Source organism: Podarcis pityusensis (genome assembly GCF_964106645.2).
Source record: "Podarcis pityusensis genome assembly, chromosome: 8".
Classification (NCBI taxonomy): Eukaryota; Metazoa; Chordata; class Lepidosauria; order Squamata; family Lacertidae; genus Podarcis; species Podarcis pityusensis.
Window position 1 is genome coordinate 24514218 of NC_138033.1, and position 142424 is coordinate 24656641.

Here is a 142424-nt window from a genome sequence, read left to right on the forward strand (position 1 = left end):
TGTAAACATAAAATTTTTATCTCCACAAATTAATATCCTAGCTAGTAATCCAGATCATTCCCCTTTCCCTCAATGTCAGTTTTCCTCAGGTGCATTAGAAGATGATTCAGGGTCGTCCCCCCCCCCCCATGAACCCACTCCTAGCAACTCCTTGCCAGAAGATTGACCTCCAGGGGAGAAATTTGTGGCAAAGACGGGAAACAGAGGGCAGTATCCAACCCAGTGCTTCCGCTAGCGCTGAGATTTTTGGCTGCTCAATGGAACTTCCCCTCCTTCTGCCTCCCAAATCTGTGCTGGAAGTTGCTCTGATCCTACAGAGCAGATTTGGGGGAGGGAGGGAAGGGAGAAAGGGGAGAAGTTCCATTGTGCAAGTGGAAATCCTTGAGCTAGCTGGAGCACTAGATACTGCCCAGACTGAATAGCAATGCAATCCTAACCACATCCACTCCAAAGCAGGCCCTGCTGAATTAAATGGGGCTTACTCCCAAGTAACCGTAGTTAGGATGGCAGCCTAAGGCACTGCAGCTGGTCAACTGATACTTTTCTCCTCATCGCCTGCAAAATCCCGTCCTTTGTAGTTTAAGGGAGTTTCTGGGTTACAAGACTGTTGAGACAAGGGTTGACGGTGGCGGTGAGACTTCATGTGACACTTTGACAAGTTTTCATCTTTTGAGGCAGCTTCCAGAATGGTCTTGCCCACTGATGCTACCTCAATACTTTTTCCTTGCTTGTTCGTCTGCTCAGGTGGGAGACTGGCCATGGTGGTCAAGGTAGCTGCTGACCTGCCCTTTCCCTCCGGGCTCCGGTGATTTTTCCTGCTCCTGATACGATGGTTTAGCTACTTGCCTTCACATACACAAGTAACCAACCAGGTAGTTTTCATGCCCACACAGTTCAAAATCCTGACAGCTACATCATTAGGAAGGTGCATGAATTGGTCTGACTCCAGAGTCCTGCTTCCCCAATAGGGAATTTTAGACTCCTGGTTTCCCGGAGACCCTAAGAGAACAGCTGCCAATCTTGTATATTCATTTGTCATACAGTGGTGCCTCGCAAGACGAAATTAATCCATTCCGTGAGTCTCTTCGTCTTGCGGTTTTTTCGTCTTGCGAAGCACGGCTATTAGCGGCTTAGCGGCTATTAACGGCTTAGCGGCTATTAACAGCTTAGCGGCTTTAAGAAAAAGGAAACAAACTCGCAAGAACTCGCAAGACGTTTCATCTTGCGAAGCAAGCCCATAGGGAAATTCGTCTTGCGGAACGACTCAAAAAACACAAAACCCTTTCGTCTAGCGAGTTTTTCGTCTTGTGAGGCATTCGTCTTGCGGGGCACCACTGTATACCTAAAGCCCTACTACAGCCAACAACTGTTTTACACTTGTCCATTATGTGTGCGACTGCGCGCACACACATCAGCCTGAACCAGGAAATGACCTGAAAACATCACAGAAATGTCACAGAAAGGGGCGGAACAGGGTGGCCTTAAAGGGGCCCACCAATGTGCATGGGGATCTGAAATATAGCCCCTGTGCACATTGATTGCTGCCTGTACACCACACTGAATACTCATGGCTTCCCCAATGAATCCTGGGAGTTGTAGTTTAAGGGTGCTGAGAGTTGTCAGGAGACCCCCATTTCCCTCAGAGAGCTACATTTCAAAGAGTGGCTTAACAACCAGTCTCTCTTCCCAGGGAACTCTGCAAATTGCAGCTCTGTGAGGGGAATGGGGTCTCTTAACAACTCTCAACATCTTTACCAAACTACAGTTCCCTGATTTTTTTGGGTGAAGCCTTGACCATTTGAAGTGGCATGATAAGTGATTTAAACATAAGGGGCACATGATATAGATGTTGTAGTGGTTAACTCTCATGAGATGGCTACCTAAGCTCCCTGTCTGATAAGGAACATTACAGTTCCACCTTGGTTCTCGAGCTTAATCCGTTCTGGGAGTCCATTCAACTCCCGAAACTGTTCAAAAACCAAGGTGCGGCTTCCGATTGGCTGCAGGAGCTTCCTGCAGTCTAGCGGAAGCTGTGGAAGCCATTCCAGACGTTGTGGAAGCCATTCCAGATGTTCAGAGCCGATTTTTTCAACAACTAAGCTGTTCGGGAACCAAGGTACCACTGTATCTTGCTACTGGAAGGCACTGATACAAAATAGATGAGTCGCAGTTGCAGAGATTTCCCTCTGAAGCAACCCTTCTTCTTGCTTCCTTCAGTGAAAGCCATAGCACAGACCTCCCCCTTGCACCTCCAATGTGAGCCGCTTTTTGTAACACCGCCCACTATCATCGCACCCCCAGTGGATTATGGCTTTAATAATATCGTCGCTGGTTAAGGAAATGGGGGAGGATAGGAAAAGCTATGGGGGGGGGAGAGGGAGGTGTGAAACACAACCAACAACCCCTTTCAAAGCCCTTGTGCATCTTGTGAGTTGGGGCTGGATGGCAACAGAATTGTAGAGGACAATGAAGGCAGACCCACAATCCCTTCGCAAGCCACCTGGGCCGAGTTTGGCAATCTCAACCAACCTTGTGAGGTGGCCCACCTATGCTGTGAAAAGTGGAAGGGCCATAGCTCAGTGGCAGAGCAGGCTTTTGGCATGCAGAAGGCTCCAGGTTCAATCCCCAGCAGCTCCAGGTCTGGGAAAGACTCCTGCCTGAAGCCCTGGAGAACTTCAGTCACTCCATACAGGCCAAGGCTGGATAATCTGGGGTCCTCCAGATGTTGCAGAACTACAAAGCTCATCATCCCTGACCTCTTGCCATGCTAGTTGGGGCAGATGGGAGTTAGGGGACCAACAACCTCTGTAAGGTCATAGGTTACACTCCAGGGATGGATGGGAACCTGTCAACCCTCCAGATGTTGCTGGACTCCCATCACACCCATCCCCATCAGCCAATGGCTAGGGATGACGGAAGCTGCAGTTCAACAGCATCTGGAAGTTTAGAGCTTCCCCATGCCTGCTTCATTCCTTCAGAGAGTTGGTAGCACCAGGGCTGGTGGGAAGGGAAGAGAGGGTTGTTTATTGTCCAAAGAGCACTATCATGTTCCAAAACAATATAGGAGGGAAAGGGAGGGGAGGGTTGGGGAAAGGAAACTTTATTAAGCAAGGATGTACTGTACAAAACCCACTCTCTCCCTTTGCTAACCCGAGCCCCTGGCTCACAGTCCTCTTCTTAACTCCAAAAAATCAGCACAGCAGTCGCCCAAGAAGAAGCAGAACTTTAAAACACAAAATCACAATTAAAAAATCTCGGTGTGGAATTGTAAAAAAAAGGGAAGCGGGGAAGAGAGAGAGAGAGAGAGAGAGAGAAGGAAATAGGAGTCCAAGCCCACTTGTACAAAAAGTGATCCTTGGCCCCTGCTCCAGGAGGACTGTTTCTGCGGACAGCCAAGTCCCAAAGTGCCCCAGGGGATGGGCTGTCCATGGTCCCTGCTGGCATCTGCAGCAACAGTTATTGGTTGTCTCCCGGCTGGTACTGAGGCTCTGTGGCGGTGAAGTAGTCTTCAAGGAAGGACTGGAGGTATTCAAAGGTGGGGCGCTCCTCAGGCTCCTTCTTCCAGCACTGCACCATCAGCTCGTGCAGCGACGGAGGGCAGTTCCCAGGGCACTGCATGCGGTAGCCCCTCTCCACTTGCTCCAGCACCTCCCGATTGTTCATGCCTGCAGAAAAAGAGCAAGGGGGTTGGGCAGGGTTCAGCAGAGAGCTCCAAAGGAGAAATTCACCGTAGATTTCTGTCGAGAACTGAATTTAAGATTGGGAAAGTGAGATATGGAGAGAAACCAAAAACGGTCAGGTCCATCTCTCCAGACAGGGGAAGGCTTTACCTGGGTAGGGGACTCGCCCCTTGGTCACGAGCTCCGTCAGGAGGATGCCGAAGGACCACACGTCCGACTTGATGGTGAACTTGCCGTAAAGGGCAGCTTCTGGGGCCGTCCACTTGATGGGGAATTTGGCACCTGGCAGGGGAGGGAGATGGGAGAAGATGCTGAGATGGAATAGAAGGGGAATGTCCCCTCCACTCCCAGCACCAAACCACCACAAAACACATCTCCAGGCAGGCCCAGTTCATCCATAGGGCTTTGCCTCTTCACCGTGGCAAGTCCAAGGGGATCTTGTCAGTGGGGCCCCGGCAGATGCCCAGCCATGGCAACATTGGCGCCGGCCCTGCCTGCTTTGCATGCATAAAACCCTAGGTTCAGTCCCTTGGGCGTCCAGGTAAGAGACAATGAGAGAGAACTCTACCCAAGACCCCAGAGAGCCACTGCTAGTCATTGTTGGCAATACTGGGCTAGATGGGCAAATACACTTGACTTGATATAAGACAGTATCTTGGGTTTCTTAACATGGTATGTTTCCAGGAGCTTACCTTGCCGTGCTGTGTATTCATTGTCCTCAATGAGGCGGGCCAGGCCAAAGTCAGCAATCTTGCACACTAGGTTGTCGCCCACAAGGATGTTGGCAGCACGCAGGTCCCGGTGGATGTAGTTCATCCGCTCAATGTACGCCATTCCAGCTGCAATCTTGGGTGGTGGAGACGTGAGAATGCAACAGGGAGGTGGGTGACTCAAATGATGTCGCTCATTGCCCAAGGATCATCTTCATACTTTAGCCTTCCTCTGACTTAAGGTCTCTTCAGACGCTGTTGGACTACAACTCCCATCAACCCTGAATGTTGACTGTGCTGTGCTATGCTGGCTAGTACTGATGGGAATTGTAGTCCAAAACATCTGGAGGGCACCCTGTTGGGGAAGTTTGTCATACAGTCTATTATCCCTTTCTAAAGAAAAGAATGAGACTGAATGACAGGCATGCTTGCTTATTTCACATTTCCTTAAGCTGTCTAGGGAATTTTATTGTTAAATTAAATGTAGCTTCCCCAAGTGCCCCCCACCCCGGTTACCTGGGCTGCCATGTCTACCAGCTGAGGTAACTTCAGGAACCGGCCATCGCCATCCTTCAAAAAATCCAGCAAACTCCCTGTGAAGGGCAGAGTCAGGAGATCAGACCAGCATCTTGTTAGGATCTTTTCCCAATAACCCACCAGCGGTAGCTGCCCATCAACCACTTCGCCCAGTTTCTCTGTCCGGTCTACTTTCCATGCCCAGTTTCCTGCCACTGCCCTTTCCTTGCAGGCAAGCAGCTGGGGAATGAGTCTTATCAGCCTTCCTAAATCTGGCACCCTTCCAGTGGTGTTGGACTCCAGCTCCCATGAGCCCTAGCCAGTGTGGCCAATAACCAGGGGCAATGGCAGTTGCAGTCCAACATCTTGGAAAGTGGGCGCTAGGTTGGGAAAGGCTGAATGCATATGATGAACTTTTCCATGATAGACTAGACAATTGGGTTAGTGCAGAGGTAGCCAATGTAGTATCCTTCAGATGCTGCCGGACTCCATCTCCCATTATCCCTGACCATGAGTCATGCTGTCTGGGCCTGATGAGAGTTGGAATCCAGCAAGATCTGCAGGGCATCACATGGACTACTGCTGAGCTAGGCCATCAGTGGTTTTATAACTGAACTAAAAAGGCTGCAATTGCACAGGGACCCAACACCATTGACCTCCCAGGTACCTTCCAGAATTCCATTTCAAACATAAGAGAAAAACCACAGTTCCCTGGTACATGGAAAAGCCTGCACCAATTTCAGGCTCACATGCTCTCCCTCCACCAAGTCCCTCCCTCTTTCTCAACTGCAAGGAGAACTGGAAACTTCCATTCTCTGACATCCATTCTCAGGGAACTGTGCTTTGTCAGCTTGGTCCCAAAGTTGCGGCTGAAGAACTCAGCAGGGAAGGGGGCAGGGACAAAGCTAGAATAAATGGTGTGTGCCCCATCAGTGGCTGTGGCTCCACCTACTGTGGGCTTTGCTGCCTCCTGCCCTACCATTCCCAGTTGTGACCCCCCCCCCCATGGATTTGTCTAATACCCTTTTCAAGCCGGTCAAATTGCTGGCCATTGCTATATCTTGCAGGAGCCAGTTCCATAGTTTAAACCATGCACTGTGCAAAGTTGAACTTCTTTTTGCCTGCTTTGAAATCTCCCGCCCTTGAGCTTCCTGGGTTGCAGCTAGTTGCTTGCCTGCCACCCAGAAGCCTTGGCGCCCTCCCACCAGCCTTGGCCTTGGCCATGCCAACATATGGCCGCACCTTGGCTCATGAACTCGGTGACGATGTAGATGGGCTCCTCCGACACCACCGCGTACAGCTGCACCAGCTTGTCATGCCGAAGGCGCTTCATGATCTGGGCCTCTTCCAGGAAGGCTTCTGGAGACATGGTCCCTGGCTTCAGCGTCTTCACCGCGACTTTCGTGGTGCCGTTCCAGGTCCCTGGAGCCAGCGGGAAGCACGGGAAAGAGTCACCGAGGGGGATGGCGCGGGGGCACCCACCAGAGCGAGGACACTTCCTTGCGCTCTCCCACCTTGACCCATGTGGAGATGGAGATGGATGGGAGGGGGAAGTTATGCCAGATCAGGATGGTGCCCCCTCAGCACAGAGGTGAAACATGTGTGGGATGGAAGGAATGCCCTCCTTCTGAAAAACCCAACCCAGAAGGGCCAATTCCACTGCTTCCACCCTTGTCTAACTTCCTAGCTGAAGAGCAATCCTTTTCCAGTACATGTATGTCCTTCTCATTTGTTCTGTTTTGCTAGTAGTAGGGGAGGGGCCAGGAACTATGCAGCACACTGGAAGGCTCAGTCCCCGAGCAATGGAAATCCAGCTCAATCATGACCCCGCCCCATAGGAGCCAACACCTAGTTGTTGAGGTCCCTTCGCCCCCCTCCCAATAAAATGGGAGGCCTTGAAGTTGATGGTCCTTGCCACTCTTGTGATAGGTTATGCTGGGTGGAGCTTCTCCCCGCCCCCCAAATTTTATTCAAGTTGGCACCCCTGCCTCGCCCTCCCTACTTTGCAAGCAGCCGGCTTCTGAGAGTTCACCACTTCTGACTCTGAAGGCAGCAAGGGCCAAAAAGCAGCACTTATATTTAAACAAAGAAACGAAGAGTTTTGCTTCTCAGGAAGTTGCAGATCCAGTACTAAAGCCTGTGCTTTCAAGGACTGATTACTGAACATCACAGCTCTGCAGGGTGCGATGCACTTACTGGCTGCTCTTAAAAGCTACGAGGAGTGGTCTGCACCAAGAGAGACCCCCTGAGCCTGTTCTGAATAGGAAGAATAGCAGTAGCAGAAGACCTTTCCAGGCAGAAGATTTTGCCCTGCCTTTCCACTCTGAGATCCTTGTGACTGGAGATGCCAGTGACTAGATGAAGGATGGGTAACCTGCGGCTCTCTAGAGGTTGCTGGACTACAACTTCCACCATCCCTGTCTGTTGGCCACACTGGCAGGGGCTGATGGGAACTGGAGTCCAACAACTTCCAGAGAGCCACAGGTTCACATCTCCTGGGTGACGTCTAGGACCTTCTATATACAAAATTTAAAATTTGGCTTTGTAATTCGGAATTTATGTGATGTGATTTAATTTGATTTGATTGGCCGGTTAATAAAAATTATTTAAAAATAAAAGGACCTTCTATATACAACGCATGCGTTGTCCTGCTGTTGAGCTACAGCCTTTCCAAAGGAGGCAGGATACTGATCTTTCCTAGGTATAAAATCAGCAGCACCTCCCAAAAGTTGCCTGATCCTAAAATGCACTCTCATTCCATGGGCTTCCTCCACCCACCTCCAACTCATGTGCCCTCCAAGCTACAGAGTGACCCTGGAAGGCCCCCACCTTACCCATCCACACATCTCCAAAACATCCCATGCCAAGCTTCTTGTCAAAGCGTATGGACTCGCGCAGGATTTCCCAAGCGTCCTTAGACAGGCCCATAGTCTGGGGTTTCGGAAAAGGGCACACCCTGGTTAGTAGTTGGCAGAGACCATCATTGTACTCTGTAATGGATGGAATGGGGTGGGATGGAGAAGGTGGGAGAGAGAGAGAGAGAGAATGCGAGATGGAAAATGGAGTGATGGATTCCACATGCACCCAGGAGGGACGGACAGGGACCAGGAGGGGGAGGAAGAGGAGTATGGCACCAGGCCCCATATTATATCAGGCAGAAGTATCTGCTTTGACCACTAGTTGGTGCCCTTGGCTTACTTTTAGAGCAGCCGCTCTCTGCACAAGAATAGATTTCCCTTTTTGACTTGCATAGAAAGAGCGCATTAGGGCAGGTTCAAGCTTGCCTGCAGAAATCACCTCCATAAAGTTAATGCCTGGCCACTCTTACCCAAGTTATTGATGAAGTGGCACTATACTACTGTATTGACGCTGTTTCGGTATTTACGCGAACTGCTTTGAGCGCAGATGGAGCATAAGAACATACAAAGAGCCTGTTGGATCAGGCCAATGGCTCCTCTAGTCCAGCATCCTGTTCTCGCAGTGGCCAAGGAGATGCTTCTGGGATCTGAGCACAAGAGCCCTCTCTCCTCCTCTGGTTTTCAGCAATGGGCATTCAGAAGAATCATTGCCTCCGAACAAATCAACACAGGCTGATTGTAATCTCACCCTATGGTGACTTTTGCATGTTGGAATGAAGATGTTAAATCAGGGGTCACCAACCTACGGCCTGGGGGCTGAATAAGGCCCGAGGGACCCGTTTATCCGGCCCGCGGCAACCCCCGCTGCCGCCCATTCTTACTGGCGTGGCACAGGGACACACTTCCGGGTCAGAGGAGCACCGGAAATAGCTTGTGCGCATGCACACGGGCCTCCTCTGACCCAGAAGTGCACTGGAAATAGCATGTGCGCACGCATATGGGCACGCTCTCTCCAGCCCGCCGCACGATCGTCGCTTGAGACACCGGCCTGAGGCAAGGAAAGCTTGGAGACCCCTGCATTAATTCATGTGCATGTGCCCTCTTTTTCCTGTTTCTTCCCAAAAGGCACAATAATATGAAGACATTAGCAGCCCTTGATAGCAAGACTATAGCAATGGACACAGACTCGAATGGGTTTAAAAGAGAACTAGACAAATTCATGGAGAATAAAGCTATCAGTGTCTACTAGCCACGATGGCTGTGCTCTGCCTTCAGTCTGCCTCTGAACCCCAGTTTCTGGGAATCTCAAGTAGGGAAAGAGTTGTTGCACTCAAGTCCTGCTTGCAGGCTTCCCAGAGTCACCTGTTTGGCCACGGCGAAAACAGGACGCTCCATTAGAAGGGCCCACTGGATGTTCTTGAGATGCCACTTTGTGTGGGCATGCCCACCCCGTGACTGGCACTTGGCCTGGTGTCTTTGCCTTCTTCCTTCTCCCCTCTAGGGCTCCGTCTCCTCTGTTCTCGCGGTCAGTCCTACCCATCCACACTTCCCCAAACTGCCCGTTGCCCAGTTTCTTGATAAGCTGCAGCGATTCGCGCGGGATCTCCCAAACGTCTTTGGTTTTGACGGACAGGTCTGCCAGCTTGGGCATCCCTTTGTGACATGGCACAGCCAGGCGGCAGCACAGCCCTGCAGCTCTCTCTTGAAGAAGGAGCCCCGGAAAGCAAGGATTGGGTGCGGGGGTAAAAAAAGGGGAATACACATTTTTTAAAAAGGGGGGGGGGAGGAAGAAGAAGAGATAAAGAACAGTAAGATAGCCAGTGCAGAACAAGTTGGTCACCAAGGAGGAAATGCCCTTTTACTACACAGAAACTGAAGCGGTAGCAAAACCATTGCACTCACTGGATTTGCCAGTAGCAATTCCCAATCCCCATAACCTACACCCGACAGGCAGCCGTTTCCCAGAGTTTCTCAGCACTACCAGGAGATGCTGAGGATTTGTCTGGAGCAAAGAGGAAGGACAATATTCCAAGTCCTAGGCTTAGAGACGAGGGATTCCAGCGGTGGAGGCTCCATTAGGGCATATGGGTCTTTGCTCCACCATCCTCGGCCGGCCCCCACCCTGTCACCCTTCCTGTCCAGGGCATAGCACTGCCTATCAGCTTCCTCCTCCTTAGACTCAATGGTGCCCCCTGTAGAACTCAGCAGGGAGAAGGGTAGGGACAAAACTAGACTGGCTCTGGCGCCCCCTACTGTTGGGCTCCCTGCCTTCCGTCCCACCAGTGCCAATGGATGTCATCCACTGCTGGATTCCAGGAAACCACTTCCAGGAAGAGTTGAGCTTTGGCACCTCCACACAATACATTTAAAGCCCTCTCTTATATATAGTTTTATAGCAGGCTTCTTCCCCCAGAGAACCCTTGGAACTGAAGCTTGCTCAGGATGCTGACCCCACAGACCTACTTCTCCCAGCACTCTTGGCGAACTACAGTTCCCAGGATCCTCCATTGCTCTTAAAGAGGAGTGCTTTCAATATACAGTGTGGAGGCGACCTTTGTGAAATGAAACATTCCAGCCACCCAAATCTTCGAAGGGCTGGAGGAGGAGGGTCCAGAGTCCCTGTCTCTTCTTTGATGCTCTCCTGCTGATCCCTCCCCACAACACCCTACCTATATAATGCTGGACCAGCTGCTGCACCGTCTCAAACTGGGCCCGGGTGGTGATGTAATAGCCGCCGTTGTCCAGCTTCCGGATCTTATAATGCTTGACGTGGTCGCCCTTCACTTCATCCCAGTCCCGGATGGATAGTGAGTAGGCACCTAGGAGGAAGAGACCCAGAGGCAGAGGCGGGTCCCGAGGGAGGAGCAAAAGCAAAATGGAAAACATTCCTTAGACACTGATTGGTGCACAGTTGTGGAATAACCTATCAAAATCCAGGGATGGAGAAGCCAAGGACCCACCCCTTCTCTGAAGCCCCGCCCTTCAGCTTTGAACTATGTATGCCGCACTGAGTTCTTTGGAGGAAAAGGTGGGAAATAAATGTAATAAAGGAAAAAATAATGATAAAGGAATGATCGAGACGTAATTGCACAGCAAGGCAGCAGGTGGTGCTGTACTCCATGAGGCCAAGTCAAAAGGGATTGCATTTCCCACCTATTTGGGAGATGAACCTTCTTCTTCCATAAGTTACTTTGATTTCTGTGTCCTCCCTGGGGTCTTTTAGGACCCTTCTGTTTGCACACCTAGCGTGCCCAAAGCACAGATGACCTGTTTAATGAGCTGTCATCCTGATCTGTTTACAGGGAGAATAGCTGACGTTTTTAAGCAGAGGTTGGACAGCCACCTGTCATGTATGATCTAGTTGAGATTCCTGCATCGCAGAGGTTTGGACTAGATTACCCTTGGGAGAAAGGTGCTACCTTTGGTGGTCTCGCTCTCGCGGATGAGAAAAGTTCCCCGGGGGTTGCCATGGCACAGAAGCTGCCTCTCGGCATCCTTGCGGCCAATTTTCCCAAAGTACCATCTGGAAAAAGAAGATTTAGAAGTGAATGCTTGGAGGCAGAGGGGAAGAGGACCTGGGCCAAGTTGCCAGCTTCTGTAGAGCAGAGAGAGGTTCAGTCCTTCTGGGTGCTGCTTCACCAGCGTGCTTCCTGTGGGGGAACAGACCCCTCTTCCCCACTCCTGTCACTCAAGTTTGACCCCCTGGGGGATGCGGGGAGATAAGTGATCTAGCCTGCCAGGCCAGAAAGTTTCCTTACCCGGCTAAAAGCAAATAATCACCTCCTTTGAGTACCTCTCCCCTTTCCCACCCCCTGCATGCCCCCCCTCCAGGTGCCACCATACTTACTCTTCTGCCTGGATGGAGTCCACGGGTGCCACGTAATTGCTAGGGATGTAGCCCGTCGCTCCTGTGTTGAGAGACCTCGCCTCCCACCAGTCACCCTCCCTGGAGAAACAGGAGAGAGAAAGGAAACCAGTGAACCATGAGGAAGGGTTGGAACTAATGACTCTTGCGCTCCCTTCCAACTCTACAGATCTATAAAGCTCACCCGGGTGGAGGAATAGCTTAGTGGCAGAACCCAGGCTTTTGCATTCAGAAGGTCTCAGGTTCAATTCCCAATGTCTGATTTTTCTTTTCTTTTCTTTTAATCTGTTTTAAACACTATTCTTTTCACCTGGTTTGTTCTATTGTATATTTTAATTAAGGATGAATTGGTTTTGTTTGTGTTTTTATTAGGTAAAGGTAAATGGACCCCTGACCATTAGGTCCAGTTGCAGACGACTCTGGGGTTGCGGCGCTCATCTTGCTTTATTGGCTGAGGGAGCCGGCGTACAGCTTCCGGGTCATGTGGCTAGCATGACTAAGCCGCTTTTGGCGAACCAGAGCAGCACATGGAAATGCCGTTTACCCTCCCGCTGGAGCGGTACCTATTTATCTATTTGCACTTTGTGCTTTTGAACTGCTAGGTTGGCAGGAGCTGGGACAGAGCAACGGGAGCTCACCCCCATCGCGGGGATTCGAACCACTGACCTTCTGATCGGCAAGTCCTAGGCTCTGTGATTTAACCCACAGCACCTTTTAATTAGGTGTGGATTTTGTAGCTGATTGTATAGCTGTAAACCACTTAGAAGCCACTTATTGTATAATTATTATTTATTAAATATGTAGACCGCCCTTCATCCAAAGAGCACAGGGTGGTTCACAACATGGAAGTGGCATATAAATTAATAAGAATACATGCACTGTCTCTCATCGGCCCCAGTGAGCATGGCCAAGGGCCAGGATTGGTGAGGGTTGTAGCTGAGCCAACTCTAGAGCACCAAACGTTCTGTACTCCTCCTTTAAGCCATACTATAAGCCAATACTCACATATTGTTAATTATGTGGAATTTCTCTCCTTTCTTGAACGTGAGGTCGTCCTCTGTTCTGGCTTCATAATCGTACAAGGCAACAAACAGGGTCACTCCTCCACCTGCAGGGGGCAGCAGCAGAAAGGCAGTGAGAGGACCCAGCAAAAGCTGCAGAGGCAGCTCCAGCTCACGAGAAATCCCCAGGTATGTTACCTATGAGCATGGTATTTCCTGAATTACAATCGGTCCACAGGAAATGCCAACGCCACCTGGGCTGCATCCAACAGGTTGTCCAGAAATAACTTTGTAAGCATAAAAGCTCAGATGCGAGGAACAAATGTGTGTTGTCGTGTTCCCCCCCACCCACATCTCTCCCTGGCCCTCAGGACTCTCTCCAGCCACTACTGCTCTCTCCCTATGCCACACTCCTCACTGGCCCTGCTTTCTACTCCTCTTGAGTGCTTCTGTCTGACTGGCGTGTGTCCTTGAGCTCTGAATCTGGGCACCACAATTTAAGAAGGATGTTGACAAGCTGGAACATGTGCAAAGGAGGGCGACCAAGATGGTCAAGGGTCTGGAAACCAAGCCTTATGAGGAACAGTTAAGGGAGCTGGGAATGTTTACCCTGGAAAAGAGGAGATATAGCCACCTTTGAATATCTGTAGGGCTGTCACATGGAGGAAGCTTGTTTTCTCCTGCTCTGGAGGGCAGGAAATGTGCCAGTGGCTTCAAGTTGCAAGAAGGGAGTTTCAGGAAGAACTTGCTGACAGTAAGAGCTGTTTGAAAGTAGGACAGTTTCCCTCAGGAAGTGGTGGACTCTCCTTCAATGGAGGCTTCAAAGCAGAGGTTGAATGGCCATCTGTCATGGATGCTTTAGCTGAGATTCCTGCATTGCAGGGGGTTGGACTAGATGACCCACAAGGTCCCTTCTAAATCTATGATTCTGTGATCATGCTGCTTGATTGCCTGATTGGAGGACAGAGGGGACTGTGTGTTTTTGTGTACCTAGCAACCATCCTCCTGTACAAAGGTAAAATTGGCATCCATTGCCCCACCCATGTTAACCTCTGGCTCCTCCCACCACTGGCATGTGGCCCCCAAAGGTTTGTTGAGAAGGAAATGTGGCCCTAGGACTGAATTGGTTTCTCCACCCATGACTTAGGCCTGCCCCAAAGGGTTGGCCCAACCAAAGCAAGCATTCGAGGCTTGCCCACCACACCTGAGTCCTCTAGCTGCAGCCTTTCCTGAGAGACTGACCTGCAATCCCGGCTCCAGACATGGGGAGGGAGCTGGGATACAGGCTGGACCCCCCCATGAAGGCTGGAGTGGAAGGCCCCGAGGTCCCTGCCTGGAAGTTGTTGTAGTCGGGGATGCGCGTGAACGTGTTGGTGGGGTTCTGTGGGGTGGGGTCAGGATCGTAGCAGGAGCTGGGCTGCAGGTTTGCCATCCCATCGCCGCCATTGCTGGGGTTTTTATTGGGCCTCTTCCTTTTGCATTGCACACAACCCATCGCTGGCAGCACCTGAAATGGAATAAGAGAGACAGACGGAGAGAAGATAAATTAGGACTGGATGAAACACTGAGGGCTGCAGGGACATTTCAGGGTATAGGAGTAGGGATGGGTTGGTTTTGTTTGCATTTAAATGAGAAACTACCTCATTTACACTTTTTTCGAACCAGAATGCGAACCAAAACACAGCAAGCCTTCAAAACTCACACTTCTCCGAGTTTTGCTGTTTCATTCTCCAACCAAACAGTGCATACTGAAGAATAATAACAGCATGTGATCTGAAATGTGGGGAAAGGAGCAACTGCCCCCTCCACATTATTATTATTATTATTATTATTTAGGCGCCAGGCAAAAGCATTCCTCTTCTCCAAGGCCTTTGGCTGATTTAACAATCTGTGGCCTTTTAAACTGTGTGTGGTGGGGGATTAATGTTTTGTTTGTATTTTTATGTTTTTATATTGTCAACTGCCCTGTAATCCTCAGGTGAAGGGTGATATAGAATTATTATGATTATGATTATTATTACCTAACCTTCACATAAGGTTATAGAACCATAAAATGGTAGAGTGGGAGAGGAACATGAGTGTCATGTAGTCCAATCTTTCGCCCAACATAGGGCTCGAACCCACAACCCTGAAATTAAGAGTCTCATGGTCTCCAGACTCCCTGTGGGTGTGTTTTAGCAACTTGAAATACACTTTTAAAATCTGTTTAAAACAAAATATGGTCAAGAGAATACAGAAGGTAGTGTGTGTGTGTGTGTGTGTGTGTGTGTGAGTGAGAGAATGTGAAAGTCCAAGCCTAAAGAGCTGCATCTTCAGCATACAATGGAAAGTTCTGTACATAATGGAGGTGCCTGATGCACCTCTGTTGGAATGGAGTTCCACAACATAGGAGCTGTCCTCTCCTGGGCCTCTGAGGATGGAGGAACTACCAAGAAAAGCCTCCTGTGCTGACCTTAACATCCAGGAGGGTCTGTAAGGACCCCGACTATAAGCCATGAAGAGATGATATGATCATAAAGGGTTGCAGCTTTACTCCATCGCCCATCAGGAAAGGAAGGCTCTCGAGATCCATCTGTGCAAGACATACAATGCCGTACAGGTGGGTGGGTGGGTGTGGAGATGGTGCAACATAACTTGAAGCTGCAGGCAGCAGAGGAAGAAAGGTAGCTTGCTGGCTTTATTTTTCTCAAGGACCGTCAAGTGGTGATTCTCTCCCCCTCCTCCCCCAACCACAATTCTTCCTTTCTGCCACATGCCGGTTGCATGGCAACGTGTCTGGGACATCAGCCGAAGGGAAGAGACATGGTAGGCTCTATAGGGCCAGGAGTTCATGGAGAAAACTTGGAACAGTTCAGAATGGCCCCGTTGGAACTGGAGTTATTGGGTTGTATCCAGCTAAGTTTTACTCAGCGTAGACCCCCTGAAATTAAGGGACCTCTCAGTCATTTTCAGTGGTCTACTCTCAGTAGGACTAATGCTAGAGATGGCCCATTAACAACCTAAGAAGAGCCTGCTGGATCAGGCCAGTGACCAACCAGAAGCTTGTGGAAAACCTATAAGCAGGATTCAAGCACAGGAGGCCCACCCCCTACTGTGGTTCCAAGCAAATGGTATTCACATTAGGACTGCCAGATGTGTTTGTGGGGTTATTTTGGGGCCTGGGTGTTAAAAAAAGATCTTTGGTGCCTCAAGGCACATCCACGCCAGACAATGAGCAATCTCTTTGAATGGTCACCTCTGAAATTCAGTTTATGGAAATTCCAGGAGGGGAGAAGGCACTTGTGCTCTGGCCCTGCTTAGGGACTTCCCACAGGCAAGACCAGGATGCTGGGCTAAGTGCTCAAGGCCCGGAGAAAGTGTGAGGAGGATAGAGAGAAGTCAGCGCAGATATAAAGGGGTACAGGTATTGTCTAGGAATCTGGACGTCTCTTACTTTATCTGTCTAAACCCTATGAAAACCCCTATCAGCAAGCTGCGTTGCATTCGATTTTCCGGAACTGATTTCCAGTGACAAACTAAGCAATTGTTTTGGATGCCGGAATTTCAGGGAGGCTTCATTGACTGTGTTAACAAATTGGAGAGAAGAACTACGGCCTGCATTTTTGGAGGAGGTGCACAGCACAGAGGAAGCAGAACGTCTTGCCAGTTGGGTGATATTCCCTGCAATCCGGGAGACATAAAACTGAGCGCCTTCTGATCTCTCTCAGCCATCTGGAGTACAGATACAGTGAGAGAGAGAGAGAGAGGGAGAGGGAGGGCGCGCACACAGAAGATGGAAGAAGATGTTCAGAACAAAAGCAAGGAAACCATATCCTGGTTCAATGTTCCACAAAATAAGGTGCCAAAGTTATGCTGCTCTAAGCCCATTGACGACCAGTTTATTGAGTTTATTCATTCCGATCTCTGTGCAGGTTGGTAAGAATGGCTGGTTAATTAGCATTAATTCTGAACAGATTGCGGGGAGGTTAGATGGTATTGCATCACAGGCATAGCCAAGCTTGCCCCTCAATCAATAAAACTACATTGCTAACTGAGGTTCTGCCCCCCCCAACAAAAGGCCTGCCCCCGCCTAACAAAAATCCTGGCTACGCCCATGCATTGCATGAAAAGCAAGTGTTATCTCACACTTTCTAGTACATTTCTCCATCATTTTCCCTACTGCAAAAATTCCAATCTTTTGGGGAAACAAGTTTCTTGCATAAGACCTCCAAATCAACTGTAACTGTCCCTGTACCCTGACTTTGAAATTGACAACATTTTAATGTAGTTTTCTGTTTCTTGGATGAATTTTAATTGTTTTTATTCTATGCATTTTTTTTATTTAAAAACCCAGAACATTTTACAGTGGTACCTTGGTTTGCAAACAGTCTGGTCTGCATACGTTTTGGATTACAAGCACGTCAAACCCGGAAGTATGTGTCCTGGATTGCAACCTTTTTTTGGATTACAACCCATTTTGGGGGGATTAAAAACAAAAAAAATTTGGAGGCCCCATTGGCGAAAGCGCGCCTTGGGTTACAACCTGTTTTGGTTTACAAACGGACCTCCAGAATGGATTATGGTTGTAAACCAAGGTACCACTATCTCACACTGCTTAGAAATTGTGAATATTAAGCAGTATATAAATCAGTGGAGGCCGCACCTTCTTACAGCAGCCCGAATAGCTCTGTGTCAAGCATAGAAGAAATCTGACCATGCAGAATAGAAAATTGAGACTAAGATTCTAAATGTAGCTCAGATGGCCAAACTTGCAGATATAATAAGGATTATAGAAGGCTGGCAGTGAGATTTATAGAAAAGTGGAGCTTGTTCACATATTGGAAAGAAAGGGCACAGGAGGCGATAAATCCATATTGGTTATTAGGGGAGGTACAGTTTTAAACATATCAGAACTCCGGTTAGATAACGAAATATAGTTAGCTTAAGGAAATTCTGTTTAGAGCCCTGGTTGTTTTACAAATTAAAGGAAACAATCAGGTTAACTTATAATGGATAATGTTGAATGAGTTTGCACAATATACATATTTAACATGAGAGCTTGTCACTCTAAAGAACCTTTGCTGCAGCAGGGATTTCAGTAGCACGGCAATGGAAAAGTTTGAAAAAATATACTTTTGTTTAAGTTTAAGAACTTATGTTTTTTGTGGAAGAAATAACACATACATTTGTGTGTCTCCAAAGGAATGGAGGCCCAGAACAATTCCACACCAGCTGGGGGAATTTTATTTCCTCTGCTTTGGACTTAGATGCTCCACGTTCACCATTTAAGCCAGCTTGGGAAATATGGGTGTCTTGATTTTGACTGCTGTGTGAGTATTCCTTTTTTGTTTTTGTATGTGGTACAATGTAATGCCCTGCTACTGTACTTTTGGGTTGTCAGAAATAAATTTTAAAATGCTTTTTAAAAAAAGATTTTGCAATTATTATTATTATTATTATTACCAAGGTCTTGGGTGAGGTTACAACACGAAAACACAATATTAAAAACAACTTGCAACTTACTTACTTACTATGTGTATTTAATGTTTATATAACGTTTGTATATCTATGGACAGATGAATTTAGTCTTAGTTATTTGCATTTAATGATTGAAAACACGCACACGATCAATACATAGACATAGAGATTTATATCCACACACCCCTGAAATATATAAAATAAACAAATCAGTCCCTGTATGGGCTTGAGGAGGGATTTTAATTTGCCCAGGGAAGGCAAAACAAAATCCACATGTGCCGCCCCCCCACCATGCCACCTTCAGAAAACAAGCTATTCCCATCTTCGTGGAAGGAAAGCGAGTGCAAAGCTGCATCTAGACGGGCCCTTAGGCAGAGTCTGGATCTGCAAGTAGTGAAGGAATGCAGGCAAGGCACCCAGGAGGGGGGTGGGGTGGGAGGGAGCATCTCTTAATCCGGAGTGACAGGGACATTAGAGACACCTGCCACCGACAGCCCTGGGTTAGTAGGACAGTGGGAAGCAAGTGAGGAATGGTTGGCGCTGGGTCGGGGGGAGGCAAGATATATATAAACATGCAGAGACAATAACATTGCCAGGGGTTTCTTCTCTCAGACCCAGACTGAGGAACCACGGCTGTTGTCTAGGGGATATTTCTCATACAACCAATAACTGGGGCACATTGCAGCATTAAAACAATATATTTGTAGCCTTCTGTCTTGTTGCTTATTTGTGGGTTTTGAAACTGCATTTATTGTGTAGTGCCATTGATTGACCCCCACACTGGAAAAGGGATATTGGGGGATTCTGACAAAAACGGAAGCAAAAATTGCTGGTATTTGCTTATTCATCCCATGTCTAGAACAGAAATCAATCCAGCAAAACAGGATTGGCATTTGCTCTCATTGCTTTCCGTCTGCAAACAATATGTAATTGATTGCGTTTTCTTCCCCTGTTTGCGTTGTCGGACCTTTGTGCTGAAATGAACGGGGAGGAATAATATAATGGCAATGTAATTTATGTAATTAATTATGTAAGTCAGTACTTTCACCGGTGGACAGCGAGACGAGTAACTTAGTTTTTTGTTGGAAAATGAGCTGCAGTGGAATGGAAACAGAGTTCCATGCAACAAATACAGGGCAGAACAGAAATTGATGTCTTCTTACATCTCTACCCTGGAATATTTTGATCAGGGCTGGCTCCAGGATTTGGGGAGCCCTCAGTGGACCCCCTAACCTGGGAGAGGCAGGACAAGCAAACTGTGATTTCATCTATGCTGCAACTGAGATTCTTGGGTATTCTGTGCAAGGTAGAAATGGTACAAATGTCAGGGCAGTGGTCCCTTTACTGGTCTTGTAGCCCAAACAAATAACCAAGCTAGCCACCCTCTGGTGATGACCCTGTCTTTCGATAAATATTATAAAAAAAAATTTTAAGTAATATTGTCCCACGTTGAAAGGGACCATGAGGGTCATCTAGTCCAACCCCTACAATGCCCAACATGTCAGGATAAAGAAATGTATTTTAAGTGGACACTTTACCCTGGTATATCCACCTCCATCGTTCTGCCCGGACACTGAGGTCCAGCGCCAAGGGCCTTCTGGCGGTTCCCTCACTGCGAGAAGTGAGGTTGCAGGGAACCAGGCAGAGGGCCTTCTCAGTAGTGGCACCCGCCCTGTGGAACGCCCTCCCACCAGATGTCAAAGAGAAAAATAACTACCAAACTTTTAGAAGACAACTAAAGGCAGCCCTGTTTAGGGAAGCTTTTAATGTTTAATAGGTTATTGTATTTTAGTGTTCTGTTGGAAGCCACCCAGAGTGGCTGGGGAAACCCAGCCAGATGGGCGGGGAATAAATAATATATTATTATTATTATTATTATTATTATTATTATTATTATTATTAGTACATGCTGCTTGGCCAGAGAACTGCATTATGAAATTCAGAAAAGTGCAAATTTCAAATTTCATTGTTTCGGAAACTGCAAATTAGGCTAAGTTTGCCTTTAGGATGTGAACTGACTCCAATTTCTCCCCTACCATCTGCCCACTTACCAGGCTGTCCCGTCAGGTCAGTGCTGCTGTGTCATGTCTCCTGCTGGACGGGAACACGTGCCTAAGAAAGAACAGCAGGAAAACAAACAGAAAGGGGCTTGGTTACTACCCAGAGATACTAAATCACATGCCCTACACTGTTATAGCCCCTCCAAGGTACAAGTACTTAGCACACTGGCATCCATCCATTGCAGTGTCCTTGCAGACAGGTAGGAATCCTTATGTCAAAACTCACAACACAGGTGACCCAGATGATGGTCCCATTCCTCTGATGGACATTGCAAAAGACATTGCAAGTCTGCATCGCATTTACTGAGCATTTGATTGTCTTGCACAAAGTTTACACAGAGGGTAGATTATACCTGGCCTTTATGGAGCATTTGTTCTGATTTGTTTGTGAGGTCATAGAACCTTGCAATCTGGTCATTATAAGGACAAATGTTTAAGAATTAGTGCCTGAGTTTGATCTTCATTTTCCTCTTCCCTCCCTATCCCTTTCCCCTTCTGTGTCATCTTTTGTTTTTTTTTAACTTGAGAGCCTGTGGGCAGAGACCAGCTTGGATTAATTGACTGTATGCAAGCCACTCTGTGAGCCTTTTTAGAGTGGGGTACAAATGCTCTAAATAAGTAAATAATAATAAATATTAATAATAAGCATTTGTTCTGCATTCATCCTGAATTGCTTGCAGGGTGCTTATAAGTCTTCCTGTTGTTAATTAATTCCACACTTTCCGATTCATTTCCCTGTCACTTTCCAAACTACAAAAAGTCTCTTTTTAAAAAAAGGTATGTTTGTTGTGCTAGGGCAACACAGTCTTTTAATCCACTCTGAAGGCACAACACTAAAGTTCTGGTATTCACTTGAATCCCTCCTGCAAAATACTGAAGGTTGTATCCAAACTTGTGCAGATAACATGTTCCACGAGGACAAGGATTTCTGCTTGTGCAGCAGGACTCTCCCATTTCTCTCCCCTCCCCCCAGTGCATCCACTAAATCTGTTCTATGTTTTTAGCTGTTCTGATTTTTAGCTCTAAGCCGCCTTGAGTCCCTGTCAGGGGAAAAGGCAGGGTATAAATGTACACACAACAACAACAAGTGTGCCCCAGCCCTCAGGACCAGATCTGGGTTGGGCACAAGGCACACATGGAAGGAGAAGACAGCGTGTGTTCCTTTGATACTGCCCTGACCGTCTGGGTCCTGGGAAGTAACCAGGTTCGATCTCTGGCTGTGGAATATGGTGGGGATAAGACTCAGCCTTGTGCTCAAATCCCAGGAGGGATAAGGGGGCCAAGCCACTTATTTGTTATATTTCCTTACTGTTCTTAGCATACAGGAAGGCTCAGTTGGTTAGAGGGTGGTGCTGATAACGCCAAGGTTGCAGGTTCAATCCCCGTATGGGACAGTTGCATATTACTGCATTGAAGGGTTGGACTAGATTATCCTCAGGGTCCCTTCCAACTTCTATGATTGCTCTATTCAAGGGTTTCCTGTGTTACCCGGGACGCAGGTGGTGCTGTGGGTTAAACCACAGAGCCTAGGGATTGCCGATCAGAAGGTCAGCGGTTCGAATCTCCGCAATGGGGTGAGCTCCCGTTGCTCAGTCCCAGCTCCTGCCAACCTAGCAGTTCGAAAGCACGTCAAAGTGCAAGTAGATAAATAGGCACTGCTCCAGCAGGAAGGTAAACGGCATTTCCATGTGCTGCTCTGGTTCGCCAAAAGCGGCTTAGTCATGCTGGCCACATGACCCGGAAGCTGTACGCCGGCTCCCTTGGCCAATAAAGTGAGATGAGCGCCGCAACCCCAGAGTCGTCCGCAACTGAACCTAATGGTCAGGGGTCCCTTTACCTTTACATTTACCTGTGTTACCCACTTCCCATCTCGCAATCAACACATGCAGAGAGAGGCTGTTATGTGTAAGTAAGGAAGAGATATTTACTCAGGGAAGCAACGGTACAGGCTTAGTAGCAGTTGCTGCCACCTTCTGAGTTACCTGCCTCCCTGCACTGCCTACTGCCCTCCCCAGCCTCCACTGAGACCCTCCACTTTGCCAGGAAGTGCGGGCAGGAAGGAGCTGGCATCCCTGTTCTCCCTTCTGAAGTGGCTGAAAGCAAGGTACACGTGGCAGAGCACTGCCTTCAAATCCCACTTCCCATCAGTCAGGCCCCTCCTCTTTGTTCCTTCTTCTTCCTGCTGCTGCTGTTGCCACCTTGGGGCTTGCCAGCCCAGCCCTGATCTTGACAGCATTGTGGGGCCCATGACACCCCCTCACTCCCTCACTCCTTCCAATTCCATCCTGCTTCCCTGTGGCTCTGCACTTAGCTAGGGGAGTCATAGAACTTGCAGGGCAAGGCAGGAGGTGGATTGGGATCTATTAGTACATTTCTGGGCGATTTGCCGTAAATTGGCAAGGCTTTGCAACTCCCAGTTGTTCAACTGCAACAACAAAATGACTCCCCCACCCACCCAATGCTTCCTAAATTAAGCTGCTGAAATGACAAAAAATAAAATAAAATGGTTGGAAAACCAGGAGTGGATTTTTGTCTGTGGCAGGATTGCAAGCTCAGCCCTGGTGCTCTTTCTTAATTCTAAGTGTATGTTTTCCCTATCCTTCCTCTTTTTGCACCTGACTCCAGCCAATGGACTTCAGGATTCCAGCAAAGAAACTGAAGAGTTGACCACACAAGCTTCAACGGAGCTTGTTCTACAGCATAAGCATTCTCAGCCATTTCCAGGTGGCCTGTTTATTGAGTACCCATCCTGATTGGGTTGCAAAGTTTGCAGAGAGGTGAGATGAAAGGCACTTCCAGATGGTTGCCGTTTCAAAATGGGATTCAATCACATACTGCCTCCTTGCGGGCTCCCCATCTGGTTGACTCCTGTGAAAACACAATGCTGGACTAGATGGGTCATTGGCCTGATCCAGCAGGCTCGTTCCTATGTTATTTTTCTTATTTAAGATATCCTACCCTCCAAGATTTCTCCAATGAAAATAGGGACATTCTGGGATCTAATCTGAAACTGGGGCGGCTTCTGTAAATCTGGGACTGTCCCTGGAAAACAGGGGCACTTGGAGAGTCTGAGACAGCTGTTAGGTTGCTTTTCTCACAGAGAGGCTTGTTATGCCCAGTTATTTTGCATTTAAAGGTAAAGGTAAAGGGACCCCTGACCATTAGGTCCAGTAGTGGCCGACTCTGAGGTTGCGGTGCTCATCTCGCTTTACTGGCCGAGGGAGCCGGCGTACAGCTTCCGGGTCATGTGGCCAGCATGACTAAGCTGCTTCTGGCGAACCAAAGCAGTGCACGGAAACGCCGTTTACCTTCCCGCCAGAGCGGTACCTATTTATCTACTTGCACTTTGACGTGCTTTCGAACTGCTGGGTTGGCAGGAACAGGGACCAAGCAATGGGAGCTCACCCCGTCGTGGGGATTCGAACTGCTGACCTTCTGATCGGCAAGTCCTAGGCTCTGTGGTTTAACCCACAGTGCCACCCGCTTCCCTATTTTGCATTTAGGCACCTTAAATTGTTTGCTCACCGGTTTTCTATTGTCTATGCCCAAACATGTGACCGTGCAATCTTGAGGGCTGCTGATTCCACACACTGCTAGCTCCCAAGAGCTGGAGCGAAGTCAATGTGCCTTCCCTTCATCCCTACCCCCACAAAAGCAGCAGCAGTAGCAGCAGCGCCAGACTCCCTGCTCTGGGCCCTCTGCCGAGTTTGCTCTGCTCTCTGTTTCGCCACCAGGCCCATTTGCCGGCCAGGCAATTGTCACCTCCGATCTTTCTCTCCTGACGGCTGGTCTGTGAAATTGTTTTCCATGGTGGGTGCCTTAACACAATGGGAGCAAAGAACGACGGACTGAATTGGACGTGTCGTGGCTCAAGGGCGTTGGGCGCCCTTCAAAGTGGCCCAAAGGGCAAGGGGTGGGGGGTGGCGGTGAGAAGGAAGATAGAGACCTCTGGGGAAGCCAGGACCAGCCAAGCCCACCACAGCTCTTTAACCCTTCACTGAGCAGTAACAAAGAGAGGTTCTGACGGAGACTGACATGTCTGTCTGTCGTTTGACATGCCGTCCTGTGCCTCTGATGGCAAACTGGTTATTCTAAGGCAGGGGTGGCAAACCTTTTCAGACTGAGTCCCCTATTCCCTTCTGGGCAACAGTCCAGGGGCCACGTGCCAGGAGTGGGAAGGACCAGAGGAAAAAGTGGAAAGAGCAAAGAGAGAGCGGGGAATTTATCACTGTACACTAAGCCAGTTTCTACACACACACACACACACTCCTGTCTGTCCTCCATCCAGACAAGCAAAAATGCACCATCGGGGTTCAAGGAGATATTCCAGTGCAGCAGACCCAGGAAGGGCTGTGGCCTGAGGAGAGGAGCGGGACTGTGGCTGGGGGGAGTCCAGAGGGCCTGTTACAGTAGGCTAGTTTTTGCACAGGCTCACATTCCCCTTCTCTGCTCCAATTCCAGGTCAGCAAGAGGCACTAAGTTGAAGAATGCATTCCACCCAAGTAAAATCTCTCAAGGAGGATGCGAAGCCAAGCCAGTGAGGCTGTGTAGCTCAGAAGGGTCAGGCTGGGCCGGGGTTACTTCACTCCTTTTGTAGATGCATTGTTGCATCTACAAAAGGAGTGAAAGGGGCGTCTATTTTTCAAGCCTTTTTCAGCCAGAACTCACCAGAACTCAGTTTTGGCACCTCTCAGGTGGGCGCCATTGTCATTAGAAGAGAACAAGGGTTCATGGTGAGTTCCAGCACCTCTTTTTCTAGAAAAATAGCACTGTTATTTAAAAATAATATATGTATAAATTTGTTTTCTGGAGATATGGAGAGTTAGAATTGCTCTTACTTACCACCTCCCCCTCTTTCTCACCCCTTGCTTGTCTTTTTCCTTATTCTTTCTACTTATCTGATCAAAAACAAATATCTGGGTTTCCAGTTATTCCACAGGCCCCAAGGCTGCTAATATCTGAGCCATAATTTAATTATTAGATATCTCTTTCCCTCCTAGTGTTTTCTGCCTCCCAAAAGGACATCAGGGTTGTTGTTTTTCTTCCTTTATAGTTTTTGCTCTCATGTCAGCCACTGTTCTTCTCTTCCATTTCCTCTGCAGTTTGTTATTCTTGTAGATCATCACAAATCTTTATAAACTATTGACAGGGGCTTGTGCTAAACTAAGGTTTACTCAGAAAAGATGCGTTGAAATTAATGGGCCAGGACCATGGACTTCAATAGGTCTACTCTGAGTAAATGTTCATTGGCTACAACCATGGGAAGGGGGAGATGCTGGGAGCTGAATGGAGTGACTCTCCTAGGAGGAAAGGCTGAAGCGTCTGGGACTTTTCAGCTTAGAGAAAAAGCGAGTACGAGGCAACATTGCAGAAGTTTATAAAATAATGCATGGCATGGAGAAAGCAAGTGCAGTCGTACCTCGGGTTAAGAACTTAATTCGTTCCGGAGGTCTGCTCTTAACCTGAAACTGTTCTTAACCTGAAGCACCACTTTAGCTAATGGGGCCTATTGCTGCCACTGTGCCGCCGCTGCATGATTTCTGTTCTCATCCTGGAGCAAAGTTCTTAACGAGAGGCACTATTTCTGGGTTAGCGGAGTCTGTAACCTGAAGCGTCTGTAACCCGAGGTACCACTGTAGTGGAAACAAGCTTTTCCCCCTGTGTCAAAACACTAGAACTTGTGGACATCCAGATATTTATTAAGGTTTTTATTAGAACTTGTGGACATCCAAAACAGTAGAACTTGGAAAATTTGGGACAGATAAAAGAAAGTCCTTCATACTGCACGGGGTCAAATTATACAGGTCACTTGCACAAGAGGCATTGATGGCCACCAACCTATATGGGTTTAAAAGAGGATTAGACAGATTTGTGGAGGATAAGCCTGTCAGTGACTCCTCAGCTGGAGGCAGTAACGCTTCTGAATGCTGCAGAAGAGGAGAGTTGTGCTCAGATCCTGCCTGCGGTTTTACCACAGGCATCCAGTTGCCCACTGTGAGAACAGGATGCTGGGCTAAGATGGGCCAGTCCATCAGGCTCTTCTTAGGAGTGTGGGACCTTCTTTAGTGCCGAGCTATAGCCCCACTTAGAAGAACACTTCTCCTCCTGGACCAGCCTGCATCAGGGGTAGCCAGTGCAGTTCCCTCAAAATGTTAATAAAATCATAGAATTGTGGAGTTGAAAGGGACCCCCAAGGGTCATCTAGTCCAATCCCCTGCAATGCTGGAATCTCAGCTTCATCGAGCACCCATGACGGATGGCCATCCAACCTCTGCTTAAAAAGGAGAATCCACGACCTCGTGAGGGGGTCCGTCCCGCTGTCAAACAGCTGTTACTGCCAGAAGGTTCTTCCTGATGTTTAGTCGGAATCTCCTTTCTTGCAACTTGAAGCCATTGTTGTTGTTGGACTCCAACTCCCATCAGGCATGATGGAAGCTGTAGCTCAGCAACATCTGAAGGGCATCGGCTGGCTGTGTGTAACCTGAGGCAAAGCGGGAAGAGGAAGATGAACTGGACTACCCTTCCCGATCAGAGTTCCTTGACTCACGATCGGCTGAGCAAACTTCTCCATTTTGTAACTGCCGCCCCAATCAGGAAGCAGTGAACCAGCCCCACCCTTGAGGAAAACCATGGCTTTTCCAACACTGTGAATCCAGTCTGGTGCAGCAGTTAAGTGTGTTGGGCTAGGACTGAGGCTGCCTCACCCCCCACCCCACCCCGCCAGCCATGAAATCTGATTGGATAACCTTGAGCCATTCACCATCTGGCAGCCTGGCCTACCTCACAGGATTGTTCTGTCACAAGATAAAAATGGAAGCTTGAGAGAACCACCCCACGATACCTTCAGCTACATAGAAAAAAGGCGAGCTCAAATTGCAGTAAATAAACCCATACTAAAGTTCCATTTCCACCTCACAGACCATGTCGCGCTTTTCAGAGCAGAAACCACGCTGGCCAAAGTCTACTCCGATGACACAGAAATAACCAACTGTGGTCTCAGCAACAAGTGTATTGCCTTCACTTTCATATCACAGCCTGTTTCCTGCTGGTGTGTGCTGATCTAGAATGAAATAGGTGGCAACTGATGTAGCTCTGTTGCCTGTTGGAGCTGCCCCATCATCTATCTCTACAATTAATAATGTAAAAAAAAAACCCATTGTACTAGCCAAAAGCCATGGCAAATCCATACAACCACAAGCCGCTTAAAATATCTGAAACAACTGCAAATAAAAACAGGAACCATAAATTAGGAAGGCGACAATAACAGGGAAACCACCAGGGATACAGTAACTCAGTTACTTCTTCCTAACCTTTTTTTGCCTCCAGAGCAAAAAAGGGCCACTTTATGTGCCACTACAGCACTGCTGTCACTCAGCAACCACTGGACCCTCTCTGTCAGGGAGAGCTGATTTCCTGTCCAAAGCGGGGTTTTAGAAAGAGCCTCCTTGGATCTGCGTAAAATGGACAAGTTAGCATACAATGGGAGATATATTCTACCTGGGGTTGCCCACAAATAAAGGGTCTGTGTGCACTTGAAATCACAACTCTATAAAAGCAGTTCTTAATGAGGCAGGCAAGAGTTTGGTCAAATAGCTAGATCTGAAATGCTCTGTTTTCAAAAGGAGAAAAAATGGTGGTTCAAATCGATTGCAGGTCCCTTCTGGATTCTAGCCATAAGAGCCAGTCCCTTAGCTTATCCACGTTCAACTCCTGGAAACAATAATAGTCTAGAATACTTTGACCATTTGAATTCCACAGATGGCTAGTCCTCAGTTCCACAGAGCACATAGCCAGGAGATGCTCAATGGGTAAAGAAGTGAGCTTTTTCAAGTAGTTTAAGTGGGTGCAAGCCGCTCTGGTGTTATACGTTTCCCACCCGGCTTCAGTGTGTAAAAGAGATTCTGACACTCCTGTAGGTAAGGAGAATAATCTCCTAATAAACTGAGTCTGCACTATTTCTAACCCTTTAATCGAGTTCAAGTTGTGACCCCAGATTTCAGCTCCATACAACATTTGAGGAATCATTTTGCTACTGTAATTTTTCAGTGCAGGTTTGAATAGCTAACCACCCTCATTATAGTAAAATTTCATCAGTGCCCCTATTGGCTTTCTATGTGTCAACTTTCTCTGCCTCAATATGCCAGTTCCAAGGCAGATATTCACTAAAGAGTATCCCAAGGTATATAAAAGATCAGATCTGCTCTAAATCATGATGGTCCCCATACTCCATTTAAATCTAGTACTGTGTTTACTGAAAATCATGATATTGGTTTTGGAGAGGCTTTCATGCTTACAATAGGAACTGAAAGCAACCAGGATTGGGAAATATGGTCAAAATTGAAGTTATCATTGTTGGGCCGAATTGCTGCGATAAAGATGAATGTATTGCCTAGAATGTTGTTTTTGTTTCAAACATTACAGATTTTGGACAAGATGGACTGTTTCAAGAAATGGCAGAGAGATATTTCGAGATTTGTCTGGCAGGGCAAGAAGCCAAGAATAAAATTTAAGATTTTAACTGATGCTAAAGAAAGAGGTGGATTTGCCCTGCCAGACCTTAAACTTTATTATGAATCAGCCGCATTTTGCTGGCTGAAAGATTGGCTGCTTCTTGAAAACATGGACATTTTGGACTTAGAAGGTTTTGACAATGTCTTTGGATGGCATGCATATCTATGGTATGACAAGGTTAAAGCGCATAAGGCCTTTAAGAACCATATTGTCAGGAAAGCACTGTTTAATGTCTGGGTGAGATATAAGGATTTGTTGGAAAGTAAAACACCAAGGTGGCTGTCACCAATGGAGGCTAAGGCTTTGAAAAAAAACTAATATGGAGACAAACTGGCCAAAATATTGTGAAATTTTAGAACAAGTTGGAGATAAACTAAAGTTGCAGAGTTTCGACAAACTAAAAACTAAAGTTCGAGACTGGCTTCATTATTATCAAATAAGGGAGGCTTTTAACTCAGATAAAAAGATTGGTTTCCAGGAGGAAAAATCAAAACTGGAAACAGAATTGTTAGATCCTAAAACTAAGAATTTGTCAAGAATGTATAATTTGTTGCTGAAATGGAATACACAGGATGAAACGGTTAAATCTGTTATGATTAAATGGGCACAAGATTTTGGACATAACATTATGTTTGCCGACTGGGAACAGTTATGGACCACAGGTCTGAAATTTACGGCTTGTAATGCCTTAAGAGAAAATATAATGAAAATGATCTATAGGTGGTACTTAACTCCAGTCAAGCTAGCAAAAATCTATCATTTGCCCGATAATAAATGTTGGAAATGTAGAGAAAATGAAGGTACATTTTTTCACCTTTGGTGGACGTGCCCAAAGATTAAGGCCTTCTGGGAAATGATATATAATGAATTAAAAAAGGTATTGAAATATACTTTTCTGAAGAAACCAGAGGCCTTCCTCCTGGGCATGGTCGGCCAATTGGTGCGAAGGGAAGATAGAACTTTCTTTATGTATGCGACAGCAGCAGCAAGAATACTTATTGGGAAGTACTGGAAGACACAAGAATTGCCTACCCGAGAAGAATGGCAGATGAAAGTGATGGACTATATGGAACTGGCTGAGATGACCGGCAGAATTCGAGACCAGGGAGAAGGGTCGATGGAATAAGACTGGAAAAAATTTAAAATATATCTTCAAAAATATTGCAATATAAAAGAATGCTAGAAAGAGGTTGGAAAAAGAATATTAGGTCGTTTTGGCAGATATGATATAATGGACTAAGTAAAAATGAGGTATGGAAATTGATGAAATAGAGGAGGATTAATTACATTATTTAATGTTAAAATATGTAAATGAAAAGAAGGTTAGAAGGATTTGCTGGAAATACGATTTGAACTAGAATACAAAGTTGGGAGGTGAGAGGAGGTCATGGAAATAAGTAAATGGAAAAAGGCTAAGTAAAGGTTTAATTTGTTTTTTGCCTTATTCCAATACAATGCATTTTTATATTTTTTGTTAAATCTTTTTTATATTCTATTTTATTGTCTTTTTGTTATTTGCTCATTTTATGTTTTGTTATGGCTAAAGTTCTTTCTGTATTTTGTATGGTTTTCTTTTTCTTTTTTGTAATTTTAAATTTGGAATAAATATCATTTTAAAAAAAAAAAGGAACTGAAAGCAACCAAAAGATTTTTAAGGCCCAGGTGAGAAAGAGGAAGAAGAACTGTGTCTTCTGTGTACAGCAGATGTGAATTTTTTAATTCCTAATTACTGGAGAAGGGGAGTAAACTTGGGTTAAATAAGGTACCAAGTCATTAATATAGAACTTAAAAAGACTGGGGCCCCCAATCCAGCCTTATTTCAATGCTCGAGTCGATTTGAAAGCTTCAGACACACCACCCTTAAGATCTACTCTAACCTTCATTTCCATGTCACTGTAAAGTTCCCAAATCAGTAACAGAAGTCTGTGGCCGATGCTGGCTTTAAGTAGTCTCTCCCACACTCTGCTTCGCTTAATAGAATCAAAAGCAGCAGAGAGATCAATGAAGGCGGCATATAGAGTGTTCTTAATGTTTTCGGTATATTTCCTAATGATGTGCATCAATGTGAAGCATTGATCGATAGTACTGTATCCTCTAAGCCCTGCTTGGTGTTCATGAAAAATATTATTAGTGTGCAGCCAGTCTGATAATATATGAAGGAGATGTCACACATAAAGCTTGAAGGAAATGTCTGGTAGCCTAACTGAGCGATAGTTCTGTGGATCATTTCTATCCCCTTTCTTGAAAATTGGGACAATGGTACTCATCTTCCATCCAGAAGGGATTTGGGCCGTGCTATTTATGAAAGTAAATAAACCTGCCGAGATGGGTATCCAACATTCCATGTGGTCCTTAAAAAGCTCAGGAGGCAACATATCTTCTTTACTTTAAAAAAATTTCAAACCTTCAATGACGGATTTAATTTCCTTATTCTACACCAGTTGCCATTCAGTAACTTTAACAAATCTTTACTTGTAACTGATTAGTGGGATTGCCCTGAATGGTCACTAAATACGTTAGAGAAATGCTTAACCCAGTCTGTAGCCAGAATTATGGCTTCGTAAGATGATGTCTCTTCCAAGCCCTGGGCTATCTCTGTAATGGCTTCCCTCCCTCCCCCAGGTTCCCACAAACCCTTCTGTGTTTTCACAAGCTGACATTAAGTTCTGAGCAGTGTTGGCTGGCACTGTCCCACCAACCTCAGTCTGCCCTCAGCCAGCCCCCACATGACCATAAAGCATGAATCTAACTTGCCAGCTTGTCCAGGACAAGCGACCTAGACCTTACCCAATCTATAGCTTCAACTCCCCTGACTTAAAAGTTACCCTTCTCATCATCAGTGAATCCATCAAGAACCGTTCTGAGATCTTTGGATGAAGAGTGGTATATAAATCGAATGAATGAATGAATGAATGAATGATACCTTTAATCCACATCAAATCCCTATGTGTATATTAAAAATCCCCCAAATAACTAATAAAGACAAATGATTAACCTAATAGATTTCTGAGCCATGGTCACTCCTGGGTCATAAGGCTGAATATCAACAGGGAATGTTTTTGCCAGGTTTTTGGAAGTGTACATTTTTGGCACAGAAGAGGAGTTTGGGGGCACCATAAAATATTCCCCCAATAACCCTCCAAAATGTTCTGTGTGCACCATTTTGCTATCCATCTGTCTGTCCATCCCTCTCAAATAGTTGCTACTTTGGAATCATGTTTGCTTGTTTCAAACCGGCATTCTGATCCAAGCGACTGCCCTGGCTCCCCTGCAACGCACACAGACGCAGGATCTTTCAAGGAAGGAAGGAAGAAATCCTTATTCAGGCAAATAACCAGACAGAATCAGCAGCAGACACAGTGCTCGGAAGTCATGATTCAGGAACCCAGGAGTACAGCAAGAAGTTCAGAACTGAACAGAAGCAACAAAGATGTCCCAGCAAGTTGCCCCACCCCTCTCACCAAGCATTTAAAGGCAAGCCATCACCCATTCACTTGTGAGACTCTCTCGCCTTGTGGGAATATCAGGATTGTGATCACACACTCTGCCAGTCACCCAGTCACTGCCACTTCTTGTTCTGCCTTAGTTGATCCGTTTTAGTTATCTTATGTATTGTTTGTTTTTAATAGTTTTGTAGCTTTTAGCTGTACTTCATCTACAATTTTATTCTATGCAAGGTTTAGAGACCTCTTTGATTAATGTCGTTTATAAAGCTCTCCCTCTCTCCTCCTCTGAATGCAAGACTAGAATAATTGAAATATGAGATAATGCCTCAGCAATCCAGAAAGAGACAAGGCAATTTGTACAAGAGATCCAGCTTTCAGCAGCAAGATACCCTCAAGAGGTCCAATACTCTCAAGAGGTCCAAATTCACCTTCCCCACAGGAGCTGGCTCAGTTTCTCATTTCAGCTTGTATCTTACCTCATAGGGATATGAAGGATTTAATAATGTAAACTGGACCCAAGATTGGAAGTCAGTAGGCAACTGCCTGGAAAGATAATGTAAACACTTGATAGCAATTGAGGTGAAATTTGACTAGGCCTCAATCTGCACTATAAATTTAAAGCTGTATCTTTGGCTAACACCCCCACCCCGCCCCGCCCCGCTGCCCAAATCGTAGTGCGTTAAGAGTGCTGAAAGTTGTAGGAGATCCCTATCTCCTTAAGAGAGCTACAGTTGTCAGCATTCCCTGAAAAGAGAGATTGACTGTTAAGCCACTGTGGGAACAGCTGGAGAAGGGGGGGGGCGTGTTAGATAGGAAATTGATATTTATTTGTATTTGGTTTTGTGTGTAACTTTGTATTAATGTAACATTTTTATTGTGTATCTTTGTAATATTTTGTTTAAAGTCGGCTGTTGTTGCTTCCGTTTTTTTGTGCACTGCTTATCAATGTATTGAATTTATTAAACAGCATAGAAATTAAATAATCAGTCAATCAGCAGTAGCCCTATGGAGGAAACGGGCAGTTCTCCTAACAACTCTCAGCATCCTAAAAAAAAACCCTACAGTTCCCAGTATTCTTTGGGAGTAGCTACAACTGATTAAAGTGGTACAATACTGTTCTAGATGTACAGTGGTAAGGTAAAGGGACCCCTGACCATTAGGTCCAGTCGTGACCGACTCTGGGCTTGCGGCGCTCATCTCGCTTTATTGGCCGAGGGAGCCGGCATAAAGCTTCCGGGTCATGTGGCCAGCATGACTAAGCCGCTTCTGACGAAGCAGAGCAGCGCACGGAAACACCGTTTACCTTCCTGCCGGAGCGGTACCTATTTATCTACTTGCACTTTGACGTGCTTTCGAACTGCTAGGTTGGCAGGAGATGTTAAGTACTTAATTCGTTCTGGAGGTCCGTTCTTAACCTGAAACTGTTCTTAACCTGAAGCACCACTTTAGCTAATGGAGCCTCCTGCTGCCGCCGCGCCGCCAGAGCACGATTTCTGTTCTCATCCTGAAGCAAAGTTCTTAACCCGAGGTACTATTTCTGGGTTAGCGGAGTCTGTAACCTGAAGCATATGTAACCTGAAGCGTATGTAACCCGAGGTACCACTGTATTGGGGAGATGGGTCCTTAGACCAGATAGTCTAACAAATAGAGGACTGTCCACTGTAAAATAGGATACCTGGCCACTGCAGCTGTGGGCTTCCTGGAGGCACTTATTTGGCCCCTGTGGGAAACAGGATGTTGACCTACACCAGGGTTGAGGAACTTCCTTCATTCAAGGGCTGCATTTCCCCTTGTGGGGACCATGACATGCCAGTGATGGGCCAGGCCAAAGACAAGAGGTGGATGGAGCAATAGATGCATTTCTTACCTTCGTACAGTTGGCTATTTTTCAGCCCCCACCCCTTCTCCAACCTCCATCCAGGCAAGCAAAAGGCATCATCGCAGGTCAAGGCACAGAAAGAGAGCGTAGAGCAGGGTCAGTGAGGGTGTGGCCTGGAGAGGATCATGAGGGCCAGATGAGATGTCTGGGGGCCACATTCAACTCCCAGGCCTGAGGTTCCACACCGCTGGACTAGACAGTCCTATGTTCCAGCAGGGCCTCTCTTATATTCTAAATACTCTGGAAAATCTCTAGTTCACACAGGGGCATGCTGATTTGATTTGATATTTTTATAAAAATTAAAAATGCATCCTCAACGTCTTCCCCAAATACAAAAACAGGAACTAAGAGCAATTCCAGGCTGTTAAGTATTTTTGGGTTGGATTTAACCACATACTGGTCAATTTTTTATTTTTTTTTTTAATAATATTTTTATTGCTTATTTTCCAAAGTCAAAATCCATCATCAATTTACACAACAAAAGCAGTTTTACAAAAAAGGAAAAAGTTAGAAAGAAGAAAATTCACTTTTCCACATCTTTTTTCATATTCAACTGGACTTCCCCAAATCTTCCATCCCTGCATTCTTTACAATAAAAGAGTATTATACAGCAAATTAATGCCTTGTTTCATATGTTTTTGTACTTTCATCTGTTTATATATTCTAAATTTAAACTTTTCACCGTCATGACTTAATTTCAATCATTTTCAAATCTCAATACTGAAGCATGTTTTCCCCAAAACTTAGCAAATTCTCAACTTTCATATAGCTTATAATGTTTTTGTAGATAGTCCTTAAATTTTTTCCAGTCCTCTTCCACTGCCTCTTCTCCCAGGTCTCGGATTCTGCCCGTCATTTCGGCTAATTCCATGTAGTCCATCAGTTGCGTGTGCCACTCTTCCAGTGTGGGTAACTCCTGTGCCTTCCAATATTTAGCTATAAGAATTCTTGCTGCTGTAGTTGCATATAAAAAGAAAGTTCTATCTTTCTTTAACACTCTCTGGCCCACAATGCCCAGGAGGAAGGCTTCTGGTTTCTTATTAAAGGTATACCTAAATACCTTTTTCAACTCGTTATAAATCATTTCCCAAAAGGCCTTCACCCTCGGGCATGTCCACCAGAGGTGAAAGAATGTTCCTTCAGCCTCCTTACATTTCCAACATTTATTGTCTGACAAATGGTATATCTTTGCGAGTTTGACTGGGGTCATGTACCACCTGTACATCATTTTCATAATGTTTTCTTTTAAGGCACTACATGCCGTAAATTTCATACCGGTGGTCCATAACCTTTCCCAGTCTTCAAACATAATGTTGTATCCAATGTCTTGTGCCCATTTAATCATGGCTGATTTAACCATCTCATCTTGAGTATTCCATTTAAGCAACAAGTTATACATTCTTGAAAGCACTTTCGTCTTAGGTTCAAGTAATTCCAACTCTAATTCTGATTTTTCCACCTGGAAACCAATTTTTTTGTCCTTTTTGAAGATCTCTAAAATTTGGGCATAATGAAACCAGTCTCGCACCTTTCCTTTCAATTTTTCAAAACTCTGCAACCTCCAAGTGTCACCTTCTCTTTCTATTATTTCACAATATTTTGCCCAGCCACCCCCCATATTAAGTATTTTTGTGGCCTTAGCCTCCATCGGTGATAACCACCTCGGAGTCTTATTTTCAATTAAGTCCTTGTATTTAGTCCAGACAGTGAACAAAGCTTTCCTGACAATATGGTTTTTAAACATCTTATGAGACTTCACCTTGTCGTACCACAAGTATGCATGCCATCCAAAAGCATTGTTAAACCCTTCCAGATCTAGGACATCAGTGTTTTCTAACAAAAACCAATCTTTCATCCAGCAGAAGGATGCAGCTTCATAATACAACCTTAAGTCCGGCAGGGCAAATCCCCCTCTTTCCTTTGCATCTGTTAATATTTTAAATTTTATTCTGGGCTTTTTGCCCTGCCAGACAAACTTCATAATATCCCTCTGCCACTTTCCAAAACACTCCACTCTGTCCACGATCTGCAGGGCCTGAAACAGAAACAGCATTCTTGGCAATACATTCATCTTAACTGCAGCAATTCTTCCCAACAAGGAAAGTTTCAATCTTGACCAAATTTCTAAGTCCTTTTTGATTTCGGTCCAGCATTTTACATAATTGTCTTTAAATAGATTCAAATTTTTCCCGGTCAAATTAACCCCCAGGTATTTCACTTTTTTAACCACATTTAATTCTGTTTCCTTTTGAAACCCATCTATTTCTGAAGGTGTCAAGTTTTTTGCCAAGACCTTAGTTTTTTGTTTGTTTAACCTAAATCCCGCCACCCGACCAAACTCAGAAATTAGTTCTAAAGCTCTTTTTGTGCTAGATTCTGGCTCCTGTAATGTCAAAACCAAATCATCTGCAAAAGCCTTCAGTTTATATTGTTTTCCTCCGACCTGTATTCCTTCCACCTGCTGATCCTTCCTGATCAAGTTAAGCAACACCTCCAGGACAGAAATAAATAGCAAGGGTGATAAGGGGCACCCCTGTCGTGTTCCTTTTTCAATTTTAAACTCCTCTGTCACCACATTATTTACTATCAATTTAGCTTTTTGCTCTGAATAGATTGCTTCAATACCATTTTGGAACGCCCTTCCCACTCCCATCCCTTCCAAATTTTTCTTCATAAACTTCCAAGATATATTATCAAAGGCCTTCTCCGCATCTATAAAAATCAAAGCTGCTTTTGTATTCAAATTTGTCTGCAATAACTCCAAAACATCAACAATATTCCTGGTGTTGTCGGACAAATGCCTGCCAGGGAGAAAGCCTGCTTGGTCTTTATGAATTACTTCTTTTAAAACTTTTTTCAGTCTATTTGCCAGGATATCAGCAAAAATTTTGTAATCCACGTTTAGGAGTGAGATGGGACGGTAATTCTTAAGTTGAGTCTTTTCAGATTCCAATTTTGGTATCAAGGTGATGAATGCCTCTTTCCACGATTCTGGTGCCCCCTTCCCTTCCATAATTTGGTTACATACCTCCATTAATGGTTGAGCCAAATATTCCTTCAATGTCTTATAATATTTGGAGGTAAGTCCATCTGGGCCTGGGGATTTGCCCAATTGCATGTTCTGAATGGCACTTTCAATTTCCTGTTGTGATATTTTGTAATTCAGGGCTGTTTGTTTATCTTGTGTAAGTTTTTGCAGGCCATGACTTTTTAAAAATTTATTTATCTCCATCTCCACTTGGGGTCCTTGAGTGAACAATTTTTTAAAGTATCTCTGGAAACACTTTCTAATTTCTTCTGGTTTCTGAATACATTCTCCTTCAACCTCTAGATTGGTAACAAAGTTCAATTTTTGTCTCTTTTTCATACTGGTCAATTTAAATTTGTGCATTTACAGTTGATTGGGAGGTCTTGCACAATGGACACACTTCCCCAAAACACTAGACTTTTTATACTACGGAAAATGATGGGGAAATGCACCAGGGAGCGAAGGATCACTGAATGTCATTGAACCTCCCCACAAACAAATGAGAAGGGTTGTCGTTAAATAACCAACATCGTCTGCCCTCCATGCACACAAATCAGGATGGTGTTGCTCCATCGACAGGTTGCCTGGAAGCACCCTAAAGCAGAGACAGTGTCTTAGAGAATACAGCTGCTGCTATGCTAGGACAAGGGCGAGGAACCTTTGGCCCTCCGGATGTTGCTGGACTACAACTCCCATCATCCCTGGCCATTGACCATGCTTGCTGCGACTGATGGGAGGTGCAGTTCGGCAACATCGGGTGCACCAAAGCTTCTCCACTCCCATACCAGGACTCTGTATACTGGGAGACCTGGCTCACATCAATGCCATACATTTGAAGGCCCTGGGAAAGCCAGGTGGAGTGAATGTGACGGCGCCAAGTCTCAGACCTCTTGCTCTTTTGAACCAAAGGCAAGGCTTGCTGGCTGGTTACTTTTGCTGTGACTCACAGCCCAACTTTCACTTCCGCACAGTCACTAGCTGCAATTGGCCTGGAGCTGCATTTCTCAGAACACAAGAGGAAGCTGGGATGTATACGGTGAGGCTGCAGATCCCAAAGCGGCTGCCCTGGGCTGCGAGACATTGGCTTCTCTACAGCCCCACAGGCTCTGAGTGGGATGTTCTAGCGGAAGGGGCACCTGTGTGACTGTCTCTCTACTCCCTATTCTGTCCCCCAAAACTTGGATAAAAGGGTTGGGGGGGGAGCTTTAGGCTGCAATCCTGATAGTCAAAGATCCGGGCTGCAAACCCACGCACAATGTAGGAGGTAGAATCTATTGAGCTGAATAGGACTTACTTGGAAGTAGGTAAATGCATTCAGGCTTGCAGCCTTTCCACTCATTGGAAGCGCAACAGCAGTGATCACTCCGTGCCCAACTTATGGGTTAATTCTGTGCATGTGAAAGTCAACTAACCAAGAGGGGGACTGCAGAAGGGCTGGAAGTGATGCTTAGCTGCCAGGCACATGGGCCTAGATGTTTGCTGAAGGAGCATATGCTGGCTGTGCTGTTCCGAGGGAGTTTTTCATTGGTATGTTTGGTTGAATGTCTCCCTGCTGTGTACAAGGCTACGTACAAGACCTGCTATGTACAAGGCAAGCAACACTTGCACTACTACCTTGGCGGCGGAGGTTTATCTACCATCCCCCCCGCCAGCTTTGCTTCAGGGGTCATCTCAAGACATCTGTCAAAAGAGCACAAGAGACAGGGCCTTTTCAGTGGGAGTGCCATAGCTCCAGAATGTTTTCCACATCAAAATGAGGAGGCTATGTCTTTCCCATCAGAAACTGAAGACACTTATCTGCTGAGCTATATCTCTCAGCAGTAAGAGAGACAACAATGATATATATTGCCCACAGAATATTGCACTGGCTACCTCATTGCTTATGCAGCCAAAACAGTCCCACCCACGAGGAGGAGGAGGAATTGACAGGCTTGGGTGGCATTCTTTTTAACAGGCTTGGGAGAATCCCAACCTTTGCACAACTGCACAATAAAGGGTCGGGGCGGTGGCAGCTAGAAGAAAGCTCATGGGGACTGAGCATGCTCAGTCACCACAGAGCGCCAATTGACAATTGGTGCGGGGGGGGGGTGGAAAGCAGTGACCAGAGCTCTGAACAGAAGCACTCCATGCTGTAACATTTTGTTGCAGGCCCTGCTTATGATTGCATTCATGTGAGTCGTTCATTATGCACTGGGCAAGAGGATTCTTCGTTCCCGTACGTATTGAACCTACTGCTGCCAGTCAGTGGCTTTAGGCTGGAGGAAACCCAAGAGCTATTTTTAGGATTTCTTCTGCATTTTAGGGATGGATCTGTGCCCAGTTTGCCTTCTTCACACACACCCTGCCAGCTCTGCGTGACCTGGTCCTGAGGGTCTAAAATTGCATGCCAGAACCAGGTGTGTATGTGTCTTGATCCATGACCCCCCCCCGGCACCCCATGAATATGAGAGCAGGACCCCAGACAGGGGAGACACACGCAAAAGCCACTATTAAGCTGACTAACATTTTGTGAAGATGTGCTTCATCCTCCCTATTCCAGGTTGGGCACACATGAGGAGTTGGTACAGGTCCAACATCACCAGAGGCTGCAAGGGTAGCCAACCTGGTGCCCTCCACTAGTTGTTTGACTACAACTCCCATCCTCCTCAACCACTGGACTTGCTGGCTGGGGCTGATATGAGCTGGAGTTGAACAATAACTGGAATGCTGCAGTTTGGCTTCGCCAGGACTACTGATAACATACAAAGTCCTGTCTGCACTCTACTTTTAAAGCAGTATCGTACTACTCTAGACAATAATGGCTCCGCCCCAAAGAATTATGGGAGCTTCAGTGTGTTAAGGTTGCTGAGAGTTGTGAGGCAACCCCTATTCTCCTCACAGAGCCACAATTCCCAAAGTGGTTTAACAACCAATCCCTCTTACCAATGAACTCTGGGAAGTGTAGTTTTGTGAGGGGAACAGGGGTCTCCCCACAATTCTCAGCACCTTTAATGAACTACACTTCCCAGGATCCGCTGGGGAAAGCCATGATTGTTTAAAGTGGTATTATACATTTGATTATTTTTCTAGAAAAGAGGTGCTGGAACTCCCCATGAACCCCTCTCTTGTTCTCTTAGAATGGCAATGGTGCCCACCTGAGAGGTGCCAGAACTGAGTTCCAGCTAAAAAAAAACCCCTGCACTGAATGCAGTATAGTGCAGATCCTTTCAGACTGTAACTCTGTTTTTATGATGCTGTGCTAAGGTTTCTTTAAGTTGTATGTTCCATATACCACTTGGGAGGTTTTAAAATATTAAGCCATTGAGAAATGCTTTTAAACAAATGAAATAAAACTAGATGGAGAGACCCATCTTCTTTAAACCACATCAAAGCATTGTGAGCCTTCCCCACCATAAATGAAATTCAGTACATTTGCTTCAGATACCATGAGAAAAGAAGTTCACAGCAGCAGAACTGCAAACAAATGCTTTGGGGGGAAGCAACTTTGTGAGATCTGCGGCTTGTAACACACCACAGCCATCGTCTTTGAGAACATTAGCTAAAACAAGGTCCCCTCCACTAGGCTAAGGGTGGGGCAATTAAACCCTTTTTACAAATACGTTCTTATTGGGGCTGCAGCCCAATTAAATGCAATTTAAATTGATTCATCGACTCCCAACTTATATGATTAAGCAATTGATTAAATGTACATGCCAGTTTTAAAAAATCTTCTGAACCAAGAAGCATATGCTCTCTTTCCAGCAGATATATACACACATTTTTGAAAATGTATTCTGTGTGTGCATGTGTCTTTGTGTGTGAAAGAGAATTCCTCTTTTAAAATGGTTTGCCTCCTGCAATGTTATAAAGATGTTCTTTAAAAAAAGAAATCGGTTGCCAATCTTTCTGCAATACATTATTAGCCCATCAGAAGGTTAACTGAATAATCTAACCGGTTAATTGTTTAAACCAGGGCTGACATTGCCGGAACACATCTCCCCTCCTCACTGGCTATGCTGTCTGGGGCTGATAGGAGTTGAATTCAGCGACTCCTGGAGGGACACAGATTCCGCAGGCCTGGTTTAAACACCAAAGGCCCAATTCTTACATTTTTTCAGAATGTCACCTACAGATCTTGCTACCAAATGCTGCTGGGTTTGTTTTTAACAATCACAAAATCCTACATGTAGCCACCTGATCTAAGAACCTCAGAAGAGCCCGGCTGGGTCAGAGTCCTGCTGGCCTATCCATTCCAACATCCCAGTCTCACAGTGGCCAACCAGTTCCCTTGGGGAAGCCTGCAAGCTGAACGTGGGTTCAACAGCACTCTCCCTGCCCTGAGATTTTCTGAAACTGCAGTTCACACTGGGATTCGCATTTTGTATTCAAGCTCAGGTACCAGAGCACGAAATCCGGTCCGTATCAGTTTATGGACATGGCTTCCCACATCAAAGTGCATTGAATTAGCACTCATTCACCCACCCAAAACTCTTCCCTTCTTTCTGTCGCCTAAAAAGTTGTCTGAAAACTATGGAGCTACTTCACAACTGACAGAGAACATACGTATTTTGTTATTGGGTACCAGACCACTTTACAGGCATCCCCCCACTTACGGGCGTTCAACTTATGTGCATTCAGTTTCATGAGCTTGGCAAAACACACAAACACACAAACAAACAAACAAACAAACAAACAAACAAACAAACAAACGGTGGGCATCCGGGAAATTTCTTTTTTTCCCCAATCCCACCTGCCATTGAACCCAATGATGTTCCCACTATTCACAATTTCACATATACGTAAGTTCCTTTGCCAACCTAGCAGTATGAAAGCACGTCAAAGTGCAGGTAGATGAATAGGTACTGCTCCGGCGGGAAGGTAAACGGCGTTTCTGTGCGCTGCTCTGGTTTGCCAGAAGCGGCTTAGTCATGCTGGCCACATGACCCGGAAGCTGTACAACTGCTCCCTCGGCCAATAAAGCAAGATGAGCGCTGCAACCCCAGAGTCAGCCAGGACTGGACCTAATGGTCAGGGGACCCTTTACCTTTAAGTTTACATACCCGGGAACGTAACCCCCGTGTAAGTGGGGAGTCACCTGTACACAATATCACCTTGGAAGAAATAGTCTAGTGGTCAATGTGCTCTATTTGGAGAACATGCTGCAGCTCTCCACCTGTGGTCCATGAGCTCCATCCAGGTGGCCTGCAGAAAGGAGGCTGAACGATTGAGAACATCTATACCTGGCCATGCACTTGATTTATTTATTTTTTTCTGATGGGGAGCAAAGCTGTCTGGATCTGAGCCAGATTATCAGAATGGGCTTAGGCAGCCTTGGCCTGGTGCCCAAGATTTGCATTATACTGCCCTGGTTTTGATAATGATTCAGACATGGAAGAAGCAGCAAAAGGCTATTTTTCTTCATATTTAATCCAGAAGCACATCTCTCACATTAGGAAGGAAAAACTAGTTATTAAAATGTGAGTTATGCATATGCATCTGTAGGGTTTTTTGTTTTGTTTTTTTGTTTGTTTGTTTTTTTTACCAGGGCAGTGCACAAAGTAAATACTGCAAATAAATAATTAGGCTGGTTTCTCACTAAGCAAAACAAAGAGAATTGTACCTGCATATATCTCAGGTTCTACCAGGGCTAGAAACTTTTTCTTTTTTAATAAAGCTGGGGATCTGCGGGTTGTGTTCACCTAGGGTGTTGCCCCACACCCAGCAGATGCCCATGTGTATGTGTTTCAATTTGTAGAATGAAAAAAGTGCTCACCCAAGACCCTCAGTAATTTTAAAGTAGTCCATGGGGAGTGGGATGGAGTTTGAGAAACACTGCTGTAGCATTCAGGCCCCTGCTGCACCGCGCGTTTCAAGCAAAACCATGCCACTTTAAACAGCCAAGGCTTCCCCCAGAGAATACTGGGAAGTGTCGTTTATTAAGGTGCTGGAACTTTTTAGGCAGTCTCTAACCTGCTCACAGAGCTGCAATTCCCAGAGTGGTTTAACAGTCAATCCCTCTTGCCAGGGAACTCCGAGCACTGTGTCTCTGGGAGGGGGATATGAGGCTCCTAGGGGCTCTCAGCACCCTTAAGGAACTACAGTTCCCAGAATTATTGGGGGGAAACTATTGCACTTTAAAGTGGTATGATACCGCTTTAAATGTATAGTGCAGATGGGACCTCAGAGCTAATATTGGTAGAAGGAGAACAAAACGGGAACCAGTGTACTCAAGAGTTGCTGAAGGTTATACCAGGGGCCTGTTAGTCCACTCAGCTCAGTTCTGCAGCAGCCCTCCAGGGTTTTTCCTAACACCTGCACCTGCTCTTATTTTAAAAAACTGGAGATGCCTGGGCTTGAACCTGTGACCTTCTGCATACTGAGGACACATCCTTCCACTGAGCTATGGCCCTTCCCTGGTTTCCTCCCATGCACCCACAGGGGGAAACAACCATAGAATGGCCAGGGAAGAAGATGGCCAAAGTCTTGCTTGCCGATGCTACAAATCACAGCAAACAACAGCAGCAAGGAAACTCTATTCTCCTCCAATGGAAGAGATTTCATAAGAACATAGGAAGCCACCTTATACTGAATTGGACCCTTGGTCCACCTAGCTTCATGCTGACTGGCAGCGGCTCTCCAGAAAATCAGAAATGAGACTCTGCTAGGTCTTACCTGGAGATGCTGGGGATCAAACCCAACACCTTCTGCATGCAGAGCAGACATCCTACCACTGAGCTCTAGCCCTTTCCCTGCCATCACCAGTCCCTCTGCTTGCTGCTAATCCCTTTCTCTGCAGCTGGGTTTTCCCCAAGAATAATGAAAGCATCCGTAATTGGAATCCTATTGAAAGCTTAAAATAGCTGAACCCAGGGGGGGCTATTGTTAGAAGTAAGAGAGCCTGACTTTGCATACCCCCTGGGGCACTCCCCCTTTGACATCCCAGCAGGCTTGTTGTCCCCAGAGGAATCTGGCAGCATAAATCAACAAGGGAACAGAGCCCAGAATATTTCACAGGCTCTGCCTTCGCACAATGGCAAGGGGAAAGGGTGTTGAGGCTGGGGGTGGGAAGAGCCACAAGGAGGCAGGCTAGGCCTCTGGTTTTGTCTTATCTCCCTTACAGGTGGAGCTTACAGAAAGCTGCAATCTTAGCTTACCTGGGCCCACCACTTTTCCTTTTCTACAGCCATCCAAGTTGATGGCTGTCACTGCCTCCTGTGGGAGCACATTCCATGGTTCAACTATTATTATTTTTACTAATTTACTTAAGACAGGCTCCGGCAGATTGGCTGGACGAGACCAATAGTGGGTCCAACAGTCAATATGGCGACTCCCTCAGCCAATAAAGCAAGATGAGCGCCGTAACCCCAGAGTCGTGCGCGACTGGACCTAATGGTCCGGGGTCCCTTTACCTTTACCAAGAATCACAGAATGTTTAGGAGTATGCATCCCCCTCTGTCCCCCCCAGAAAAAAAGCACTGGCTGACAACATATATGGCAGACCCCCACTCAGCGATTTCATGTAGATGTTAAACGGTGTAGGGGACAAAATCCAACTCTGAGGAACCCCACATTGAAGGCTCCATGAGACCAAAGAATAGTCCCCCAGCATTACCCTCTGGAAATGACCATCCAAGTAGGACCAGAATCACCACAAAGCAGTGCCATCCACCCCTTTCTTTTATCTGTCTCAAATATTCCAGCATCCAACCTCACTGGATGTCCTCAAGTTCTAGTCAGTTATTTCTCCGTGCCTTGAATTACTTTACACACTTCTCTCATGCCACCTCTTACTCATCTTTGCTCTAAAGTTAAAAAGTCCCAAAGGCTGCAACCTTCGTTCGCAGGGGACTCTCTCCATCCCCTCTTGTGGGCGTGAGATGTGGCCTTTGAACTTCTGCCCAACAACCCAAGCTGCTGGCAAGGATATGGCAGCCTGCGCACGGAGGCAGATGGTCATGGACGGGAAGGACTTAGCCAGGAGATGCTGGGATGTAGCAGGTCCTGTCAGGTGCAAACAAGAGAGTGGAGAGCCAAACAGCAGAAAAAAAGAACCCACTGCCAGCCCTGAGAAGAAATGTGTTTGGGGGAGGGGGCTGTAGCTCAGTGGCAGAGCAGCTGCTTTCATACAAGAGGTCCCAGGTTCAATCCCAGGCATCTCCAGGTTGAGCTGGAGAAAACGCCCATCTCAAACTCTGAAGAGCTGCTGCCAGGCAGTGCAGGCAGTGCTGAGCTAGATGGCCCAATGGTCTGACTCAGAATGCAGCAGCTTCCTATAGTCTTGGGAAAGGGACGTAGCTTAGTCACAGAGCATCTGTTTCTCATGCAGAAGGTCCCAGGCTCAATCCCTGGCATCTCCAGGTAAGGCTGAGAAGACTCCAGGTGGAAAACTCTGGAGAGCTGCTGCCAGCCAGTGCAGACACTACTGGGCTAGATCATGGGTAGGCAAACTAAGGCCCAGGGGCCAGATCCGGCCCAATCGCCTTCTAAATCCGGCCCACGGATGGTCTGGGAATCAGCATGTTTTAACATGAGTAGAATGTGTCCTTTAATTTAAAATGCATCTCTGGGTTATTTGTGGGGCCTGCCTGGTGTTTTTATTTATTTTATTTTATCTCTGGGTTATTTGTGGGGCATAGGAATTCGTTCATTTTTTTTTTCACTGTATAGTCCGGCCCCCCACCAGGTCTGAGGGACAGTGGACCAGCCCCCTGCTGAAAAAGCTTGTTGACCCCTGGGCTAGATCAACTCCAACAATCTGTAGAAGGCAGCTTCCTATATTCATATACAGTGGTACCTCAGGTTACAGATGCTTCAGGTTACAGACTCCGCTAACCCAGAAATAGTGCTTCAGGTTAAGAACTTTGCTTCAGGATGAGAACAGAAATTTGGCTCTGGCGGCGCGGCGGCAGCAGGAGGCCCCATTAGCTAAAGTGGTGCTTCAGGTTAAGAACAGTTTCAGGTTAAGAACAGACCTCGGGAACGAATTAAGTACTTAACCTGAGGTACCACTGTATTAGATTTGGTCCGTTTTTAAGGCAGGCTGGGGAACCTCTTGCTCTGCAGACTTTGTTGGACTCCAGCTCCCATCAGCCCCAGCCTGCACAGCCAGTGGTCAAGCAAGCAGGAAGGAAGCTGCAGTCCAGCAACATCCCTGCCTAAAAGCCTAACAAATTTATTTTTTTGGCCTCTGTTTGCAAGGACTGGATTCTGCTTTCCTTCCTCTGATGAAGTGGGCTGCAGACCTGCGAGACGATCATCTGTCAATTGTTCAAGACACTCTGCTGGCTTTGGCGCAAGGAACAAGCACGGCTGCCCTTCCGAGACTCCCTGCTACACTTTGCACTGCCTTGTGGGGAAGGGGATATATTTTCTAACCCAGGCAACCGGGACCTTTACAAGCGAAAGAGAGGGTCTGAAGCACAAGCCAGAGAGGAAGTGGTGAGGGCGTTTGCTGGAGGGAAACCAGATGGAGACAGGAAGCCACCAGGATTCCGGTCCAGTTCACAGCAGCTTCAAGGAGGAAGCTGAGGAGGACTGCGGAGGGGATGGGGGGTGGGGTTTGGGGGGCGAAAGGCTGCTGAGCTGCAGGCAAAGGAATGTCCAATGAACAGCAATATAAGCGGGCTTGAGATAGGAGAAATGGGGATAGAAAGCAGGGTGCATCGTGGGAGGGAATCTCCTGTCAAGGGCCCCTGACGTGGGGAACCTCTTTCAGCTCCTCGAGGGCCACATTCCCTCCTAGGCAACCTCTGGGGACCCAGTGGGCAAGGCCAGAAGCAAAAATGAGCAGAATAACCAATAAGAACCCTGCCGTGGGAGAGGAGACTAGCTTCTTCTTTTTGTATTTTTATTAAAGATTTTCTTGATTTACAGAAGTATGTGTAATGTCTCTCTCCTGTAACATTTTTACAAATCAGTTTCAATCGTTGAGACATTAGGAAGAAAGGGGGGATAGGGGTGGAGGGGTGGAAGATGGGTGAGGGTGGGGTCGGGTGGCGATGTTTCTATTTTGCTTAATGTATGTGAGGTTTGGTGTCAGCGTTGCTTGTGCAGGTTCTCTGCTGTTCACTTGTGTTCCTTTGGTGGTGAGAGAGGCTGGGGTTGGCCTTGTTTGTAGCTGGCTAGCTTCTACACAAACCTTCACGTTCCCTTCCCCATCCAGGCAAAAAAGAGGCATTGTTCTCAGAGTCCAATGATACAGCCAGGCAGGAAGACTCCAGAGGGTGGCAAAGCAGGTCTGGTAAGGAGCGTGGCCTAGGGAGAGCCCCAAGGGCCAGATGGAAAGGCCTGGAGGGCCACATACGACCAACAAGCCTGAGGTTCCCCAGCCCTGGTCTAACCCTCCTGTAAGGATTGTGATCTGACGTAAGAAGAAGAAGAGTTTGGATTTGATATCCCGCTTTATCACTATCCGAAGGAGTCTCAAAGCGGCTAACATTCTCCTTTCCCTTCCTCCCCCACAACAAACACTCTGTGAGGTGAGTGGGGCTGAGAGACTTCAAAGAAGTGTGACTGGCCCAAGGTCACCCAGCAGCTGCATGTGGAGGAGCAAGGAAGCGAACCCGGTTCACCAGATTACGAGTCCACCGCTCTTAACCACTACACCACACTGGCTCTCAACCCAGGCGGTGCCTCTAAGGAGGCGTGGGAACAGGGGCCTAGTTTGAGCAGAGTGGGAGGGTCAGGACAAAATGCTCTTCAAACTTCTGAAGGCACACTGAAGTCTAGCTATGCTCTGTGCCATAGACTGTATTCTGCAAGACACATGAATTGCCTTAATTATGGGAAATAGAAGAATCTGGGACTTTCCAGGGTTTCACATATATATATGGCAAGAAGCAAAAAGAAAGGAAGCAACATCATGTAAGTCAGGGAAGGTTATGACAGGAAGAAATGGGTTGGGTCACCTAGTTGTGCAACCTCACCCCTGGAACCCACACTGATTTGGCCCTGGTGTTTTCTAACCATCATCATCACTCCATTTCCAGTTTATTACCGTATTTTTCGCTCTATAAGACGCACCAGATCACAAGACGCACCTAGTTTTTGGAGGAGGAAAACAAGAAAAAAATATTCTGAATCTCAGAAGCCAGAACAGCAAGAGGGATCGTTGCGCAGTGAAAGCAGCAATCCCTCTTGCTGTTCTGGCTTCTGTGATAGCTGTGCAGCCTGCATTCGCTCCATACCTTTACCTTTTAGGAGAGAAAAAGTGAGTCTTATAGAGCAAAAAATACGGTATATCCTGCCACTGTTCACCTGAGGGTTAGAAACTTCCTTTAAATTATAAAACGACACTTTGCCAGAAGCTCATCTCTGGAGTGTGCACTGTGTCCAGTTATCTATTACTTGCAATGAGGCACTCGGGTGTACTGAACGCGCCAGTGGAAACTCAGAAGCTGCAGAGACACCATACATTTACAGCTGCACCTCCCAAGAATCATATAATCATAAATCCAGGAACTGTAGTTTGTTAAGGGAGCTGGGAAATGTAGCTCTGTGAGTGGGAAACTACAGTTCCCAGGATTCTCTACCCGCACTCTAAGTGTACTTTAAATGTACAGTGTATATACAGCCTATATTTAAACTTGGAGGGTTTCCCGGCCCCCGTTCACCTAATTAGGTATAGGGTACAACTGATGTCATGGGCTGTAAATCCATGGCAGTTCACATCACAATCTACAAGCTTATAAAAATGAGCCACAAAGCATTTAAATTTTTTCAGGTGGTATCTGTTTTGCAGCTGGGGTCAGGAAGTTATCATCTTCCATGTCAGATTAACCATGTCTGTGACCTCGGTGACCTTGAATTCTGTTTTCTCTCTTAAGCCCCACCTGATGCCCTCCAGATGTTTTGACTGCAACTCAGTCAGCACGTCTGTTTGGCAAAGGCTGCTTCAGCCTGCCAGGCCAACATCTGTCACTTGACAGGTGGTGGTCCTGCCTACCTGTCAGAGTTGACCTGCAGGGGTAGGTGAAGCTGACACCAGCAGGATTGCACTCTATACTCACCAGCTGGTGAGTGCAATTCTGCTGACTGCAGGAGTCTGCTTTGCCAGCTTGCTCCCCCAGGACTCCAGAAGGATCAAACCCCACCCACCAACCGATGCCACCAGTGAAGGCAGCTGGTGGAGTGATGGGTGTGGTTTGGGGGAAATGGCTTGGCAGGCCAAGATTGGCCAGAGGTTGCCCACCAATGATCTGGTCCAACACCCAGCTCAGTGCAAGTCATTTGCAGTTACCGATGAGCACCCAGCCTCCAGCGAAGGAGAGCCAACCACCACCCAAGATGGTTTTGTTCCACAACAGACAGCTCTTACCACTAAGAGGTTCCTCCAAATATTTAGCCAAATCCTGCTGCTTTGCCATTTCTATCCTTAAACTGCAATCCCTACAGCCGCTAACCTAGGAGTAATCACCACTGAACCCAATGGGACTGTATAGACATAATCTGTTTTCATTTAAAAAAAAATTCTATTCCACCTTTTGAACAAAGCTTCCAAAGTAGTAAACATTTCAGATACAACAAATTAACACTAGAGATAAAATAATAAGATAGAAGCGCGCGCACACACACATAATAGAAGTAGTAATAAATAGGGGATGGAGTAGAAATTTGTTTGGATCACATTTTGAAGTGAACCAACCAAGTTTGTACATAGATTGGAGCACAGCTGCCAAACAGATTCTGTGAATTTTCCTAAATGATTTCAGTTCAAATATGCACACCAAAGAAGCCTATTTTATGAGGGCAAACACATCGGAAAGCATTCAAAAATGTGTGTTTTAGATTAAAAATATACATGGTTCAAACGCAATTTCTTTCCCCCCATGCTTTTTTGGGGGAAATCTGTCCAAATGAGATGGAACAAACTCACAACTGGGTGCATGTGAAACTGACAAAGTGGAAATGGACTGAACTGACCTTCCTTAGCAATAAAAATAATAATCATCCACTAAAAGCTAAGGGAAATAACATTTGTCTTCATGTGGTGCTAAAAAGCTAGCGAAGCAGATGCCAGACAAGTGTTTCTGGGGAGAGTACAGTATTCCACTAGCAGGGGATGAAGCTCCTGGACCAGGAGCACCCGTGGTCTGCAGAGCACAGTCTGGGAACCCCTGCTCCAAACAGAAGATTCATAGGAAGGAAACAGTGGGTGACAGGCAGTCAGTGGCTACACTATGCACAGATTAGGCCGTGACCCTTTATAAATGTACATTTACATTTTTTAGGACTTCCGGGTCAGCGCCATTGGTGAATGGCGGAGTTCCTCCAACCGGAGGAACGGGCTCCGTGGAAACTGGGTCTTCCCGCCGCGGCGAAGGTGGGGACCCGCTAGAAATCCCAGGCAGAGGAAGCCTGGGAACGTGGGGTTCGGCAGGGCACCAGAAGTGCCCCCCTACTCGCGGGGAATCCCATCAAGGGGCTCCGGAGCGAAGTGGGGTGAGAAGCGCGGTGCTACGAACTGACAGCTACTTTCACGGAGTGAAGCTGCACAGCCATTGCCAGAGAGCGCTGACTTTTTCCTGTGGACAATTGGACTTAAAACAAGTACCCGTGAGTAGAAACGGAAAATTGGATCAGGAAATTATTTAATTTGGTATCGAAGCGGGAAGGTGCAAACAGGAAGTCCGCCTTCCGCTTTTTTGTATATAGACTAAAGCAAAAATTTTGCAAGCTAAAGCCGGGAAGCTGTCAAAAAAGACTAAATTTCCTTCATTTAGAATTACTGAAACCCCCCTTGGAAGCAGGAGAAAAGGGGGGGGGGGACTCTGTTTAACCCTAGCAGGAGAGGGAGTGAAGAAGGATAAGCTTCCACCTTCTCTAACCTGGGAACGGGGTGTCAGAGACAGAAACTGTTGGAGAGGCTCATTGACTGTGAACGTAATACTTTGACAGATAGCTAATGAAGAGAAACAAGTTGACTCTAATGTTGCCTTTTGCATTTTAAAGAAACAAAACATCTGAAAAACATCTGAAATATCTGAAAAATGAAAGTAACTTTCCTTTGTCTTCAAAAAAAAAAAATGGATACGAATAGTTTGTCTCCTCTAGAGGGAGCTTGCTAAATTGTTGCTGTAGTATATTTGAGACCCAACATCTGTGAGATTAAGACCGTGGGAACAGTCTTTTCTGACCTTGAACAAAGATGAGCTGGGAGGAAGACTGGGTGCTTGCTTTATGCAAGACAAATGCTTTGCTGGAACAGGTGCATGAGAAGATGGACTTGATGAATGAGAAAATGGATTTGACTGTTGTGGTTAATAACTGTGGACAAACAGGGAACATTGATACAGAAATCATTCAGGAACCAATCTATGAATCTGTACTGACTGGGCAAGTGCAGATGACAATGGAGGAGGATGCGGCTGCACCTCAAATAGTACAAATGGAGAGACCTGAGGCCCTACAGGAGCATAAGCCGCTGTTATTGAAGACTGAAGTTGGAGTGGGCCAAGGGGAGTCTGGAGATGAGGAGGTTCCTAGCTTTGGAGAGATCTTGAAATTTGATTTTAAATACATTTTGGATTATATCGAGGACTGTGGGGAGTGGGACTGTGGGGAATGGGCGAGCTGGATGAAGGGTGAAGGAGACAATTTTGGGTTGAAATCCCCCAGAGACCTACTCCTCAATGAGAAAGGAAAGAAACTAAGACAGAGACCAACAAAAGACAAGGAAAAGGGCAAGCACAAACAAGATGAAGAAGAATTGCAGACGGGACATGGAAGAGACTTAAGGGCCTCGGACATAAGGCTTCCAGGTTGATGGGCTAGATGGAATGGACAGTAAGGACTGACACGACCCGAGACCAGGAAGAAGAGACGCTGGATGATGATTGAAAGAGAATTTATAATGGATTTTTTTTATTTTAGAATCAGCTTAATGAATATTAGGGAAAATGTGGGAATGAAACTATACGACTCTAGCAGAAATGTTATCAGGAGCTATGTATATTTGAAAACTAAGATTTAAGTTTTAAGGTACTTAGGGGTAAGATAAGGTTAAATAAATTAAGATAATTTGAATAACAGTATATGGGGAAAGATGGAAAGGATTTGTTGAGTTAATTATTAGGTTAAATTGTTAAGATAAATTTTATAACAAAAACTGAGAAAGATGGAAAGAATTTGCAGAAATAATTATTAAACTAGAATACAAAAAGGGAGGTGTGAGGAGGTCAATGAAACAAGCAAATGGAAATTATGGATATGCAATTTGGGATTTGTGTTTTTTTCTTCTTTTTTCTTCTTTTTTACTTTCTTTTGCTGTATTGTCGTATTGGTTTTTTATATTTTGTGCTTTTTTTCTTTTTTCTTTTTTTCTTTTTTTGTATTGTAGTGTTGTTGTTTTTTATTTTTTCTCTTTCTTGTAATCCTGAAATTATCAATAAATATTATTTTTAAAATATATATATAAATGTACATTTTCATTTTTTAAAAACCTTATACCTGCAGCACCATCTGTATCCAGATTAAGAAGGAATGTGGAATGCTGAGATAGATACCACATCCTCCTCCACTAAACATGAACTTGAAACACTTCTTGGGGGAGCTCTCTGGTACTTTCCCAGCAACATTTAGCCAGAGATTGCCACAGCTGTGACGTGACAGCCGTCATGAGGGTGTCCAAAGGAGAAGGCACTAAGCAAGCATTTTCTGTTTGCTGGGTTAGGGCGAGAAAGCAAGAGGTTCACGAAGAGGAAACATCATCCCCAAGGCTGCATGAGTCAGTGGCAGGGCTGTGAAGAGGATCACTCCACCTCTGAGAACATGTTGCCTCTCTCCATAGCTTCCTGCGCGATGGAACATTTGGGAGTCACCCTGAGCAGAACGATGCATCCAGCAGAAACCATGGCAAATAGCCAGGTCTGCCTTATCAAGAAGCCAAGTGAATCTGCTGTTTAGGAAAACACATTCCAGAGCACTATGGCGGGGAGGAAGCACCCGGAAAGCCATGCTAATCTATTTTAAAGCACCAAAAGGTCTATTAGATCCCTTTCTGCCTTCTACATGCTCTTTCTGTAGAAGAGGGCACTTCAGCAGGTATCATGCTATTAAACGTGCAAGAGTCCTATCTTCTTCTTTTTGCATCTGGCCACACACACCTTTGATGCCCAGGTGCTGCTGAGGCCAATCAACAAGGTGGGGCTGTCTCCATCAAGTCTGTCTCATGAGCTTCACAGCCATTGCCTTGGCTGGCTGACACAGTGCCAGCTCCTGACCTAGAGAGGGCTCTTTGTACCTTTAAATATGGTGTTGAATATTCCACCAGCATAGATGGCTTCTCCTGTCATAGGAACATAGGAAACTGACTCTGAATCAGACATTGCTCCACCCAGCTCAATATTGTCTACACCAGGGGTCAGCAAACTTTTTCGGCAGGGGGCCGGTCCACTGTCCCTCAGACCTTGTGGGGGTGGACTATATTTTGGGGGGGAAATAATGAATGAATTCCTATGGCCCACAAATAACCCAGAGATGCATTTTAAATAAAAGGACACATTCTACTCATGTAAAAACACGCTGATTCCCGGACTACCCACGGGCCAGATTTAGAAGGCAATTGGGCCGGATCCGGCCCCTGGGCCTTACTTTGCCTACCCATGGTCTACACTGACTGGCAGTCGCTCTCCAGGGTTTCAGAGAAGGGATATTCCCTGCTCTACTTGAAGATGCCCCCGATTGAACCATAGATCATTTGCATGCAAAGCAGATACTCTGCCACTGCCCCTTCCTACTGCAGGAGATTAATATTTCCACTGGTGCCCCAACACCAATGTCATGTTCTATCAGCTGGAACATAAGAAGAGCCTCCATGATCAGGTGAAAGACCTATCTAGTTCAGCATCTTGGACTAGACCGATGCCTACAAGAAGCCCGCAAGAAGGCCTTAACACAACAGCCCTCTCCCACCTTGTGATTCCAAGCAACTGGCTTTCTAAGGCATTTTGCCTCTGACAGTGGAGGTAGAAAGGAAGCACAAGAATCAGTAGTGGAGCTCAAGATTTGCATGCAGAAGGTTCCCAGTTTAATCCCTGGCATCTCCAGGCTGAGCTAGACACTTCTCTGAACCCCTGCACAACCACACTGGCAGTCTGTGTTAATACTGAGTTCCTTGAACCAGCGTTTTGAGTTGGTATTATAAGTCAACGTCCTATGTTCCTAATAATGATGGCAATGCAAAAGCAGGAGGGAGCTTGCCGTCTTCTGCACAAGGAGCCCACTCACAATAGCAGGTACAGTGGAACCTCGGTTGTCGAACGTAATCCATTCCAGAAGACTGTTTGACTTCCAAAACGTTCGACAACCGAGGCGCAATGGGCGGTCAGCAATTTCAATGGAAAAAATGAAGAAACACGTCTTGGAAGCCATTGGACTTCTGAAGTGCATTCAGAAATGGAAGCATTCACTTCCAGGTTTTCAGCATTCAGGTTCCGAATCGTTCAGCTTCCGAGACGCTCGAAAACCAAGGTTCCTCTGTATTTGCACTATTACTTGTATCATTTACATCCTGCATTACAGGAGGTGTCAGTTAACATTGAGGAAAAGTTCTTGAACGGATGGGCATTTTGGGTATAGAACTAATTACCTAGAAGGGAGGCCTTCAAGCAAAAGCAAATAGCCCTCTCCTGCTGGGGATGCTCTATTGGGGATGCTCTGGGGATTTCTTGCATCAAATCAGAGCTGGACTAGATGATGCATATGGCTCCTCCCAGTTCTGTGATTATATCAATTAAAGCAGGCATAGCCAGCATGGTGCCCTCCAAATATTGTTGGACTGGAGCTCCCATCAACCCCAACAACTGGCTATGCTGGCTGGGAGCTGATGGGAGTTGAAGTCCAACAACATCTGGGTGGTGCCATACTGGATACTCCTGAATTAAAGAGTCAACATGGTTTTGCTCAGTGCTGCAGAATGGAGGCACTGGGCAACCTGGACACAAACACACACACAGCAATACTCCAGGGGGCAGATTAAAGCTTTTGAGAACTTGGTCTGAAAGAATGCAAAATGCCTCCATTGTAGCCCAGCACTGACTGGATGAAGACAATAAGCAGCACAGCACACTTTGCATGCTGAAAATGCTACTGAAAAATAAACTGCCATACATTGTGCAGCTCTAGATACAGAAGCCCAAGGTTACACAATAGAGAGTAGATGAACATTCTTTCCTTGTTCCATTCAAATTTCTACTTGCCCACACTTCCCAGATGCCATTGAAAACCTTGAATAGGCAGAGGGATGTCTTGGGGAGGGGAGGGAATTGCGGGGGCTGCTTCGTATGCTGCTACATCTTGTACTTGGTGATTTCCTGAGTACAAACTGCATGTGCATGGTGGCGTTTCTGAATGGCTCACATATGTTTAAACAGAGGCTGCAACCCTGCAGAATATATGCCAGTGGGAAGGTGGGGAGGGGTGCAGATCATGAGGGTTTTCTAAGCAAAACCCTCCACTGAAACAAGTGTGTGCTGTTAATAAAATGGCATGGTGGTGTTTGCTTGGCTGTGCAGGTTAAGAACATAAGATGAGCCTGCTGGATCAGGCCAAAGGCGCATCCTGTTCTCACAGGGGCCAACAAGATGCTCATGGGAAGCCCACAAATCAGAAATGAGTGCAGCAGGCTCTTGGCCTCTGACCATAAAAGGACAGCACAGCCATCCTGGCTAGCAACCGTCAATAGCCTTGTCCTCCATGAATTTGTCTAATCCTTTGTTCAAGCCATTCAAGTTGGTGGCCATCATTGCCACCTGGGAAAGTGAGTTCCATAGTTTAAAGTACAAGCGGCACGAAGAAGTTCTTTCTTTTATCTGGATCTTCCAGCGTTCAGCTTCATTGGATGACATAAGTTCTAGTGTCATGCGAAAGGGAGGAAAAGTTTCCTCTATCCACTTTCTCCACACACGGTGCATAATCTAATAAACTTACACTGTGTCACCTATTACTCGCTTTTTCTCTATCAGGTTGTGCGCAGAAACTGATTCCATAGCATAATTCTGAAGTAGCTCTGTTAGATCAGACTCATCATTTAACCCACCGCTAAGTTTTATGCTCCCAGATGCACTCATTTCATAGGATGGGTTCCAGCACAGGTGTGCTTGCTTCTTAAATCTCAAGTTGTGGCCTCTTCCACATTATTAATGTTTGCATGCTCTCTTTATGATTTAAAATATTTTTTCCCCTTCTTTTTCCAGGCAGCAAACAAGAAATCTTGTGGTGGCTTGTCCATTAGGATGATGAGCAACTGCCCCACCAACCTCTGTCTGCCCCTTCTTTTGAAGAGCCACTTTCCTCTTCCTTGGTCTCTGTGTTGCCCTTGTAAAATTCAGCAGGGAAGAGGATGGAGGCAGAACTAGGATTAGTTGCCTCTGTCTGTTGTGGGTTCTGGCTGCTCCCAATCAGGCTTTGGCTCCGCCTCCCTTGACCTCCCTGCATTCTGCCCTGCCAGTACTAATGGGCACCAACCACCATTGTCAGAGGGCCCATGTGGACATGTGGGTGTGGCCAGAACTAAAAGGGTGTGGCTAACCCACCTCCAGCAGGCTGCTTGGAGAGGAACAGATTGCATGAAGGAGGCTTCTGAAAGTAGCACAAGGGCCAGAGGTTGATTCTCCCACAACCAACTCTAATGCAAAAGATTATCCTCCAACTGCTTTCACACATTTGCTGCTGTCCAGTCCAAAACTCTGGTCATCCCAAATGCACAGGCAACCCAAGAGTTCTATCATTCTGGGTAAGCACAGCCAATGACTGTTGCCATGACAGTTAGTCATATACTTCCACATCTAGGGCAACCTACCTCCCAGTTACTAGAGACAGACATTTAAAGTAGACCAGGCATGTCCAAAGTCTGTTTTGGGGGCCTAATTCGGTCCCTGTTGCAGTGTATGTCCTGGGGTAAAATCCTTAAAAAAGCTCAACAACTTTGGTCAGCCCTCAAGCATGTTCACTTCATCAAATCTGGCCCTCTTTGAAAAAAGTTTGGGCACCCCTGAAGTAGACTGTGATCCAATACAGACAAACAACTCTTCAGCTCCTGAAGACACACCCATTTCGGCAAGCGTTCCCCTGAAGTGAACTTGGGATTTTATAGTTTTGACTGCTTTCAACTGTTATGCTCTTTTAAACTGTTTTATTGTGTATTTTAGTTAAGGGTGCTTTAAAATTATTGTGTACTTTAATTGTGGATTGATTTTGTAGTTGTAAATCACTTAGGAGCTATTTTATCATAAAAGTGGTACATAAATTAAACAACAATAATAACCCCCTTGTAACAACGTAACTTGAATATTATGCTCCCCTATATCCTATCTGACAGTGCAATGAATTTTGGGGCACATGTCTTTTCAATCACAGTGCAGTTGCTTTAGAGCTAAGCCAAATATGTAGAACATAGCAAGTTGACATCTACCAGACCAAGACCGTTGGTCCCTCTAGTGCAGCAAAGTCTACACTAGGGATGGGGAACATGTGGCTCACCAGACGCTGCTGAACTCCCAGCTCCCAACATCCCCATCCATTACTCACACTCTCTGGGGCTGAAATGACCTGAAGTCCTACAACAGATGGAGGACCACTTGAGAATTTTTCCTAGGCCTGCCTGGAGATGCTGCAGACTGAATGTTGGCTTCATCCCCAGCATCTCCAGGTATGGCTAGAAGAACACCTGTCTGGAGAGCTGCTGCCAGTGAGTATAGATCAGGGGTGGGAAACTTCAGGTCGGGGAGCCAAATGCAGCCCTTCAACCTTCTCTTCTGTCTGGCCCTCAGGACTCCTCAGTCCACACCCACTTTCACGCCACTCACCTTACATAGCTCAGTCAGTAGAGCATGGGACTTAATCTCAGGGTCAAGAGTTCAAGCCTCATGTTGGGCAAAAGATTCTTGCATTGCAGGGAGTTAGATTAGATGACCCTTCCATCTCTACGATTCTTTGATTCTGTTATTCACACCCTATGTGAAAGTTTTTGCCTGGCTGCAACTCTGATAGTGCTTCTTGCTTCATTGGATGGAGGCTGTGTGAATGTGTGTCAAGTTAGTCATGTGTACAAAATTTGCATTCATTGCTCCACCCACTTTTGCCACCAGCCTCGCCCAACAGTGACACACTTCCCAGGGGGGAATGTGGCCCTTTGGCTGAAAAAAGTACGAACCAAGAAGGACCAGTGGCCTGACTCAGTGTGAGGCAGCTTGCCTTCTTCCGGTGCTCTCGCTACATTGCTGAGACCTTCTGCAGGCAAAGCATGTGCTCTCCCACTCAGCTGCAGCCCCTCCCTCGCAAGGACTGTCCTTCTGAAACCTGATAAAAATACTCTCTCCGCAAAGTGACCCAGAGGAAGGCGCACATGCGAGCGAGCGCACACAGAGGAAAGAGAAATGTTCATTTCTGCGCAGGAGTAGTCATAGTAACCCTTTCCCCATAAACCCTATCACCTCCCCCCAGCTCAACCTCTGGCTGAGAAAAGCAGGACTTCCGCCGGAAGGAGGTGCCAATTCCCGGATCTGTGAGTGCTGGAGGAGAGGCGGAAACTGTTGGTCACATTCTGGGAGAAACCCACAGTTTTGGGAAACAGACAGGCATTTTTTCCTTCATTTTTTTCTTTTAAAAGAAGAGGAACAATGCAGGAGAGAAACCAAGGACACAAGTGGGGTGGGCCATTCCAAGAGAGAAGGAAACAAGCTGTTTCCCTCAGCGGCTCTCTCAGCATAACTCTGAGCCTCCGGAATGTGTGCTGAGGCCTGGTCACCATGCGCACAGTTAGAAGGGGGAAGCCTGGCAGTAGGGCAGTGCTGGGGAACCCTGGGCCTGTGGGTCAAATGCACCTTCCAGGTCTATCTAACCCTCAGGACTCTCCCCAGGCCACTTCACCCACCCACCCGCCCGCCCTGCCTCATCCCTCACCAATCCTGCTCCACACCTTCCTTGAGTGCTTTTACCTGCCTAGATAATGCCTCTTGCTTGCCCAGATGGGCAACAGAGAGGGGTGCATGAATGTGTGTAAAAAGTCAGGCTATGGTACCAGGGCTGTCTTAAGCATATGCGGCGCCGGGGTACAAAGATCTGCCCGGCAGCCCCCCAGGTTGCCCAGTCCCAGGCGCGCAGGAGGGCGGAGCCAGCCAGCCGCCTCAGTGTCTCACTGGCTCGGCCGCCCCCGAACTCTCCAACCGACGGGCAGGCTCTTTCCAGAACTCAACTCTCGGGCCCTGGACTCTCGGCCTGGTGCCCCTGAGAGCCTGGCGCCCAGATGCCCTGCACCCCTGGCACCTATGGGTAAGACGGCCCTGTATGGTACATAGTTAACAACCACATTCAGTCTTCCGCCCACGTTTGCCTCTGGCCCCGTCCACCGCGGCTGACATCTTGCGGCCTCCAGGAGGTTGCCTAGCACGAAATGCGGTCCTCAGAATGAAAAAGTGGTTCCCCTGTCCCTGAGTCTGGAGGACTTTAGGCAGGGGTGAAACTAAGCTTTATTTAACCTGAGTCAAAGACCCAGTTTGGCACCCCCCCCTCATGTGAATTTGCGTACACACACAAACACATACAGAAGCTGGGAGGCTCCATAGCGCCCCTCTGGAGGTTTCACGCAGGGCAAAATACCTGGCTAGCCCACCCCACCCCCGTACCTACAGCTCTGCTTTAGGGCAGAAGTGCAGAGCCCCACTCCGCAGGAGGGCACCCAGAAAGACAGCTGGCTTGCTACATTTTGTAATGTAGCAAGAGGGAGGCATGCCTTGCAAAAGACCACCAAGTCCGGAACCCAAGAGGACCGAAGTTCACTGGTGGGGAATCAGGGTTCCTGCGAGGATGCCGTGACTGCGACTCCTGCGTGGCACAACTTCTCTTAAGGCGACATTGCCCACGCTTTCTTCACAACATGAGCGAAGAGGGGGCGGGGCTTGGGAAGAATCTTATCAATGGCCAGAGAGCTGGAGGGGGGGGGGGGAGAAAAGATGGCTTAATTTTACACCTCTCTCAACATCCGATCTGGCAGATAAGCGGACACGGGGGAGGGAAGAGCCGGAGAGGAAAGGGAATGAAGAAAGCATGATCTAAACGATGCAGCTCCGGCCGGGGCAAGAAACGCGAGACTGGAGCGGGCAAGGAGAAAGGCAGGCAGGTGGTCCACAGGTGTCTGGTCCAGCGTCAGAAGGGATTCTCGTAGGTCGCCGGCCTTACAACGGTGGGGGGAGGCGGAGGCGGAGGCGGAGGCGGACACTCCTACGCTACGCACGCACATATACACAAACCGCTTCTCCCCCTGCAGGGCTGGAGCAGCCGGCAACTCACCCCCTTGGCTGCTGCTGCCGAGCCTTTTGTTGCTTGCTGTGTGGAGCGCCTAGCAAGGGAAGGATTTATGGCCCAGGCGTCCCCAGGGAGGAGAAGGCGGCCGGGGGCGAGGGGGCGTCAGTAGAACGAGAAAACGTTCCCCACCCTCTCTCCCCAGTTCCCAGTATAAGCAGCCGATTCTGGTCCTGATCTTGGGGCGGGTATCACAAAAGGAGCTTATTGATGCCTCACTCCAGCTGTTGAAATTGGAGGCGGGGGAGAGAGAGGAGAGGACAGTGGTTGCTTCTTTTTGCCTGCACATCCTTGCACGAAACGGGGATGGGTGGGAGGAGGAAACACAGCCGGGGGGGGGGGGCGGAGAGACAAAGGTACATCAACCTGTGCCCATCAAACACACCTCCTTCTCTCTCTCTCCGGCCCTCTCTCTTCCTTCTCCTCCCCACCTTCGGCTTGCGCAGTGTGGTTTACCAGGGAGATTGCGAGGGCTCCGGAGAACGTTACAGCTCCCCATCCATCTTCTCCTCCTCCTCCCACTGACACCACCACACTGCAGTTCCGGGAACGGTGCTGGACCCCGAGAACACCCCCTTCCTCCCCGCCCAATACTATGGGGGAAGTCACTCCCCTGAGCACCCACACATGCCACCCTCCTCCCCAAACGCTTTCGTACATTTGCCGCCCGCACTAGCCACTCTTCGCCCCCCGATCATTTATTTAGGGACGCGTTTCCTCGCCCCCCAGGCTCCAGCTTCCGCGGCCTGGGCTGCTCTTCTTCTCTTCCTCCTCCTCCTCGTTCCCTCGATGCAGCAACAAGCCACGGAGATGGCGAAGCTACTACAGGAAGGCGACCAGACCCCCTCTTCTCTGTGCCTTTCATATATATATATATATATATATATACACCCCCCCACCCCATATATATGTATATATATACACACATACACAGACATATATACAGGAGGGAGGGGGATCCTTTCTCGGCGCAGAGATCCTAAGCCCCTGACCCCCAACTCCGAGCGCGCATCCACAAAGCCGCGCACCCGCCGCGCCACTCAGCTTCGAACAGCACCGGAGATCGAGGGCTCGCCTTACCTGGAACTGCTTCGCCCCCTCGTCCAGCTTGCTCGCCCGCTACGGGTCCCTCTTTGCCCCACTGGCAGGACCAGCGCTGGGGTCCCTTCGCTTTTCCTCCCGGCGCTTCCTCTGCTGGGGTTGCTCCTTCCCTTCCCTAAAAGCGCAGGGAAAGTGGGCTTGGACCAGCCAGAGTACTTCCTGAGCGCGCAGGCATGTGAGTGCGTGCGTGTATATCTGTATATTCCCCGGACTGACCCTTCAGCTGGTGTAATGCCACGAACAGAAAAGCACCTCCTCTGTTTCCCCACCTTCCTTCTCTCTGCCCTCCCCTTTCTCGCCGAGCAGAAGCTCATTGTAGGAAAGCGGGGGGAGCAGTTCTCTAGCTCGAGCGCCTCTGCTCCAGCGCCACCGCCCCCAATCAGCTGTCAGGGCGGGACCCCCGACTCGCCAGGTCCCACCCATTCATTGATTGCCGGCTTGCTGCTTTCTGGAGGAGGGAAGGAACGGCCAATCAAGGGCTTCTCTCATGGGTGGTTTTTTGTTTTTTTAAAGGCATGTCATGTTGGTTCAGAAGAAGAAACGTTCCTCCTTTAAAATTATTCTTAGTCTTATTCACTGCCTAACGGTGGGCGAGTGCAGATCCCCATCCTTAGAAGGGCACTTCCGGAATAACTACCTGTGTTCCTACTCTGGAAAAGCCCTAGAACATTTTTTTTCCTGGAGAGACTTGGTCAATGTGAGTTAGGCAATAACTAAGGCACATTGACACCCTATATTTGATGCACATGATTTCCCCTAAAGAATCCTAGGACCTGTAGTTTACCCTCAACAGAGCTACAATTCCCAGCACCCTGAACAAACTACGGTTCCCAGGATTTTTTGGATGGCGGGGAACCCTTGTGCTTTAAATGTATGTTGGGGGTGTGGTCTGAGCCCTCTGCTTCTCATAGGCCCTCATCACAGAATCTATTATAGTTTCTTTTGCTGTATAAGGGGACATTCACACCTTATCTTTAAAGAGCTATGCCAGCACTTTACACAGTCCTGCCTTTCCCCAAAGAATACTGGGAGCTGTAGTTTGTTAAAGGTGCTGAGAGTCGTTTAGGAGTTCTGTTTCCACACATGGAGTTCCAGTTCCCAAAGTGGTTTAAACAATCCCTCCTCACAGGGAATTCTGGTAACTGGAGCTCTGTGAGAGGACTAAAGGTCTCCTAACAGCTCTTAGCACCCTTAACAAATGACAACTCCCAGGGTTCTTGGAGATGATGGGAGTTGTAGTCCACAAACAGCTGGAGACCCAAATTCGGGAAACCCTGTTATAAATCATGCATTTAAAGCACATTTGAAACACATTCTCTCCCTCCAAGAATTCTGGGCACTGTAGTTTGTTAAGGGTTGCCAGCAATTTTTAACTCTGAGGGGTAAATTAAAGCGCCCAGAATTCTTGGATGGAAATAATGTATGTCAAATGTGTTTTAAGGTGAGGGAAAAAAACCTGCAGTAGGGATAGGGTAGTTGGTAGAGCCCAAGAATCTCAGGGTTGTGGGTTCAAGCCCCACTCTGGGCAAAAGATTCCTGCATTGCAAGAGATTGGACTAGATGACCCTCATGGTCCCTTCCAACGACAATTCTATGATTCTATGAACCTGTGGCTCACCAGATGCTGCTGGACTTCAACTCCCATCAGCCCACCCAGCATGGCCAATGGTCAGGCATGATGGGAGCTATAGTCCAGCAACATCTGGAGGGCTGCAGGTTCCCCATCCCCACATCGGAGGTATTGACCAAATGTTCTTTCGTGGTATTAGCATATAGTTCCAAACCTCACCTATGGTCCGTGCTTTTTTTTCTGGAGGTATGCCGGGGTATGCATACCCCTAAACATTTTTTTAGGAGGGGAAAGCACTGCCTATGGTGCATAGTAACTTCTCTCAGTAATCCTCAGAGCAAGAAATGCCAGGGGAGGGGCTGTTCATTCTGCACATCCATTCAAGTACAAAATCTAGTATTGAACAAGAAGTGTAGCATTCTTCAACTCTCTATGTCCAGACCTCCCCCTTTTAAAATAGGAAGTTTCTAGTGCTCATGCTCATGCTCATGGCAGCTTCCCATATTTTCAGTTCAGTGCATTAGACCACCATCAAAAGAGCAAAGAACCCACACAAGTGACGCCGACACAAAACCTCACACATACACTAAGTAGAAGAATAGAAGCATTGCCACCTGACCCAGCCCTCCCTCCCCCTCTTTCCTTCCTAACCTAACACCGTATGTAACACTAATGTCTCACAACAAATGAAACTGACCTCTAGAAAATGCAACTTGAGAAAAGAGACAATGTATGTATTTTTGTAAACTAAGAAATCAGAGAGAGAGAGAGAGAGAGAGCGCAAAGAACCCTGTACCCAGTCCAAGCGTACTCCACAACATCACGATTCCTCCAGGGTAATTGTGCAGGGAATCAATACAGAGTGAGCCTGGGTGACATAAGATTTGCAGGTCATAGAGTGCATAGACAACTTCAGTTAAATGATCTTGCCTGTAGTCTAAGAGAAAAGCTTGCAACTGTGTGCAAAATTTCTGGTGAAAGCTTAGCAGGCAGGAGAGAGGATGACAGTGGGCAGACTTCCAGTAGACTTGGGTGGAGCTTAAATGCCCTGCCTAGCTCACAAATGCAAGGTTCTCCACCATTACTTCCCTTTACTACTTCCTTTATAAATTCTATACCTTCTTTGTTGGCTTTACAAATCCAAACTCTTCAAAGGTGTGCATTTTAGAAGCACAATGCCCTTGTCAAAGCATGTCAAATATGTGGAAATTGACACATTTTCCATAAGTTATTATTATGCAGAATTCATAGAATTGGAGAATGGGAAGGGACCTTGGGTGGTCATATAGTCAAGTGGGGCTAGGTGCCCATTGAGATTTGCTAAGGCGGAAGCCTGGGAGACCTACAGGAGGTGGAGCCAGAGCCAATGACGGGCAGAAAAGCAAGAAGACAATCAGAGTGGTTTAACAATCCATCCCTCTTCTGGGCTTGGTAGTTCTGTGAGGGGAATAGGGGTCTCCTAACAACTCTCAGCACCCTTAACAAACTGCAGCTCCAGTGAGTGTTTAAAGTGGCATGATACTGCTTTAAAAGTAGAGTGCAAATGAGGTCCAAGTTGGTTGCCTTTACTGCCTCTTATGGGAACAAACGCCATAGTTTATCATTGCACTATGTAAAGGAACAGAGGAAGCAGCCATGTACCAGATCAGACCATTGCTCCATCTTACTCAATATTGGGCTCATTCACACTTACCTTTAAAGTGCCGTGTCAGAGCACTTTCCCTGCAAAAACCTACTCTTTAGTGCTGAATTGGAACAAATGGCAATTTGGGTTTTCTGTGGATGGCCATTTGCTCTGATTCGAGGATAAAGAGCAGGTTTTCACCGGAAAAGTGCTGAGGCAAAAAAGAAAAAAAAGCACTCAGACACAGTGCTTTATAGCACAGAACTTTGCACAAGAGGAAAGGTCCCAGCTAAAGGGGGGCATAGGCAAAAGAGAGTGGTCCCTGCCTCAAAGGATTTACAATCCAAAGGCTGACTGGAAGTTAAATAACAAAATGAGGGAAGAAAAGGAAGGTGAAATCTCTCTTTTTTTTAAACTGTCATGCAGAGGGGCCACAATGAGCCAAAGATTGGGGGGGGGGCTCAGCAAGGCAGTGTGTGTGTGACGTCATGCATGCAACACACAGTGTGCACCTGTGATGTCATGTGTGTGATGTGTGATGCATGTGCAACACTGGGAGGAGGTACATTGTCAGGAGGAGACCCTGCACCTTCAATGGCCGTGGCTCCTCCCCCTGTGCTTGGCTTGGCTGTTCAGCCTCCTCCACCCCCCTCAATATTTGGGGAGAGGCTGAGCCCCCTGCTAAGGAATACTGAGAGGACTGACGACAACTCTGCCCCCTAGACTTGGCGCCTCCTGCTGCCACATGAAGGGCAGTGGGGTGGAGCATCTGCCTTGTTGCAAGAAGGGCTTTTACACTTGCCAGGAGCTCAGCTCTGCCCTCACCGGTCTTGGAAGGATCCTTTAAAAAAGTCTCATATGACCAGAGAATTTGTGCCTGTCCATTGGGGGATATAGGAAGCCCCGAACACATATTTTTTAGATGTCCTTTTTACAATGAGGCACGTAGAGAAACCATTGACTCCCTGCTGGTGAGGCTTGCTGACCTCCGGTAAAGCAAAAATTCGATCTTCTCCTGTTAGGCAAAGATCACAAGACAACCTGGATGGTCGCCAGATTCTGTGCACCCATCTGTAGGCGCAGACCACCCCCCGTGTCAATCTAGTTTGTTAAGAAAATTCCCAAACTCGGATCCATGGGCGTCTCTAGGTCATTCCTCTATGGTAGTCTATCTTAAAGTTTTTATGTGTTTATATGCCTACCACATTTTCAAACTTAAAACCCATTGTTGTATATTGTTTTAAATGTTTGTTTTGCTTTTGGGATTGTAGTTCCATTTGTGTTTCGCAAGCTGGTCTCTGACCATAATAAACTTCATTTTCATCTGCCTTGCCCACCGAAGGTCCCAGGTTCAATCCCCAGCATCTCCAGGGGGGGCTGAGAATGCCCCCCATCTGAAACCCTGGAAAGGTGCTGCCAGTTAGGGTAGGCAATACTGAACTAGATTGCCCAGTGCTCTGACTCAATTTAAGGCAGGCTTCCTCTGTTCCTATATGCGAGGCTCTTAACAGCTGGGAGTTTGTTCATTTCAACCCACGCAGAATGTGGGACATGTAGAGGGATTCTCATCCCTGGGGAAAGATGCCAAATGGGGGGGGGGGAACTCTGAGCCATGGGCGTAGCCAGGATTTGGGGGGGGGGCAGGCATTTTGTTAGGGGGAGACAGAACCTCAGTTAATTATGTATTTTTATTTATTTTTATTGATTTAGGGGGGCAGCTGCCCCTCCCTGCCCCCCACAGCTACGCCCATGCTCTGAGCTGGTGCACAGCTCCAATTTAATCCTAAATGGTGATCAGAGTCCTGTGGTTGCCCGCCCACCTCCCTCCCTCCAGACTGGCTGCGAACACAAAAATAAACTGTTACTGATTTAGGCAGGCAAAGCAGAGCGGAGCAGCTTCGCAAAGGGAAATGAGTGGAAAGAGAGGGTTCGAGAGGTGGAGGTGAGAAGCTGAAATGCCACTGCTCCCCTTGTCATCTGTCAGTGTGAGAGGCAAGGAAAGGCGTTCCCTCCCTGCCCCCCCGCCCCCCATTATTTAAAACAACAACAAACCCAATAGTTGACTATAATCCTATGCGGTTGTTTTTCAAATGGAGAACTGCCACAAAGGTAAGAGAAGAATACAAATGGGACCTGCAACAAAGTGTTGCAGTGTAGCAAGCCAACTGTGCCCTCTCCAGGGACACTCCATTCTACCCCATCCCTGCCCCACAACACCTCCCCACTTTCCTATTTCCTCTTCCAAAGTCAGCTAGTATTCCACGACATGCTCACTCCTCATTGGACTGTTTCAGGGACCCTGTCACTGCCATGCCCCCCCACCCCCGCGCAATAAAAAAAGCTATAGGAACAAAGGAAACTTCCTTGTCCTGGGTCAGATCATTAGCCTATCTAGGGGAGCGTTGTCTACTCTGACTGACAACAGCTCTGCGGGTTTTCAGATATGGGACAATCCCAGTCCTACGTGAAGATGCTGGGGGATTGAACCGGGGACCTCCTGCAGCCTCTCACCTACACATGGGTGCATAGGAAGGTGCCTTAAAGGTAAAGGTAAAGGGACCCCTGACCGTTAGGTCCAGTCGTGACCAACTCTGGGGTTGCGGCGCTCATCTCGCTTTATTGGCCGAGGGAGCCGGCGTACAGCTTTCGGGTCATGTGGCCAGCATGACTAAGCCGCTTCTGGCAAACCAGAGCAGCGCACAGAAATGCCATTTACCTTCCCACCAGAGCGGTATCTATTTATCTACTTGCACTTTGATGTGCTTTCGAACTGCTAGGTTGGCAGGAGCTGGGACCGAGCAATGGGAGCTCACCCTGTCACGGGGATTCGAACCGCCAACCTTCTGATCGGCAAGCCCTAGGCTCTGTGGTTTAACCCACAGTGCCACCTGCGTCCCTATAAGAAGGTGCCTTCTGCGGAGTCAAATCAATGGTCCATCGAGCTCATGATGGTCTCAACTTCATGGCAGCCGTTCTCCAGGTTTCCAGGCAGGGGCCGCTACCTGGGGATGTTGGGGATTGAAAGCCAGGGTCCTTGCCTGAGCCTACAAATACCTCCCTCTGGCACCTGAGTGGAGATACATAAGGAGCAGTTCTTGGAGAACTGAGTTCAGTATTAGCATTTGACATAGAATCATAGAATTCTAGAGTTACCAGCCTTTCTCAACCCCAGATGTTGTTGAACTACAACTCCCATCACCCCTAGCTAGCAAGGCCAGAGCTCAGGGATGATGGGAGTTGTAGTCCAACAAAATCTGGGGACCCACAGGTTGAGAACTGCTGTAACATGCAGCTGTCCCAAATGGGGATCGAACTCTTTAGGAGTCCTCCAGGTTGGAAGAACTTGCTGGACTCATCCCTGGAGTGGTCAGAGAAGGAGATGGAATCACCACCACTGCAGTCCTCAATAACAATAGTGGCCAAAGATTTGGGTTCAAGCTGAAGAGTGATATCATAGTATGCATCTGAAAAGCTGGAACTGATGGTCGACTTGTATGCCTGGGAGTAAACAATCCCGGAAACTAATTTTTTTTATGAACAGCTGTGGTCAGGATGTGGTCCAGGAGGTTGTGGGATGGGTTTTCATTTGTAGGAAAGGATGTATTAATTGCAATTTATCTTTCCAGGCATCCACGTGTGTGGATTAAATAGAGTTTCAAACTCCCATCCTTGGCAGTAAAATTAAAAGCAGTTTTGAGCAAGTCTAGATATGAAGTAAGCTGGCTCCCCTTTCTTATACCACTTAATAAAGAATCAGGCAACAACTTGTCAAGTAAGTTTAAAAAATAGATTTACTTACTTTATAATCATGTATGGGATCATAGCAATATCAGCAGTTAACAGTATAACCAGCTTTAGGCATGTGCCTAAAGGTGGGGAAAGCAGAGGCATCTCTGCATCCAATGCTGGTCAAAGGCAGTGGGGGAGAGAGGAACAGGAAATGCTGTAAGTTCCTTCCTCTCCTGGCGAGGAGGGGAAGTGACATCACATCAAGCCCTCTCTACCAATTGTATTTCTATGGTGTGAGTATTTGCCTATCAGCAATACTGCTTTGTGGTATTAGCCGCTTTTCATACCAACTAGCAAGAACATGCATTTGTTAGGTTTGGTTGCTAGTCTCCTACAGAGGCCAGACTAGATATTCCTCTTGAGTCTTCTACTCGCTGGAAACAGCACAGGGCTCTGACTCTTTGCTCCTATCTCTTGCTGAACTTTTTGTGATATTGAGCATGAACTGTTTCCTGACGTTGCTTTTGGATTATGTTTGGACCTAGACTGATTCGCTGTGCTTGACTTTGGATGGCTTGAACTCTGCTGCACCAGCAACCCTGCCTCCATTTGTGAGTATTTTTGTGAGTGGTTTAGACCGCCTGCAACCATAGCTCCTGAAGGTACCCACTGCCACTGGCATGTGATAGCAGCCAATCAGGTTGTGGAATTAAAGTTGATCTGGTGCTCTTGCACTAGAAGAAGAAGAAGAAGAGTTTGGATTTGATATCCCGCCTTTCACTCCCCTTCAGGAGTCTCAAAGCGGCTAACATTCTCCTTTCCCTTCCTCCCCCACAACAAACACTCTGTGAGGTGAGTGGGGCTGAGAGACTTCAAAGAAGTGTGACTGGCCCAAGGTCACCCAGCAGCTGCATGTGGAGGAGCGGAGACACGAACCCGGTTACCCAGATTACGTGACTACCGCTCTTAACCACTACACCACACTGGCACTACAAACCCACGTCCTCCCAAAACTGCACTTTTTGTGATAAGGAATATAGCCTCCCCACAAAGAAATTGGAATGATTGCTCAATCTGCTGACATCATCTAACATCTTGCAAAGAAACCATGGCGGATACTCGATAAACAGGTTATCCGGAAGCAACATGAATGGAGAAACTGACAACTGGGAGTGGGAGAAGGAACTAAAAACTTGCTCTTGAATTGAGAGCACTGGGGCTGCAATGCAAGAACTCTTAGCTCTTCATATAAGTGCCTTGGGTGGTGAGTCACCACCAAGAATACAGAATTTTCCTCTTGGTAGTGTTCCTGGTTTCTGGACTGCCCTCACCCACCCAGGTTAGCTATTGGCTCCTCTGAGGCAGGAAGAGCTATAAAAGACTTCCTATTTAGAACAGGACGTGGTCTTGGCAACAATGGACTTCCTGGCTCTGCTCTCCATCATTGACTTCCTCCTCCTTGTTGAAATCTGCAAAGGCAATGCTAAAAATGAGGAGGCGGCTGACAGTCAGGGCTGCCCCATAGACAGGCTGTAAGTAAGGAGGTAGGCAGGTAGGGGCAGGCTGATCTTGGTGGGGCAGTGCCCCACTTGTTCAAATGGGCTGGCCTCCCCAGAATCTGGGAGCATCTTCATGCATGGCAAATGCTCTACTGCTGAACTGCTGCCCTTCCCCCAAAGGGAAGGGGCATCTTCCAATTAGAAAAGAGCCACAGATTATTCTGTAACAAGCATGATTAGCTGTTGGAACAGGCTGCAAATGGAGGAGGCACCTTCCAAGGCACTAAACAGCTTAAAGAAACCATTGCAAAATCCCAGGGGGGAAATCAAAGGGAGCAAAACTGTTTCCCAATCTATAAAAGGAGCCAGGCAGCGCATGCATGCTCAAATTATGCTTGGAGATGCGCTCCTGCAATGTCAGCGGAATGGCCTTTTTATCTGCTGCCGCTTCTGCCCAGCGAGTAGGATAGGCATTGCAGGAAAAGAGGATTTGTATCACCAACAAAAATAGGACACTAAGCTGCCTTATATTTTGTCAGGCCACTGGTCCATCTGGCTCAGTCTTGTCTACTCTGACTGGCAGTGGCTCTCTGGGTTTTCAAGCAGTAGCTTTTCTTAGCAACACCAGGAGATGCTGGGGATCAAATGTGGGACCTTTTGGATTTAAGGCAAAACCACGCAGCAAGAAAATGGCACGGTTTGGTTTTCATCTCGTAGCCCAACTTTTGTTGCATCCACAGATCTGTGCCCAGGCCACTACGCCTCTTACAAAACCTGTGATCTGGTGCTTTAATATGAGATATAGTATATGTTCAGTTGCAGTTTTATATAAGGAACTTTGAATCTACACCAGAGGCTCTATGTTGGACTTAAAACTCATTTGGGAGCGAAATATAGGCGGTCATATGGGTGATTGTGTCTGCAATGTAATATAGTCTGATGCCTGATCTTTGCCCATGTTGGGGAAACCACATGTGAGCTTTTTCATAGGTGGAAAAGGATTCCCAGTGCAAATGTCACAGGTAATATTTAACATGTCTCCCACCTGCCGGCAAGACTGAATATATCAAGCAGCAATGCATACAAACCTGGGTATAAAAATGCTGGTGAATTTTCATGAATACTTTTTTTTAAAAAAATTAAAAAACCACACGTTAAAGTGGAATTGTGGACAACTGAAGTTAAAAATGGAAAAATGAGAAACTGAAAGTGATGGATTTGCCCATCCCTGTCTGTACCACAAACTTGGTCTGTAGCACCCTCTGCTGCTCATTGTAGAATAGTTCAATACACTCCTGTTTCGTTATACAATCTATAATACCCCAACACCCCGCAAACATCCTTTTCATTGTACATTCTTGATGGTTTGTGCTCATGATGGCAACTTTTTATACCACTAGTGTTCCAGGGTTTCTTTCAGTGATGAAAAGGTTAAGGGACCCCTGACCATTAGGTCCAGTCGTGACTGACTCTGGGATTGTGGCGCTCATCTCACTTTATTGGCCAAGGGAGCCGGTGTACAGCTTCTAGGTCATGTGGCCAGCATGACTAAGCTGCTTCTGGTGAACCAGAGTAGCGCATGGAAATGCCGTTTACCTTCCTGCCGGAGGGGTGCCTATTTATCTACTTGCACTTTGACGTGCTTTCGAACTGCTAGGTTGGCAAGAGCAGGGACCGAGCAACGGGAGCTCACCCCGTTGTGGGGATTCGAACCACGATAGTTGGTGGCAATTGGGACACGTAGGGCAGAAAGCAGGGAGACCAACAGCAGGTGGAGCCAGAGCCAATGACAGGTAGAGCCAACTACTTCTGGTTTGGTACCCATCCTCCTCCTTGCTGAGTCCTACAAGAGCAACACCAAGACTTAGGGAGGAAACTGACATGCTGTGCTACCCCTCCGGAGTTGCTGTATACAAGAAGGCAGGCAGGTCAGAGGGATTGGCTGAGGGAGGCCTGATGTTGGTGGAGCAGTGCCCCATTTGGCCTAATAGACCAATTGCCACTGGTTCCTTCTGTGTTGGTTGTGAGATAACTAGCCTCATAATAACCAACATCCCTAAGTCTAACTAATGCATGAAGGGGTTAAGTTCAAAGAGTAAGCTGTCCCATCAGGCTTAGCTCACCTTGGGAGGGACTAGGTAATTAAGCCTCTGTTCCCCCAGTCTACCTGAGAAGCTCAGCATGCGAGGAAATCTTTGCTGGTTGCTGCAGCTCAAACCGCATGGCTCTCACAAGCCATTCTTGAGTTCTATAGCAAATAATTTAGGAACTGTAACTAAGCCAGATTTTACTGCCTGTAACACTTTTTCTCAATGCTGTATGGAAAATCACATGAACCTTACCTTTGGAGAGTTTGTAAGTAAACCATTTTTAACTTACCAGATGTATGGGGTCGTCCCCCCCCCCCATGCCAGGGGAACAGGGAAGTTTTGGAACTCTCAGTTTTGAAGGTCTAACAGCCTATATTTCCACACTTTGTTTTGCTGCATATTTTGTGACTTTAAATCTCTGCTGGGGTTCTCACCAAAGAGTACTTTCTCCATCCCTGGGTATTGGCACCCAGGAATTCTCTTTTCATATATAATTATTTTTCCTTGCACCATCACTGCTTTTGTTGTGCTGTGTTGCAGGAGTGCCCCTCCAGGTGGCAAGAGCGCAGTAGCATTGGGGAAGCACTGCAGAAAGTGGAAGGATGTGTGGACAGTCCAGTATGAATACACCACTAATGCAATATTATTGCATCAGTCACATGCTGCAGAATGTACACATACAAATCCCTTGTGTAACAAATTGCTGTAATCTAAACTGGAGGTGATGAGAGTGTGGGGAGGACAGCGCCCAGGCTGTCTCTGTCCAATATAAAAAGACCTGGGATACAGCATACCCTTTTTGATGGCCCAGCACAGGATGCACAAGGATGGGGCTAGCCATGTATCTAGCAGCCTTTGCCAGATTCACATATCATGTTTTGTTTAGCTGGATTCCTACACTGATCCTAATCTATATGTGGCTGAAGTCTTGCTTAAATGGCTTATGTTAACAAACTGGTAGATCAGGGACAGGGACAGTGGCGATCCAGATGTTGCTGACTCCGCCCCAACATCCTCATTGGCCATGCTGTGTGGGCTTAATAATAATAATAATAATAATAATAATAATAATAATTTATTATTATTTATACCCCGCCCATATGGCTGGGTTTCCCCAGCCACTCTGGGTGGCTTCCAATAGAATATTAAAATACAATACAGTGGTACCTCTGGTTGTGAACGGGATCCGTTTCGGAGCACCGTTTGCAACATGAGCAGAACGCAACCCGCGTCTCTGCATGCGCGGGTCACGATTCGCTGCTTCTGCGCATGCGCGTGACGTCATTTTGAGCATCTGCGCATGTGCGAGCGGCAAAACCCAGAAGTAACCCTTTCCGGTACTTCCGGGTCGCCGCGGGACACAACCTGAAAAGATTTAACCTGAAGCAAACGTAACAAGAGGTATGACTGTAACCTATTAAACATTAAAAGCTTCCCTAAACAGGGCTGCCTTCAGATGTCTTCTAAAAGTCTGGTAGTTGTTTTTCTCTTTGACATCTGCTGGGAGGGCGTTCCACAGGGCGGGTGCCACTACCAAGAAGGCCCTCTGCCTGGTTCCCTGTAACTTGGCTTCTCGGAGCAAGGGAACTGCCAGAAGGCCCTTGGCACTGGACCTCAGTGTCCGGGCAGAACGATGGGGGCGGAGACGCTCCTTCAGATTTACTGGACCGAGGCCAATGGGAGTTGGAAGCCAGAGCACAGACCCTCCCCTGGCCACGCCCTCCTTGAGTGCTTTTTTTGCCTGGCTGTTGTAATGTGTCTTTGAACTGCGCTAATCTCTCCTGTTTGCCTGGAAGGGCGATGAAGAGAGATGTGTTTTTAAACCTCCGGCTTCTACAAGGCTGGAGTGTAACCCTGAGCATTTCCAGGCAACCTGCTTTGTTTGCAAGATGCCCCGTTCGCAAGATGACCATTGCATTGTACAAAAGCAAACGTCACCTCACATTTTCCTGTGCATTTCCCCATCACATGGGGGGGGGGGGGCAAAAAAAAAATCAGTGAAGCTTGTTTGTGGCACCAGAGTTCTGAAAATGGCTTTAACTATGCAACCTGAATTTACCGGTTTGTGACTGAATCCCACCTGAAAATAGCAACAGTCTGGAAGCTTTACCGTTGGACAAAGATTTGCATCTGGCCCGCCCACCCCTGGCATCTGGCCCCCAGAAGTTTGTTTGCAAGGGAATGTGGCCCTATGGCTTAAAAAAAAAGGCTCCCGATCCCTGATGCTGGAGGAGCACAGGTGGTCACCACGAGCATGGTCTGAACCATCTGCCTCTGGGGAATGCAATTCAACCCACCTGGCAATTTCCATGCATCCTCACTCAGTCATGATCTGGATACACCTGTAAGTGTAGGAGGTAAAACTATGAGGGACTCCTGCATGCATTTCAAGCATGCCAAGAGGGTGGGGGAGGGTTAATGATAACATTTTGGCAAAGGGAGAAGGAAAGAGGATGGACACAATTTACATATCAGCAGACAGGAACCTCTCTATTGGCTTTTCCAGTGCCTGTTGAAGACATTCCTTCTCCCACAAGCCTTTGAAGTGTGGAGATACTTATCCCTCCCTGTATCTGTACTGGATGTGAAACTGTTTTTACATAGGAAATTGTTCTCGTTGATGCAATTGTTTTTTACTGCATGGTGTCTTTTTTAAATTGCTTTTAATTGCCAGTGATTTTTCTGTGAAATTGTTTTCAACATATTTTAAGGGAAGTGATTCATCAGTGGAAATCACTGGATAACTCCTATTGGTGGGAGGCTGGATTCAGGTGAATCCTTGGTCTTGCCTAAAAGGGAAGTATTTATTTATCCATTACATGAATATACAACCTCTTCCTCCGGGGAGCTTGAGGTGGTGTACATGGTTCTTCCCCTCCCCATTTTTTCCTCACAACAAGCCTGTGAGGTCAAGGCCACCCAGTGTGCTTCAATCTGAACCCTGGTCTCCCAGGTCCCAGTCCAGCCAGCTCTCTAATTGCACCACACTGACCACTCAGTTGTTAATAAGGCCCTCCTTGTATTCGTATTATTAAGGTGTTATTACTATTAAAATAGTACTTTTTATTAATAGTAATTCAATCTAATAACTGATGCTATTAATTGGTATCAGTATTAATAAGGCTCTTTGGAATGCTCCCCCATAATCATGTAGAAACATATGTTTATAAATTCTATTTATAAAGATTTATGTTTCCAGTCTGGTTTTGGTTTTTGCATTTTTGTTGTTGTATTTTGTCCCTTTTTTTTTTTTTTTTTTTTTTTTGCATTTTTAATGCTTATATGCAGGTGTGGATTTATTTTATTCATGCTTTTATTCGCCACTCTGGAATCTCTTAATGAGGAGGGCAACCAAGAAATATTTGAAATGAATATTTTTGGGGCTGACAAAGACCTGCAGACGTCCAGGGTGGAGAGAATGTTGGGCTATCAGCAACTGAGGAAGAGGGATTATAATAAGGGTGATATGGGGTGAGGAATCTAGTCTTCTCAAGCCCCAAATATTTATTTTCAGTATCCTCAGAGGGAACAGATTAGCGGTGGGGAGATGCATGCCATGAAGCTAAGAATAAAATTAAAAACCCTCTCCGCATCGCGGACGTTGCAGTAGGAAAGGAGAGTGTAGTGGTTAGAGCCAGCGTGGTGTATTAGGACTTGGGAGACCAGTTCACTGGGTGATCTTGGGTCAACCCCTGCCTCGCAGCAGCCTAGCCTACCTCACAGGGCTGTTGTTGGGATCAAATGGGGAGGGGGAGAGAACCACGCATGCCATCTTGAGCTAAGGGGTACGAATGCACTAAAGCGCTCAGTCAAGAAAAGCGCTTGCAGCCCTACACCCACTTACCTGCGTCTAAACCCCATCGAGTGCAACGGGGTTTACTTTTGAGTAGACGCGTCTTTAGGAGCGCACCATCGGCGTCCTTTAGCGCCAAGCGCCGGCTGGAGTCAAGCCAACTCCGCCTCTCCGCTGCGAAATACGGTAATCAGCTGTTCGGAAAGGCGAGGCGAGGTTCCACCCCCGAGGGGCGCTTGGCCGCTCTCATTGGCTGGCCGCGCTCTTCTTAAAAGCAGAAGGTGAAGTTCTGCTGTCTTGTGCTGGCTGGGAAAAGGAAGAGCCGCAGACATGGGGAAGCTTGCCTTGGTCCTGATTCTCTGCTCGTGGAGCTTTGCTTTAGGTGAGTAGGTTCCTGCTAAAGCAGCTGTGGCGTTTGCATTTCTGGGCGCTGCAGACGCGATCTGACAAGGAAGCCCAAGAGGTTGGGTTTGCAGCTGCTGTGCGCTCTTCCTTAATGTGGGAAAAGGCCCCATCAAATCATAACAATAGATGAGGAAGAATTGCCAACTGACCGCAATGGGGAGCATGGTCTGGCCTGCGCTTGTGCCTTTTCAACTGTTCCTTTGGCTGTGTGCAGCTAAATTCTACTTAGGAGTAGACCCATTGAAATGGATGCACCTCAGTTAGTCGTGGCCATTAGTATCAGTGGGCCTGCTTTGAGCATGGCTAACCTTGAAGGTCACCCTTGGTTTGTAAGAATGGGTAAGGAGGTGCTATCTTCTGCGTGGAGGAAAGTGGGGCTCTGTGTTAATTTTGTAGATCAAGATGCTGTTAAAAGCATGGGAATATGGGGCTGGTGAAATGTTGGCATGCCATCATTTAATCCTATTTTCCTCTCACCTTCTGGTATCTACTGATCCACTGTTATCTACAAGGCACTTTCAGCTGTGAAATTCTGTGTCAGTGTTACATGCAGCACTGTTATATGTATGAATGTATGTTTATTTCAGCCATTTATATGCTGCTTTACATCATAGCAAGGGACGCGGGTGGCGCTGTGGATTAAACCACAGAGCCTAGGACTTGCCGATCAGAAGGTTGTCGGTTCGAATCCCCGCAACGGGGTGAGCTCCCGTTGTTTGGTCCCTGCTCTTGCCAACCTAGCAGTTCGAAAGCACGTCAAAGTGCAAGTAGATAAATAGGGGGAAGGTAAACGGCGTTTCCGTGCGCTGCTCTGGTTCGCCAGAAGCGGCTTAGTCATGCTGGCCACATGACCCAGAAGCTGTATGCCGGCTCCCTCGGCCAATAAAGCGAGATGAGCGCCGCAACCCCAGAGTCGGTCACGACTGGACCTAATGGTCAGGGGTCCCTTTACCTTTACCTTTACATCATAGCAACTGAGGCTCCATACACACCATACATTTAAAGCACATGTCTTCCCTCAAAGAGTCGTGGGCATTGTAGCTCAGGGAGGGGAAGTACTACAGTTCCCAGGATTCTTTGGAGGAAAAACCATGTGTTTTAAATGTATGGCGTGTACAAAGCCAAGGTCTCCTTGATAGTATGAGAGGATGTTTGGAGGTGATGTAAGGCAATGCTGCTTTTGGCATGTAGCTGTGCCAGTCTTTTTTCTCCCTGACAGGATCGGTGCCTTGAGCTGCTGTGAAATAGGCAAGAATCCAACAGATGTAGCAGTGGAGGGTGTAGCTGTACCTGGTTGAATATCTGCCTGTTGCACTTCTTTTCTAGGCACACAGCCTGTGACCAATACAGGTGTGAAGCTCTTTGGTGTCTTCTTCTAGAGGAGACTAGAAAAAAGAGTCAGGGAATGAAGTGAGTGAGGGAAAGAAACATGAGGTCATCTGTTGGGTTGCTTAATTTACTTGATTCATAGGATTTGCTTTGTATCACCACCTTTTGCAACATAGGAATAATTAACAGGTCCCTCCAGCTGAGTATTGTCTACCCTGACTGGGTTTTAGATAGGGGACATTCCCAGCCCCTCTTTAACTCTGGATATGGCAGAGTTTGAACCAAGGATCTTCTGCATGCAAGACAGATGCTCTACCACTGAGCTATGATCCTTTTCGCTCTCCAGGTAATTTGGAATGCAGGCATTTTAAGCTGTTGCCTTTAGTTTTAACTCCCACACATACAGGTAGATCCAGAGGCATCTTTGAGTTAGGATGCATAGAAACTGCTAGGGCAGCATTCCCCAAAGGCCATGGGTTCAAACCTCCCTTGCTCGTAATGCTAATCTCTGTTTCATCTGCATCTGGAGGCAAGTGGGCTTGGGCTGGCTGCAGCTATTAGATGTACTTCTGGCCACACCTTGGTGCCTCTGGATCTTTTGAACTCCAGCTTCCATCAGCCCCTGCCAGCATATGGAAACTGGAATCCAAAACATCTGGAGGGCGCCAGGTTGGCAAAAGTTGCCCTTCTGTATCCTACACTGCAGAAAGGGTTATGGCAGCTGTCATGAAGAGGAAGCCACATAGAGGTTGTATAAGCAAAAAAAACCCCCAACTTTAATGCTGACTCAGGTAGTTTCTGGTATGGCAAGCCAAGAGAGCCAATGCAGTATGCCAACTTTCCCCAACTTGGTGCCCTCCAGTTGTTTTGGGGCCAAGGCTCTCATCATTCCAGACCATTGGCCATGCTTGCCGAGACTAGTGGTGGTTGTAGGCCAGAACATCTGGAGAAAGCACCAGGTTGGGAAATCCTGGGCTATGTTGTAACCCCAGGTCTGCATAACTTCAGTGGAGATAGCCTTGTCACAGTTATCCACACCCTGATGACCTCTTGATTAGATAACTTCCAATGTCACCAGCAACATTCCAGAGTCGTTCACCCCATGAATTGGGAATGGTATTTTGGCTCAGCCCTACTCTGTGTTGTGTGCTCAGCCGAGGAATTTCTTTTTGGTACCAGAACTATGTTCCACCCCAGGACGCTAAGTTTCATTCACTTCTGCACCTCCGTTTAGAAGAGAGAATTTTTGGTTGCTGCTGGGAGTCAGAAACTAGTGCTGAGCTATTGCAGATGTACAGTAGGTTCTCATCTATCTCGTGTTCAAAACACTTAAAGGATGTGGGAAAAGCTTGACCCAGGACGTTTGTGCTTACAGTGTGCAAACCAGTACGATGCCCTAAGCTGGAGGTCTCAGCTGGTCGGTCTAAATAAAGTTGACCCAGTGTATTGACTGGCTGCAAATAGCAGAAGTCAGAGATGTTATTGAGGTTGTGAAGCATTTCCCCACATGCCGCAGGTGACAAAATCCTTTGTGAATGTGTGCTAACAGTTACATAAGGCAAATACCCTGATTTCTCCAGTGATAGCATCTTTAAACGATTGAAACACTTGCTGGGATTTGCATTGCTCTCCTCTCGGTGAGATTTGCTTAATTGTGCTGCAAGAAGGAAGTGCACACCCACTGGAGAACAATGACACGGAGTAACGTCACACATAAATATGATTAGTGTATTTTCCCCTCACTGGGCATATTGCATCACTGGTACCTGTCATAGTGAGCGCACAATGGAGCTTTAGCAATTGAAATAGTTTGGAAAATACAGTGTTTTGACTTGTCACAGATACTCGCTGCCTGGAGTCAAGGCACTGGTCCATCTAGCTCTGTGTTGTCTACACCAGTGTTTCCCAAACTTAAGTCTCCAGCTGTTGTTGGACTACAACTCCCATCATCCCTAGCTAGCAGGACCAGTGGTCAAGGATGCTGGGAGTTGTAGTCCAACAACAGCTGGAGACGCATCTTTGGGAAACCCTGGTCGACACTAACTAGCAGCAGCTCTCCATGATTTCAGGCAAGGTTCTCTCCCAGCCCCACCTGAAGATGGAACCTGGGACCTTCTGCTTGCAGGGCAGATGCTCTGCCTCTTAAGTAATTTCACAGACTTGTTAGAAGAGAAAATCTGTACTGTGAAAATTCCTGCTACATTTCCCAATCAATTAAAAGAAATGCATGGCTGGCTTATTTTGTGAAATTTTTGAGTACATAAAATTGCTCACTTGCTCTTTTGATAACAGGTGTAGCAGCCTTTCTAGTAGAAGGACTTCTCATTCCCTTTTGAGCTTGACAAACTGGCAGAGCCAGAGTGACTTTCCATGTCTGTCCTGTATAGAAAACCACAGCTCAAACAGCAGCTGCAGTTTCACTCAGAACCACATGAGAGTATGTGGGAGGGCAAAAACATGAGTCAGTTGTACTTCAGTGGTCAGAGTCACAAATAATGGTTTTAATTTCACCACCCAGATGCTCTGGGCAGATGTATCAAAAGGCTGAAACCTGCTTTCAAGTAGATCTGGAGAATGACGTTTCCCTGGGGCTTCCTGGGAACTGTAGTTTTGAGACTGGCAGGACTTCCCAGCTCTTCCTGTCTTCTAACCCTAACTCTGCCCTCTTGAAAAACTATGATTCTGGGGAATTTCTTTGCTAGAATCAGGTAGCAAAAGAGATCAGGTGGTGAAACTCTCATCTTCAGAACTCTTAAATTCTGGGTGGGCCTCATCTTGAGCACTGGAAATTATAAATAGCCACTCCCTGTACAGACACCCACACCAAATGACATAAACAATGAATTGGTTAAGAGCATCATTCCACACTCTTGCCTTCTGGTCTCAAGATTCAGCCACATATAGATGATCTCCCTACTATAAGGGCACCAAAAAGAAAATCAGTGTAAGGGTCCATTCCTTTCTGAGAAGCCTTCTGAGGGTCGTATGCAAGCAGTGGACGGGACAGAGGCAAAAGTGGGTGGAGCAATTAATGCAAATTTTATCCTTCATGCATTAGGCTAGTTTCTGCAGAAACCCCCACACCCCTTTCTGTCCTCCATCCAAGCAAGCAGGAAGCACTCTGAGTCAGGTAAAAACATTTTGGGAGGGAAGTGAGGCTTGTGAGAGGTGTGGCCAAGGGAGCCAGATAGAGGGCTGTCTTTGCCCCTCGGGTACAAGGTTCCCCCATCCCTGCTCACTCCACTTCCATAGGAATCATAGAACTGTAGAGTAGAGTTGGAAGGGACCCTGAGAATCACTTAGTCCAACCCCCTGCAATGCAGGAATATGCAGCTGTCCCATACGAGGATCGAACCTGCAACCTTGGCATTATTAGCACCACGATCTAACCAACTGAGCTATCCAGGGATGTACTGGCATCGAGTGTTTTTGCATTGTTGATTTTCAGTGGCTCATGCTGGAGGCCTAGGACGGCTGTACCCTGAATGATCTGTGTGAAAAAGTATTTTTTGTATCCCGAATGTCCCACTATTCAAGTTCATTGGGTGCCCCAGGGACAGAGGTGCAGTGGTCCAGGTTTGGGGTGTGTGTGTGTCAAAGTCCTGTCACTATTTCTGCAGCATTGTCCTAGAGCTACTTGGGGTCAAGCATTGTTTGTGCTACTTGGGGTCAAGCAGAATGAAAGGAGGTGAGTCAGCTCCTGAGGATGGGCTCCTAGGGTCACTTTGCAGAAGGAATGTGGGAAGAACTGGGAGGAATCTGCGTCATTCTGTATGCTCCAAAGCTAAGCATTTGGCAACACAAGGCACTTCCATTCCAAGGAAACAGTGCAAATTCTGTTACGTATAAAAGAACTTCAAGGGAAACGCAACTTAAGTCACTTAGAAAGAAGCTACTGAGTATCATTTGCCCATGTATGTGCACAGGAAATAGTAGATCTAGCTGAAAGGCAACACATGGAGCTGCAGTGATTGTTGCAATGTGTCCCTAATTATTATTGTTGTACAATTGTGAGATGATACAACCTTCTAAAATGATTATATAATCTTAGAAGGGTGTGTGGCTCTGGCTGTCTGAATTTGCCACTACAGTGCTGTCCAGGGAGGAATTCAGCATTGTGCTCTTCTGATCGTTCCTTAAGCGCAAGCATTTCAGTTTGCCAGGTGGAATGATCTGCCCTCTTCTCCCCCACACCCTGTTCTGGTGTTTCATTAACCTACTTTCCTAATACATAGGAAGCTGCCTTATTCCAAGGCAGACCATTAGTCCATCTAGCTCAGCACTGTCCCACAGTCGCTCTCCAAGGTTTCAGACAGGAGCCTCTCCCAGTCCTACTTGGAGATGCCCAGGATTGAACCTGGGACCTTTTGCATGCAAGGCAGATGCTCTACCAATGAGCTATAGCCCTTCCCTGCTATGGAAGGCAGTTGGATTTTGGCGTCTTCAGGAAAAATGCTGACATGGATGAACTTGGAGAGCAGCAAGGCATGTCTCTTCCTGAAGCTTCCCTGCTTCCAAATTAGAGGCTGCTTCCTGCAACCTGCTCGCCCAAATGCTCCAACCCTAGCCGGGAGCCAAGAGCAACTGGGGCTGCTTGTTCTATGTCAGCTTTGCACAGATGTGACAAAACTGATTTATTTATTAAATTCAAGTTTAATAGTAAGAATTACATAGTAAAATACAAGGGGAATAGAATGTAGCGAGGCTTGCTGTCCTTCAGAGCGGGAGGTTCATCTGCTGCCATGTCAGACAACCTTTCTTGCATCGGCAAATTTGGGTCTTGCCCACTTTGCGGGAAATGCTGGCATCAAGGAAGAGGCGGGACCCATTCTCAGGGTGTGTCGGCTTTGGTTTGCGCGTTGTTTAATAGTCATTTCAAACTGAAAGTTGCTTAATGACAGGGACAAGCATTATAAGGTTAGGAGTCATAGGTGTTCCTTGGCACTGCTATTAAAGCATCTCTTTAAGACAAGCTTATCAGATATATATTTTGGGTTTGGTCCCCTATTTTTGCCCTTGCGCAATTTTAATCCTGCTTCTGGGGTGCTTTCCAATGTAGCACCTGAAACTCTCCCATTTCCTCTTCTGTCATCCGAACAACCATTTCTATTTGCTGCATTTTAATCAAATCGCAATCTTAAAAATTGTATTCTTGCAAATCCTTTCATCCAAAAGTCGACATTGATTGATTGATTCTACAGCATTTATACTCTTTAGTCAAAAATTATCTTGGAGAGGCTTACAAAGATCAACTCTAAGATGGTCCCTGGCCTCCAGTTCATAATCTAAAACTAAATGACACACAAGGAAAAAGGAGGGGGAGGGAGGAGGAGAAGAAAGAAAGCTCTAGCTCCAAAAGTTACAACTGATGTCAGTAGTGGGGCTGGCTGCCTTGCCCTTGATAAAGATCAGTCCCTCCTCTGAAGCAGTTGCAGGAGCAGAGCTGGTGACAGTGTCTAGGGCTGGAGAGTAGAAACTCAGAGTCTTCTAAGTACGAGCAGAGTGAAGAGGTGTGTGTCCTAAAAAGAATTACTTAAGAGCAGCCAAATTACCCTTCAGAGAACTCGCCCAGCAATTCATGCTGTAAAGCTGTCATTGGTTGGCTTGTGAATATCTGTCAGTCCATGAAATGCCCAATGCCAACTAAAAATATTAAGACTTAACATTTGTATAGCACGTTCAAATGTTTAATGTGTTTCACATGCATTCTCTAGTTGTAATCCTCACAAAAGCCCCAAACAGTAAATTGGCATGGGTAGTATTATCCCCATATTGCAGATGTGGGAAGTGAGGATAACTGAGAGGGTAAAAGCCACTTGGTAAGTTCCTGACAGAGACAAAATTCAAAGAAGGGCCTTCTGGTTTTTGTAGCTCAATTCAGGGACATTTTCTCTACAATGGGCATCCTTTGTTCAATCGCTTCTACATCACCATTGTGATACATTCAATGCTACCATATTTTTTTTCTTATTTCAGGAAATGGGTGCGCTCATTCAAGGATAACCCCTGATTTTGGAGACCTGTACCACGTCAAAGGTAAGCGTCACTCGGTATGGCTTTTCAGAGGCAGGTGGCACAAACACATGCGCACGCACACAGTGGACCGGTTCTTCCTGCTTTTGACCAAAATGCCTGGTGTGGGCAACTTTGCTATATGTCTAGCCAAGCACTTAGCTGCTTTCTGATGTCACTTTTCCCTTCAGTGGATGGTCATTGTTCCTGTGCAGAAAACTAGTTTATGTAGGAACACAGGAAACCAAGTCAGACCAATGACTGCACTGGCTGGCAGCAGCTCTCCAGAGCTTCAGAGAGGGGCCTCCCCAAGCCCTTCCTGGAGTTGTCGGGGATTGAACCCGGGACCTTCTGTATGCCTTTCCCCCAAAATGTGCAGGTAGAGACACTGAATCCATCTTGAACCACGCTTGTGTCTCTTATGGCTGTGGTTGTGCAGCGGGTGCAGGTGTCCCTTCATGAGCAGTAGAAGTTGCATCTGGAATTGTGCAAAGTATCCTAAGTTTAGCTGAGAATTAGTGGATCCTTTATCATTGCCAGCCTCCATTTTGTAATATAGGGACGACACTGGAACGTAATATGTGGGGCTTCCTAAGAGTTCCGAGATGCGGGAAGTCTCCTGGTTGGCAGCAGCCTGTTCATTTCCAAATGGTTCTCTTAGAAACTACCGTATTTTTCGTGCTATAAGACGCACCAGACCATAAGACGCACCTAGTTTTTGGAGGAGGAAAACAAGAAAAAAAATATTCTGAATCCCAGAAGCCAGAACAACAAGAGGGATCTGGCTTCTGGGATAGCCTCTTGCTGTTCTGGCTTCTGGGATAGCTGCACGAAGCCTCTTCAGGGCAGCGGGATGAAGGCTCCCCCTGCTCTCAAGAGGCTTCACACGGCTAAGCCAGAAGCCAGTACAGCAAGCAGGATCACTGCGCAGCAATCCCGCTTGCTGTCCTGGCTTATGGGATAGCTGCACGCAGCCTCTCCCGGGCAGCAGGATGAAGGCTTCCCCAAGAGCCTTGCTCCCTTTAAAGAGTGCACGGAGCATGTGTGCGGCTCTTGGGGGCTTTTCCCTGAGGAGGAATGTGGCTCTTTAAAGGGAGCACTGAGCAGAGCCTCCCACCTGCATTCGCTCCATAAGATGCACACACATTTCCCCTTACTTTTTAGGAGGGAAAAAGTGCATCTTATAGAGCGAAAAATACGGTATATACTATATTTCTCTTTTCTGGGACTGTAATCCTATATACACACCCTTAATCTGGAAGGAAGTCCCATTGGGGCTGAATCATAGACACCCTAGTTTTGGACATGTTTCTGCGTTAAAATCGAAGGACCCACGAATTGCCCATCGTTCTTTGCTTGCAAGAGCGGCAGTGCACAAAGCCTTCTGGTCCTGCTCAGGAAGCATGAAGTAACCAAGGTTGAGGAATCTGTTGTTGGGCTGCAGCTCCCGTCTGCCCCAGCCAGTGTGGCAAATGACCAGCTATGATGAAAGTTGTAGTCCAACAACATCTGGAGGGACCACAAGTTCCCCATTCCTGAAGTAAACAAACTAGTTATTTATTGCTCATTATGCAGTCAGAGACAGTTGGGAGGAGTAACTAATGTTAGAAATTGCAGCATTAGGTAAACTTTAGCAGAGGGGTCACTACTACCAGGTAAACCATGATGCTCCAGTTTTTTGGAATGCCTTATGCCCAATGCTGCCATCTCATTAATGTTTCTTTCATATTGCTACACATTGTAACCCGCTTGCGTTAAGAGCTTCTAGTTAGCATATCCCAGTGAGTGTCCCGGAAATGCATGTTTGCACCATTGCTGACTCGGTGGGAAGCTAAACCTAGAGGGTAATCTGCATCTTCTCCTTAGCCAAATGATAAGGGTGGGGATTTCTGTGGAATCCAATCTTTCCTCTTTCCTCCTGCCTCAATTTAGCCCCTTCCTGTATAACCTGAACAAGTATGTGCAAAGCTTCCTGAGATACTCTGAGGCAAGTAGGTCTCCCATTAGTAAGCTCTCCTTCCAGGAATATAATTTAGCTGGTGATGAAACCTGACAGGCAGCTCTAATACAAAACTGTGATTAGATTCAGCAAAATTAAAAGGATTGTACTTGAATGTGTTAGTCACTTCTCCTGGGAATCTGGTGAAATGGCTCTTCCTAACTGTTCCAGGGACACACATAAGAATGCTTATGCTTGGAGCTGACAGCCATGCTAGACACAACATTTTTCACATATTAGTTGGGCAGTATTTAGCCGATTTTTGCTTAAGGTAGCTTAGTGGTAGACCATCTGCTTTGCGTGCAGAAGATCCACAACATTTCCAGGAAGGGCTAGGAATGCCCCCTCTCTGAAACCCTGGAGAACTGCTGTCGGAAAGTGGAAACTGCATTCCCCCAACCTTGTGGCCTTCAGAAATTTTTAGAGTCCTACTCCCATCAGCCCTAGCCAGCATGACTAGGGATGTCAGGGATGATGGGAGTTGTAGTCCAAAACATCTGGAGGACACCCAGTTGGAGGCTAGTTTAGAAAATAACAGATAGATAGATCACTGCTTGTTCTACAAAGCAAATAGAACCAGATAAGAAGTAATCATCATCATCATCATCATCATCCATGAAAATGGTAAATGTGGATTAAATGGAAGGGAAATACTGTATGGGACATCATGTTGATGAGGATGGCACTATGTGCAAAACTTGCACGCATAAATGGCATCAAGTCCGCAATGAAAACCAAGGAAGAGGTATTGTTCTGCCTTAGGCAGAGATGTATCCGACATCTGAATGTGTCACTAGTTCATTCAGCACACTTTTGTTGTTAGGTTTCCTGTTTCCAGTGGGTGTCATTTATTGCCTTGTTTTTAAATCTATATTTTAATTTGTTCTAGAAACACTTCGTTGGCTGCTGTTTAACAACCATTAAAATATTTGAGCAGTGACACTGAAAAGACCACAGTGCCTTTCTGATTGCCAAATTGGCGGCAGCTGTATGTAATTCTACCTGCCGGCGTATGCACAGATTTGCCCCCAAATGCTTCCCAAGATCTTTTTCCTTTTGCAAGCTGTGGAAGTCATTGTACAATTGTGCTTTTCATGAAAAAAAATGCATGGCTTAGGTGAATTGTACCTTCCCCATCCATGCCACACCCAGTAATGTTTTGGAATGCAGCTCCCCACAGTCCATGATGGAAATTATAGTCCGAAACACCCGGAGGGCACCAGGTTGGCAAAGGCTGGCATAGATGGGGCATAGGATGTACACACACAAAAAGAACAACTCTGTGACCCTCCTCTGGAAGTGTGGAAACTCGGCTACAATTCTTCTTGGCAGCTTCAGGCAGAAGTACAATGACTGGGTGGTGCCAGGGTGTGTCCTTATTTCGCCCAATATGATTCTTTTGATAGGAATAGTAGGCAAGCTGCCATTCCTGCCCCCTCCTGCAGTCCTTTTGGAAACATCTAATGTCGTGTTCTTCAGTTTTGGGTCCCTATCCACGTGTGGTTAGATTACGATTCCCATCATCCTTGACCATCGGCTAAGCTGGATGAAGGGAGTTGTAGTCAAACCACATCAGGGGACCCAAGACTGAAGAGCACAGATCTAATGCCCTTTGGTCTTGTTCATGCTAGCCAAGGTTTCCCAAACTCCAGCTAGCAGGACCAGTGGTCAGGGATGATGGGAATTGTAGTCCAAAAACAGCTGGAGACCCAAGTTTGGGAAACCCTTTGCTAGCCAAAGAATGATTATAGGATAATAGGATAAAGTTTTTCAGTGGGTTAAGTGGATATTTTAACCTGGGTCTAGTAATAGGGGAACTGAAGTAAAGTGTAGCAACTGTATCAGATTAATCCAGACTTTCCCAACCTGATGCCCTCCAGATGTTTGGGATCTCCCATCAGCCTCGGCATCTGGGGTTGTGGAAAGTCAAGATTAATTTATCCAGGGTGTGAGTATGATGGAGGGATGGGAAACCTGTGGCCCTCCAGATGTTGTTGGACTCTGACCCCCATCAGCCCCAGCCAGCACAGACAGTGGTCCAGGCATCATGGGAGTTGTAGTCAACCAACAGAGAACCACAGGCTTCTCACTGTGTCCTTTCTTAAGCCTGTCTCCAGGCAGATCAATCCCACCCATGTTGCTGGAGAAGGAGCTGTTTCATCATGACAAATGTTGTGCTGTGCAAAAAGAGGAACTGCAAAATAATATTTCCCAAGAACAACATCACACTGTAAAAAAAAAAAAAAGTCTTTGTATATCTCAGCAACATTTCCTGCATGCCAGACACAAAGGTGTGGAAAGTTGTTGTCTTCAAGCCCCGCTTGTAAGTTTGGCAGCATCTATCTGGTTGTCTGCTGCTGGAAACAATACTGGGCCTTAGTCCGGGGCCAAAATATTCATTGTCTTTTAAATGCATTTGCCTCCCTGAAATGTCTCCCATCAACTTCTAGTTAAAGCTGGCATGCAGGTGGCTGGTGCCGCACTTGGGCCTCCCCACCTTGGTTCCACGTTGTAGGTAACCCAAGTGCAAGGAAATACTGAGCCCAACGAAACTGGCATCTCACCTGTCTGCTTGAATAAAAGGACACTGGGAAACGTGGGGAAGAGATGCTGTGAGTTGGCAGGTGTGATTTAAAGCGATGCACAGTCTGCCTTCAATCCAGCAAGACAAATCTTTACCTTCTTGTGAATTTCAACTTGGCAAACAAGTTGTTTGTTGCCGTGACTTGCAGAAACTGCGTTAAGCAAAACTTTGCATTGATTTCTCAACTTCCATTTGAATTTGCAGAACAATAGAGTTTAAACCTTTCGAAATGCCTTTTAAAATCTCATCCCTGACAAAGCCCTTGGGCAAATGTTTGCTCAACCTGGTGCCCTCTGGATGTTTTGGACTACAGTTCCCATCAGCCCCAGTGAGCACTACTGGGTGACTCACTCACACACCCCCAGCCATCCTCTGCTCCTTTCCAGAGCATAATTCCTTCTTCACCTGTTCATTTTATTTCCATATTTAATTTAGCAAGATTTATATAGTGTTGAGTTGACTAAAACCTCTAATATAAAATAATAATATAAAATATTATCTGTTAATTATTTATTGAAAAATACCAATTAAAATCAAACATTTAAAAAATCAACATGCAGTTAAAATATAAATAAAATAAGCAGTGCTGAAACAAATATACATATTAAAACTACACATGAACATTTCATGTCTAGGTTAGCTTGCCCAACAAAGTTTTTTGCAGGGGCTGAAAACAAAAGATCAATGTCTCCTGCCTAAAATAAATGGGCAGGGAATTCCAAGCTGTAGGTCAGGCATAGGCAAACTCGGCCCTCCAGATGTTCTGGGACTACAACTCCCATTATCCCTAGCTTACAGGACCAGTGGTCAGGGATGATGGGAATTGTAGTCTCACAACATCTGGAGGGGCAAGTTTGCCTATGCCTGCTGTAGGTGCTGCCACACTGAGGGATCACTTCCTTTCAAGTGTGACATAAACATTACTGTATATTGCACTTGTAAAAGTTCCAGTTCTGCAGACTGAATCAAGTAGGTTAAGGCAGCCAAGTAAAATGGTCCTAAGTTCTTGAGGGCTTTCTATACTAATAACACAAACTCCTTGCATTTGACCTGGTAACAAATCAGCAGCCTCTGAGAAGGGGTGTGGCCAGGATTTATGTTGGGGGGGAGGCAGCATTCCCCACTGTGTCAGTGCCATGATCATTGCAGCCAGGAAGGAAAAAGGAAAAAGTGGGGGGCAGTGAGAGGTGAGGCCTGGGAAGAGTTCTGAGGGCCACACTGAGAGGGCTGGGGGGGGGGGTAAGGATTTTTGCCATCCCTAAGGTTGTCAGAGTGATTCAGCTAGACAGGCCTTCAGGAGGACGTGTCTATTTCAGTCCACAAGAATGACAAATTAAATGCATTCCACAAACATTAAGATTTCAGACACTCAGAGCAATCTTTCCAATGAAATGAGAGTTGCACTGCTTTCACAATGAGAGAGAATTGGAACCAGTGCATTCATGGTGAAGTTTGGCAATTTACAGTATTTCCCCCCCGTTAACAACTTCAGTCTTCCATCCAGGTGTATCCTCCACTTAACACCATGGGCAAAACTAGATAAGAGTCAGGCAATTTTCCCCAGTGGAATTTTTTCCCCAGTGCCCCATTTTCCTGTGGGAAATTAGCCACTTCACACACATACATTACGGGTTGTATCCAGCTTTAAGTTTCACTGAGCAGTTCCCTGAAGTAGTCCTAACGTAGTCAACAGGCCTAACTTATTCATGTTCATTAATTTCAATGGGTCTACTTTGCATATCTTTAGCATTGCGTACAACCCAATGAGCGAATAACAGTTGCAAATACAATATTATGAGGCAAGCTAGGAAGTTTTCAAAGGTTCCCTGTGTGTTTTAGAGCCGTTGAAAATCAGGGGAGCTTCAGCAAATACAGGGAAAAAATCCCAAGCTACACAGAACATTGATCTGGTTGCCCACTAAAAATCCATCTCAGTCACAGCAACAACTATGGAGACATTGAAGCATACCCTGTGGATGTGAGCATAATCATGTGAGGTTACTTAATATGCAGGCAGCCAAAAAGTCCTTCCTCTGAGTCCCTCACCTGGAAACTCTCATTGTGTTCTGTAGGAGTCATCAACCTCCCTTATGCCGAAATCGAAGAGCCCTTCGAAGCCTGGTACAACCTTACTGGGAACAAGAGTCGCATCGAGTACTACAACGGTAAGAAGCCGTAGAGAGGGCAGTGGGGTGGGAAGGGGATGCCAAATGCTCTTGGGGCTGGTATGGGAGAACTCATGCTCCAAAATAATATGATGGAAATGGAGAAGAGGAGCTGCAGATGTCACCTTGAGCACCTTGCAGGAAAGGTAGGGTGCAAATGCAATAATACAAGGCAGAAGTGGGTTTCTGCAGTGGAGGAGAAAGTTGCCGGCAGGTATCCCAGACCAAACTAGATGAGACGATGGAGTAGGGACAGCATGGCTGGGTGTCAGCCAAGGGTCCTCCACCCAGCAAGGAGTGCACTGGACCTGCTCATCCTCCTCACCAAGGCAACCATCTCAGCTGCTACTGCCTGCTGGCTCATTGGCCCTCTGCCTGGCTAGCAAGCAACTGGTAGCAGTCATAAGGAGGAAGGGCAGCAGCAGCCTGGTATTGTGGCAGGGAGGAGGAAGTAGACTCAAGGAAGGCGGGAGGCCATAAGTGTCCAAGGACCCTGCAAAACCTGGAGCTGATGCTTCGATGGAGGCCCCCCTTCTAGCTCTTTAACAACAGTTGCAATAAGCATAGGAAACTCCCTTACACCAAGTCAGACCATTGGTTCAATTTAGCTCAGTGATGTCTACACCAGGGATGGGAAATTCCAGCCTGTAGGCCAGTCTTGCCCCAAAGACGTTTTCCCCAAACCACAACCCACCTGCCCTTCACCATTGTCGCTGGTGTTGTATGCTGACGAGTGAGAGAACAGGGTTCAATCCTGCACTGGCCGCACAGTCCTGCTCCCAACAACAAACAGGGCCACACAGCGTAGGCAGCAGGATTTGATCACAGGATTTTAGTGTCGGAAGTGATACCAAAGGCCACCTAGCCCAGCCCCCCACGATGCAAGAATCACGGCTGAAGAATCGCTGGCAGCTAATGTGCAGATATTAAAGATCGGAGCAAGATCTGCATGAGATCCAGGATTTATAGTGGAGGGGGGAGATTCTCAAAAGGGTTTTTGCAAGTCTCCTCCCTGTTCCTTTTGAAGTCCCTCCCCACTTCCCTTCTAAGTCCCCCATCTTAGAGCAGGGTGGGGAGGCTCACAAAGTCTCCGTCCCTGTTTTAAGGGATACCTTTTGAATTTAAGCAGCAGCCTCCAGTGTTGTTAAACTGGAAATGATTTTCCCACTCCCCTAGTGGCTGTGATTATGCTGAGGCTGCAAGCCTTAAATTAATTAAATAGTTGGAATGCTCACCTCAACATTTAGTTGTTAATGGGGGGGGCAGATTTAAAAGGTGTGGCTGCAACCGAAGAACAGTCTTTGCTTGCTTGCTTGCTGTTGAATTAAATTTACTTACTATTATTAAAGAGAGTCGTTCATTTGAGTGGTCATGTTTATTTAAAGTGTAAGCTCTCCTGCTTCCTTCAGGACCTCAGACCTCTTATTTGCTTCTTGGCATTCTGCAAATGCATTCACATTTGCTTTAATTTACATTTCTGAATTTATTTACATTTGATTTGATTGAAAGCTAAGCTAAAAAAAAAAAAATTAGCATGCAGTCAGTGGGCAGCTGTAGCCTGTACAACTCGTACTGTGAGCACAGGATATTCACGTGATCTTCCTCATTCAGATTGGCCCACGTCACATGCCTGCTCTTCCAAATATTTTGACTCATTCCTAAAACATTCCTGATCTCCTTATTGGCTCTTTCAAGAACCTTCAAGGAGATTTGCAACAATAAAAAGCAACGCAGGCTGTGTATACACCATACATTTAAAGCATCTCTCCCCTGCGCCCCCCCCCCAAAAAAAAATCTTGGGAGCTGTAGTTTGCTAAGGGTGCTGGGAATCATAGCTTTGTGAAGGGTAAACTGCAGTTCCCAGGATTCTTTCAGGGCAGTCTGCTTTAAAATGTGTGTGTGTGTATGTGTGTGTGGAGCAACAATAAAAGAGATTTCAAACCACAGTAGAAAGACAGGGTTAAAATGCATGTGAGACCCTGGCACTGTTGGACACCCCCACCCCTTTAGTGCCTTCCAACCCCTCCCTGCCCCTCTCAACTTTCTGGCTTGTGTACTTTGGTGAGCGGGGCGGGGTTGCTTACTAAATCTCTGTTTATTAGCACATGTCTACAGGGGCCATCTGCCTGCACAAGGATGAGCTCTTACTCCGTACTTGTATTTCCTCTCCTTTATGGCTGTTGCCGGTTTCTCCCCTTGCTTCTGCTGCAGGCCAAGTGGTGACCTTGCAGCTTGGGAGCACAAAGCCCTACGGCACCATGTTTAAGCTCACCCCGCAAACCACAGAGGACGTTGTGAATGCCGAGAAGTGCTTCCAGCTGAACGGCACCAAAGATGGACGTGTGAAACCGCAAGGCGTCTTTCCCAGCTTTAAAGGCTTCAAGGTGAGCAAGTGGAACTCAGCAGTCAAATGTTTAGGGTTGAACTGAAGAGCGGGTGGCCTTATAATATATCCTCCCCTTGTGGTCTACCCTGCTTGGTACTGTCTGCACTAAAGCACTGAGCTTCTTGGGCTTGCCGATCGGAAGGTCGGCAGTTCGAATCCGTGCAATGGTATGAGCTCCTGTTGCTCAGTCCCAGCTCCTGCCAACTAGCAGTTCGAAAGCACACCAGTGCAAGTAGATAAATAGGTACCGCTGCGGCAGGAAGGTAAACGGCGTTTCCGTGCGCTCTGGCACTCGTCACAGTGTCCCGTTGCACCAGAAGCAGTTTTGTCATGCTGGCCACGTGACTTGGAAAGCTGTCTGTGGACAAACGCCGGCTCCCTCGACCTGAAACGAGATGAGCGCTGTCTCATAGTCGTCTTTGACTGGACTCAACCGTCCATAGTTGTCTTTGACTGGACTCAACCGTCCAGGGGTCCTTTACCTTTTACCTTTACCTTTGTCTGCACTGATCGGCAGTGGATCTCCAGGATTTCGACCTCAGAGATGCTGAGGATTGAACCTGGGTCCTTTGGCAGGCAAAGTAGTCTGAGCTAAGACCCTTCCCCACTTGGATCTGGAACACCTGCTATGGACTCATTCTGTCACCTTTGCCTGCTGGGTGCTTAGCCTTAGTTGCCCATCAATAAACGTGACTTACCTTTCAGGCTGCTCATTGGTAATAACATTAATAATAATAATTTTATTTATATCCCACCCATCTGGCTGGGTTTCCGCAGCCGCTCTGTGCAGCTTACAGCACATATAAAACCACAACAAGACATCAAACATATCCTATACAGGCAACAAACAAACCAATAAATCAATAGAAACCAATAATAACAGTTTATAGTTACACCCAAATTAAAATAACCACCAACCCCAACTAAACATTTAACCAACCCCCACCAGACAAAAACAAAACAGAGGAAGCAAAATTAGAACCGTTTAAAACATTGTAAAACTAGGGTTGCCATATTTTTTTAGCTGTTTTCAGAGTGAGTGTGAGCCTGGCCCCCTAGGCCAGGTGGACATAGGCCTTGCAGCAGGAAGCGCTCTTCTTTCCAGCACACATTGGAAGGTGCTACATACGTGGAGATCATAGGGCTGGTTGCAAGCAACTTAGACTTGCAGCTGGGGCAAGGGCATCGGCTCTGGGATTTGTAGTCCAAAGTGTTAAGGAGGGTCTAGATTAGGAGAGGCTGTGATAGAGCTCTGCCACAGAGCTATGGTCCTTTCCTCAAAGTCTCTTCCAAGCCCAGTCTCCCATGGCTTAGGAATTAGGTGCATAGGAAGCTGCCTTTTTAGACCCAAGGTTAATCCGGATCAGTATTGCCTACACCAACTGGCCACGGCTCCCCAGGGTTCTAGGAAGGGGACCTTCCCAGGCCTGCCTGGGATTCAAACCTAGTAGTTTCTGCTATGTACTCTGCCTTATATCAGCATCGGACTCCTTGTCCTTTGGCCCATGCAAAAATTTGCCACTTGATTCCTTATTAAGTGGAGATGCCAGGGATTGAACCCAGGACCTTCTGCATGCAAGGCAGGTGCTCTGCCACTGAGCTGTAGCTCCTCCCCAGTTCATCAGCCTCTTGTAGCCTACCTGTCTACATCTGCTTCAGAGGCTACTGTGCTTGCAGGGAGACCCGCCAGCTTCAGATGTCACTTGACATTTCAGCCCCTTCCCTTTCTGACAGGGCTCAAGAGAGCTGCTCCTGTCGAAAGAGAGTGGCAGGTCCTCAGGCAGCTTGGCTCAGTGATTCAGCCACTTGCCATAAGCTGCTCTGGCATGTGCCAAGCTTCCAAGACGAATGCAAAATAGGCTTCACCCAGATGCAGTTCCTTGATAATCGTGAAAAGTTGTTCCACGGTGGCTGTTAAAAGTGGCACACGTTGCAGGGAAGATGTGTTTGATGACAAGCTGTAACTTGACTTTTGCCAAGCTGCTGCCCTGAATAATGAAGTCAGTGTGTGTGTGTCCGTGCGTCCGTGTGTGTGCATGTGTGACTTTGCTTTAGTTGGAAGACTTAAAAAACAGGGAGGGAGATGGGGAGCTCTAGGCCAGGCATAGGCAAACTCGGCCCTCCAGATGTTTTGGGACTACATCTCCCATCATCCCTAGCCAACAGGACCAGTAGTCAAGGATGATGGGAGTTGTAGTCCCAAAACATCTGGAGGGCCGAGTTTGCCTATGACTGCTCTACACCAAGAGGAGTCCATGTGATGCCCTCCTGCTGTTGCCTGGCTACTGCAAGCATCTGGCCCCAAGCCACTCTGGGGGCCTTTTTTGGCTGAAAAGTGGGGTAAAAATGCTGCAAGCAAGCAAGCAAGCATCATTCAATAGATGCAGCTTGCAAGTGAACTCCAGTATTACACAGTGGACGCTGGCAACCTGTCCAGCTTAACTGGTAGGCTATTTATTTGGAGGCTATGGGAGACTAGAGCAGGGGGAACCAAACTAGCTTTTGGGACTATAACTCCTGTCATCCCAGGCCAGAGCTGGTGGTCCCAATGAGAACTGTAGTCCAACAATATATGGAGGGCACCATATTGGCCACCTTTGGAGGAGACATAAGAGAGCTAGATAGACCAGAATGATGACCTCGGGTTGCATCCAGCTATGTTCTGCTCCGAGTGGACATACTAAAAAGAATAATCCCCATTAAAGTCAATGGGTTGTTTGCCGTGCGTGTCCCACTCAGAGTAGACCCATTGGAATTGATGGATAGGGCTAACTTAAGTTTATGAATTGGTAGGACTCGCATTGGATTACAGCCCTTTTCATGCCTGCCCTTTCCATTGCTCCTCCCCAGCCCATAAGGGAAGAATACTACAAAGGCAAATACTGCACCGTGTGGCAGAACATCTCTTACGGGGGCAAGAAGAAGAATATCTACACTATGTGGGTCACCAACAGCAGCTGCGGTGTGTCGCCTGTGCACTACGAGATGAAGGGCTTCAACACTTTGCTGGGGTCCCACTACGACAAGTATGAAATAGATTATACCGACTTCTCCAACAGCTTCCCAGCTTCCGTCTTCGACCTGAAGCCAAACGGTGAGTACGAGATTATCCTTCTGCACCCTTCCTCCAAGTAGTTCAGGGTGATCTCGCTCACAGTGGCAAAACAACTTATCTGGGTTTATCTTGCTCAACAACTTTGTAAGGCGGGCCAGTCCACGTGTGGCCTCGAGCTGGTCCGCATCTTCACAATGGATCTTCTGCCTGAGTTTGACATGTTAGCCTCTGCACTGCAGGGGTGAGGAATCCCGGGGCTCTTGGCCTGTTGTTGGACTCCATCTCCCATCAGCCCCAGCCAGCATGGTCCAATTGTCAGGGAAGATGGGAGTTGTAGTCAAATGGCACGTGGAGGGCTGCAGGTTCCCTATTCATTTCTGCTTTGCAGCTTCTCTCTTGTGTTTTCTGTGGCTTGGTTGGCATTCCACAAAGTGCACCCCTCACAAAGCTGCTGTTCCAAGCACTCTTAGCAAACTATAGCTCCCGGGATTCTTTGGAGGAAGTCATATGCTTTAAACATGTTGTAAATTTGTTCTTTAATTGTACGGTGCGGATGTGATCTAACTGGTTGGAGCACTTTGTGGAATGCCAGCCAAGCCACAACAAACACAAGGGCAACAAAGTATGAAATAGCTCTGGCAGAAAGGTGTGTGTGTGTGTGTGTGTGTGTGTGTGTGTATCTAGTCCTTAAGACAAGATTTTTTGTCCCAAATCCTCCCTAGCAGGCACCCACCCTACTCTTTCCTGAAAAGCGTAAACTACTGTGATTTCTTCACCTTCGTGTTGAGCTTATTTCTTTGCTGAACCTTCCTGGTCCAGTTGGAATATTCTGAGCTGGTTTTGCAGAACACATTAAAAGCATAGTTTTAAACCCCCATCCTGCCACTGCTCCTGCTCATGAGACAAGCCAGAATCTGGCCCATTGCGTCATTCGAATTTGGGCTGGTTCGTTTCTCTCCAGACAAACCACGAGTGGGAGCCAAGGTGTGTTCATGGCTTACCACATGTGGTTTATTTGGGGGAAAACAAACCATGCACCTGGGTTTGTATAACACAACAAGCCAGATTGTGGCTCAATCGGGTTGCTGTGCGGGAGGAGCGCCGTGGGAATTTTAACTGTGCAGCAGCTCACTGCTCATTCACAGGAAACCATAGTTCATCTTAAACTATGGTTGGTGCAAAGGGAGCCAATGTGGTGTGTTCTGGAACTCGCACTGATCACTAGCCATGCTGGGGGGGGGGGGCTGAGGGGATTGGGAGTCCAGCGAAGATTAGAAGTCACCACATTGGCTACCCTTGGTTTTAATGCAGGAGTGGGATACCTTTGTCAACCTGAGGGCCCCGTTTCCGTGTGGGCCACCTTCCTGGGGCTGCATAACAAGTGGTAGATGTGGCCAGACACACACCACTCCCAATCCAGGCAAGCAGGAGGTATATAACAATTCAAGGCCGTGTTGCAGCCAGGAATGTGCAGAGCAGGGCCAGTGAAGGGTTTGGCCTGGGGGCATGGCCTGGGCAGAAAGGCCCCGGGAGCTGCAATCAGTCCCCAGGCTTGACGTTCCTCAACTGGACCTCTGTTTCCATGGGTCAGCTAAATCAGCCTCCCCATAGTCAGACCTTCTACCCACTTGTCTGTTAGGAGAATATATGGGACAATAACTGATTGATGTGTTTGGGCGCCACAATTTAAGAAGGATATTGACAAGTTGGAACGTGTGCAGAGGAGGGCGACCAAGATGATCAAGGGTCTGGAAACCAAGCCTTATGTGGAATGGCTGAGGGAGTTGGGTATGTTTAGCCTGGAAAAGAGGGGATTACGATGGCCATCTTCAAATATCTCAAGGGCTATCACATGGAAGATGGAGTAAGCTTGTTTTCTCCTGATCTGGAGGGTAGGAAGCCAGTGGCTTCAAGTTACAAGAAGGGAGGTTCTGACTAAACACCAGGAACAGTAAGAGCTGTTCAGCAGTGGAACAGTCTCCCTTGTGAGGTTGTGGTCTCCCCTTCAATGGAAGTTTTTCAGCAGAGGCTGGATGGCCTTTCATGGATGCTTTAGTTGAAATCCCTGCATTGCAGGAGGTTGGACTAGATGACCCTCAGGATCCCTTCCAGTTCTATGATTCTGTGAGTCAGACCATTGGGTCTATCTAGCTCAGCACTGTCTACGCTGACTGGCAGCAGCTCTCCAGGATTTCATTCTTTCCCAGCCCTACCTGCAGGTGTTGAGGGTTGAACCTGGAACCTTCTGCGTGCAAAGCAGATGCTGTACCACTGAGCTCTGCCCCTTCCCTAAGGTCTCTCTCTTCATCTTCATTTGCTGCACATTGAGAGGATATCATACCTAGTTGTGACTGGTGCCCATTGGAGACTGGTAGGGCAGAAGACAGGGAGCCCAACAGTAGGTGGCACCATAGCCGATGGCAGGCAGAGGCAACTGTATAGTGAAGAAGTCAGACACAGCTCTGTGGGGAGAGAATTCCACAGTTTAGGGGCCACCTCTTCTGGGCCATACACACTGAATTTTTGAAAGAGGTGGAACTAACAGAGCACCCTCTGCTGATCTTAACAACCAGGAGGGTCTGTATCGAAGGAGACAGTGTTTCAGATATTACATGTATAGTAATACTCTTACTATTCCTGGTGTACAGTGCTGCACTTCCATCTAGGGAATGGACAGTGTTACAGGTGCCACATGATACCTGTTCCCCATTTATAAGAAAATCTTTTAGCCTGGCAATCACCTGCATGCCTGTCTATTGACATCAGGCAGGCATCTTCACTGTACTCTTTTCAGCACCAGCTTAAAAACATTTTTGTTTGGGCAAGCTTACCCAAACTTGTAGAATGATATGTTTTTAGTTTATTGCTTATTTTATTTTTTTTGAATGTTCTAAATAGTTGTTTTTAACTCTTTATAATTTTATCATTGTATTCTCTTTGTGTATTCTGCTTTGAGGATTTTATTTATTTATTTATTTGCAATCAAGCAGTGTATACTAATTAGGAAATAAATAAATAAATCTGCCGGGTGCGTTTTCTCCCTAGAAACAAAGCTATGCGATGAACTGCCTGGCGACTCCTCAGAGCACCACATCATGGCAAACCCCATGGCAGATTTTGTGGGGGGAGAAGAGGACCGAGCCCACCAGGTGTTCCACCAATACAGAAAACGGTTTGGAAAGACCTACGACGATGAACGGGAGATGGAACACAGGAAGCACACCTTCACCCACAACATGAGGTCATTGGTTGTATTTGAATTTTTTTTTTTCATCCTGTCCTTCAGCCAAAAAAAAGGGGGGGGCTCTGTGAGCCACAATAAGATAGTCCCTGACCTCAGGTTTACAATCTAAAAGGCACGGCACAAAAGGAAAAAGGGACTGGGAGGGGAGAGGGGGAAAGCAACCTTATTTTGATAATGACTACCTAGGACTGAAAGATTTGAAGAGGAGGAGCTAGGTATTGGTGGCCAATGGAGAGGCGCTGTAGTCCCATCTCACCTTTACTGATGGAGTATATTATAAAAAGGAGTACAGTGGTACCTCGGGTTAAGAACTTAATTTGTTCCGGAGGTCTGTTCTTAACCTGAAGCACCACTTTAGCTAATGGGGCCTCCTGCTGCTGCCGCGCCACTGGAGCACAATTTATGTTCTCATCCTGAAGCAAAGTTCTTAACCCGAGGTACTATTTCTGGGTTAGCGGAGTCTGTAACCTGAAGCATCTGTAACCTGAAGTGTCTGTAACCCGAGGTACCACTGTAATTATGAAATAGGTGGTGGCTGTGCTGTCAGAGTCAAAGCATTTATATTTAGATCTGGCTCTGGTTCCTGGAGGTGAGGGGAAGGAACATAGGGAGATGCTCTATACCAAGTCACACCAGTGCTCACACCATTGCTGTCAACACTGACTGGCAGCAGTGGTTGCTGACTTGCCAGTTGAAGACCAGTGGGTTAGAGAGCCAATAGGAACACGGGAAACTCCCTTGAGCTGAGTCAGACCATTGGTCCATCTAGCTGAGTATTGTCAGCACTGACTGGCAGCGGCTCTCTGGGGTTTGAGGCAGAGGACATTTTCAACCTTACCTGAAGACACCGGCAATTGAACCTGGGACCTTCTGTACACAAAGCAAATTTTCTACCTATGAGTGACAGCCGTTCCTCAAGGGAAGTGTGTACTCTTGCATATGCATGGAAGCACACTTGGCTTTTTGATGATAATATTGAGATGACTGTAGCTACACTTGTCTGAGGCTACCTTGTTGTTTTTAAATCTGTTCAATATAATAAAATTCATTTTAAATCCCAGTATCCCAGCCTTTGCTGAGCCCTGCCATTTAACACAGGTTTTGGGGCTTAAGCTTTGCTGAAATCAAGACCCAGGTCATTTGGGGCCCTTCCTCGCAGCTGGGGCCCCTCTGCTCAGTTGCTTCCCTGCATTTTGACCTAGGCTTTGGCACTGTGCTCTGAAGCAGCTTTTGTTGAATACATTTATATACTTCCCTTTGGTGCCAGTTTATCAGTACGATTTACAACCGGGGTCAAAGCACATCATTGTAACAGAAACGTACTGAAACTGTGTTGATGAAAACAGCAGAATAAAAAGCAGCATAAACCAAGTATCAAAACACCACACTAAAAAAAAAAATCTTATCCTCTGTCGAAAGCCTGGAAAATTGTAAAAGACTTGATATGTGCCCTGGACGTTGAAAACAGTGCCATGCCACTTTAAAGAGTCATGAGCTTCCCCCAAAGAATCCTTGGAAGGGTGATATGTTGCTGAGATTTGTTAGGAGACCCCTGTTCCTCTCATGAGGCTGCAATTACCGGAATTCCCTGGGAAGAGGGACTGACTGTTAAACCACTCTTGAGAACTGTAGCTCTGTGAGGCGAATTTGGCCATAGCAAATTTCTACTGTGGTTTTATCCCTGTACTTCCAAGAACCGTGTGTTAGTGTTCAAGGAGCCTTTAACCCCAAGAGGGTTAGGGGAGGGTGACAACAAGCCTGAGCTGCCCCCTGCCCAGCCCAGCCCTTTCTCCTCCAGCTTTCCCATTGTGTCTGCCCCCCCCCCCAGGTTTGTCCATTCCAAGAACCGGGCCAACCTCTCCTACAAGCTGGCACTGAACCACTTGGCGGACCTTACCCAGGACGAGATAGCTGTGATGAGAGGCAAGCTCAAGACCACAGCGCCAAACAACGGGCTGCCTTTCCCTGAGGAGATGTACGTGGGCCTAATCCTGCCAGAGAGCTTGGACTGGCGGCTTTACGGTGAGTGGTGTTGGAAGGCAATCCTGTGTAGGCAAGGAACAAATAAGAAGGGGATTATACTGAGTTGTGCCTTTGGTCCATCAAGTTCAATACTGTCTACACTGACTGGCAGCAGCTTTTTAGGATTTCAGGCTGGCCTCTCTCCAAGCCCTACCTGGAGATGCTGGGGACTGAACCTGGGACCGTCTGCATGCAAGGCGGATGCTTTATCTCTGAGCTATAGGCACCAATTGTTATAAGCAAATGTGGTCCTAAGCCTTGGGAAATGCAGAGGAGAGCAATAGAATCTCCTGATGTTTTTTATTTCTGCCTGAAAAGTGGCTGTGGAGACTCTGCAACTTGACTGGAGCAGTGGTAATGGAGAAGAGGGCATTAGTTCCCTCCCAGCCAAATGCAGATATTCCAATATACATACAGGTATTCCTCTGTTTGCCCTAAGGGCTCATCCACACTTTTTGCTTTCTCCCAGGAAAACCTGCTCTGTAATGCTGAATTGGAGCAAACCTCAGTAGGGTTTTCTTTGGATTGATGTTTGCTCCGATTTAGCTTTAAAGAGTGGGTTTTCCTGGGAGACAGCGCAAAGGCAGAACCATTCCAACTCATGCCTAGAATGAATGGACAAGTGGGAAACCTCTTTGATCTGTACTTTCTAGGCATGGGGCAAGCAGAAGTTTCCCCAGCGCTGCTGCTCCACTCAAATGTCCCCCCCTCCCTGTCCCCCAGTTTGTTTTAATTAAAAATGAAAACAGAATTAACTCTTGAATGGCGCGTCCTTGAAGTTACACACCTCTGCTGCTGCACATCCAAAAGGAGTGATGTTGCAGTAGCTTGATGGCGACGGAAATGGTTGTGCAGGTGGGTCTCAGCTCTTTTCTGCTTGTCCCTTCCAGGTGCAGTGACTCCAGTTAAGGACCAGGCTGTGTGTGGCTCCTGCTGGAGTTTCTCCAGCACTGGCGCTCTCGAAGGGGCTCTCTTCCTCAAGGTAAGAGCTCACCTGTCTCTTACCAGGGAATTTCCTTTCAACTAATTTGGAAGGTGTTGGGGAACTCAGAGATTGGATGCTACATAGATCCAAGCTGTTCACATTCCTGAGAAAAGTATTCTATTATTGTCCCCAGACACTCTGGGTGGCTAAAAACTTCCCGATACAGGGCTGCCTTCAGATGTCTCCTAAAAGTTGTGTAGTTCTTCATCTCCTTGACATCTGAAGGGAGGACGTTCCACAGGGAGAGCTACCCAGCAGGTGTGTCATTTCTGCTTACCAAGAGACATGATGGGGAGGTTGGTGCGGTGCACAGGCATGCTGATGGAAATAATGCTGTGATTCTGCTGGTGCACTTACACTGCACTGAGCTCCCCACCACCTCCCTCCTGGTAAGCAGTGGCAACGTCTATTTTAATATTTCATTTAGTACATTTAATTTCCCACTTCTATTCAGTAGGGGGAGCACAGAGCAGGGATACAAAAAGGCATCATTTTCCATTCCACATTGTAGCTATTGCATGCAGCTCTGCTTCCATTCCGCCGCAGTTCATCTTTCACCACATCTTCACCTCACTGTCCACTGTGGCAAAATTGCAAAGCTGGCTATATAAATTACACTGTCATTTCATTCTTCCACTCTGTTTTTTTCAATGCTAAGGAAACACAATGCAAGGGGTTTTTTTGGCGGGGGGGGGGGGAGGAAGCTTAATTGATGCATAATCATTTGTGGACTGAAAGCACCAACAGTGAATGCCAATAATTTTTTCTGGATTGATTTTCATTCTGAACATGGGTCAAATTCCTTTGGAATTTTCCAACACCCCAGGTTAGTGGTCTCCAATCCAGATACAGGCCAGTGACAAAGCTGCTCAGCTTCAGCAAAGAAACGGCCCTATTACATTATGAATGTAACTTTGCTTCAGCAGTAAAATATGCTATTACAGTAATGCTTCTTTTCTAAAGGGAATGTTCCATGTGTGCTATCCTGACATTTACGGTTTAGCACTGCGTGGCTAAGCAGGTACAGTGGTACCTGTTTTTGAACGTCTCTATTGACGAACATTTCAGAACTCGAACGCCATAACCCAGAAATAAACGCTTCCGTTTTTAACGTGCCTCGGAAGTCGAGTGGCTTCCACTGAGTGTATTCTCAATTTTCTCTGTTAAATTTGCAGACTGCCCTTTGTGCCTCAGTTTTCGGACGTTTCGGAACTTGAACGGTCTTCCAGAATAGATTACGTCCGAAAACCCAAGGTACCACTGTAACAGTTTCCTCTCAACCAAGACTGACATTTTGCTTCTGCCCTGTTTCCCCAGACTGGGCAGCTCATCCCTCTGTCTCAGCAAATCCTCATTGACTGCTCTTGGGGCTTTGGGAACTATGCCTGTGACGGTGGCGAGGAGTTTCAGGCGTTCGAGTGGGTCATGAAGCACGGCGGCATTGCCAGCACAGAGTCCTACGGCCCATACAAAGGCCAGGTGAGAGAAGTCAAACCAGAATTAGTTTACTAATAAGCCATTTATTACACAACAGCTCCCAGGATTCTTTGGTGGAAGCTGTGACTGTTTCAAGTGGCGTCATAGTGCTTTGAATGTGAATATCCAAGAATCTTGAGAAGGAAAGTCTGTCAATCTCACAGGGTGAGATTATGCCCACTGACTCCATCCTTGGCTGCACGTTCATGTGAAAGAGGGGTGGGCATCTATACTGATGCTGTGCATTGGAGAGCATGTGTCCGGCAGGCACACTGGCGTCTGAAGACTTCGCCAGGAGGTGGAAACTCCAGCACTCCACACAAATGTGTTTCTTGAGCACGATAGCATTTGTATGTGCAGCATCACTATGTACATCATATGTATGCCAGTCTTGACTGTGCATAGGGTGGCAGGCAATGAGGTAAGGCGGAGATATGCATGGGCATAGAAGGCTGTGGTTTGCACAGTGTGCTGTGAACTGGTTGTCCAGCAGCAGTGTCCCCAGCCCTCCAGCTAAACTGATCTAGCCCAGACTAGAGGGGCAGATCAGTGAAGACTCCAGACAGCACATGGAGGAAGAAATGTCTTCGGAGAGCTTTTAGGAACTCCTGGACAACAATGGTGGTTAATGAAATGATGAGTGAAATCTTGGGGTTTTCTTTCTGGGGTTCATCCCCACCTGGGTGATTCTTCTCTCTTTCAGAATGGCTACTGCCATAGCAACGACACTCAGCTTGTGGGCAAACTCAAAGGCTACGTCAATGTCACCTCTGGGAACCGTACTGCTCTGAAAGCTGCCATCTACAAGCATGGCCCCGTGTCTGTCAGCATCGACGCCTCCCACCGAAGCTTTTCCTTCTATTCCAACGGTGTCTACTACGAGCCCAAGTGTGGTGAGTCCCAGCCTATGAGATTGTGGCAGAAAACTGTAAATTAGGGCGGGGAATCTCTTCTAGCCTGCGGGCCACATTTTCTCTTGCTTGTGGGTAATCTTCCAGGGGCCGTAGGCTAGGGGTGAACAAAGCCAGAGGCAAAACAGAGTAGAGCAGCAGGTGTGAATCCTACCTTTATGCAGTAGACTATGTTCCCCCTGAACTACACCTCTCCATCCTGGCAAACGAGTCCTTGTCAAAGTTACACCCTCAAGGAGGAGTGGAGCAGAGCTGGTGAGGAGTGTGGCTTGGTGTGGGGTAGGCTGTGGCCTAGGGGGAGACCCCCGAGCCAAAGAGAGAGGCCCAAAGGACTGCATTTGTCCCCTGGGCTCAAGGATCCCCACTACCTGCTGTAAATAAAGTTGCACTTCCTGCGATGCATCTCAAGAGCACTTGGCATAACCTGCACATCATCCACATGGCTATTTGCGATACGGTAAACTCCTCCATGCTTTGTATGGTGAAATTGGAAGCTAATGCCTCCCCAGGTTATGGTCTGAAGGCATGTGAGGCTACTGAAACAAATGTCCCAGGTCTAGGTCTGGTCAGTGCTTGGATATGGGTGGTCACCTGGGTACCGCACGTAAGACATCTTGGGTTCTATAATGGAAGAAATGCAAGGCAGTAAATAAATACATAGATGCTGATTTCCACTGCAACATCCTCTGTGCTATCTGCACAGACATCAGCCCTATGCAAATCGGAGCGAGACCGTGGGTATCTGGATGGTCACTTTGAGAACAGGATTCTAGACTAAATAGGCCTTGGCAGGGATCTCCTGCCCTCTTGATTGCTGTGGCAAGCTGGAGCACCACCCACATAGATTTAAGAGTTTCGGGTGCCTACCTACTCACTAAGAGATCTACTTGTGGGAAAGTTCTGCACCCTGCTGCTTTCAAAGGGGAGTTGAGGTCCAGCAATGCACATCAGCTGCAGCCAACAGGGCCAGTGGTTAAGGGTGACTGACGTTGTAGTCTAGCAGTGTTGGCAAGTCAATAGCCTCTTTACCTCTGAGGTAGAGGATGGTGTCACATTGCAGCCTGGCTGATGATAATCATCGCTTACAGAAAGTGTGCGCAATGGTTGTTACTGCAAATCATCAGCTGGTTATAATTACGCCTTTTGGCAAGCACTGCCAAGACCTTTGCATATCTTATTCATCATCCCGACCCAACCTAGGAGGCAGGTCATTATCACCACCCCATTTTGCATATGGTATTTGGGATGGATTGAGAGACAGGGAGAGAGGAAGAATGCAAATGGGTCACTCAAGGTAACCCAGTAACTGGCTTTCTCTCTTCCTGGTCCCACTCTTAGGGTCTGGATCCTTGTGGGTAATCCTGAGTTCTAATATGGTGAGAGGAAAATGATCTCCCTTTTCTGCAGGAGGCCATTGCACATGAGGAACTGAACTCTCAATCTTCAGCAGTACATTTGGGTGGCAGCCATGCTCCTGTGCTCTTTTCCATTATCCCACTTGTTACAAAGCTTGACTCTTTTATTTTATTTTTAATTCATTTTTAGGAAACAAACGAGGCCAGCTGGATCATGCGGTCCTAGCTGTAGGTTATGGTGTCCTCCAAGGCGAACTCTACTGGCTTGTGAAGAACTCCTGGTCCACCTACTGGGGAAATGATGGCTACATCCTCATGTCTATGAAAGACAACAACTGTGGAGTTGCCACTGATGCCACGTTCCCGATCATGGCATAACCCGACCTTGCCTTGGGAAGCTCCTTCAGGGAATCCCAGAACTGATACTGTCCAAATATATATTTTGCTCTCAATCAGGACCACCACCCCATACGCCCAAAACTCCTAAACATCCCTAACATATTTATTTTTGTGTGCTGAAATCTTTAGCCACAGGGCTGAAAGAGTTTTGGGGTTGTTGTTATTGTTGTTGTTGTTTTAAAAAAGCCTAATCTCAACTATACTGGAAGCTATTTCATGAAGGCTTTCCCCCACCCTGAGAAGCAGGGTCTAAATACTACCTGGATAAATGAAACCACAAAGTCCAGTCGTCTTATAGGGATCGCCCTGTTGGAACAAAAATAACTTCTGCACCTTCTTCCAATATTTTTGAGAGTCCTAATCCTCCTTGTGCTTGCTTCTTGAACAGGCCCTTCATCACCCAGTCTCTTCTTATCCTTCATCCCTCCAATTCCTTAAACCCACTACAGTCATACCTTGGAAGTCGAATGGAATCCATTCCGGAAGTCTATTCAACTTCCAAAACATTTGGAAACCAAAGCGCAGCTTCTGATTGGTTGCAGAAAGTTCCTGCAGCCAATCGGAAGCCCCGTTGGACATTTGGGTTCTGAAAATAGTCACTTCTGTGTTTGTGATGTTCGGGAGCCAAAATGTTTGACTTGCAAGGCGTTCGGGATTCAAGGTACGACTGTAATAAGAATTATAGAAGCCGTTTTCTTGGGTGTTTGCTGTCTCCTCACCATGAACCCCTGTTTCCAAAGCTTTTACAAAAACCACTGTACAAACCGCAGCACAGCGTATTACGGTGCCAGGCCTGGAAATTTGCAAGTGGGTGGGGAATTCCTTAAGCCATGCACAAGCCAAGGAGCTATGTCCTTGTGGGCCCTTAGGTCAGGGAGGTGGAACCTGTGCCCTTCCAGATGTTGCTAGACTACAACTCCCATCATTCCTGAAAACCTGCCATGCTTGCCGGAGCTGATGGGAGTTGTAGTCCCAACACCACCTGGAGCCCAGCAGCTCTGCATCCCCACATCCTGGAGTGCAGGATTCTTTTTACATGAAAGGTGATGTACAGCAGTTGTAGAAGGATGGGTAATCAACTATGGCTTTGTCAAAGCTCCATTCTCAGGTGTTCCCTCCTCTTCTGCATCAGCTGCTATGGCTCTTCCCAAGTGAGCCAATTAAAAATATGTACATACCATGTGTCCTTGTCTGTCTTATTACTTCTCACAATGCACTTGGCACAGGGCTGAAGCAACGTCAGGAAGACCAAGCCAGTGAATAAAGGGGGGGAGGTTGGAGTTTCGCTTCCTGAAACTGGAGCTTACATGCTTACATCTCCTCTAGCTTGAGGAGTTGTGGGAGATCCTTATTCCCTCAGGTTTATAGTCTGAAATACGTGACACCCAAAAAAAAGGGATAGGGAGGGAGCGAGAAAAACAGCAAGTGCAGGTGCCAGCTCTTAAGGTTACAGTTCTTCTAATGGCAGCTGATCTCTCAGGAGAAGCAATGGAAAAACTCCTGCTCTGCTCTGCAGCCTGACAGCATGAAAAGCCAGGGACCAAAACACAGAAGGCCCTGTCTGCGCTGTACAATCAAAGCAGTTTCATACCAATTTAAATAGTGGTTTAAACGTTCCTCTTCCTAGGGAATTCTGGGAATTGTAGCTCTGTGAGGGGAATAGGGGCCTCCTAATAGCACCCTTCACAAGCTACAGTTCCCAGGATGCTTTGGGGAAAAGTTATGACAGATAGTGCTTTAAACATGAGGAAAAGGGAACTCAGGTGTGTATATACTTGCCTGCTCAGACAAAAAAAAATGCCATGATGGCACATTGCCCCTAGGCCTCATGCACACAATTATGTCATAGAGCATGGTTATTAAAAGGGATTCTGTGCTGGTGGAGTTTATTAAGCATTAAGCTGGCTCGACACACCAGTTATTAGTGCTGGGAATAACTGCGTGGAAAGTGTTGCCATGATCAAAGGCGCGCATAATTTTGGTGGCAAATGCTTACTCCAGCCACAGGCCTTCATTAGCTGTCCCTGCCTGGAGCCATTTTGGTGGTTTCGGCAGGGCAGCAAAGGCCTAATCTGGCTTTAAGAGCTACTCTCGCCCTATAGCTAGCCCTGAGAAAGATTAGTTCTGTGAGGGTGTCAGGTTTTAGGGATCTCTCAACACCCTCATAGGACTGTAATTCATGAGGTGGGGGCTATGAAATCCTATGTAACACTTTTCATAGACCACTTTTCCTCAAAGGAGTTCAAGGTGGCATGTGTGGTTCTTCCCTGCTCTCCATTTTGATCCTCACAACAACCTTGTGAGGTAGGTTAGGTTGAGTGGCAGTGACTGGCCCAAGATCATACAGTGAGTTTTATGACTGAGTGGGGATTGAACCCCTTTATGGCAGTATTCCGACCCCTCCCCCCAACCACAAACCCATTGTAAAGGAAAGGCCCTGTATTCGACACCGTTTTAAAGATAAAGGACCATTAAGAAGGGAGAACAAGAGCATTTTTTGGAAATTTCCCATCAGCTGTTTTTATTTATTTGGTTGATTGCACTTTACGCAAAATACCTCGAAGCGATTTCACAGATCAAACAAACAATTAAAAGCAATCTCATATATAAAAACAACTTCAAATGCAGTGCAGATATCTGCTGACAGCAAACAGTGTTAGAAACTCAGATATATAAGCTAGGTGCCAAATGGCTCCTTAAACCAGGGTTACAGCTGCCAAAGTGGAATGGCTAGTTGCCATTTTGGGGCCAAATGTATTTTTCAATATAACTTCTTGGTTCCTGAAATTCATTCTGATTGTGAAGATAAAATATAATGGGGAGAATTCTACATGGTGCGTTGCTAGTGTTTCAAAACAGTCAAGATCCAGGGATCCCCAGGCATGCGCCTCCAGATGGTGGAGACATCAGGTGCCATCCTGGCAGCCGGGCATCTTCACTTGGTCACAAGTGGCCGATAGCCAGGTGCAAAATGCAAATTTCGAATGCTGCTGAGGAGGCACACAGGGCATCTGGTCACTGCGTTACTCTGATAAAATGTTATTTCTATTACAAATTTAATAAGCTTTCATATAAATTTCATATAAACCAGCATTTGAAAAAAAATATGTAAGTCTGTGCCCCCTTTTTTGTCGTCTTTTTGATATGCACTTCTCTTTTCACCCTAACCAGGCAAACTGGTGAATTCTGGGCTCACCTAGTGTGGTGGTTGTGGGAACACAGCCAACAGTTGCTAAGCAACTACAGTATAAGGAAAGCATCTGAAACACCCAACACTTCTCTGGGCAAAAATGAAAAGAGTGCTCCAGCATAGAGCTTTAAACTGTGGGGTGTGCCTGGAAAGCGTGGAGGAAAGGTAGGTATAGCTAAACCCCGGATCTTTACTGCTGAATCAGAGCAAACGTCAGTGGGGGTTTTCCACACACTGACATTTGCTCTGATTCAGCCTTACTCCAGAACAACAAAAAATGGATTAGCTGCATTTTAAAGTGCTCCTTGAAAGCCCTACCCCTCTTCCCATGTGAAACGAGAGAGGAATAGGCCATGGATAGTCGTTGATGCTCTCTGGACATGTTCAGAGGCACTATCGTTATTACTTCACATGGGCTGGTTGATGCATTCCATTCCCTGGCATTCCTGGGACCTGGCAATGCTCCATGGCAGGGGTAAGCAACCTCCTCCTCCCCACCCCTGGAAGGGTTGCATTCCATCTGTAATAATCTTGCACATGCCACTCCACACACCCCTATTGCCCATTTCTGTCTCTCTGGAGAGGGCGGGTGCGTGTTATGGTGATGAGTGACCTTAACTTTTTTTCTCTCTCCCTGCCACCCGCATGAAATTAGATCTAGGGCTCCTCAGAATCCTGGAGCACAGATTGCCCACCTGGTTCTATGCCACGGTGAGGCCAAAAGAGAGAGAGCTCAGCCAGAATCGATTCCCCATTTTGCCCTCTTGCGTGTTATGTAAGCAACAGAAATTCCATGGGGCATCTCTGCCAGCCAGTACAGGCCTCATGTCATCCTTTAGCTACCTGATCCAGGGCCAGGCACCTTGAAATACAGTACTCTAGCTGTTCCTGCATGGAAGGAACCATCTTGTCCTTCTGAGTCTTCATGGAAACCTGCACCTGAGACGAGGGAGGAAGAGAGATTGCCTAAAGCCTTAGCAAAAGCTGGTGGAGACATCGTTTCTGCGCTCAGCACTTTTTTAATGTTGTCAGGCAGGCAGGAACCCAGGGATTGGGGCTCCTGGCACACAGCAGACAATGGCAAGGCTGCCCGACATGGAGACTGCGCAAGATTGCAGCCTTTCCTCATCCCAGAGGATCAGGGCAGGGGTGGGTCTGCTATGAAACTAATGAAGCTTAAACTTCAGGGCCTCTAATCCTGGAGGGGCCTCAGAAGTTGACCTTAGTCCACATTGTTTAAAATTTTTGGGTCGCATGACTCAATTATAATTTTAAAAAATAACTGCAGCATTCCTAAAAGCGTATGGTCTGCCTTGCAGAATGAATCTCTGGCAACATGCCTTCCCCTTGGCCACATTGGGCGGATCCCTGACCAAGAGCTCTTGAAGCTGTCCAGTTGTGTAGCTGAAGAAATAGCAGCCAAGAGAATTCACAAAAGCTTAGAAAATAACTTTTTGGACATCAGAGCAGCCTTCAGACAGGATTCAGAGGTGCATATATTAAACAGTCTACATTTGTCAGGAAAGGTCAAGGAGCACCGGATTTCACTGAAATTCAGAGGCAAACCACACACCCTCTGGATGGAAAAACAATTATTTTGAAGACTAGAATGGTATGCTGTTGCCACCTAGTGATCAAATCTGTGTATAGCGCCTCTGTAGCCCTGCAGAAGGAATGGAATGTGTGTGTAGTTTCTCGCATTGAACTTCTCCACTGGCAAAAGACATGTAGGGCAGTGGGGGAATCAGTATTGCCAGATGCATTTGCTGTGCATGGGATTTGAACAAGAACTATACTAGCTCCAGAGTAGAAAGCTGGAATGTACAGCACGAAGTGAGGAAAGCACCATTTCCCCATCTGGATGACTAGGTCTCTGCCAGGTCCGTTCTGTTTTGTTTTCAAAGGAAGGGCTCGTCCACACTTCCACTTGTCCTCTGCTTTGAAAGCATGGGTCCAAGAGGTTTTGCCTTTGCCCCACTGCTTTCCCCAGGAAAACCTGCTCTTTAGAGCTAAATTGGAGCAAATGGCAATCCACGGAAAACCCGATTGCTGTTTGTTCCAATTCAGCGCTAAAGAGTGGGAAGAAGTGGAGGGGGAAACAGAGGTGTGGCTAAGCCCTAAGTTTCTTCTCTTTTTGCAAAGCATATTTGTATGTCATTTTTCACTCTTACATGCGTTTTTATGCACCCTTTACCCTAGCCTATGCATTGGGCTGAAAACTGCGTTGCATACTTTGGAGCAGTGTGAATTCCAAAGGGGCGGGTGGGTTTCGGCTCTTGTAGTCTTTTAAAAAAAGACTACAATTCACTATGCATGGCTTGAAATGCAAACTGAATTGAATTTGTCCCCCTTCTGTGACGGAACTCCAAATACCGAGTGGGCAGCCCACCTGGCCTGCAAGGCGTAGGGAAGACTGGCCCTATGAGTTTCCCCACCCCTGCACTACAGAACGGTCCCCCTATCGCTGCTCCTTTAAGGTCTGTGGTGTTTGTTAGTCCTTCAGCCACAAGACAAGGGCAGCCCAGTTTGAGTGCACCGTCCCTTGAGAGCTATGTTCATAATAGCTCCCCTTCCCTTGTAAGGCTGTAGAAAACCTACTCTCAGAAAAAAGCCCAAAGCAGAGTACAGCAGAGCAAGTGGCTTGATAGAATGAAGGATGACCTTAATCTCCATCTCCTTGGTGTCAGCCGGGGTCATTGCATAGCTCTGTTCCCTCACCAGCTGTGGTCAAATACAGAGGAAGGTGCATAGCCAGGCTTTCTTGCTTATGGGTAGCAGCAGAACAGGAGCAGGCAACCTTTTCCAGCCAGAGGCTCACACTCCCTTCCATGTACCACCCAGCACATCCACACACACTTCTACTCACACACTTCTACAAACACATACATAAGAACCATGGACAACAAGTGGAAACAGTTGGTAACCGCCTTCAATTTTAACCTGAAGATTGCCACCTGTCCAGTTTTAATTTTAATTTTAATTTGTTTGAATTAATTGTGGGACATATCTTAATTTATTGATCGCTTGTTTTTATGCATTGTCTTACTTGTATGATGTTAGCTGCTCTGAGCCCGGCTTTGGCTGGGGAGAGCGGGATATAAATAAAAATAAAAATTATTATTATTATTATTATTATTATTATTATTATAGCCAAGGGGGAGCAGGGGGGCAGCATCTCCCCCCCTCAAGTAAAACAATAGAAATACTTAACTAACTGACCAATCACATCGGTTCTGCTCCCTAACAAAAGTCGTGCCCCCTCTTACAAAAATCCTGGCAACGCCCATGTTAAGAACATAAGAAGAGTCTGCTGGATGAGTCCCATGGCCTCTCCAGACCAGCATCTTGTTCTCACAGTGGTCAACCAGATGTCTGTGGGGAAACACGCAAGCAGGATCGGAGCACAAGAGCACTCTCCCTTGCTGTGGTTCCTTGGAACTGGAATTGGAACTGGAATAGCCATCATGGCTGGTAGCCTCTGATAGCCCTCTCCTCCGGAATGCTGATTTCAAGGTCACTTCAGGTCCTGAATGACCTCTCCCTGCAGTTTCAAATAAAAGTTTAAAAGCAGGAGAGACAAGAATGAAACCTGTGGGATCCCATGGGGAGACGGTTGGACATGGGATACAATTGCAGTACAGTGGTACCTTGGTTTGCGAACTTAATTCGTTCTGGAAGTCCGTTCTTAAACCAAAGCGTTCTTAAACCAAGGCACGCTTTCCCATAGCAGCGGGGGACTCAGTTTACAAATGGAACACACTCAACAGGAAGTGAAACATGTTCTGCTTCCAAGGCAAAGTTCACAAACCAAAACACCAGGTTTGCAGCATTCTTTATCCAAGTTGTTCATAAACTAAGCTGTTCTTAAACCAAGGTACCATTGTAAATACATGAAGCTTATTCACTGGGTAGCTCTGAGTGAGAGGAATAACTTAGTTTACAAGCACTGTTCAGTCAAATCAGTGCTGTGCTGTTCTGCTTTTTACACTGTGTGGGGGTGTTTACGGATAGCAATTTCACCACCTTTTTCGAGCACCCATCCTACACCCGAGAGGCACACAGAGAGAGTTTTCCTGTTCAAAACCTGCTTTGTCTCCTCCCCAGGGCCAGCCTGACCAAGACATTTTGCCGCTGGAGACAAACAGAAAATGGCGCCCACAAGAATCATAGTTTATTAAGTGTGTGTGTGTGTGTGTGTGTGTAAAACACAGGGAAAAGTCCTGCCTCTCCTTTGTCTTCTGCTTCCTCTGCAGCCCCACCAGCAACAAGCGGTGTCAGGAGCAGTGGTAGCAGCAGGCAAACCCCTTGCCCAGCTCTGGGTAGGGACAAAGCTAAGGGCTAGCACAGGCAAGCCAGTGGCTGAGGATGGCAGGAGGGGTGGCGGCTGGGGCCTGTATACCCCATCGCTGCCTCCTCCACCCTGTGGTAGCCTCTGTGGGGAAGCCATGACCACAGCAACTGGGGGTGCCGTCAGACCTAAGGCCTGCCCATGCGGGTGGCAGCAAGTTCCTTGCTGTGCTGCCCCCGAAGTTCCTTCAGAAATGGGTGACAATGTGCTGCAAAGCAAATTCAGCAAGGAAAACCGGAATTCAAGAAAATATTTATCCCTCCGCTCCATATGGGGCATATCTCAGAATGAGAAAATGTTTACATAGCTTGCAGATAATATCTGTTCTCCAGCCCACGTACAGCTCATCCCCCAGACAATGCTGGAATGATGTTATTATGGCTATGAGATAAGGCCTTGTCGGTGCCTACAGTTTTAGGGTGACGTAAGCTTTGCTTTTGGCCCAGTGTGACTTCATTCCATTATTTGACCTTCATGGACACTTCTGAACGCTCTCTTCTTTTCCGATGACAGCTGCGCTTGATGCATCTGAGCAAAATAAAGGTAAAATGCAAAGTTTGCAGCAGTATTTGTTTCTTCCAGAGACTGACTAACCATCACTTGTGGCATGGTGCCAGGAAAGAAAGCTTAGAGCTCTATTAATTTGTTTTATTTGTTCTAATTCACTATTACATTTGTGAGTTGCTCTACATACACAAAAAGTGTCAAAACCATTTAACAAGATAAACAAGAGAACTTAAAGACCACCTTCATCTCTACACACCCTCTTGGATGTGGAGACCAGCAGAGGGGGCCCTCTTCGTAGTTCCTATGCCCTCAGAGGCTTGTAGGGTTGGTGGCTTGGGAGAGGGTCTTCCCGGTGGAGGCCCCTAAGTTGTGGAACTTCCTCCCCACTGAGGCACATCAGGCTCCTTCATCATACAGCTGCTGGTGAGTGCTGAAAAGGCATCTCTTTACTCTGGCTTGAGAGGCTTGAGGTGTTTATTCTTCCCAAACTTTTCACCCCAAATCCACCACTGTGTTTTAATATGTTACGGTTTTAAAATTTTAGATTTTTTGATAATAATGGTAATCATGATACAGGATTTGCTTATTTCATTTTGTTATATTTATGAGCTGGGTAAAATTTAATCTGTTTTAATTTTGAAATTATGATATATATTTTTAAAGTATTCAAAATTGCTTGTTGCTTTTTTTAAAAAAAGAAAACATCAAGTAACTCTTGACCAAACAAGGCAAACTGTCCTGAGTGCATAACAAAACATTAAGCGCTAATACAGAATCTGGTTCAAAGAACTGGCTTTGCTATTTTTGTTATGACTTCAAAAAGAACATGCCGACACAAGGAAGGAGGAGGACAGATTGCTTTCTGACCTTGGGTAAGAAACCAGCTGGATTTTGAGCAAGATGAATGAGACATGTCAACATAGGAATGAAATCTCAATATATTATAGTTTCTTGTGTTGCTACTTAAGAATGCAGAAGATCCCTGCTGGATCAGGTGAAGGTTCTATCTGGGGTTGGGAAGCTATGGCCCTCCAGATACTGTTGACCAAGGGCTGGGCCTGATAGGAACTGGAGTCCAACAATATCTAGAGAGTCACAGAGTTCCCCCAACCCTGACTTTATGATAGTGGGGGTGTAGGATAAGCCATTTTTGGCTTACAACAGGGAGACAGAGGCTCCTGGTAAGCCCATGAGCAGGTATTCATTTGTCCAATTCCTGTTTAAGGCCATCTAAGAAAAAGACCATTACTACATTTTGTGGCAATGAGTTCCACAAGTTAGCAATGTGCTGTGTGAAGTTCTTACTTCTATCTGCCCTGAATCTACTGCCCATTGGCTGTTCCATAGTTCTGCTATGAGAGCAGAATAATTTCTCTCTCCCCATATCATTTTACAAACCTCTATTTTGGATTGCCATATTTCAAAAAGTGAAAATCTGGACACAATCCTACTATACATACACAGGTCATCTTTCTTTCTTTTTTTTAAGTTAAAAAGCCCTCAACCCTTGAGCATTCCAGTTGCTTTTCTTCCCAGCACTTTCCTAACTGTCTATTGTCCTTTTTGACATAGGGTGACCAGATCTTCACATTGCATCCCAAATGTGGCCCAACCAATGACTGAATGACTTACAGTCATCAGGAATCATGGACTCACCTTTTTAATTTCTGTCCATTTCCTGATGACCCCTAGGATAGAAGTTGGCATTTTCATGCAGCTGCACACTAGATTTTTTATAATGAACATAGTCCGCCATGTTCTGCAGCTATCAAATGTTGAGCATCAGTTGAGAAGAGTGGAAGGTGAGAATGGAACACCCTGATTCAGCCTCTTATGGTCTATGCCACAGGCCAGGGGTGAGGAACCTCAAGCCTGGGAGCCAAATGCAGCCCTCCAGTTCTCTTTATCTGGTCCTTGAGACTCTCCCTAGGCCACACCCCCTTTCCCTAGACCACACCCATCACCAGCCCTACTTCACACGCTCCATGAATGATTTTGCCTGGCTGAAATTGATTGATTGCATTTATATCCCACCTTTTCTCCAATGAGTTCAAGGCAGTGTCCATACTTGCCCTCCTCATTTATTCCCCACAACCACCCCATGATGTGGGCTAGGCTGAGAGGCAGTGACTGGCCCAAGGTCATCCAGGGAGCTTCATGGCTGAGTGGGGAGCTGAATCCTGGTCTCCCAACGCTCTAACCATGATGTATCCATGGTGTAGCATGCCTCTCAGTTGCCCGGATGGAGGACAGAGGTGGAATCTACACACATATAAAAACGTGAAAATGCTTTTAAAAAAACATGTTCTGAAAAATATATTGAATCTCCCATAGCTCACCATCGCCATCTAGTGTCACATTTGTATAATGCACATTACATCACACTTAAAACATTTTATTTATATAAAATGTTATATATTTTATATGAGTGTAGAAATTAGCCTATTGTACAAAGCTTAGATATGCGGCTGTTCCTTTACCTCCTTTTCCTTCTGGCCCTGCCAACCAGATATGCGGCCCTCAGAACCCAGACAGGAGTGCAGACCTTGGTCTGAAAAAGCACCCCCCCCAGTCCCCTACAATAGGGGGGTCACAATCCACCATTGAAATGAATGGGGCTTCTGCATGACACAGCTCAGATTTATTTCCAGGTGGCCTGACTGGTGATGCTCTTTGTGTGACAGACCTGTGAGTGCACATCACAGCCCTCAAGCTACTCTGGGAAGCAGCTGTCTTAGCCAGGAGAGTCAACGAATGAGCCAGACTACGGCATACAATAATAAAAAATAGGCACATGTATCTTGGGATCCAGTTTTGAGTAGACCCTGTACCAAAAAGCTTCTTTACTTTTGATGCCAAGTTAACATGGAGGCTCCATACCAAAGCTTTCACATTTGGGCCCGTTTTAATGTTGCAATCTTATGAATCAGAGTATTTCCGATTACAGCCTGTTCCCAAAACTTAAGATAGGTAAAGGGACCCCTGACCATTAGGTCCAGTCATGGCTGACACAGGGTTGCGGCGCTCATCTCGCTTTATTGGCCGAGGGAGCCAGCGTACAGCTTCCAGGTCATGTGGCCAGCATGACTAAGCCGCTTCTGGTAAACCAGAGCAGCACACGGAAACGCCTTTTACCTTCCCGCCGGAGCGGTACCTCTTTATCTACTTGCACTTTGATGTGCTTTCGAACTGCTAGGTTGGCAGGAGCAGGGACAGAGCAACGGGAGCTTGAACTGCCGACCTTCTGATCGGCAAGTCCTAGGCTCTGTGGTTTAACCCACAGCGCCACAGGGCCTAAATGGAGTGATGCTTTCCTGGTATCTGCCTGGTATAGATTGCTGATGCCCGCCTACCAGACTGAGCTATGGGGACCACCTCGCCTCCTCCATTCTGTTGAAAGAAGTTCAAGAGCTTTGGACTCATATACTACCGCATGTTATCCTACCTCCGGCCTCCAGATAAATTGCTTTGGCCACCATCCACCATCACATCAAACAAGCCACAGCCTAGCAGCCTGATTTGCCATTTCCTTATTGGGAGCTGCATAAATAGCCAATAGGAACTGGTGCTTTCTCCAGTGCCATTCAGAAATTCTGCAGGGTTTCTCACCTCACCCTTTGGGAGAGCCAGGCTTCAACTATTGGCTAATTGGCCGCTACTTAATAAGGCAGCTCCTTGTTAAAGTGGCTCTGAGAAGGAGCATGTGTAGCTGAGCAGCAATGGGGATGCTGCTGATCTTCCTAATATGGCCTGCTTTTCTTGGTAAGTTTGCCTGTCTTGTTTTCTAGGCAGCTATGTTATTTTATTTTACCCTTCTGGGATATTAGGGCTAGAGGGCTCTACATAAGAACCTAGCAGATATAAGATTAATAATAACACCGATGAATCTACCTGGAGGAGATGGAAAGCTATGCTAATTTCAGTGCTCTTTCTTTCTCTCATTTTTCAAATCTTATATTCAATATTCCACATTTCTAGCATGTTTGTTGGGTGTTTGTTTATTAAAATCCTCATGAAAATTTATCAGTGTTCTAGTGCTAATTTTTCCTAATAAATACATTTTATTAGGCAGCAGTGCACTTTGGAACTACCTGCTTGTTGAGATCAAACAGACACCTTCACCGTGCTTCCCCCCCCCCACAAGCAACTGCTAAAAATATTCTTGTTTAGACAGTCTGCCCAGATGCTTAGAAAGTTAAGGTTATTTTAAACGGTTTTAGTATTTTAACTTTTGTATGTTTTAAAATACTGTTGTAGACAAAAGATCTCTTCTGTGTTAATTATACCCAGGTGGTTTCTTTAAAGTTAAGTGTTCTTTTACATTGAATTTATTGCATAATGATGATTATTAGCAAAAAATCTTGGAGAGGGTATGGAGCAACTTCCCAAGGAGGAAAGGGTTTAATGTTTGGGGTGGAGAGAGGAGAGTTGGGGATGGATGTATGGTATAAAATTATGCATGGTGTGGCAAAAGCAAACAGCAAGAGGTAGTGAAATGTAGCGGTTAGAATTTTGGATTAGGGCCTCTCAGAGCAAGATTCAGATCCCTGCTCAACCTACCTCACCGTGTTGCTGGGAGGATAAAATGGGAAGGGGATGAACCATATATACCACTTTGAATTTGTTGGAGGAAAGGTGGGATATAGCCGTTATAATAAAGAAATAAATTGAGAGGTATATTTGTCTCTCGTTATACTAAATTCCAGAGTCATCCAAGGAAATGGTGGGCTTTTTTTTTTTTTTTGTCTTTAAGTTTTTTATTCATACTTTTCAAATTTATACATTTCATTAGTTTTACAATCAATGTAACATTTCGAAATTTCACTTCCTTCCCCTCTTTCTGCAGTTCCTTAAATTTATTTTTTAATATCTTCGGCATATCCAAATCCATTTAATAGGGGGAGATTCAGGACAGCCAAAAAGGAACACAGATCATAATTAAACTATGGAATTAGCTATCTTAAGGTGTGGCGATGGCCAACAAATGGGATGGCTTTAAAAGGTGATGATACCAATTCATGGAGCCTAAGGCTATTAGCAGCTGCTCGTCATGACGGCTGTGGACTACCTCCAATGTCCGAGGTGAAATGTCTGTGAATACCAGTTTCTGGGGAACATGAGTCTGAGACTGATCCTGCGCTCATTTGCTGCTTGTGGGCTTCCCATAAGCATTTGGTTGCCTTAGGGGCCGAAGCAACATTTTGTGTTTTGTTTTGTTTTTTGAGGAAGCCAGGCCCCCTCAATGTCCAGAGGGCAGCCCTCTGGTTCCTCGCAAGTCACATGCACAATGTCAGGATGTCAAGTTGGGGCCCCTCAGTCCTCCTGAGAAACTGGTGCCTCTGCTGGTTGGCCACTGTGAAAACAGGATACTCCTCCTGGTTGGGGCTTTGGTCTGATCCAGCCAGCCTCTTCTTATATTCTTATGACGCAGTGAACACAATTTCCTTTGTGGGCAAGTGGCATTCTCTGCGTTAACCGAATCTGATCTAATCCTTTTGTCTTTGTTTTGCATTTCAGTGGTTGACTGCAGACCTCCACACAAACGTCTGCAAGTGCTTCCCAGGTTTGGGGGTGCCTATCATATAACAGGTAATGAACATCTTCACTGCCCTTGGATGCTTCAGGGGGAAATCATTTGTAGAGACTAGGCAAAGAGGAGAGACCTGTGTTGGGGGGCATAGTATGCAACACTTCAGGTGATAATTGAAAGGGATAATTTATTGGTCTTCTCTTCACCTCTCCTCCCAATTTCTAAAGCAGAGATGGGAAGCCAACGGCATTCTAGATATTATTGGACTCTTAACTCCCATCACCCTTGACACTTGGCCATGCTGGCTTGGAGCTGAAGGGAGCTGAAGGGAGCTGGAGTCCAGCAACATCTGGAGGGCACAGGTTCCCCATCCCTGTTTTAAAGAACTGCATCTTCCCATTTAAGAGGTATGCTCACTAGAAGCAGGGCAGAAGATGATCCGCTCCTTAATTTCTGTATTAAAAATGGTTTGTGGCGACAGGAAGCACAGAGCTGGTTTCTGATTAAAGCTTATGCTGACGGATCGCATTAATTAATTGAAGCTTGCAGCCCCAAATGTGGAGAGCGGTGTCCTCAGAACAGGACCATCTGGCAGCATAGAGGCACACCTGGAAGAATGTGCAGGCTTAGTGCAAACACAGAAACAAATAAATCTCAAAGCACGTTGGAACAAAAAAGGCTCTCTTGGGCATCTGTGAAATTACCTTATGAAAAAATAAGCAGCCATCTATCAGTCACTGCCTTTGTGCGTTAATTCATTACTTTAACTTTTTATCAGCCTTCTGTTCTTTCTAGGTATGATTTGCCAACTGACAGATGTCCACTGGAATAATGTTTATCTCTTTGTATTGCACTCATTTTTCTCAATCTTATGTAAATGCAGCACGCTTGGAGCTAGATTATTTGTGATAAGTACAATGCCCATATCTCAGAGATGCCTCATTATGGAGGTGGCTCTGTGTACAGAGGGCGTTTCCTTCCATTTTTATTGCAAGGCTGGGGAACCTCTGGCCCTCCAGATGTTACTACACTACAACTCCCATCACCCCTCACTATTGCTCATGTAATATCCAACCATCTCTGGAGAGTCACTGGTTCCCTACCCTTGGTGTCAGGAGCCGGAGTCAAGGGCAGGTTAGCAATGAAACACCCAGTGTCAGTGAAGTTAACTCTTTATTCAAAGGGCAGACCTAGTGATCACAGCAACTCTTCCCAGTAGGTCTTACCCCCAATGAGGCAGTTGCAAGGACTAAAGGTCCCTGCCTTCCCACCGCTCCCTAAGGCTCCTCCCCAGGGTCCTTCCCCAGCAACTTGAGGCTCCTTCATCTTGTCTCTCTTTGCTCTGCCCTCTTCATTCCTTTCCATCTTCTGGGAGACCAGGGAGGAGGGGAGCAGGAGGGGGAGATTCCCTGGCTTCCTCAGCAGCCTGCCCCCACTCCTCTCCAGCCTCGAATTCTGGACTGCTCTCTGCCGCAGACTCTTCCTGCTCACTAAACACTGTTACCTCTTTAGCTTCATACTCCTCCTCCCAGTCTGCTCCCTCTCCACCCTCTGACCACACATCATCATCATCCCTTCTTTACTCTGGCTAAGCAGCTGTTGCCATTTGGCTTCCTTCAGGGATCCTGAAACTGCCTTATGCTGAAATAGAAGAGCCCTTCGAAGCCTGGTTCAATGAGACGGAGGGGAAAAGTCGTATCCAGTATTATCACGGTAAGAGAAGTCTGGTATTGCCAAGAAGGTGGTTGGAAGCCCAGTGAAAAAGTCTGTTTCATTTCTCCCATGAACATAACCATATGGATTGGGAACAGTTTTAGATGCCTTACACCAGGTCACATTATTTCTCTGTTAAGCCTCATAGTGTTTACTCCACGGATGGCGGATGAGCCCTCCAGATGTCACTGGACCACAACTCTGATCATCCTTCCCATCCAAGCTGGGGCTGATGGGAGTTGGAGTCCAATAATATCTGGAGGACCACAGGACCCCCACAATAGACCTGCTGTCTCTGACTGGCAGCAGCTCTCCAGTGTCTCATGCGGAAGTAGTTCCCATTGCCTGCTTTAATACGATGAAGATGATGGCTTGTATCCAAAGAAGCACTTAAGTCTATGTACACATTATACCTTTAAAAAATAGTCAAAGTACATTCCTTCTCTCAGATACCAATAGGGTCCCAATGACAACTGGGGGGCTGCTGGTCCTCCACCCCTGAGTTATATAAACACAAGATAGGAATAATAATAGCAGAAACTTGGAATGTGCTCCTTAAGCTACTCCAGAGACTGTCCCAAGGGGAAGATAGTGCTGTGAAAGGCTATCCCTTCCTTCGAAGCCAAAGAGGTGGTCAATGAGACCTGTTCTATGTCGCTGGAGGTGAGGGTTGGATCCAGTTTTCAGGTGGGCCAAGAGCAACATGCTCTTTCATACATTTGTACGAGAGGTTACTTGGGTTGGTGGCAGGTGGCAACAGCACCACAGCCAGTGCAGAGCAGCTTGGGACCCTCGTTTAAATTTCTCACAATGCCCTGGAGCATTCACATAAAAAGATAATCAAATCCCTGCAAGTAAAATAAAAACAAAGGCATGGGACATTTGGGAGGAAAAGAAATCTAGGCCCAGCCCACACCCTGTGTGCAAATTTTCAACTTGTATGGGTTTTTTTTTGGTTTTTTTTTAAAAGATATTGTCAGGGGTTCAGGGACAGAGGCACAGGGTAGGCAGGAGATGGAGAGCGATGGGGATGAATCCCAGGACAGCGAGGAAGAGGATGACAATGACTCAAGAGATTCCATGAGTCTTTCCAGCGAATCAGAGGATTCCCAGAAGGGGGCGCCGGTGGTCAAGGCCAGGGGAGCCCCAGGGGGGACGTGTCAGGAGCAGGGGGCCAGCGGGGGATCCCAAAGTGGCAGCTGGGCGTCAGGACCAGCCTCCCCGCTAGAGTGCAGCGAAGGGGGTGGAGGTTTCAGTGTATCAGGGGAAGCGGCTCCGGCAGCAGAGAAAGGAGGGAGGTCGGAGCAAGCCACCCTCCCGGAAGGGGAGGGGAGTAGTGAAGGGAGTAGTGTAGCTGTCAAAAGGAAGGTTAGAGGTTGGGCGCGCGCGCCAAGTTCAAATGTAGAGGCGCGCGGAAGTACAGGGAGCCCGGAGGAGGGGCCAGGTCCCAAAGCCCGCAGGAGGGGGCAAGAGCAGTCTGATTCCGCGTCAGAGGAATCCAGGAGGGGCGAAACCCCAGCGGGCAGAAAGACCCTGCGGAAAAGGAAAGAGAGAAAGAGGTGGAGCAGCGCAAGCCTCTTAAACTGGTGCAGGGGAGGGACGGATTCAGAGGGGACTTCAGCGGTCTAAGCCTAGCAGACGTAGGGCTGCGCGCCTCGGATGTGAAGCAAACAATGAACTGCAATAAACACTTTTGTATATAAGAAGAGATAGGCGTTGGTCTTTTGTGAGCTGAGACTTGAGGCAGCCCTGACAGATATTTATTGAGATTTTCAAAATGTTACAAAAAAGAGAAAAAATAAAATAGAAGCAGAAGAGAGTACAAAGGATAAAAATAATTAACATAATAGAAAAAAAGAGAGGAAAAAACCAACCCCTTCCCACCATATACGAAAAAATTCCAAATGAGAAAAAATGACAGAAAAAAAGAAAAAAAAGAATGCAAAAATCACAAAACTTTAAAAACATTTAAAAACAAATTCATTATTTTCAAATCCTTAACTGTCATTACCTTCTTTCTTAGACCTCCTCCTCCTCCTCCTCCCTTTCTTTGTATCCTAGTTATTAATTATCCCAGCAAATCCTTGACCTTATCTTTCTATAATAAAATAAACCTTAAAACTTAAAACTTAAATCTTATCCTTACCAACTTCTCATAATCATAATATTCTTTCATAATTCTTTAAACATCTTTGCTAAAGCCAAGTAATTTCATTTCAACATTTTTCTATCATTCATCAATTTTATAAAACAGTTCTAATGGTAGAAAAAAGAGGTATAAACAGATCCAATCTTCATCCAGCGTCCCTTCCTCCTGGTTCCGGGTTTTGTCCTTATTCCCGTCAATCTAGCCCATTAACCTGGCAACCTTATGTCCGAGGCCCTCAAGTCTCTTCCATGACCCTTCCGCGGCTCTTCTTCATACTTGTAACTGTATTTTCCCTTGTCTCCTGCTCGTGGTAACTCCAGCTTGACAATGTTTTTAACCCTTCTCAACAGATCAGCCCCTTTTCCATGTTCAACAATGAATTCCATGTAGTATTTAAAAGCATGTTTCAAAGGCCCTCCAAAATTGAGAGCCCCCACAGTCCCAAACATCTCACGGCCCGTTGCCATATTTGAAAAGTCCAAACATCCCAGCATAGGGGGGTCAATCCAGCCCCCCATTTCCAAACCAAGCCAAACTTTTCCTTTCCAGATATGGCTTTTTCCAAGTTCATTTGTCAAATCCAAAAAATCATATTCCTGTTGGGCCTGTTCTGTCAAAACACACTCCTGATTTAATGTCAAAAACTCCTGTTCTGTCAAGACACACTCCTGATTTAAATCCTGAGTGGGCTCCACATATTTTCCCACTGTCTGTTCAAAGTTTCCCACTGCCTGTTCAAAATTTCTAGTCGAAGTCGCCATCCAATTCACCTTCTTGTGTAATTGTTCCAGTAGATCGTTTGTTTTATAGAGAGCATACAACAAGGCTTCTGAATACATTGTCCTACAAGGTCAGATACTTGTTCCCACGGTTGTAATCTGTAACAGCTGTCGACTCCCTGGAGTTAGTTACAGTTTCACAGTTACACTTTCACAGACTCCCCCTAGGGGGAAGACTTCTATTTATTCTTGCAACAAAGTTTCCTTTTTTAAGATACTTTGTCCATATATAATCCTTTAAAATGCGAAAGGGAACAGTGGAATCACTAGGTTTCTCTTCTTTTAGCCATCTGTCAAAAACACTTGTCTTTGGTTAATGAACTTCACGCGTCAGTCCTGACAGCCCGCTCCAGGATCAGGACGGAGGAAAGTTACTTCACTTTAAAGTCACTTTAAACAATCCAAAAAGATCCCCCCCTTCTCCTGCTGTCGAAGGGGGGTTCCACAATTTTAAATGGTGAAATCCAATCTTTTAAAAGCGATTTCCTGAGCTTTAGTTTAAATTGCCTTTGCTTTATTCTGTTTACAAAAGAACGGAAGGATGACTTCCTGTTTAGACCTTCCCGTTCCGTACCAAATTCAAGTAAATTTTTAAAGTCCGATTCTTTCTTACTCGCAAGTCCTTATTTGATGTCCAATTGTTCAAAGTCTAAGTACTCACGGGTGCTTATTTTAAAGTCCAAATTGTCCCAGGAAAAAGGCAGCGCTCTCCGGCAACAGCTATGCGGCTTCGCTCCACGGAAATAGCAGTTGACTCACAGCACCGCGCCACTTCCCCCTCTTCACTTCGGAGCCCGTTAGTGGGTTCCTTAGCGGGTTGGGGGGGCGCTAAAGGTGCCCGCCGAGTCCCATGGTCACAGGCTTCATCCGCCTGTGATTTTTTAGTGGGTCCCCGCTTCGCCGTAGCGGAGAAGACCCGTTTTCCGCGGAGCTAGTCCCTCCAGTTCAGAGGGAGTCTGCCATTGCCGGTGGCGCCACCCCGGAAGTCTGGGGTTTTATTTTGTGGAATGGATATGGGAAGATCCCCCCCCCACACACACACACATGCAGCCTGGAATGGCATAATCCATTTTGCTACCTCGCTCTGCTGCATCTGTAGACCAGGATAGAGTTTTAAAGACTGTGGTTTTGTGTTCACGTCAAAATGTTTATGAGTTGCCATTGGTTCCTTCTCTGGAATAAGAGTGGCCCACTACATCCTTTTTATTTCTGGATCATGAATAAAGCTGCAGGCTTTCCCCCAAGACCTGATTCCTGTCATCTCTGAAATAAATAATCCACCCAGCTGAGGTTGAAGAGCAGACCTCAGATTTATGCAGCATTTGTTGTAAAGGAATACTGTTTCCCAACATGGTGGGCTGGAAATTCTAATGGGGTTGGGGAGCCTGTGGGCTTCAAATTGCTGTTGGACTTGAGCTCCCATTAGCCCCAGCCAGAGTGGTCAATGGACAGGGATGGTGGAAGTTGTAGTCCAACAACATCTGGAGGGCCACAGTTCTTTGATCTAATGCATGGGTAGGCAAACTAAGGCCCGGGGGCCAGATCCAGCCCAATCTCCTTCTAAATCTGGCCCACAGATGGTCTGGGAATCGGCGTGTTTTTACATGAGTAGAATGTATCCTTTTATTTAAAATGCATCTCTGGGTTATTTGTGGGGCATAGGAATTCGTTCATATTTTTTTTCAAAATATAGTCCGCCCCCCCCCCCACAAGGTCTGAGGGACACCCTGCTGAAAAAGTTTGCTGACCCCTGATCTAATGAAATAAGAATTAGATGTAGTTTCTGAGGCAGATATTGGTGTAATGAATGCTTCTTTCCTTGCTTCTCCAGGCCAGGTGATCACTTACCAGTTTAGCTTTGTAAAACCTTTTGGGGCCAGCTTCAAGGTAACTCCAGAAACCACGGAAACCGAGGCCAACATTAAGGAGTGCTTCCAGATCAATGGAACATTGGAGAATCCCATTAGGCCTCAAAGTGTCTTTCCTAACCTATCTGAATTCCAGGTGAGTCCCTCAAGCTCCTGCTTCCAATCATCTCAGTTCAGACATCACACCAAACTGTGCATTATGTTAACCATAGTTATAAATAAGCTCATGCCATGGTTTGAGTTTCCAGACACACGACAAGTGAACTATGCTTTAGAGTTCCTGATCTGCTTTTCTGTCCCATGCACTCTGTTCACCCCTGTCTCCACGGTGCAACAAGTCTTTGCAGAGCAAAATGGTTTGCCAGTGGACTGTGAATTCAGACATAATGGTAAACAACGGTCAGCCCAAAAATTGGCTTGGCTTGCAAACCTGAGGTTTGATATCCTGATTTGGAAACCCCTCATAAACTACACTTTGAGAACTGGTATGGTTTTAGACATACCGTAACACCATACCATGGTTTGATGTTGTGCCCGAATGCAGCCAATATGCCGTGAAGTGCATTTTGAGGATTTCGAAAGCTGGATTTCAGAGTTGGGGTTGGAAGCTTTATGCACTGTAACTAACCAAGAAACCTAATTTCTTTTAGAGATGAAGAGCTTTAGCCAGCAGTAGCCTTGCTCCTGAACAGAGTCTGGTTGCTGGTGTGCTTTACTCTGTCTTAACTTAAGCTGAGGTATTTTATGCCAGCTTCCCATATATAGACTTGCTCCTTACACCCTTAGAGTAGGGGTGGGCATTTGTTTTTCCTGTTAAGTCTTCATTTCTTCAGGGGCAATCTATTGGGAGCTGCATGCTGGTGGAGGGTGGGGCCATAGCAAAAGTGGGCAGGTCACCTCTGCTTTCTCACTTTCTGGCTCCCTCTGCACCATACATTTAAACAGTATCATATAACTTTGAACAGCCCCCTCCAAAATCCTGGAAACATTGGTTTAGGGTGCTGAGAGTTGTTGGGAGATTCCTATTCCCCTCACAGTTCTACAATTCCCCAAGTGGTTTAACATCTTATCTTTTTTCCCAGGAAGCTCTAGTTAAGAGTGCATGGGGGGGGGGGGCGGAGAGAGAATTGTGGTGAAAAACTAGGAAATGCTACTGAACTACAACTTCCACGGTCCTTGGTGACTGACCATGCTTGCTGGGGCCAGTGAGCAGGACCAGCCTACCCATGAGTCAGGTTAGGTGGCAGATCTGGCCTCATCTGCTTCCATTTGCTTTCTCCTCCTCCTCCTCCTCCTCCTCCTCCTATGTGTCCTGCTACCTCCTTTGCCACTACCATGGCCTCTGTGCCTGGCTGTAGTGGAGGGGGAGGAGGAGGAGGCTGGGCGCAGAGGAAGTGTTGATGGTGACAAGGGGGCACAATTTCTGTTTTGCCTGAAGTGCCAAAACGTCCTGGGCTGACATTGCTGGTGGAAGTTACAGTTCAGCAACATCTGGAGGGCCAAGGGTTCTCCATGCCTGTTTCAAAAGCTCTTCTTTGCTGCACATCAGTGGTATTTTCAAACCTGCCCTTCCCAGCCTCTCACTGAGAATCTTACTCTTTCCTGCTCTCTCGCACTCCAAACTCCAGACTGTTCTGCAGGAAGACTACAATGGACAGCCCTGTGCAGTCCTGGAGAGTACGTCATATTGGGGCAAGAAGAAGAACATCTACAGGTTCTGGGTTGCAGATGCTTCCCCTGAGCCTGTCCCAGTGCACTATGAGATGAGGGGCTTCAACACTCTCCTGGGCTCCCACTACGACAAGTATGAGATAGACTACACCAGCTTTTCCCACAGATTCCCCTCTGACATCTTTGATCTCCCTGGTGGTATGTTCAGTGCAGAGCTGTCCTCTTACATAGAGAGCCTCCTGTTTCTCCTTCTCCTCACCTACAAGGGTGCATGTTGCAGCTGTGGTAATGTCTAACGCAGAGATAACCAATGCTGTGCCTTTCAGATACTGGGGACTCCACCTCCTATCATCCCTGACCACTGGCCATGCTGGCTGGGCCTGATGGGTGTTGGAGTCCAATGACGTCCTGAGAGCACCATTTTGTCTAATGCCACTATATATATTTGTTATATTTATCAGCAGGTTCCAGGGTGGCATACAACAATTTAAAATTCCAATTAAATATGTCAAAACGAATTACAGTCACAGGGTGGGTCCTTTAAATGCACATCTCAGGTGTCATCTCAACTTGCCAGCTAACCATGGAAAAGCTATGCCTGTTGAATCTCTGCCTGCTCTGGATTCTATTAAAGGCACTGAGATTCTGTCAGGAAAAACAGCAATATTAGTTTCAGCCCCAAGTACCAAGTATGGTTGCCAACTTCCAGACAGCAGTGATGTGGTAGCATTAAAGAAACATCACAGGGCAAACTAAATTGGAATAAATCTGCTCCTATTGTGCTGTTATTGTGTAAAGAAAATCTTGCAGACTACAGCCACAATAAAATACCAGTCTGGACTGCAGCCCAAAGCAAGCAAATAAGAACTGAAGGGGAATAATCTGTAGCTTATTTTGACTTCTGGTCATGGCAGTCACTTCTGCTTTCTGCCTCATAGGTATAAAATGCACACATTGGCCAGGTGTAGGACCGGAGCATAGGATCTTGGCCAATCCCATGCAAGAATTTGTTGGGGGAGCCGGGGAAGTAGGCCGAGACCAGGAGCATCTATTCCATCACTACAAGGGGAAATTCAGAAAGACCTACAAGAGTGAGGAGGAGATGGAGCACAGGAAGCACAACTTCATCCACAACATGAGGTACACAAAATGTGGATGAAAAAATTGTACAGTTGGAAACTGATAATTTACAGCTGGAAAATGGGAAAGAGGGAAATCAGATATGCCAGGCATATGTGCTTTTCATTATTATTGTTTTCCAGATACGTCCACTCCAAGAACAGGGCCAACCTCTCCTACAAACTGGCTGTGAACCACTTGGCCGATCATACACCAGAGGAGATGGCAGTGATGAGGGGGAGGCTAAAGACCGGTGAACCCAACCAGGGCTGGCCCTTCCCTGCCCAAGGCTATGACAACCTCACCCTGCCAGAGAGTCTGGATTGGCGGCTTTATGGTGATCATAAAGCCCTCGTTTTGAATTTAAATTTGGAAAGAATACTTATAGTAACAGTTCGGGGGGGGGGGGAATCCAAACTGAAATAGGACATCTGCAAAATTTAATTGCAAAGAATTATCCAATGCAACACTAAGTAAGTAACATTCCCTGTGAAAACCCACTCTTTAAAGCTGAATCAGAGCAAACATCAATTTAGGTTTTCCGTGGATTGACGTTTGCTCTGATTGAGCTTTAAAGGGTGAGTTTTCACAGGGAAGGCCGTGGAGGAAAATAAAGGGCACTCAGACAGGGAGCTTTAAATTGCGGATGTGCCTGGAAAGAGCAGGGGAAAGGTTATTATGGATAAACCCTGAGTGCAATTTTATCCTCTCTATTTGTCCCATTTATTCCCACACTGCCTCCCTAAATCTGTCATTTGGGGGTTCCCCAATCCTTTAGAGCAGATGGGGGGGGGGGACACACGAAGCACTAATGAGTGCTGCATTGTATACAAGCCAAAATGTATACAAGATTAAATAGAACGCAAGTGTATATTTCAAAAGGATTTCACTAAAGTGAAAAAGAAAAGGGAGGGGAAGATAGGACTCTACAATATATCAAAAGCTTTTGAAAGTAAATTAAATAATAATTTAACTAACCTAAACAAACTTGACTTCAAAACAGCATAAAACTGAAATATATTTCAATTAACCCTTCTTTTTTCTCTCCCCCTTCCCCCTATATTAAATAATGGGAAGTAGCAAGTGAGGGGCAAGGTGGTGGGAGCCAATCCTGTGCTCCTGTGTGTGGATTTGCTCCATGCCAACTTCATGCAGCAGCGACTTGGGCTTTAAAAAAATAAAAATTAATATGACATTGTGGTTGGGATCTGTTTCTCTGTAATTTTTGTCCCCATTTCTCTCTGCCTACCAATGAAGGTGCTGTGACCCCAGTCAAAGACCAGGCCGTGTGTGGTTCCTGCTGGAGTTTTGCTACGACAGGAACACTGGAAGGCGCCCTCTTTCTCAAGGTGAGGACCTGGGCGCTTGACTGTGTCTTGAGGCTTCCTTGATTCCTCAGAGCCCTTAAAGAACATGGTCTCGCTTCCCCCAAAGAATCCTAGAACTCTAGTTGGCTAAGGGTTCTAGGAATTGTAGCCCTGTGAGGGATAAACTAGAGTTAAACACATCATTATTATTGATTGATTGATTGAATTTATATACTGCCCTATATCCAGGGGTCTCAGGGCGGTTCACAGAAGAAAATCAAGATATAAAACCACAAAATACATAATAAAAATAAAAACAACAACCCAATAGCCACACACACCCAGCACATTTTAAAAGGGCATAGGATGTAAATCAGATCAACCAAAGGCCTGGTTAAAGAGGAACGTTTTTGCCTGGCACCTAAAGGTGTATAATGAAGGTACCAGGCGAACTTCCCTGGGGAGAGCATTCCACAGATGGGGAGCTACTGCAGAGAAGGCCTGTTCTCGTGTTGCCACCCTCTGGATCTCCACTTGGTATAGATGTCACTGAAATTGTGAACCTGTTCTGGGACCATACCTCTTCATCCTGGGAAGTATAGTTTAAGGGTGCTGAGGGTTGTTAGAATATTCCTATTCCTCTCACAGAGTGGTAATTCCCAGAGCTCTCTTGGAAGAGTGGTTGATTTTTAAACTACTCTGGGAACTGTAGCTCTCTGAGGGCAATAGGTGGCTCCTAACAACTCCCAGCTCCCTTAACAAGCCAAAGTTCCCAGGATTCTTTGGTGAAAAAGTAGAGTAAAAGAAAAATGCCTTAATGGAGGGCTCCCCCAAACTTCCACTGGTCCCATGCCTAGGGTCCAAGCAGTTTTCTGTTTGCCCCACTGGTTTCCCGGGGAATATCTGCTCTTTAGGGGCAAACATCAACCTGTGGGGAAACCCGGTGGACGCTTGCTCTGTTTTGGTGTGTGGTAAAGATCTGGTTTCCCCGGGGGAAAGTGGTGGGACAAGGGGAATTCTGGATGAGTCCTAGCTAAATAAATATCCCATCTTTTCCGTACAGACCGGAGTCCTCACTCCACTGTCACAGCAAGTCTTAATCGATTGTTCCTGGGGCTTTGGAAACCATGCCTGTGATGGGGGCCAGGAACGGCATGCCTATGAGTGGATTATGAAGCATGGTGGGATTGCCAGCACAGAGTCCTATGGGCCGTACCAGGGTCAGGTGAGTGCAGAATGTCCACCTGGAGCAACCAGAGGGTGGCATTTCTCTTGGGCAAACTTCCAGGAGCCACGTGCCTTACCTTTACATAGCCATGCAAAGGCCAGAGGTTTCTATGCATCCTCCATCTAGGCAAGCAGAAGGCATCATCAGTTTGATGACACATTCCAGCAGGGCAAAAGCACCTGAGCTTGGAGCAAGGGAGAGTCCCAGGGGCCAGACAGAAGGGAACAAGGGCCACATTTGCCCCCCGCCCAGGCCTGAGATTCCCTACCCTTACAATAGTGATGCCCACTGCTTCCTTCTTAAACGCTATTGCACCTGAGATAATTTGAAGAGGGGACGGTGGGCTGCTGTCATCAACATCTTTGATCCTTTGAGAAAAAGGAATGTCTCAATAAGACAAATATGTGAATCATCCAGGTATACGCATCAGAGGCAGGGCTGGTTGTGGTTCTCGGCTGGGTGGGCTTGCCAGTGCGCAGGGTGAAAAATTGCCCTCAGGAGTATGGGAATGTTCAGGGAGGCAGGAGAGGATATATTGTTTAATTATATCCTTCCCAACTTGTGTTAACAGGTTCTATAACTTAGCAGAGTAACATTCCCCTTTTTAAACTTGTACAGCAGATACGTCTCTTCCAGGCTTGCATAAGCCTCTAAAATACGTTTCTTGGTAAATTCCCCTTTATTCCCTCGTAAAAAGATTAGACACAACAGTCTTGTCTAAAAGTATAAAAGAGTTTACTCACACACATTCTGGTCACAGATGGATCCCAGAAGGCAGACTTAGGTTACAAAATATATACACCTGGAATCTATCCCATAAGGAGATAGTTCCTTTGTCCTCTCTTGGCTGGAGCATCTCAGGCTGATAAGATGTTGCTTCTTTGACGAATGGAGTCGGAGAGAGATGTGGCTGCCTCCCCTGTGCTGTTTTGTTACCTGCATAAGTAAGGCCACGCCCACCTCTGTTCACATGTAGAGGAAGTCTGTCCCAGCCCAGGAGGAAACAGGAAGTTCCGACTGGCTGGTCCAGACATCCCCTTTTATATCCACTCTAGGAATGTTGTATCTGACTCTGTGTTTCACATCCCACGAGGAGTTACTAGGAATCAGCATTCTTTAAGTTACCCAAAACAGCTCACCAAGGCTTTGTTGAAGGATACAAAGCAACAATGCAGCTTCAGAGGGCAGGGCAATTTTTCACCAGGACGACAGCAGGAGAGGAAAGGGTTAAATTCCCTGCTCTGCATTTGTTGCAATCCAGGCCTGTCGCCTCCCCTACCAATCAGCTGTTACTTGCATGTTAAGAATACAAGAGGAGCCCTGTGGAATCAGACCAAAAGCAAATCTAGTCCAGCATCCTCTTTCCTAGAGTTTCCAACCAGGCTCCTGTAGGAAGCCCACAAAACAGGGCAGGAGAACAATAGCTCCCTGCAAGATATAAATGATGAATGCAGATGTGCACCAAGTTTGACTCTTAGATTCCAACGCCCCATATACTTCCAAGCATATTTTTGTGTTCATAAGGACTAGAACATGGAAGATAAGGTTCTCAGGAAGTTGAATGCTGCAACCTGTGGCTTTACTGCCCTTTTGTGGTGGCGTTCTGCACAAACAGCTCGTTGTGTACTTTGCACAAATTGCAGCCCAAAAGCAGGGAGTGCGCACAGAATCACAAGCTTGTATCTGGGGCTGGAATAGCTTTCTTGCAGTGAAACTGGGGTGTGTGTCTGCTTTCCCTTTGCCAGAATGGCTACTGTCACTACAACCAATCTGAGCTGATTGCAACTCTCTCTGGCTATGTCCGTGTGGCCTCTGAAAACACCACTGCCCTGAAGGCTGCTCTTTACAAGCATGGCCCGGTGGCCGTGAACATTGACGCCTCCCACAAGTCCTTTGCCTTCTACTCCAGTGGCATCTACTATGAGCCAAACTGCGGTGAGTCTAATGTCACTCCTTAGTTCAAAGCCTCTGTGGTGGGATGGGAATTTTATGGATGTGTCAACTTTATAGGTAGGTGTCACAATGGAAATTCTCTTGCACCACCAGTCACCATTTAAGGCACGGATGGGGAGCCTGTGGCCCTCCAAGTATCATTGGACTCCAGCTCCCGCCAGCATGGTCCGTGGTCGGGGATGTAGAGGGTTGTGGTCCAACAACATCTGCAGAGCCATAGGGTCATACCTGCTGTGGTGCTTAGAGCTGTCAAGTCAGGAGCATCCCAGACCCTGAGACTTCAGAACCCAATTCTGAGATCAGGAGTGGCTCCTGGTGATGTCATGGAGATGGGACTTGGTGATGTCACAGGGCGGGCCCTGGTGATTCTTCCTCTGCACTCCTTCTTACCACTAAGCCCTGGAGATGGAAGTTAATTGGGACAGGGGAAGAGGGAGCTGTGGATGGCAGACTCCTAGAGAGTCCATGCAGTCATTTGCAGCTGACTTCTGCCAGGCTGAAGCTTACAAGCTGCACACATAGTCTTCTTAATAAAAAATATTTTTTTAAAGGCACTCTTGCCCACCTAAAGAGTCAAGCCCTCTACCCAGCACCTGGAGTGGGGCAGGCAAATGTGGAGACTTCAGGTCAGCTCTGGAGGTCTGTCAGCATAAAATCAACAATAATATGATTCCTTAAAAACAAGTACAAAATGCATCACAAATCAATCATTAGATCAGCTTAGTGCATTGACATAGCTGGATCACCTATCAGGGAAAGTCTGGGTAAACAGATGAATTTTAAGCAGGTGCTTAAATGCCAATACTGTTGGTAGTTGCTTGCCTGATGTTCACTAGAAGTGCATTCCAGAGGGCAGATTTTACCACAGTAAAGGCCCTGGTAGAGGGAGGGAAGGATCTGTCAATCTTGGTTCTCTCTGTTTTGCATTTTTTTCCAATCTTAGATTTAGTTGACCAATATGAGTTGCAGCAATATGAGATTTTATTCTTTTAATCCTTATGAAAACTCATTGTTATTAATATTAATATTATTCTTATTATATATTTATACTCAACATTTCCCCCTGGCTCAGTTGGCATTTTTGTGCACATTTATCCTAATAAAAACAGTTTTATATGCAGCTTTGACTAATGCACACATTTCTGCAAGCAACCTTGCCTAATATATGCATTTTTAAAAAACCAAAAAAAACACTGGTTGGTTGGAGAACTGCATTTCAGAATTCCAGTAAGTGCAAATTTTGAAGGATATCTGCATTTCAAATCACATAATGTTTCAGAAAGCGCAAATTTGATAGATTTGGATTTAAATGCATATTTACTCTGATTTCTCCTCCACCCCTGGTCTTAGTGTACACAAGGAAAGCTTGGGGATCTGTGGCACTAGGTGGTGAATTGATTCCTGGTCCTCTTTTCTTCTAGGAAACAAGAGCATGGAGTTAGACCATGCAGTCCTAGCTGTGGGATATGGGGACCTCGAAGGGGAGAGCTACTGGCTCATCAAGAACTCTTGGTCCACATATTGGGGCAATGATGGCTACATCCTCATGTCGATGAAGGACAACAACTGTGGGGTGGCAACAGCTCCCACCTACCCAGTCCTGGCCTAAGGGGGAAGCACTGGCAAGAAGGATCACGCCAGTCAACGTACAACAGCCCTTATCTGGAGCGACCTCTTCTGAACCACATGTTGTTGAAACACCTAATCTAGAAATTGGGAACCTGAGTTTGGGTAGTGATCATGCCACAACACATTCCTCCAAGTCAAAGTCCTGAACTGGAAGACATTTGTTCACCCAGTTCCACATCTCTATGGCTGCGTACATGCCATACATTTAAAACGCATTTAAAGCGCATTCCACCTCTACTAAATCCTGGGAACTGTGATTTCCCCTCACAGAGCTATAGTTCCCTTCACTCTTAATGAACTACAACTTCAAGGGTTCTTGAGCAGGGAGGTAGAGAGAGGTGCTGCTTCAAATGTGTATGCAGTCATAATTTAAGACTTCAGTCTGGTTCCTGTAATTTTTTAAAACATATCTCTCCATATTTACTCTGATTAGTGTAACCCACACTGTTCAACAGTACACCAAACCATATTGCTGTAACAGTCTTTTGACAATACTTCCTTACCCTCCAATCACTGAGCGGCAAGGATATTGGGAGGGGGTATATTTGACCATATATAATGTGGCATGTGAATAAATTATGCGCAGCAGACAAGCATTCATGGCTGGGCTGGAATTATTTAGTCTCTTGATGCCTCCTAAGATAGTAACAAAGTGCATATAAAAATACACAACTTGTTTAGTGAAACTGAAACATCACAGATGTTTCCTATTGTTGTTCAAACATACACATTTCTCTGCTGGACTACACTCAGGAGAAGCTGCTCCTGTCTGCCTATAACAAAAGCCAGCTCGGCATAGTACTGATTGGCTAGAACCAGAGTAGTCAAGAAATCATCTCTTTCCCACACACCCCAGCTGCCTTCCTGACGGTTGTGATACTTCATTTCAAAAACTTGGTTTTTTAAGTATATGTGTTTCTTCTTAAGATCTATCTAACTTAATTTATACATGACATTTTGAAATGAAAAATAGCCTTTTGAGACAGCCCATAAAGCAGCTCCAGATGCAGTTCTTGGGAAATTCCCTAGAGGAAATTCTGAAATACCCTTTTGGTTTATCAAAAAAGCATGACTTTGGCAGAGAGAAAGCAGAAAACAGACATTTCCTGTGGGAATTTTGCTGATAAGAGAGTATTTCACAAGTAAGTGTTTTTAAAGCTATAAGGGTTTCCTTGGAGGGTCCTCAAGTGGTGCAAACTTGCCAACTTACACTTAGTTTTTCCATTGTGATAGGCAGACCCAGGAACACTGATTGATTACGCAACTGGGAGGACTTTGGTATTCTCCGCCTTGTTCTGCCTGCTTGCGCAATGGAAAGCATTTAAGGGACAAAGCAGTCCTAACTTTAAAAAGTGGCTGGATGAGCACCGGAGGCGGCTGCCAAAGGACAAGATGGCAACCTGGATGAGCCTTTTCTTAACTCAGTTGACCTTCATTGCTGCATCTATAAAGGGCGGCTTGGCAGAGGAGCCAGAAACTAGCTGCTGTGCACGTGAGTGTGACTTGGAAGGGGGCAAGAGGTGTTTGTAGAAATGGCAAATGCTCAGCGCCAGCCTTCATCGGGCTCTTCTGTGATGACAGAAGCTGCCTTAAACCAAGACAGACCATTGGTCCATCTAGCTCAGTCTTGTTTTCAAAGATGCTGTATGGGGGTTTAGGCAAGGAGTCTCTCCTAGCCCCACCTGGAGATGCTGGAAACTGAACCTGGGACCTTTTGCATGCAAAGCAGGTGCTGTCCGACTGAGCTACATTCTTTCCTTAGCCGATTTATCTGAGGACTGGCAATGGGGTGATTTCCATCCCCATCAGGCTCTCTGTCTAGACAGCAGTGTGTGCGTGCGCATATGTATGCACACAGCACTGCCAAAATGAGTGAGAGTGCAAAGAAACTTTGCTTGGTGGTGGATGGATCCGATTCTTGAGCTGGGGGTTAGCTACCCCTTTACCTCTCCAGAGTGAATAGCCAGCAACCAGTCTTGCTAACATGGTTCAGAATCCTTGTCTCCAGAGCATCTTTAATTTCATTGTTTTGCATGGGCACAGCCCTGATGCTAGAATGCTGCAGGTGGAGGTCTGGCACATCCTTAATTGCCCTGGGTGGGGCTAGCTAAGATGCGCTGGCTGTGCCCAGTGATTCACCAGGATCTACCCACTGGGCATATCTAGAAGTGTCCCTAATTTCATCTGTCACACACTGAAGGGTATGATCTCGACAAGGCTTGTTTGACATGTCAGAGTCCATTTGCAGTGACTTCGCCGAAATTAAAAATAGCAGTGCCTGTCAATTGCCTTGTAGCTGAGGCAGTAGTGTTATGGTCAGCTGACAAGCTTTTGGGATGGAATTGATGAGCCCTCATAAATAAAAATTATATTATTACCTGTACTTCACCCTGAGATCCTAGGGTGGGTTGCTACAAATTAAAACACAGCATAGAATCAGTGAATTGTAGGGGTGGAATTCCAAAACCCAGGATGCACAAACAGATAATTCCAGGATATTGTGTCTGAAAGATACCAACACAGTAAACACAGTCTTTTTTTAAAAAAGGAAGTTACCAAAAAAATACAATCATTAAAAGAGGTTGGATCCTGAAAATATGCTTCTCCCATGTGAAAGTTGCCTCTCTAGCATTCCCCCAAAGCTGTGTAGTGAATACAGCTCTGTGGGGAGAGAGTTCTACAACTTGGGGACTGCGACATAGTGCCTTCTCCTGAGCAGCCCCCCCTCAGCTTTTGAGGGTGGTGGAACAAGCAAGAGGGGACCCTCTGCTGATCAAACACCCGGGGGGGGGGGGGAGGTCTGTAATAAAGAAGGTGGTCTTTCAGATATTTGTGACCTGATTTGTTTAGGGCTTTAAACACTAACACCTTGAATTGGTCCTGTAAAACAAAAGCATCTAGCCTGAAACTGAATTTCAGTGTATAGGTACAGCCAGGGACACCTGCACCTGAATAACAAAGAGATGCTGTATTAGGCAACACCCCCTCACCAGTCCTGCCTTGCACCTTCCTTGAGAGCTTTGGCCTGGCTGAAAAGTGTACTTCAAGATAAGTACCCATTGGCTTGGATCAAGAGGGGTCTGTGAGCATGTGTACAAGGTAGCTACCATATAAAGGTACAATTCACATTCATTGCTCTGCCCACCCCTGAAATGTGGCCCCTAGCAGGTTAACTTGAAGGAAAGTGGCTCTCAAGTTGTGCTGGAGTATAGGAGCAGCTCTGACCTTGAATGGCTCCTGATCTTGAATGCACAGGATCCTGCCGGGAAACAGAAAACTTTGCCTTGTGACCATCAAGCTCTCAGAAAGCTGTGGCCCTAGAACCCTGTTTGAATCACTGCACCATTTTTGTTTTCCAGAGCTAAAAGGGCTGTCTGAGTGTGGGCCAGAGAAGAAATTCTTTTTCCAAGGCCAGCCTGGGACTCCCGGGATCCCTGGCATACCGGGAACAATTGGATCACCTGGAGCTAAGGGAGATCCTGGTCCTCTGGGGCCCCCTGGTAAGAGGACCCCATCGATATCCAGGTGGAGAAGGCCACTCGCCCTTGCATTTCCCAATTGAAGTGTTGCTGTTGTTTGCATTTCTATCCCACCTCTTTCTCCAAGGTGCTAAAGGTGGCATCCCTGTTTCTCCCCCACCTCATTTAATCCCCACATTAACCTTGTGAAATAAATTAGGCTGAGAGGCACTGACTGCCCAAAAGGTCACCCAGTGGGCATGGTGAAATGGGGATTTGAGCTCTGGTCGCCCGGGTTCTAGATTGGCACTCCAACCACTAAACCTCACAGATGTAGAAGCAGCTGGACTCTTCTGTTGTTTATGCTTAGCACAGTCACCATCAAAAGTAGCACCCTCAAAAGATGGGGCACAGCAGTTAGACTACCCCTTCTTCTGTAGCGATAATTTCCCCTTTCCAGATAATTTCCCCTTTCCAGAATTTCTTGCTTCAAAATGAACTCAGAAGAGCTCATTTACCCTCCTCTGTCCGATCTCAGTGTGGAGTTGTTGGGTGGCCAATGCTGTGGCATCCTGATCTTGTTTGACTCCCAACTCTGATATGCAGGGAGATAATGCATCTCTGCTGGGAGGGGATTCCAACAGTTAGGGAGCCGTGACTGAGAAGGCCCTGCTATGAGTCACTGTGACACGAGCCGTAGTTAAAGGTGGAACCAGTTTGGTTTTTTTCTGGGGGTACACAGGGGTACCCATACCCCTAAACATTTTGTGAATCTAAGTTTGGCCTCATTGAGGAGCAGTATTTCAATAGGAGTAGGAAAATGAAAGTACCCCTAAACATTTTTTTTTAGAAAACAGCACTGGGTGGAACTATTGGCAGGGCAGATCTCAAAACTAGGACTGGTATATTCCTGGGAGAGGCGCTACTTCAAGTATGCTGGCCCCAAATTAATCTAGGGCTTTTTCATTCCTGGTGGTCTTTATACGAGCTACTATTTAAGAACTGATGCCTGAGTTTGCTTTCCACCCCCCTCTTCCTTCCTCCTCCTGTTTTCCTTTTGTGTCGCCTCTTTTGGGGTGTGAGCTGAGCCTGTGAGCAGAGACTGCCTTGTTTTAGCTGATTGTGCAAAAGCTGCTCTGGGAGACTTTTCAACTGAAGAGCGGGTTAAAAATGCTTCACTTAAATACATACATAAAACCCTTCTCTTTCATTCAGGTGAGAAGGGCTCCCCTGGAGAGCATGGAAAAGCTGGACCCAAAGGAGACAAAGGTACAAGAGGCATTTCTTCTAACTCTGTGGACCAAACTAGATAGGATGATTGGCCCTGGTTTGTTTTTTCTTTTCAAAATTGGTGGTGGTTGTGTGTGTGCGTGCCCTTAATTAGGACTGTAGCACAAGGTGGAGAGGGGTTTAACCCTTCACCATAACCATGGTTCTAGTCTGCATTGTAGGGGTCCTGGACTTGCTGTTTTTTTCTTTGGTGTCCGTGGGAATTTCCCTCCCCATGCAGACAGCAAGAACAGGGGGAGAGATCCAGATCAGGACAGTCAAGGGGTTCAAGAACCTTGACAGAACCTGAGAAGAGCCTGTCGGGAAGAGCCTGCCAGTGGCCCATCTAGTCCAGCACCCTGTTCTCGCAGTGGCTACCAAGGTGCTTGTGGGAAACCAAGTGGTTTCTGGGAACTGCCATTCAAAAGCATCACTGCTTCTAAAGTGATGGACTGGCTAAGTTATCATCAGCTCAATGCTAGGTTTAAGATAGATAACAAAAGAGAGTTTTGCAGACCAGCAATCACAATTCGAAAGGGATTTATTAGGTTCCAAGGTTAAAATTCTTTCTAAAATGTACAAATTATTACTTGAATGGGAGACAAAGGAGGAGTTGGTCAAGTCATCTATGATTAGTTGGGCTAGGGATGTGGGACACAATACTGATTTAAACTTATGGCAACGTCTATGGACAAACAACTTGTAATTTCCATCATGCTATACTTTAAAGGAAAACAATCTAAAGATGGTTCACAGGTGGTACTTGGCATCAAATAGGTTGGCAAAGATGTTTAAATCACAGAGTGATAAACGCTGGAAGTGTAAAAAACACACACAAAAACAGTAGGAACAAGTTGCCGCATGTGGTGGTCTTACAGTGTGATTAAAGAATACTGGGAAACAATTTATAACGAGCTCAAAAAAATGTTTACAAGATCCTTCCCTTCCTCCTGGGCATAACAACGTCTGAAGCCCCAAAGAACCAAATGAGTCTGTTGCCATATGCTACCACTGCTGCTCAGATTTTACTGGCACAAAAGTGGAAAACGGACGCAGTGCCAACAAAAGATGAGTGGCATCACAAATTGTTGGAGCTGGTGGCTATTCTACAAATAGAATAAGAAATAGAGATGACAAAAAACTGGAAGTTATATATAGAATATATGAAAAATCATTATAACAAGATAATTAACCTAGCAGGGTGTGAGTAGTTATAGCAGCGTAAGTTATAACAAGAGGTAAAGAGAGGAAGAATGAAATATTTAGATAAACAAGAAGACGAGGTGGGGAAAGGATTAGAATTTGTTCAATCTTCTTTTAAAGCCTTCCAGCCCTGTGGTGGTCACAATCTAACCTGTTCACAGCCTTGCAGTTATTTACTAAAGAAAGTGGGTGCAGCAGGATCCACCAGCACACAAGGACCAATCACGTGCTAAACGTCACATCTTGAGTTTAAGATTCTTTTCACATGTGAACTTGTTTTTATATCTGGAACCGTTTTTTAATTGTTGTTATTGTTTGTGCTTTTGCTGTGAAATTGCTTTGAGATACCTTACGGGAAGCGATTCATAAATGGCAGTAAATAAATAAATGGGCTGGCATTTGCAGGTGACACTAAGCCAAACCATGGTTTAGCCAAACATGTGAACATGTTGTTTCTCAGGAGAAGATTGTACCTCCCTGCTCCTTTAAACTCAGTACAGCACAACAGCTAAGCCAAGGTCTGGCTTAGCATGTGGTCTGAAGCCTGGGTTGTGGTTAAACTCTTTCCTTTACTGCATTTGAAGTGAGTGCTAGCTACATGTGACCCTCACACTGACCTCACTAACCAAAGGCTGTTTGTTTTCCACCCCCTATAGGAGAAGCTTGTGCTTTGGACTGCGGAGGCAGCTCCCAGCAACAAGGTAGAGCCTTTCCTAATCCAAGCCATGCTTATGCCCTATCTGCACAATGCATTTAAAGCAGGATCACACCACCATAAACAGAATCACCATTAACTGACAATAAAAAAGTATGAAAGGAAGGGCTTTCTGCCCAAGACTCTGGGAAGCTTAATAGAAAATACTGGGCTGTAGGAACCAATAGTCAGACCTGGGATAAGGCAGCTTCCTACATTCCTAACTTGTGCACAGGCCATAATTCATAACACCTGCTTTGCATGTGAAAAGTCCCAGGTTCAGTCCCTGGCATCTCCAGGTAAGCCTGGAAAAGACTCTTTTTCCAGAAAAGAGCATATGCTAGTCACTGTACGTAGATCAGCCTCCAACAACCTGGTGCCTTTCAAATGTTTTGACTACTGCTCCTGTCATTTCTGATCATACATATGCCATGGTGGCAGAGGCTGATGGGAGTTGGTCCATCTGGTGGGCACCAGGTTGGAGATGGGTGTAGAAAATACTAAACTACATGGACCAATGGTTTGATTTGCTTCAAAGAATTCTGGGCACTGTAGTTGACCCCTTGCAGAGTAACAATTGCCAGCAGCCCTTAACAGAAGACAGTGCCCAGAATTATTTGAAGGAAATCATGTGCTTTGAATGTGCTGCAAGGTAGAGTGTGTACGCAGCCTAGGTGTGCATACATGCATGCCTACCCACACAATCCATATAGTGGCAATTAGCCTTTGAGATTACAAGATAGCAGCTATTCACATCTCTTCAGTGGGAGTTAAGCACAAGTCAGTGA

At 46.5% G+C, this 142424-nt stretch overlaps 4 protein-coding genes across 9 annotated transcripts in view; 3 read left to right on the forward strand and 1 right to left on the reverse strand.

Moving 5' to 3' along the window:
- Window positions 1-3084: 3084 nt before the first annotated feature.
- Window positions 3085-61745, reverse strand: FGR (FGR proto-oncogene, Src family tyrosine kinase). Of its 3 annotated transcripts, none has more exons than XM_081015767.1 (13): window positions 61369-61745; window positions 20139-20199; window positions 13873-14137; window positions 12635-12737; window positions 11612-11710; window positions 11184-11287; window positions 10434-10583; window positions 7741-7896; window positions 6149-6328; window positions 4907-4983; window positions 4373-4526; window positions 3831-3962; window positions 3085-3665 (listed from the first exon to the last, which is right to left on the reverse strand). In XM_081015767.1, exons 3-13 carry the CDS (start codon window positions 14123-14125, stop codon window positions 3457-3459), a joined length of 1617 nt encoding a protein of 538 aa, XP_080871893.1. In that variant the 5' UTR covers window positions 14126-14137; window positions 20139-20199; window positions 61369-61745; the 3' UTR covers window positions 3085-3456. The 3 variants fall into 3 exon arrangements, with proteins under 3 accessions (XP_080871893.1, XP_080871891.1, XP_080871892.1); XM_081015765.1 differs by lacking the exon at window positions 7741-7896 and adding an exon at window positions 9301-9465 and having other exon boundaries at window positions 61369-61744; XM_081015766.1 differs by lacking the exons at window positions 7741-7896; window positions 61369-61745 and adding exons at window positions 9301-9465; window positions 57795-57815.
- A 14179-nt stretch (window positions 61746-75924) lies between these two features.
- LOC308482552 (digestive cysteine proteinase 1-like) lies at window positions 75925-107201 on the forward strand. Its single transcript, XM_081015764.1, has 11 exons — window positions 75925-76076; window positions 83405-83464; window positions 90096-90188; window positions 92400-92572; window positions 95425-95668; window positions 98675-98870; window positions 100702-100895; window positions 101786-101877; window positions 103198-103359; window positions 104060-104249; window positions 105813-107201. Exons 1-11 carry the CDS (start codon window positions 76025-76027, stop codon window positions 105998-106000), a joined length of 1644 nt encoding a protein of 547 aa, XP_080871890.1. The 5' UTR covers window positions 75925-76024; the 3' UTR covers window positions 106001-107201.
- A 10531-nt stretch (window positions 107202-117732) lies between these two features.
- Window positions 117733-135608, forward strand: LOC308482551 (digestive cysteine proteinase 2-like). Its single transcript, XM_081015763.1, has 11 exons — window positions 117733-117828; window positions 119584-119655; window positions 121217-121309; window positions 126069-126241; window positions 127734-127974; window positions 128715-128916; window positions 129039-129232; window positions 130153-130244; window positions 131266-131427; window positions 133176-133365; window positions 134805-135608. The coding sequence occupies exons 1-11, from the start codon at window positions 117786-117788 to the stop codon at window positions 134990-134992; spliced, it is 1650 nt and encodes a 549-aa protein (XP_080871889.1). The 5' UTR covers window positions 117733-117785; the 3' UTR covers window positions 134993-135608.
- A 737-nt stretch (window positions 135609-136345) lies between these two features.
- Window positions 136346-142424, forward strand: part of LOC308482562 (veficolin-1-like) — a 10682-nt gene continuing 4603 nt past the window's right edge. For all 4 annotated transcript variants that reach the window (XM_081015787.1, XM_081015790.1, XM_081015788.1 and 1 more), the window contains exons 1-4: window positions 136346-136504; window positions 138372-138512; window positions 139686-139739; window positions 141599-141643. In XM_081015787.1, coding sequence (XP_080871913.1) covers window positions 136405-136504; window positions 138372-138512; window positions 139686-139739; window positions 141599-141643 — 340 coding nt within the window. In that variant the 5' untranslated portion in view covers window positions 136346-136404. The remainder of the gene's footprint in view (window positions 136505-138371; window positions 138513-139685; window positions 139740-141598; window positions 141644-142424) is intronic.

What these genes read in the sequence shown, in the direction of transcription:
- LOC308482551 (XM_081015763.1), top strand. Translation starts at nt 117,786, where the DNA reads ATGGGGATGCTGCTGATCTTCCTAATATGGCCTGCTTTTCTTG. An exon ending in AATATGGCCTGCTTTTCTTG is followed by an intron (nt 117,829 to 119,583) that starts GTAAGTTTGCCT and finishes TTTGCATTTCAG; the next exon opens with TGGTTGACTGCAGACCTCCA. An exon ending in GGGTGCCTATCATATAACAG is followed by an intron (nt 119,656 to 121,216) that starts GTAATGAACATC and finishes GGCTTCCTTCAG; the next exon opens with GGATCCTGAAACTGCCTTAT.
- FGR (XM_081015765.1), bottom strand. Translation starts at nt 14,125, where the DNA reads ATGGGTTGTGTGCAATGCAAAAGGAAGAGGCCCAATAAAAACCCCAGC. An exon ending in GTTTGGGGAAGTGTGGATGG is followed by an intron (nt 6,329 to 9,300) that starts GTAGGACTGACC and finishes CGCTGGCTCCAG; the next exon opens with GGACCTGGAACGGCACCACG. An exon ending in TGAATACACAGCACGGCAAG is followed by an intron (nt 3,963 to 4,372) that starts GTAAGCTCCTGG and finishes CTCCCCTGCCAG; the next exon opens with GTGCCAAATTCCCCATCAAG.
- LOC308482552 (XM_081015764.1), top strand. Translation starts at nt 76,025, where the DNA reads ATGGGGAAGCTTGCCTTGGTCCTGATTCTCTGCTCGTGGAGCTTTGCT. An exon ending in AGACCTGTACCACGTCAAAG is followed by an intron (nt 83,465 to 90,095) that starts GTAAGCGTCACT and finishes TGTGTTCTGTAG; the next exon opens with GAGTCATCAACCTCCCTTAT. An exon ending in TCGCATCGAGTACTACAACG is followed by an intron (nt 90,189 to 92,399) that starts GTAAGAAGCCGT and finishes CTTCTGCTGCAG; the next exon opens with GCCAAGTGGTGACCTTGCAG.